The sequence below is a fragment of the Phodopus roborovskii genome, unplaced genomic scaffold (genome assembly GCF_943737965.1).
Source record: "Phodopus roborovskii unplaced genomic scaffold, PHOROB, whole genome shotgun sequence".
NCBI lineage: Eukaryota > Metazoa > Chordata > Mammalia > Rodentia > Cricetidae > Phodopus > Phodopus roborovskii.
The window spans coordinates 34,243,946-34,388,124 of NW_026125295.1; the positions used below are offsets into that span (position 1 = coordinate 34,243,946).

At 38.8% G+C, this 144,179-nt stretch overlaps 1 protein-coding gene across 3 annotated transcripts; it reads left to right on the forward strand.

The window, feature by feature from the left end:
• Positions 1–4,487: 4,487 nt before the first annotated feature.
• On the forward strand, positions 4,488–76,176 carry Tent5a (terminal nucleotidyltransferase 5A). Of its 3 annotated transcripts, none has more exons than XM_051207812.1 (3): positions 4,488–4,576; positions 70,376–70,922; positions 71,971–76,176. In XM_051207812.1, exons 1-3 carry the CDS (start codon positions 4,503–4,505, stop codon positions 72,745–72,747), a joined length of 1,398 nt encoding a protein of 465 aa, XP_051063769.1. In that variant the 5' UTR covers positions 4,488–4,502; the 3' UTR covers positions 72,748–76,176. The 3 variants fall into 3 exon arrangements, with proteins under 3 accessions (XP_051063769.1, XP_051063775.1, XP_051063784.1); XM_051207818.1 differs by lacking the exon at positions 4,488–4,576 and adding an exon at positions 69,815–70,188; XM_051207827.1 differs by lacking the exon at positions 4,488–4,576 and adding an exon at positions 69,816–70,133.
• The last annotated feature ends 68,003 nt before the right edge of the window (positions 76,177–144,179 follow it).

Below are 144,179 nucleotides of genomic sequence, written 5' to 3' on the forward strand. Positions count from 1 at the left end.
GAAACATATTTACAGAATGACATTTCCCATCAATCACCCATGTCAGAAGAATGAGAATCATCTGGAATTCTGTACCTGTCATTGATTCCATCAGGGAACACAAAGAGGCTAAGTTATGGGCTGCCCAATGTAGAATGCACCATTTCCTTCTTTCCTGCCTCCTGTCCCATCCTGTTTTCTTTTTTCATTGTGTTTGAAATGTTTTCAGTTTTCCTGGGAAGAATATCTGTCTTAGATTATTTCTAATGCAAAAACAAAATACCACAGACTGGGCAAGTCACAAATAATAGAACTTTATTTTTCATACTCTTGTAAGTCAAGAAATCCAAGATCAAAGTACAGGTATGAGGCAAGGGCTGCATTCTACTTTCAAGGTGATGCATTAGTTGTCACATCCTCTAGAGAGAAAGAATACTTTGCCTTTACATAGCCAAAATATAAAAGGTTCCTGTGGAATATTCATTCACACTATGTCATTGTGATTGGTTTATTAAAACAGCAAAATGTCCAGGAGCTATGGAGGATTTTGGGAACAGATAGAATGTTGGGAAGGAGAGCGCAGTCTCAGGAGTGGTCAGTCGACATGGAAGAAGCAGCATGGAAAGTTTATAGATGAGTTAAGTGAGCCTCGGGACAACACATAGATGAATAGCTATAAGAGCTAACCAAAAACAAGCCTAAGCCATCAGCTGGGCTTAATAATTAATAAAGCGTCTCTAGTCTCCATGTGGTTATTTGGGAGCCAGCATTCCAGCTGAAAAACTCCATCTATGCTAGAATTAATCCATTCATTAGAGAGGAACTCTGGCACTTAACCATCTCCCCAATTGCTACACTTCCAAACACTGTTTTAGTGAGGATTAAGCTTCATTCACATGAGGATTTGTGTGTGTGTGTGTGTGTGTGTGTGTGTGTGTGTGTGTGTGTGTGTGTGTGTTTGGAGGGAGTACATTCAGACCACAGCAATATCTATTACTCTAGCTTGTATTTATTTATCCCTTCCATGTCAGACATTGTGATAAGCTTAGGAAGCTTAAATTCTGGCAGGAAAAAAAAAATAACAGCAAAAACCAAAGTAAAATTTAATCTTCTTACTAGTCATAAAATCTATGTCAAAAAGTGGTTAAATAATCAAGGCTTGGGGTACAATAGTAAATTGGAATATAGGTGTCAGCTGATAATAAGTAAGAGAAGCCTAGTGGATGGAAGGCAGCAGAGAAGTCATGTCATGAAAAGAATAGTGGAGACAAAGGCCTGAGAACTCTCTTTTATTACAAGTGAAATGAGAATATGGTGAAGTTTTTCTCCAGAGATAGCATATGACTCCAATTAAAATGTGAAAGCTAATTATGGATCCTCTGAGAAAGGCCAGAAGCAGCAAAGTATTGCAACAATGGGGAAAATCATGGAAGCTATGTTGGATATATTAGAGAGGTCAGCTTCTGGATATGTTTTGTAAGAGCTACCAAGATTTGTCATTAGATAGGCTTGGAGATGAGAGAAAGGGCAATCAAAACGAGGCTGTGATTGGAAGGATGAGGAAGTTATTATCTGAGTTCTTTCATTGTGGCAAGGAAAATATATTAATGGGGCTCTCTAGAAAAGTGTGTGTGTGTGTGTGTGTGTGTGTGTGTGTGTGTGTATACACCTGTACATGGATGTGTTCATTATTCTTGCAGATTTGTAGTCAATATGCCCAAGAGAACAATTTTAGGCAGGAAAGATTTACTTGGTTTTTGGTTGCAGGAATTGCTGTTGGTGGTTCCTTGATGTCATGTGTTTAGGCAGAGCAACACAGTGGCAGGTGCATGTGGCAGAGGAAGTTCTTCACTTTACAGTGGTCAGGAAGCAGGGAGAAAAGAATGGATGAAGAGAAGATACACTATTACAGAACCCTCCCACAGTGATCTTCCTCCAATGAGTTTTAACCAAGTCCATCAAGGATTCCCTGTTCAAATCACAATGAGCAAACCAAGCTATGGAAAGGAGTCAAGGAGGAATCATGTCATGAGCTATAAGCTACAGTTCACTAATCTTCCATTAAGACACTGGCCAAATCTCAGGTCCAGCTGCTTTCTTCCAAGCCACTGGACAGTAGTACCAGAACTCCCCAACAACGAATATTTTCAACCCATCAACTGTAATCTCAGGTTATCAGCTAGTGATCTTTAAACTTCTGCCAGGAATTTGATCACCTGGGGCTTACTCTTTAGACCTACAGCTTATCACTATCTCCTTTGCTGTTCACTGAATCTAGATTTTAATGCTGTCACTTGCGGTCTCATTTCCTTCACAAATGTGGTCTGCGCTTTCCAGAAAACCAGTGTTGTGCTGTAGCTGATTGCTTACTACTGTGTCGTAAGAGTTAACATTATATTTTTATGAAATTTTCAAGCTGAATAATAAACACAATCATGTTTAAAACTTAAATCATATAAACCAGTATATTAGATTTTAAAACTAAGGTAAAAATCCAAAAGTTATCACTTACTTTTCTTGATCTTGATATCACTTATATTTCTTGATCATGTACAGACCAGAAGTATGTTTTCATTCATTTATTTCTGGAAATACTACACAATAGTATGTCTCTTCCAAAATTCTGCTTGCAGAGAATTCCTGTTCATGCTTAAAATACCCATGTGGAAGTGTGTTTTTTTTTTTTTTCAGCACATAAATTGTGCAAACCAGCCCTCTTTCCTTGGAGAACAAGTTTTAAATCCTGACCAGCATAACACTGAGCAAACGTTATTCTTAGGACTGCTTCTCCATGACTGAGAGAGACTAAAAACAGCATCAGTACACACAGAGATGAGCCCCCAGATTCCCAGTGTCACACGGAATATTCATTTGATGATTTTTTTTTAAATTCTGAGAAGTTACCACAGAACTCCTCAGAGATGGTTTTGAAGTAGCCATGTGTACAATCTCTACTTCTTACTTTAACTTTAGCAATGACAAGGATTGATATGAAACCACAAAATGTCAAAAGAACTATGTCCTAAGGAGTTCCCTGGAAAACAGCTTGATTTGTGAGTCAGGAAACTGACTTACACCAATGATAGACTCTAAAATGAAAAAGTGGATTTGAAGGCACTGATGAGATGGCTCAGCAGTAAGGACCCTTGCTGGCCTCCCAAAGGTCTCAATTTCAGTTCTCAGATCTCATATAGGGGGTTCAAAATCTTCTGTAACTCAAGCCTCTTGGACCCTGACATCTTCTTCTGACCTGGAGCAGGCACCTCAACACACGTGTCCCTCCTACATACATAGAAAACTATACCTGTTAATAAAAACAATAAAATAAATTTTAAGTAAACAACTAAAAATAATTTTCTTTCCCCAGTGTTCAAGGAACATATAAAGGAGATGGAGATTCATTATAAGTAGGACAGTGGAAAGTAGTTCTTTAGGGGTGTGTGTGTGTGTGTGTGTGTGTGTGTGTGTGTGTGTGTGTGTGTGTGTGTGTGTATGTGTGTGTGATAAATAAGCTCAGCCATAAAGGGCTTGTGATGGGTGTAAAACAGCTCTCATGTGGGTTAAAAAAAAAATCAAATGAAGCTCATTTCCCCTTCCGTGTTTCCTAAAGCTAACCTTTTTCCTTCCTTTTTACAAGCCCTCCCCACAAATAGAGCTGGTAAAAAAGTATCTGTTACAATGAGCCAGGCTTTACCATTCATGGCAAATCTCTCTAAATTATAGGCTCCTGCTCACAGAGACCATTTACGGTGGGCATAATGCAAGGCTGTATTCAACTATGCCACTCTTTGAACGAGCTGTACCGTGTTATTACCACACTAAACCAGAGTGGCCAGTTTTTCTATAAATAAATATTCCCGTCGCTGGGTAGATGGAGCCCTCAGTAGCAGTTTCTGCATTATTGATTTCCTGGTTCTTTGCTTCTCTGCTGGGAGTGACTTTGGAGTTGTTTTGAAAAGAGAATTCTTGTAAACACTTGACTGTTGCTGGACTCAAGAAAAATCCGATTAGCAGGAAATCAATAACATTAGTTCTCAGTTGGGATCCCTGTAATTCTCCCATCTCTGGGCCAGGTGTGTGGATGGGCTGAGGTTTCAAAAGGATGATGCCTTCTTCCTGGAGTCATTTGTTCCTCTGCAACAGTCCTTCAATTTTGTGCACTGGAAATGAAGCTAATAATGACAGTAGGGGCACAGTTGGCCTCCTCTGTGAGTGAGAACAAAGCAAAGATTATCAGCTTTGACAAGGATTTAATCACCCAGCCTGGAAGATGCCCCCAACACCCACAGAAAATGAAGGGCAGGAAATCACTAGGAGGTAGAGTGCTCCTCACAAAGCATCAAGTCCACACTTACACAGTATTTTCCAGGAAGTGGTGATGTTGTTGCTTGTTGCTATTGCCTGTCTTTTCTATAAAATGCCAAAATAAATATATTCATTGTGAGGCAGGCTGTGCTGTGAAAGCCTCAGATGGTACCTGCCATACATCACCTTCATCTCTTGTGTTACTACAGCTGTCTGTCATGGGTTCAAGTTCCTGGCCAGAGGTCCCTGGTTCAAGTCCCATGCTCCCAGTCAAACCCTGTGTGCATTGCAGGTAAGTTCTCATTTCATTCCTCCATGTTGATAACTATTTCTGGTGAATTGACTTACAAATCACTTCAGTTCAAGCAACTGAAATCTCAACATGTTCCTCTTTACTCCACAGAAACAAGAGCTGGGAACCACTGACCTCAAATTTCAGGTTCATTGTGTTCTTGACAGATGACTGGATTCCTCTCTCAGTTTTTGACTCAGTATGTCCCAGTGGAACCTGAGAATCTATGTTCCTTTTTAGTTTTCAATTGTTAAAACTACAGCAGATACCATACTGTACCTACATAGTGCTATACTCTTTTTATCATATGTTGTAGCCGGTCTTGAATCTACAGTTTCTACTCCAGTACCCACCCCTGTGACAAACCAAGTCCAGTGGCCAAGGGACCTGGACACTGGGTCTCTACACAAGATACTCTTATTTATAAACTTCCCGATAAGATGAAAATCGCAGGGAGTGAGGTGTCCAGGGAGAGTTAGAATCTCCATAAGTTTGCACATGTACATGAATTTATGTATCTTTCTACTAAGGGTTTCAAACAACTGCTAAACGCAGAGAACTGGGCCACATTGGAGATATGAGTGTTTCAATTTTAATACATTAAATATCAAATGCATTCTACAGGTTTATCTGTGATTCATATTTGCTATGTACTAAAAATAGTTTTTTTCCCATTTTATTATTATTTGCTGTGAAGAATGAACATTGATGAAATGTCACATCACCAAGTGCACCTTGCACTTTGTGGAGAAGATATGTGACACTCTGCACAGCCCTCCCTACATGTGTACCTTCCTCCTGTGACACTAATCTCACACTATACCTCTTTGTCTCTGCACTGACCAATTCATGAGAACGTCTTTGTGGGACATTGCTTGCTCTTACAGTGACATTTAACTCTACCACCCTCCCATTTAAGCACCTAAAAGTGATGCCAGCCATATTTTGTCTAATTCAGTCTTCTCTGTATGGTTTTGTCAGTCACCACAGTAGATAAAACAATGTGAGATATGGATTACATATGCAATGAGTGGCTTTTGAATCAATCCAAAGAGGAAAGACATATTCTGCACACAGGCTACTTCTGTCTGTTACATGTTTGCGAGTGCCCTTCCTCCTCCAGGCTGTGGGAGCACATTCCTCATTTAACATGAATTTCAAAGCTCAATCCAAAGAGGCAGAACTGGTGGCACAAGCCTGCAATCTCAACTATGTGGGAGGTCGAAGCAAAGGGACACTAAGTTCCAGGCTAGCCTGAGCTACAGAGTGAGTGCAAGTCCAGCATGTGCAATTTAGTGAAGCCTTGTTTTAAAATAAAATGGAAAAAACAAGGACATGGAATATATATATATATATATATGTATGTATGTATGTATGTATATATATATATATATATATACATATTAGATATGGTGTACTTGCTACTATTGGTAGGTCCTAGGTTCAACCCAAAATTATAAACACACACACACACACACACACACACACACACACACACACGCACACACACAGACTGATTCTTGTCCCCAAACTGTTTTCCCTGAAAGAGCACACAAGTGTGTTCTTTTTTTTTCCCTTTGCTTTGAAACTCAGTCAATATTAACTTAGGAATTCTATCAATAAGAAGCAAACTCTGAAGAGACAGGGGAAAAATGTACCCATATAGGTTGTGTCATTTAATCTTAGGAATAGTAACTAGGAGAGGGATGCCTCTAAACACAAGCCAGGTAAGTCAACCTGTGTCCCTTAGGCCAAATGCACCCCAAGATAGCTATGAAGACGACTCAACCGAAAATCATAAACTTTCTTAAAACATAACAAAATTTTTGTAGGGGGTGAATTTTAGGTTTTGTGTGTGTGTGTGTGTGTGTGTGTGTGTGTGTAATTTGACAATGTGTGTGATTTAATTGTGTGTATAGCTTGATTCTCAAACACCAGTTTTATAGATGACAATATCATGTCGCCATGTCCAAAGGTTGGACACTCCTGCCAGCCTATTTTCAGTCCTGCTCTGAGGCCAGTCACTTAGAAAACCTGGAAGTGAAATGTGTGAACTAGCATATTTTGAGTTCCTTCAAAAGTCTACTGTGCAGCCAAAAGCGAGAATCACTGAATCAAATGGTCATCTGTGGCACAAAGCCCAAAGCCTTCTTGTATAGAATGAGCTTTTATACAATGACCATCACTCATCCTTCCTTTCCCGCCCACGGCTGTTTCCATTGCTCTTCTGTTTCTAGTCTTTCTCCATGGGACCCCACCTGCTTTCTAGAAGAAAACACGTTCAGTTCCCTCACAGCAATGTGTGTTTCTCCAATTACCATCAGGCTTTGCAAAATAGAAGCAAAATCTATTCCTGAATCAGCTGTTTAGGAGCCTTGTCCATCTTAACACCAGCATTGCCACCGCCCACTAAAGACACCGCCCACCATAAGGATAGGAAGGCTACGCTGGGCTTGTGTTCGCTAACTTTGGTTACAAATCAATCTACAGACAAGATCATATTACTTGCTCACTGATGGGGTTGGGCGTATAGGTGATGAGAGGATTTATAAATTGTAATTTCTTCATGGGATGCCCTTAAGGGTTAAGAAAATATGGGAGGCAAAGATTGGAATGTGAGAAACAGAATATTTCAGAAGCCCTATCATGAGGAGAGCACATCATAGACCCCCTTTTCTTCATGGTGTAGTGGCCTTTGCCCATGACAGGAGGTGCCTCTCCACCATGGAGGTCTCTGTGCTTGAAATGCACTGTAAGATAAAAACGTTAAAAAAAAAAAAAAAAGATAAAAACATGTGAGTGCTTCCTCAGTCGTTCATGTTGATCCCTTCTCAACTTCACTTTTCCCTTTAAATCAAACACAGGCTTTAATTCAAGGCACTTTTGGTTCCCCATTCCCACTCGTTTTTGTGTTTAAAAATTGTTCTCTTCCACCCTTAACCTAGAGACACAGGGAGGGCCTAGGCCCTACCCCAAATGATTTGACATACTTTGATGATCCCTCATGAAGGCCTCACCCTCCCTGGGGAGTGGATGGGAGATGGGATGAGGGGATCCATGGGGATCATGGGAGGATGGGAGGGAGAGGGAACTGGGATTGACATGTAAAATAAGATTGTTTCTAATTTAAATAAAATTTATAAAAAGGAAAAAAAATGGTTCTCTTCCTGAGCAGCATTGGCTTCTGATGTAACATTAATCCAACACAAAAGATGCTTTATAATAGTAATAACATGAAGCCAGCTAGAACAAGAGCAAGAGTATCAGCACATCTCCACCTCTTCCTTCAACCCTGTGCTTTGTCAGGTTCTGCACATGTTCAGAATGTAAACTATATAGATAGTTGTTAAATCAAGTTGATACTTGTGCCCAACCCACTTTAAACTCCCAAGTTTCAGCCTGAGTTCTTCTCAAACTTCCCAGCTTCCATACATTTATGTAATTGTCTAGTAGCATCTTAGAGGAGTTCACAGAGAGACTGAAGCAGCCAGTGACAGGTGGCCATATTGCAGTATACTGTGATTGCATTGATTATTGATTTCGTCAATAATGCTGAACTAATTTTAGTCTCTATCACTTCATTAATGGAAGAGTGCTGACTCAGGCTATGGATTATTTCATCATCTTAGCTGTAAAGTGTGGAATAAATGTTTGTGTTGTTGACTGGACAGCATGAACCACCAAAATAAGCCAGTTCACTCTTTTTCTGTCTGAACGCTATAAATAGTTCAGTTGTGTGGATGGCAGATCTTTTGTTTAGGTGAGTAAGGCTTAAAAAGTGGCCAAGAGAAAGGAAGCTGACTGTGTGGTGTTGCCTATTTGCTGAGTGTTCCTTTTCTCTGTTCAGGTGGAAATCACAAACAGGCAAAGTGCAACTGAGTTTAAGGAGCCAGGGTCCTCTTAGTCTTTACTGCTCCAGTCTTCAGAGCCTGTGGCTTAACACCCAACAGCTAGTGTTGCCACTGCAAGTGCTACAGATTTTAATATTAGAATTCTCAGTTATTTCTTGGCAGACAGAGTTGCTATCGCTCTGGAGATTTCTGGAACCTGTTAACAGCCTGAGTTTGCAACTCTTCCATAGACTCAGTTCTGAGTACTCTCTTGCTTTTACAGCCTTTATTCATTTCCTTTTCACAGACTCACAGTCTTGGCCATCCACAGTCTATGACCCCAACTACCTTCTTGAACTTGTTATCTGCATCTCCTAGCTGTTGTCTGGAACAGCCATCCCCAAGAGTTGTTCTATGTTTGTTTTATCAGCCCAGTCCATTCCACCCATGATAAAGGCCACAAATAAAAGATAAAAGCAGTAGAATAAGGCTTGGTAGGGACTTCATGTTGCAGCACCAGGGAGTTGGGCAGCTTAGTGTACAGGAGTAAAGTGTTCTTGATTGCCCAGTGGGAAGTGACAGAGAGCCACTTTTATAGCCACCAGCATCTTGTTTGCTAACCACAAACATTTTGTTGAGTCACACAGTGTATGCAGATATATTTGGCTTGACTGTTTTGTCTGTACAGGGTGGGAAACGTGCTCCTCCCTGAACTGATTTAGGACTTTGGTGGGTACATCAGGAGCCGTTGTGGCTTGAGTCATCTGGAGGTGACATGAAGTAGCCATGGCCAACATGAAGTCTCACAGAACCTTCTCAAACTGGCAGTGGCAAACAATAGTCTCAGGGAGCTTGGGTTGCAATTGGATCTCTGACCATGCAGCTATGACAATTTCCATGACTGGATTAAAGACTCTATTAGCCACACAAAAATTGATTGGAGCCTTTCTGAATAACCCTGTAATGGCTGAAATACTCATGACTGTTATGATGACAGGTGGAATCATCCCTCAAGACATGGCTGATTGACTGACAGCTCCATAGGTTCCACGGAAGGGATGCCACTGAAGTTGTTGCTGCTTCTGCTCCCATGGAATTTCTAGAGTGGCAGCAACTCTGCTTACAGTTTTACAGGATTCAAGAGATATGGAGAGAGTAGTAGTAGTTGAAAAAGCTACCATCTCTCCCTGACCTGCAGTGGCTGCCTGATTTTTGTTACCACTAGCTTTTGGGAAGTTTCTCCTGACCAGGTTGCCTGGGAACGCTCTGATAGTTGTCATTCAGGCAGTCACTGCTTGCTCCTATGTGCTTTGATCAGTTATAATGAATAACTTTGAAAGACACTGACAAAGATCTAACACAAAATCAACTTTCTACTTCAGTGCACTTAATTTAGCAATACTTACCCAACAGCCAAATCCCCTAAGGAATGGCTAGATACATGTAATATATTTGGTTGGATCAAATTGTCAAGACCTTCATTACAGATGGTGGGAACAAAGGAAAAGCAAATGGATTTTACTATGAATTCCAGAGGATGAGAACAAGTAAATAAAATCTAGAGTAATCATGTTTCTTATAGTCTGAATCATATCATCTTACTGACAGAAATCAATGGCGAAAGATGAAATCACAAAGAGGGTCAATGACACCTGTAGGGGCCACCAGTCAAGGGAACTGAAAGCCAGGATGAATAATTTCTAAAGATTTGGGGATGCAAGTAAAAGAGAAGAGCTCTACCCTCAGTGAAGGTGGGGTCACTCCCATCCCCTGGCCTCCTGCATAGTAATAGCATCTTTGAGCACATACCAGTTGACTAACCTATTTGTCCTTTGCTTATCCGAATCGATCAGTTAGAAGAATCCAACTTTTTCTTGCCACATCATTAAGAGAGCTATAATTTTCTTTTAAAAATGGGAGTTTTTGAGGAGGGCAGCTGTCAACCTCTGTTGTTCCTCAGGTGATATCCATCATTTCTTTTAAAAACAGGATCTCTCTTTTGCCTGGGTTGCATAGCGTGGCTGGCTAGTGAGCTCTAGGGATCCTCTTGTCTCCACCTTCTCAGTACTGAGATTAGAAGCACATCACCAAGCTGGGCCCAGTTTTACAAATAGAAATCATACTGTAATCCCCCCCCCCATTTTTTTCTTCAGAAAACTTCTAAATGAAAGAGATATTCTATGTCTTTAATATAGTCATGTGATGTTTTCATAGACTAATTACCCTAGCCAGATACTATTTTTCAAAAATCAATGGTGAGATTGTACTTTATGTGTTGCTATTCATGATCTAGTGCTGATGGGGTATCTCAGTAGTACAGCTCATGTTCAGCTGCCCAAGGCTCTGGACTTGAGCCCCAGTACAATCAACATGAAATAAAATAAAGTAGGTAAGAGAGAATGAAATAAATATTGAAATACAAATTTAAGTGAATCAATACAAACTGAATGAAATGCATATACTTGCATATATAATTCTTTTTATGGCTCAACAAATTTACTTATATAAGAAAATTAAAATTATCCTTTACCCTGAAAGTAAAAGTTTAACTTCATTTTGGCACACTTGTATAAATACAGATAACATTTGAGGAACTAAATTCTCCCAAATCCCAGAAGTCAGAAAAAATAAATAAATATTTTTAAAAAGACTGTTTATTTTAAGAAGCTAAACCTACTAAATTTCTGTTAGTAGAAGTTCATACTAACAGACCAAATTTGAGATTGGAAATCTTTTTAAGCTTATATTCTAAGATACTAGATGCTGTAATTCCTCTTTCAGGTCATAGTAACTAGCACAGTAACATATGACAACAGCCTTGCTACAGAAGAGAGCTTCCAAATCTTCATCATGGACATTGCCTCAGAAACAGTCTCAGGACTTTCTCCACAGTTACAACATCAGCTATCTGAATTTCAATAAGCATAGACCAGTTTAAGGATTAGAGAAAGAAAAATAGGCTAGAAATAGAAGAGAACATACAAATAACTTGGGATTAAAGTCCCCTCTGCATGCCTTCTGAAGAAGAAATCATATGCATCCTCCAAGAATCATTTTTTTACCTGTTTGTACATACTGATACCATTTCTGTCCTGGCTCTACTAGTTGTGATATGTTTGTCTTTTGTATGTATGATGGTTATGTGATTATGCTTAAACCTCACAATTGCTATTACTTTGCAAAATTTCAAACTTCCTCTGACATTACTTCACTCTCAAGCCTACAATGCACTTTATTTATACAGCCTATATCTGTTTCCTTTGCTCTGAGACTCTTTCCTCCATTAAAGTAGTCATAATATGAAATAGAAGAATACATTGGCTTAGGAATGTGCTGTTTCTGGGAAGGCAGCCATGGACCAGCACCAACATGAACTTGATGAAAGATACCAGGGCAAAGTGAGTCTTCATTAGCAAAATCATCCACAAGTTTCCATCATGGATAATGGAGAAGTCTACAACATGAACCGCAGCTGTTGAAATGTTAGTTTTGATTTTCTTGGAGAACCAAATATTCTTGGCTAATCCTGTTTTCTAGAAGAATTAATGGAAGGAGGAGGAAGGGTTTGTTTGCTGTTGTTTTCAGCAACATTTCCCCTAATAGATTACAAATCTTCCTCCCAATTGAACTCAATATAAAGAGTATGTGGAGGAAATGAAATAGTCTATGTATAAGATGAAAAGGAAAAAATCTGTAGGATCAGGAGGACACACCAGAGTTCTGTTCCTACCATGATCAAATCATAAACATGATTTGATTCCTTGTCTGCCCAATGGGGATTATTATATTTATTTCTAAAATCTGTTTTAGAGAATGGAATTATATAATTAATCTAAAAAACTCAAGCAAACATTTAAACATCCCTTTAAAGTTAAAAATGTTCTTTTTATTGTTCTGAATTAATAAGCAGGGTTGACTTATTTGGTTAAGTAAGTGGGCTGAGGGACAATCTCTGCTAAGATTGAGAATCAAAATCCTTAAATGTGATCTTCACCTGGAAATGTTGCCAATGGGGGGGGGGGTTGAAAAGATGGTCTAGTCAGCATAGTGCTTGCTACAACAACTTAGAGCTTAAGCTCAGAGCCCCAGAAACACAGACAAAGCGGGGAGTGATAGCGCAAGCCTGTAGCACTTGCAAGTAGAGAATGGAGGCTCCTGGAGCCCAGTGGCCAGATAGTCCTGACTAACCAGTGAGACCCAGGGTCAATGAAAGACACTGCCTCAAAAATAATAATAATAATAATAAGAGGGAACAAAAGACACGTGGCATCTGGCCTTTGTGCTCACCTGTACACATAAGTGCACACACGGGGATGGATATATACAAACATACAATATCCATGTACAAAGAAAGGTGTGTTATAAACAGTTACACAATATGTTTGTTGTTAAGATTATGCTGTAACAAATGTTGAGTTTATATTAACTCATGGCCTCTGGAAAAGAAGAAACATTAAAATCTTCAAGTGAATTTTAATGTTCAGGAGGGATCCATTCTTTCCATTATCTTACATTGAAGGTCAAAGAGGGAATATTTCCAAAAGGAAATATGTTACTACATATATAGGATTTTTAGTTTTTCCTAAGTATCCCTGTTGCTTCACTCATTCAGGCACTGATTCAGTATATAGTCATTGTGCCTGATATTGAGCTAGGTGTTAGGAATATGTGAGTTAAAAAGCAAACAAACAATATCCAAATTTGATAATAACATCTGAGAAAGAGAAAGGATATTTTACGCATGATTTTTTGGTCAATGATGGGCTGCAGGCACTATGATATCACAGCATATAGACCATGTAACATATAACCCATGTCATACTTTGTCCCCTCTGATCTGGAGGAGCTAATGGAAAATTCCAGTGGTCACTGCCTTCACCTTGGCTATAGGTGTGTGGGATAGGAATGAGCAATGGCACTGATCATAACCCGCCCAGACACTCTGTCTCCTTTTCTTCCTTCTGCATAGCCTTGGCTTTCAGAAACTGAATGTTTCCCAAGTCTTTTGTTGAAGCAAAAGATATTGAAAGCAGCACAATGAATATAATTTTATATTCACGTATTTGTTCTTTGGGTTGTTCCTAGCTTTGTTGTACTTCTCATTATTTCTTCCTTTTTTCCTACTTTTGTGATTTTTTTAGAAGGATATTTTGAAATTTATTTTGAAAGTGATTTTGAAAACAAGCAGGGAAATCTAGAGCATACACTGTGACTCAGCATCTAGTGTCCATTTTTTTTTTTTTTAATGACTTCAAAGCACATTCTCAATCTGGGAAGGGTGGGGGAGGAAGTATAAGAGGAAGGGAGAGAAATTACCAAGGGGTCATCTGATGAGGGGTAATATACTAAAAAATCACATATAGAGCTCCTAAGAGTTAATTTATATCTACTTTTGTGTGTTACATAAATAAGACCCACTGATTAGATGTAGTCAACTCACATTAATTAACAGAGCTGTACTCCTACTGAATGAAAGACATTTGGCAAGTGTTAAAATGAGTAAAACAATGTGGTCACAGGAAAAGGACAAAAGAGTAAAGCAGCATAGGACAAATTATTGTTCAGAAATAAAAGGGAAAGTTATAAGCAGATGGATGAGAATCTGATAATATTAGGGAAAAGAGGATGAGGAATAAGCTCAGGTGTACACAGGGGAAACATGGCTCCAGGGTAATGCAAGAAGCTTTCCATTTTCTTTTATAGGCAATGGACCCCAGTGAAAAGTCATTTTGTAGGATTGCTGAGGTGGCAGAGGATGTAGGCAAAGCTTGTAGCAGGCTGATGTCTGACAGGGTACTCAATTGATATTTATTCTAACAACTATAAAACAAAAAAGCAGCTTCTTTCCCATAATTTTCTTGTAACTATTAAGAAGAATACAAGAGAGAAGCACAATGTGATGCCTGAAACCAATTTATAAAAAATAATTATCATAATTGTATTGCTGGCAGCAAGGTTTTGAACCAAATAGTGAGAGGGAAAAAAATGCAGACTTGGTACCATGAGTCTGTATGTAGGAAGCCAAAGAGCTTAGTATCAAAATGAATTTCTGTTTGGAGCCTGAGAAATTATTGCTACCATTGATCTTTATAGAAGATCAGGCAGGTAGGAGAGAGGCAAGTGAATTTTCCAGGATGCTCACTGTTTCCAGGAAGAACCTTGTCTTTTCCTAACCCTAACGTCAAGTTGTATACACAAAAGCCTCAAAGATCAGATAGGTGAATCAGGTTGTGAGGAAAGTGTTATCAGGAGGCAATATGACGAGAGCTGGTGCCAATGGGGATCCACTACAGATGCCCTGGTCAGTTCCGGAAGGTCGAGACTACAGAGCTACCCAGAAGTCAATGGAAGATCTGTGCTGTGCCTACCATTTCATGGATGTCAAGCATCTGCCAAGGTTTCAGGGCAGGTAGGATTAAGATTTTCACTTATTTATTCACTTGCTTGCTTGTTTTGAGATAAGGTTTATCCAAGTTGGCTTGGCTGGTCTCAAACTTAGAATCTTCTCACCTCAACGCCTGGTGTAGCTGGATTTGCTGGAATGTAACATTGTGCCAGAGTAAAAGTCAAGTTTTACTCCCATTTTCTCCTGGCAACCATACTGCTGAGTGTTAATGGGTACATTTTTCCTGCCATGTCTAGGGGGCACTAGCTAGCAGCAGATGTCCTGATTCCTCTGGCTCTTAGAATTTTATTCCCCCTCTTCTGTGATGTCCCCTGAGCCCTGCTGAGAGTTGTGTAGGGTTCTACCTCTAAATGAAGAGCTGCAGGTAGTTCATGACTTTTGAGAAAGAATTTATTTCCTCCAGGACAAGCTCCCACATATATTGTTTTCCAATTGATCAGCCCTAGACACATGTGCATATGAACAATGTTAAATGGACTTCTAGGCTTTATATAAATGTGTAGAGTATGTGTGTTACTCAAATTAGGGTTTAAGTTATGACTGAGTAGACATTCATGTTGGCTGCTTAAGTGTGAAGACCAGAGTTTGAATCCCAGCACACATGTAAATAGCTAGCATTGTCATGCAAATATTTGTAAATCTAGCACTGTTGGAAGCAGAGACAGGAGAAACAGCGGGTTTGCTGGACACCAGCCTAGCTTCTCAGTGAAGGACCCTGTCTCAAGAGAATAATGCAGAGAGTGATAAACAGGGCATTTGGTGTTCTCTTTTGACTCTGCATATGTTAGGAGTTATTTTTCCGCCGGCCTGGTCCCACCGCCGCACCTACCCCAACTAACACACAGAGACACTGTATTAGATATAATTTTGTTGGCCTGTTACTAACATTTCTTATCGGCTAGCTCTGTCTTAATTATTAACCCATTTCTATTAATCTAAGTACTTCAACATTGTCTCATCTTACCAGAGAGAGGGACCAGACCTCTCTTCTCTCAGGTCTCTACATGCTGACTCCTCCCTACTCCTTCCTCTCTCCTCCTAGTCTCCTAGCCCTGCCTATCTTGCTTTCCTTTTGGCCAACAATGCTATATTCATTAACCAATATGAGAAACATATTTACAGAATGACATCTCCCATCAAGCATGCTTATATACACACACACACACACACACTCAAAATCCTACATACAAATTTGTATTTCTTTATATTCAAAAATGTGTATGCCTCTGAGTTAAAGGTCAGCTTGGTCTACAAAGTGAGTTTTCCAGGACAGGCTCCAAAATCTACACAGAGCTTGAGAAACTCGGCCTCAAACGACAACAACAACGATAATAAATTCCTTCATTTAAGCTTTTAATAATTTGCACCCACAACATTGGCTTCATTATGGTTTCAATTTGTCTTTGTGGATTATTCTCCTCCGTTTCCATGCCTCTGCTTCCCATCCCATTAACCCTCTAACTCCCTGTTTCTTTGTTTCTTCCTTTCTGCATCCACATGACATGTGTCTCAATGCCATCCCACTTTCTCAACACCTCCAGAATAATCTGAAGTTCATCATAAACTTACAAAAGAATCCCAAACAATTTACTTATTCAATGGTTGTTTTTTATTTACTCTTGGTGCTTTATGGCAGTTCAAAGTCCTAACTAAAGAGTTTGTACAGTAGGCTGAGTACAGATAGTGCTAACATGATGTGTAGTGCAAAGAGCTAGAGGAAAGTGCTTGTAATATTTTCACAACAAAATAGCATATTTTTTTGTAATAAGAAAACCACATGACATACACATGTATAGATGTAGCCTATATATATTCCCCATAAATATGCAATACAGATATTTGCTCAGTCATGCTCATTGCTAGTCTATTCACAACAGCTAGGAGATGGAAACAAATTAAAAGTCCTTCAACTGATGAATGGATAATGAAAATATGGTGCATGTACATAATGGAATTCTATTCAGCTGTAAAGAAAAATAAAATATTCACATAAATGGATAGACTGTGATATCCTTCTGAATGCTGTAAATATGTGTTTCTCTTATTGGTTGATGAATAAAGCTATTTCAGCCAATGGACAGGCAGGATTTAGCCAGGTGGTAAATCCAAACAGGGTTAGAGAATGGTAGTAGGCAGAGTCAGGGGGATGCCATGTAGTTGCCAAGGAAGCAAGAGACCTGGGCATCACTAGTAAGCTAAGCCCATATGGAGATACAGAAATTAATAGAAATGAGTTAATGTTTAAGGGAGAGCTAGCCAATGAAAAGCCTGAGCTATAGGCCAAACAGTTTATTTGGGACTAAATGGCTGTGTACTGGGTGGGACAGAAAGTTCCATCTACAACCTAGAAAATATTTCATTGAGTGAGGTATCCCAGATGCAGAAAGACAAAGCCCCACCATCTCCTTCATCTGTGGATGCTAGCTCCACATCTTCAGATTGATATAAATCTGGATTATCCAGAGGAACTAGGCAAGTTAAAAGGAACCCTGGTGGGAAGGGGAGGAGGAGAAAGAGCTCCAGCAAGAGGAAGAGTGCTCCAGTGCAGCGAAGCAGGACATGGGGAAACCTGGGACATGACTTAACTGGAAAATAGTGAGCAAGGACAACGTAATGGACAAGGGAGGCAGAAAGAATAAAAAGACAGTAAGGACAATTGAAAGAGCCATAGGGAAACATAGTTTATGTTCACTTAAAAATACATATTATGTATCTGTGTGTTGTATACTCATACATACATATATAGCTAGTTAGAGTGAAGTTATGCCACTTGGAGTGATAGTAGAATAACAGAATCTCAAGTTCCTGGGAAACTTCTCTTCAAGTTGTTGATCAGGGGATCCAAGACAACCAACCCCTGCTGCTCCCCCCACCACAGAAAAACAGTATGGGAGTATTGTCTCCCAGAATTTGAACATAAGACTATTGCTAAAGACACCACACATTCCAGGGACAGGGACAGGACTCTGAGAAACTGAGCTGAAACTGACCTGAAAGCCTGCTCCCTGAGGATCAGCTCTCAGAATATCTGAAAGTATCTGCAAGTTGCTAAGGGAGAAAAACAGCCACCATTCCTATGCAGTGTCAAAGTCTATGAAGCACAACAATGACCAGAGTACCAGGGTATTTGAAATCTACTTGTTTTCTTCTTTGGTGATGCTGAGATTGAACCAGGGCCTCTCCCACACTGGGTAAATGTTTTACCACTGTACTATGTCCCTATCACTAATCAGTTGGATAATAAAATGTGAATGAGAAAATGTTGGAAGCATTTCTAAAACCCAACAATTCTATTGTTCTTAACTAAATCCTGCTTCTTTGTTCAGTCTTTTAAAAGGGTTTTTACTCACCCAGACACATGCATATACACACGTGCATATTCAAACCCCACATACCTTTGCTTTTTATTTTTCTTCTTCATCTTGAGAATCTTAATTTTGACTATTATTTACATAAATAATGTTTAATGATTATCCTACCATGTGGTGGTATTTAAATGTAGCCATTTTAAAATTGAATTAGTCTGGGTCTTAACAGCAAACTCCACATGATCTAGCCATCTGGTATAATGAAAGGGCTTAAAAATGCTTGAACATAGTCAGGGGCTTCAATAAAAGGCAGGGCAATACTTGGGAGTCATTATCACTGCAGCCTAAAGGGTGAAGGGCCTGGGTGGTTCCTGATGAGAGCAAGAACTGTTAGGCTATCTGGGAGGAACTTCAGTTGCAGGTAAGGGACATGGCCATTCTTATCTTGCAGGCAGAGATGAAGATACATAAATACTCAGATTTCTCTCTGCTTCTGCCTCCCAATATTTCAACCTTGTGTCCCATTGGACGTACACAAGAGAAGTGAGGGGACATTGACATTTGTTGATCCAGGGCCAAGAAATGTCAGCCATCCTAGAAAGAGAGCTGGGTGGAGAAGAATGGAGAATGACCCTGAAAATATGCAGTTCACATGTATTTTCAGCACCTTCGTAACCCATTTTCACTATTGTATGAATAAGGATATGCAAAGTACTATTGTACACAAACATTAATAACTAATTACTTAACAGTGCTATGTAAGCATCATTAATGAATGAGCCATAAGCTAAGGCTGGTAGTGACTGAGAGGTGGCAAAGGAAACAAGATTTCAGCCTTCTACAAATGAATAAAATCACATCTAATCAAGATTCGCTAGTCTTAATTTGGCTGCATAGCTGACATTAATAAAACTTATAGAATAGAATTTTTCATTTTTCTGTCTAGGCACAGATTGACTATAATTTTAGGTCTCTAACTCTGCTGTTGTTTGTTCTGACTGAAGGAAAGTAGTTACAAGACACGTCTTCCCGAGGGGCAAATGGAAGATCGTAAAGGCATTGTGCTCCATTAGTTTCTTTAGGAAGAGCTCAGCAAGCAGCATGAAAAGAAGCCAGCTTACACATTTACTTATCTCTTTAGTAGGAATAAAATGGAATTGTGATCTACCATTCACTTATTATAGTATGTTGACTAAAATGGGGAGCAAATCCTATGCTGTCCTATGAGGTATCACCCATGCAAATGTACAAGGTGTCTACTGAGAAGCCTTCTGGAGGAAAAACATAAAAGATGACATGTAAGGAGTATGGTTTTTCCTCCCACCGCCGGTCTGGTCCCACCACCACACCAGCCCCAAATAATGCACTGAGACTCTGTATTAGATATAATTCTGTTTGCCAGGTACTAGTTTCTTATTGGCTAGCTCTGTCTTAAGTATTAACTCATTTCTGCTGATCTATGTATTTTATTTCTCTTACCGAGGAGCCAGCTGGCATTCTGCTTTCTCCGGACTCTCCATCTTGGCTCCTCCTTACTACTTCCCTTTCCTCCTTGTCTCCTAGTCCCTCCTATCTAGCTTTCCTATTGGCCAATAGTGCTTTATTCATTAAACCAGTATGAGAAACATATTTACAGAATTGCATCTCCCATCATCTCCTCTTTTCTGTCTAAATAAAAAGAAGGGTTTTAACCTTAACATAGCAAAATATATTACACAACAGTTATCAAGTAAGAATCACAGTTAACACTATTTAGTCCATTAACATTTAGCAAGATTTGAAGAAAATATTCCATCATCTATTTTATCTTTGTGTGTCTAAAGTCCTATATATAACTTGTCTTTAAGCCTAACTAAGGAAAACTATAACCATAACTGTCTGTCTTCAACTCCTTCAAAGACCACAGAAGGATAGTATATAAACTCTAGAAATGACAGAGACAACTCACTGCCTGGTCACCTGAAGTTCTTTTGTAATCTTCCATCTTCAGCCCATAGGCCATAGTGTGTCTGGCAGACTCTTTAGCAAAGCAGGACACTTTAAACTCTCTTCTTTTATTGGCAGCTTGTCAGTCATTTTTCTCTGTGTCCTGCAGACTGTCTGGCAGACTCTTCCATGAAGCAGGAACTCTGTAGCAATGTCCATCTTGAATCAGCAGTCACTTTTCTGTGGGTCCTGCATGTCCAGTTTATACAGCATAAAGTCAAACAATCCAGACAAAAGCAGTATCTTGTCTAAATGGCTAGTCTTGCCACACTGGAGGCAAACTCCATAACGAGTTTCTTCAATGTCCATCTTCCTTTCTGACGCAGGTGGTGTTGCCAGGAGCAATTGTGCCTCATTGTCAAGAAAAACCCTAAACCATTTTAAATGCCATATTCTTTAGGTCTTTGAAAGGTTTGAAGAATTCCTATCTATCTCAAATACATCTCTGCATGTCTAGAAAACCTAACTCACCTAGCTATAAGTTTTGACTATTATAGGTAACTCTCTAAAATCTGTACTAAATTATACATTACATTTTTAAATGAGCTATATAAACACAATACCTAAACAAAAGGAGAAATATCATAAAATTGACCTTAAATTGTATCAATAAATGAAAATCCATTCCAAAACAAAGTATTCACATCTATATCAAAGACACCTGAGACCTACAATGACACCTGAGAAAAATGCAGTTTTAAATTATAGCTGTTCTTCCTTTACCAAGACATGAGGGACAATTTATTAAATATGGTTGTGAAAATATGGCAGCTTGGAAACTTCAATCCTTACTCAAATACGCCAGAGGTTTGGAAGGCATGGAGAAATTTTAACTTCCAAAATGACTCTTAACTACTATTTTCACTGAGTTGTAGGAACCCTTATATATTTCAGACAGTATATTTTTCTCCTGATGTGATTTGCAATATCCCCTACTGTTTTGTACACTTCCTTTTCATTTTGGTGGTCACTTCCATTTATGGATTTCATATTGTTAATGAAAATGATACCACTAATTAAATTATTTCTTATTTGACTATTATACAAGTAGAAATAAAAGTTAAATTCTCTAATTTAGTGGACTTTTCCCTCCTCTCCCCCACCATTTCCTTCTTTTCCCTGACACTGGGAACATTTAACTCATATCCATTTCCACAAATATTCCCTCTTGTTTGCAGTCTTTCACATCCTCATTTCTCCAGTTTCCTTTAACCTTAATATGCCTGACAGTTTTGTCCTTCTCTTTGCACTTTAAGAACAATTAAAGGTTAGAAAAATTTCAGAACAACATTTTCCTAAAATATTCATCTACCAGAGCCTCTCATCCCCATAAGAATCCTAATTCATCTGGGGAATCAATCAGGACAGGTTACCTTTTAATTCATGTTGACAACTTCATTCATCTGTATAATATACTTGGATTGCTCTGTGTCTCATCCTCTCATGTCTCTCCCATCCCTGTCAACCCTCCTTACTCTCAGTTTCCAAGTTTTCATGGCTTTTGGTTTGGTTTTGTGATCCAGTCGGTGTAATCAAGGCCATGTTGTGCCATTAGGTCAGAACTAACCATTGGAGTCTGGTGGAGTCACCAGTGGGAATGGCTGAAAACTCTGGAGAATTCTATTGCTGTGTTCAGGAAGAACTTTTCAGACAACAGTCATACATGAAGCAGTCACCTTACCCACTCGACAGGGGCCATATTCCTTAAGATGACAGACTGCACGTACACAGGTGCACTTATGCCTTTTAACCTGAATTTCTTTTGTCCTAGAAACATGAACAAAATAACTAATAGGAATGAAAACAAACACAGGACTCCATGCTAATGACTAGATTCTAAATGCATAGGATTGTCTTAGACATTTTACTACTTCTCAAGTGATGTGCTTAGGAATGCAAGAAAAAAAGGAACTAAGTCAGAGTAAAGATGTAGATTGAAGATGCAGCTAAGAGTCCTAGAAGATATAAAGTCCTAAGGTAGTAGGGGAAATTTGGCACAAAATGCTATTATTCACATAGAAATAATACATCCCCAACAAAGCTCCAGTCTTCAGTGCCTTCCCATGGCTCTTCCTAAGCACAGTGATGGGTTCCCAAACAGGGAGTCAGGCTACAAACCTGGTGATAGCTAAAACAGCAAATGACCACCTGATTGCTAATTCTCAGAACCCCTACAGTAATGAGCTTATTGATGGCAAAATTGTTCAGGGGAAGACTAGTTTATGTGTGGTAATTAGTTGAGGTAGTGACAAAGTAAAAATCAGAAATTATAATGAGAAACAAAACCAAACAGACATTTTCCTTCATCAGTGTTTGTATCTGCTGTTTTTAATCCCAGTGCTCAACAGTCTTTTTTCATCCCCTGAGCAGCTTTCAGTGCCATTTAAAGACAACGTCTAAGAATGTGTATTATTGTACTCTAATTGCATTTGAGGGCAAGGTGGCATGTGGTTGAGGTATAATAGCAAAATCCCTGGAGTGACTTTTTGTTCCATTAAACATGAACTTATCTTGGGATCACAGGACTTGGCATTGATTTGCCTTTCCTGTGGTTTCCTCTCCACAGGTCTGCTTCCGCATCCAGGGTGATGCATTGGATTGTGACACACGGGAGTCAGAGAAATTAAGTATCTTTCCCGTGAGAAATAACTCACCAGTCAGTGTTTGGTCTGTGTGTCTGTGCTGGGAGAGAATGGGAAGTCACAGGAGCAGTGGAGAAGATAGACACTACACAGGTGCCATTTAGTGTCTATTAAGGCAACAATCTTTTTCCCCTCAGTAAGGGAGGCTTTTGAACTACAGAAAAAGAAATGCTAATTTTGGTTGCTGTGAAAAGCCATGGTTCTGCTAGGTTCCAGTCCCAGGACATGCTGCAGGCGGGACAGGCTGTGGGTCGAAGGTTTTGTTGCTTGGTTGCTGCCCCACTTACTTCACCTGAGGCCTTGTCTGGTTACTGAAGATGGTCACTTCAGACTAGGAGTCTTGGATAGGGTTTCTCTTGTAGATTCCAAGGAGTTTCTGTTGCACTAGGTTTCCATCTTACCACCAAAATGCTCCCCAATTCCAGTAGTTTTTCTCAGAATTCCCCCTACCCCTCTTATTCCCAACCCCACCTGTCTCCATTTCATTCACAAAATCTATTACTTACCCCTTCCCGTGGAGATCCTCACACACACCCTTAAGCATCCTTGTTTCTTAGCCTCTCTGAGTATCATGTTCTTTAAAGCTAGTATCTACTCATGAGTGAGTATATACCATGTTTGTCTTTCTGATTCTGAATTACTTCACTCAGGATGATTTTTTTCAAGTTCCACCCATATGCCTAAAATTTTCATGATGTCATTGTTTTTAATAGCTGAGTAATAATTCATTGTGTAAATTACCATATTTTCTTTATCCATTCTTCAGTCAAGGGGCATATAGCAGAATCCTCATTAAAAACACCAGAGAGACTTCATCCAGCAACTGATGGGAGCAGATATAGATTCCCATAGCCAATCATTACACAGAGCTTAGGGAGTCCTTCAAAGGAGGGCTAGGAACCAGAGGGACCAGGGACACCAGGAGAACAAGGACAAGAATTAATTGGCCAGGACTCATGGGGATTCAGAGATCAGGAAGTTTTTAGGGGTCTGACCTAGGTCTTCTATGTTATGGCGGAGTAGGTTGGTATTCTTGTAGAGTCCTTATAGTGGGACTGGGGGAGGTTGCAGACTCTTTTGCCTAGTTATAGAACCCCTTTTCTCCTACTGGGTTGTTTTGTCTGGCCTTGATGTGGTGGTGTGTGCCTGATCTTATGGTTGCATTTTATGCCTGTATTTTCTTGGTTTCCCTGGGATGCTTGCTCTTTTCTGAGGGGAGATGTGGAGAGGGTGGATCTTTGGGGAAGGGGAGGTGGAAGAAAGTGGCTGGGGGCAGGGGAGGGAAACTGTAATATGAATGTAATATATGAGATAATAAATAAATAAAAGCCACAGTTCTAATTATTGCTAGGAAAGTTATATCTAATGGGGCTGTTTTAAATTATATTTTCTGTGTGTTTCACTATTCTTTTAAAAATAGTGACTGAAGCTGGAGGTGTCTTCCTGCCTTTTCTAGAATTAAGAACAGTGATGCTTAATACTTGCTAGAGTGGAGATCCCCATTTACTTATAGTCTGTATTGAATTTCCACCCAGTAAATGAAGGAAAGAGATTTTTACTGAGCTAGAGTCATTCAAATACATCTTCCAAACATCCCCGAGGCTGATGCAAGTGAGACATTATGCTGGACTACGGTAGGGAGACACAAAGAGAAAGGTAGCTATTCTTGTTTTATTCATCTTAGAAAGTTCATAGAACCTGACGCAGCACGAAAAAAAATTGTGTGTGTATTGTTTATAATAGTGACAATACAGAAGTAATTTAAGATAAAATGTGAGCAAAAACAAACTGTGAAATATCCACACAGTAGAAAATCACTATTATTTGCAGAAAGTACACTAGATCCATATTTGGGAAGGGCTATGATGACCTAAGGACAGTAGCTTTACAAAGTGTTATGTCCATCATGACACTCTATTTATAGATATAATATATACAATGCTAAAGATTACCTCCATTATCATATTATCATCAGATTCATAGCAAACAGCCCTGGAAGGACCCCCCTCCCCAGTAGTTCCTGTACAGAATCAGGATGTGCTGGGGCTCACACCAAGATGGGTTGTTTGATGATAGTTTAGAAGCTATGCATGACACCCTTTCACTGATTTGATGACTTGGCCTAGCTTTGGGGAGTTCAAGGGACCAGGATTAAAAATAGTAGTCAAAATGGACTCCAGTTATATTTATATTTATATTTATAATTTCTTAGTTCTTAAAGGAGATCATTGTAACCCATCAAATATGTCAATTACTAGTTTAAATATAAGTCAATTACAGTAAAACACAGTGAAGAAGTTTGAATGGAATTGGCCCCATAATCTCATTGGGAATGGCACTATTAGGAGATTTGGCTTTGTTGGAGGAAGTGTTTCACTGTGGGGGTCAGGCTTTGAGGACTCCTGTACTCAAGATACACCCAGTGTCTCAGTCTACTTCCAGCTGCCTGCAAGTCAAGATGTAGGACTCTCAGCTAATTCTCCAGCACCATGTCTGTTTGCACACAATGTCATAACATCATAATAATGGACTAAACCTCTAAAAATGTAAGCCATCCCAACTAAATGGTTTTTTTTTTTCCTTTATAAGAGCTGCCTTCATCATGGTGTCTCTTCACAGCAATAGAAACCATAACTAAGACATGCAGTACCTGCTTTACAGGTGCTACCAATCCAGGAGAAAAAGGCAACACTACATCAGTCAGATGCAAGATGAAAGTCCTACCTGCCTTGATATCCTAGAATTGTGCAATACATTATGTAGATTGGTAAGATCCACATCCTTGCTTCTTGGGTGAGGAGGGATCTAGTGTAAGTGTTCTCAGCAAAAGAAAACCTCTCCAGTATTCTGGGTCACAAACTAAGCAAGCTCCTGCAGTCATTATCCATTCATGGAAGATGCAATCAAGTGGAGGAAAAGATGGCATTAAAGGAGCCAAGGAGGGAAGCCTATTGATTAGAGTTAATTTGCAGTTAAATAAAATCATAATGGTCATCTGAATCTCAGGGGAAAAAACTGGAGGGAAGTTCATAGTATCACATAGGGGCCCACGGTATCATAGGGAGAGATAGGATTGACCTTAGAAAATACAGCTAAGAGAGTTTCAAAGTACCTTGAGCAGAATTGGTTCTGGAGAAACTGGAGTTCACAAGATCTCCCACCTTTCAGGCTTAGCTGTCTGGTTGTAAATAAACCCTTGTATCAACAACTTTGTACTATGTCCATCTGACTGGCCTAGAGTACATAGGTCACATATACTTGTCTGACAGAGAAATAAGAAAACAAACCAACTAGTATCACTACAGTGTCTTCAGTTTCTGTAAGGGATCAATGTGTGGTCATCTGCAAACACAGCATGGTGGAAATATCACAGAATAGGGATGGAGTGGGCAGTTGAAAGGCGGAGAATCAAGGGTAGTACCTCATCAGCTAGGTACTTAAAAGAACCAATTACACTGCTGAGTACTTTCAGTATTGTCCCATTTGGCATTGACCCTGATTCTGAGCTGGGCTTTATCGTTTCTTTTAGTTCCCATTCGTAACTTTCTCTCCATGGTAGACAGCTGCTTGGAAGTTTGCTCACTGAGTCTGTAGTTTTTTTTTTAAAGACGGCTGCTACAGATTCCCAGCATGTGTCCTCTTTTTGCTTTATTCTCAATTCACACAAGAACAAAAACATTTTAAATCACTATAAGGGAGAGGTAAAAGAGGAACGATCTAAAGTAATCAGCCCATGGCTTTTCATAGCTTCAATTTCTGCACTTGCCAGACCTCTAAAGTCAAAAAGGATCCTTACTTTTCTAGTAATACAAAGAAGCAATTACGAATTACATTATTGAAGCAAATTATCTGTTTCTCAGTTGAAAGCTAAGTGGAGACAGGGTTTTGAATTAGAGTTAATAAAATAAATGGTTCAGCCCCCTGCTTAGAAAATTGTGACCACATCTCATTTCACAATCCACACTGCCAATCACACATCACCTCTTGTTTAGTATTGCTCCATGGCTTTTGCTACATTCACAATGAAGCTTTAACTTCCTGTCTTATCTGGGGGTTACTAAAGTGTACCCTGCCTTTTGAGCTTCATCTTGTCCGACACCCTCTCAAGCTCTCTCTCTCTAGTCTTATTGTTCCCAAATACTCAGTCTAGTGTCTACCTTAGGGATTTAAGCTCAATTCAGTCTTTAGATTGTTTGTGTTTCGTTCTTTAAGTCTCCACATGTTTGACTTATTTTCCCTTTAGCCCCCAACTTAAAGAGTGTGCTGAAGAGGTCTACCCTGACCACTCAAACTCAGGTTGCCTTCTCTCTATATCCTTTGTCTTATGTGAATTTCTTCACAGTGATATCACTGCCTGGAATTCTGTTGTTTATTTGTTAGTCTATTACTGATTAAATGATTCTATTCTCTAGAAGATAAGCGTGTTTGTTTGTCTTGTTCAAATTCCATACCCCCAGCCTGGGCCCATAACAAAAAGTAGAACACAGATGTTCAGGGGAAAATGTGTCCCATTTGCTCATTTTCACAGAGACTGAATTTGTTTGTCCTTTTCCATTTATCTTTCAGATGCTGAGTGATAATAGGGTAGTATAATCTAGAAAAGACTAGAATATTTCCTTTGTTTTGTAGTTCAAAAGACAGAGACCTAGTGATAAACCTGGAAGGGATATAGCAAGTTAATAGCAATTGTGGACTAAAATCAACTCCTTTATGTCTAGAATAGGATCCTTCAGTATGCTGTGCTGCCTATATTTTGGTTGAAAAGACATAGGAGACTTCTGACTTAAGACTCTTGTAACAATCAGAAAGAGCACTATAGTCTCACAAATGTAATCTATCTAAACATATGTATGTATGTATGTATGTATGTATGTATGTATGCATGCATGTATCTATCTATCGTCTATCATTATATTTTTCTTTCTCATGTAGTCCAGGCTGACCTTAATTTTTTGTAGCGGAGAATGACCTTTAAAAATGATTCTACCACATCCTCTCCCCGAAGTGTTAGGATTACAGGCATGCATTAGCACAACTTGTGCTATGTTGACTTTCTGGAGACACATATCTCTGAAATGTCTGGACACCTGGGCTGATTATAGTGACAGGTATACTATAGAATCTTCCATCTATTATATACTGTTTTAAGAGTATTCATCTTGTATACTCAATCCACATAACCTTCATTAAATCCCATTCAACACGTGGTATTTATCTTCATGTACAGGAAAAATATTGAAAACAGACATCAAAGAACTTCACAACATTATATTGCTATTAACTTGCAATGAATGCCAAGAAGAAAAAAGCCCCTGACAGTGCACCCAAAACCCCTGTTTTAAAATATAAATGTAATTTTGCTTGTTTTGTCCATGGTATTGTACATAATTTATCCTTCAAAATACTAAATCAGAGAGTTTTCATGGAGGCAAAACAGAGAACATTCCTGAGTGAATCACAAGGCCTGTGGAAATCAATAGTGCAGTTTTTATCAGTGCAGTATTGGTGGAACCAACTATTTTTTAGGCTTTAAATTTTCCTTTACAACAGTCCTCAAAAAAGGCAATAAAAGGAACAGGACAAACACCACTGAGTCACCAGCTTCCAAGGTCCTGAGTAGTGCTTTATTGATGGCAGGTAGATTGCACTTCCTGGAACATACTGTTTATGAATAAGGATGTTTTTCTGGCAGTAGGAGAGTGAAGGGTTTACCTATCCTGCTGGACCGTGAGCATGATATGTTAAATAATTGATTAAAATGAATGGCATTGCTGTTCCTCCACACAGACAGAGAGCTTGATTAAGGCTGCTTCCTGAAGATAGAGATGACAGCTGGGCTAGGGCAAAAGCACCAAGCTTGAGAGAGATGCAAGCCAGAGGCAACAAATTCTTCCTTCTGCTATACACAAACATCCCTTTTAGGTTGAGTGTAATTTTCAGAGCATAAAGAAGTTTATTTTTACTGTACATTCATTAATCCAGGGATAATAAAGCTATATTCTGATGACTACTAAATTTTTCTTTGAAATTATAAAGGAAGTACACCAGAATATAGTAACTCAGATATCGAAAGAAACTATCAGGATGACCAGAGATTCAAATACAATTGCATTGAAATGTCTGAATTTATAACAGAAGTTTGTATGCAATTTTCACACAAGTTTTAAAGCCCTCCAGATTGTACATTTGTAAGTTTTCTGACTTAACATGTGCTGCTCAGATGAAGTTTGGCCCCAAAGTAGCTGCTCTTACCTTCTCAGATCTGCATCTTAGATATGACTAAATCCAGAGTGGAGTACAATTGGTTCTGTGATGATTCTCAGAATGGCATAAGATGTACAGATGTTCTGAGAAGATGGGAAAAACCTGTTAGAGGTATCTGGATCAGAAGGAGGCAAATCTTCTTCCCAGGAGGCCTGCTTTAAGACATTTGACTCTGTGACTATGAAACCCAAATCCATGGACATTCTATCAATACTCAGACATCACTTATGGAACTTTACATTTCTTGGTTTTAATCATGGTCATGATCGGCTGGTGGAGATGTTTCTATGAAGAGATAAAGTGTATTAGGTCACATGATCACGGAAGTTCACATTGCTCAGTAGCTACTCAAAATTAAGAATGAGTTCCTTCTAGTGTAGACCAGCTCTCCCACAAAGATTCACTGTCCACTGAGTTGTTAGAAGCATACAAAAGAGACCATCTAAACTTCCTTTCAATTATTCTAACCATAGGAAAATAAAACTTGTTCAACACCAATAGTAGAACAACAGGAACTGAAATTGGAGACTTGGTTTTTCCCAAACTTACTGTTTTCCCTCTATCAAGTCCCTCAGAGACACTGATCTCCACTCATCTAGAATTTTTCTATCATGTTCTCAGAAAACTGTAAATGTATTCCCAGTGTCATGGAAAAAATGGTAAGCTAACATATGTTCCTTGAATGTGATGTATGATGAATCTAAGCTGGAAAAGTCCCTTGTCCACATTTATTTTCAAATACTTACCTTTCTGTAAAAAATGGTGTGTGATTTAGAAAAGTCAACTGTCACTCATTTTTAAAAAATTCTTAATAATTATTTTTTGTAGTGCCAAAGAATCCAACCCAGGACCCCATCTCCCCCTGACCAAATGATCTATGCTGAGCTACCCCCTGCCCTGTCAATGTTTTGAAATATCAGCCTGAGAAGTAAGAAATTAAAAGTTGACAGAACTGTAGGGCTTTTCTTTCCAGATCCAACCTATGAATCTCAGTTTCTGCGACTTAGTAAACAATACTTAGGTTTGCCCAGGAGTGTCAATCGAAATGTCAGTATGCCAAGTTTGCTAACGTCACCACCGATGGGCTTTTCCTTACCCTGCCAATAACACAATTCATTGCCATTTTAAAGAGCAACAGAATGACTGTTTTGTTTTCTTGCCAAGGTTTTAAGTTGTCACACTTGATTCTCTGAGGTAAAATGAACTCAGGGAAAACTGAGCCTGTGGAGGAGGAACAAATAAGCCACCTTGGTTACTAAGCAGGTTCTGAGAGGCATAGGACTTGACACATATGGGGGATTTAAACAGTTACTGGGGACTTCCAAAACAAATTTATTTGGAACTGAAGTTTTAAAGAGTCTAAAATAGTAATAGCAATTGACTAAGGCAAAACATTAAAAAGCATGGCTTAGGTATAGCACAGGTATGAACTCACACACACATGCAGGCTCTCTTTCTCTCACTCACAACACACACACACACACACACACACACACACACACACACACACACACACGGATGTATCTGTAAATGAGGGAAGAGGCATTCCACATGAAGTATTAAGATTCAAACAAAAAGGAAGTGGTACTGATGCAGCAGTGGTCCCAATGCCTCTGGGATGCTGTTTGAAAACCCCAGTAACTTATTAGAAATGAAAACGAAACACAGGTTCTAAGATCATGGCTGCGGCAGATATTGCCATAACATATCTGCTTTAGAAAATGGAAAATGTGAAACTACAGTAGATAGAACAATTTTTGAAACTAAATCCAAATGGGATTAATTATTCTAGAAGAGTCAAGTACAAAGCAAAGCCAATATTTTGTTGCCTATGTAACCCATCTTCATCTGAAATGCTGAGGTTAAAATCTTTCCCACTCTCGCTCTGCCTCTCTGCTTCTTTGCTCTCTCTTTGCCCCCTCTCTGTTCTTTCTCTCTCTCCTGCTTTCAGTTGGCCACCAGCTACCCCCTCTTTCTCTCCCCTCTCTCAATAAACTCCACGTGGGCGCTGAGTCTTGTGTTTGTGTTTCTTAGGCATTAGCTGCACCAAAGAACAACATTGGTGCCGTGACTCAGATCAGGCCCTCCTGGAGTACTCGGTGGCCGCCTATTGTTGGATGGCCAGCCTGAGGTATTTGGGGACCCTGATTACGAACCACCTCCATTCACCTGTTTCGCTGGAAAATACCATCCCACACAGGCTACAATTCGGTAAGGTACACTTTTTCATTATTACTTGTTTCCTTAGGGTCTGGTGCATTTCCCCCTGATGAGTTAAGATTCTGGCTTGAAGCCTTCCTGCCTTCGGACTGCTGAGTCCTTATCAGGCACTTTGCCCTTGGCCACATTCTTGGGCTGATGAGTTCCAAAGATGATTGGCCTCTTTTTACTTCACCCATGGGAAATAAACCAGCCTATGTATCCCCTAAAAAATAATTCAAATTGGCCGCGTAACGGCTCTTTAGATCCTGGTATTTTACTGGATCTTTCAAATTACTGCCAGCGAACAGGTAGATGGAAGTAGTTTTTTCTACCTCTCTGATAAACAATCTCTTTCCCTAAACTTGTTTCTGTTCTCTTCCTGCCACGCTAAAACTCTCCTGCCACGCTAAAACTCTCCTGCCCACAGCAGCTGCAGCCTGTCTCAGGGCAGTGGGCTGGGCTGAGGCAGTATTTGCTCAAGTTTTTCATTCTTCCCCACGAATGAGGTTTTTGGATATTGTGCCCTAGCACCACTCATGCTGACTGGTGCATTCGTTTCTCAGACCCACGAGGGGTCTCTCGGGTTTTATACCCTTAGACTGGTACATACATTGCTCAGGCCTACGGTGGTCTTTATGGATGTAGTATCCCTTGGACTCCGGTGTCCTGTTAGTTTCACAAATCCTTCTGCCTCACTCATGGAGAGAAAAAAAACAAACAAAATTATATCTCAAAACTTTATGATTTCTGCCAGCTGTTGGGGATATATTTATGGCAGCCACTGTCTTGACCACGTGGTCTAGCCTCACCCCCCATGGTTCTTCCCTCTGCTACACCAGCCACCAAGGCAGAGGTAGTCTAGCCAGCTTCTGCCAGCAGCAGAACCTGTAATTCATTTACCTTTTGCTTTTATTCTTTTATTTGCTTTATTCTTTATTCTTTGTCTCTAATTTCTTTTTTCACTATGTCATACATAGCTTCACATTCTAGTCTTCTCAATTTTACCCAGTCCTATTTAATATATCTGTACATTTGATTCAAATTTAACTTTATGTAAATGTAAGCTAATTTCATACAACTTAAATTCAACTGTACTAAGTCTCAAATACTTCTAAATTGTTATGTGCCTTTTTAATGGTGGTAAACATTTAAGGTTATACATGTCTATTTCAAACTAACAAAATATTTATGCCACCCAGTCTTTCCTGTAAGCTGTTTATAAAGGTTAAGCCTCTATTATCAAAGGGAGTTTTTATCTACCTCTTTGTCCTCTACAGGTATAAGTCTAACTTACTAAGTTAAAACCAGCTACAGTCAGGCTGCAGGGCTCTGAGTAAAACACCCCTCCACAGCCTCTCAGCTTGGATCCAGTTTTCCAAACAGATTAATTAATTACAGGGATAAAGCCTTACCTAGCCACCTGTGTGCTTAAGGCAAGTAACTAGACATATTTTTGTATACTAAGGTATGCTAGACAGTCAGACAGCCCTCAAATGCTCAGAGATCTAGAGAATATGGCATTTAAAATGTTTCATTAAAAAGCTTTTATGACAGAGAGACAGGCCAGCTGCTGGCACCACCCATTTCCTTCAAGAAGACTGATGGACACTGAAGAAGCTCCACCCACAAAAGTGGCAATGCTAGCCACTGAGCAATCCTGCCTTTCATCTCAACTGCTGCAAAGGGCTCTAAGGACTGTGGACAAGAGGGCAGTGGAATCGACTTTCTCCACCTTGTTTGGGCCAACGGTAGGTAAGTCTTCTAAAAGATCCTAATCCAGAGGTCTCGTGCCATCAGCAGAAGGCAGATGTCCTTAAAGCTTCTGACTTCAACAACTGTGGAGGACCTGGAGTGGCTGTCCATGCTGCCAGCTAGTGAGTCTCTGTTACTCTCTAATCATTCAGGTAAAATTTTTATCCTTTTCAAGAACTCTGATGCTTTTGACGACTGGTAGCTTTGTCAGTTTAAAGCAGCAGCCAAGGCTCCAATTGTTACAAAACAGATTTCAAAAAAATGGGTATTTTAAGGTTGCTACTGTTTATAGTCTTAACATTAATCAATAAAGTTTTAACAGTATTAAACACCATACTATGCCACTATATGATCACATCTGTAACTATGACCTTACAATTAAGGTGCTAAAAATCTGCCAGTTGTATGTGTTAATTATTTCAGCCAAATCTTTTCTAACATGAGTATGCTGCTAATGTGTCTCAATATTTATGTTTTCACAAACTCAAAGGATTCTTTTAAGTTCCATGAATTGGATCCATTTACAGGTCAGATTCACTCCAAATAAATCACCCTTTTCCTGGCCTTGGGACGTCCTTCCCTTGTCCCGGGACCCCCTTGGGAGCCCCTCCCCCACCTCACACTTGTCCCATTAAGTACTAAGACCTAAGAGAAAAAACCTAACCGTGTCCTCTGTTCTGCTAACATCTTGCCAGGTCTCAAAGAGATACCAGAGCCCCATACTGTCAGAACTGTGATGAAACAACCATCTATCAGGATGTGGCAGCACCCCAGTCTTCGCGGATCCCCCAAAGACTATCTACGCCCCCAATTCAGCAGGAAGCAGTCTCTGGAACTCAATGTCCTTGTTCCCTAACCTGCCACGCCCAACCCCCACCTTTTTAATAATAAGAGGTGGGAATGTTAGGAACTAGCAGCCAGCTGACCCCTGCCCCCGATGATGTTCATGGCTGTGTCTCGTACTTCAGCTTTACCTGGCGGCCAGAGGACTCAGTTATGCATGCACAAGCCTCTTTTTTTATTATTATATTTTATTTTTTTGTTATTATTTTATTTTATATAACAAAGTCCAATTAAATGAAAACAAACATTTATGCACAATATTTGGGAATTTGGGCATCGCTCTTTCCAAACTACTTCCTGCTGGTAAGGGGCACTGTCTTGGGGGATTCGAAGAAGATTCAGATATCCTAGCTGTAGTCTGTAGGGCTGCTTTGTCCAGCTGTTTTGAATGTAGGATCACCTTATACTCTGTTTCAGGCGGTCTGGTGTGATCAAATCACATTAGTCTGGAAGGAATCCACATCTTTTCATTTTCTGTGGAAACAAAAATAGAAATCCTTTTCCCCAGTAACTTGTCCTTCAACTTAAATTTTGGAGTCAAAGCATTTTTTTAAAATTTAATTTATTATTTTACATGTCGATCCCAGTTCCCTCTCCTTCCTTCCCTCCCTCCCTTCATCCCTTCCTCCCTCCTTCCCTCCCTTTTACCCTCTCTGCCCTCTCACATCCACTCTAAACACCCTCCAATCCCATCCCCCCACCCCAATTCTATATGTAGGGGAATGCCATCCATTTGGGGTCATGTAGATCTGATAGGTCATGTGAAGTAGGGACTAGGGCTTCTCTCCTGTCTCTAGATTAAGGCAGTTATCCTTCCATGGGGGATGCCCTTCCCGGAGAGTGAGATCAACAACTAACTTCTCCATGGAGCCCTCAACTAATGCCTGTTGAAAACAGGATCAAACACCCATACATAAACACTGAGTCGAACTAGAACCCAGATGCAGATGGAGACGACATGCCACACATGCAAGGACACATGCAAGCATGCACACACACACATTTTTTATCATACAACCTATTGTCTTGATGTTTATAACAGGCATTTCCAACAAAGCAATCAGATTGGGATTAGGAGATTCATTCAATGGCAGAGAACTTGCATACCACATGCAACACTCTGGGTTTGATTTTCAGCATTGCAATCAATCAATCATTAAGTCTGTGTCTTAACAATACAGAGATATCTATGTGAATGTTCAACTCTTTAAAACACCTTAACAGAAACTGCTTCTGTGATGAGTGCTGTCTCAGAGGCTGTCAGCACAAGACTGTTCTTCACACTTTACTGAAGCAGTTCAGTAGAAAGAAAACTTGGGGACCAAGATTCTAGGTCAGAGGTCCAGCACTAACATGCAGAAGCTTCTCTAGGCTGTTTGTTCATCTGTAGAATGTAGAAAAACAGCAGCCTAACCACATGTTTGAGAGTCAATAAGACAGCATTTGTGAATGTGTTTGGTGCCCATAAAATGCTAGTAAATGCATGCTGTGTACATTTCCCAACCATGTAATTCAATGAAATTCTTGCTTTGATTTTATGAAGTGATTTAAATGAAAAGCTCATTTGAGTGTGAGCATATATTTTCTCTCTCATTCAGTGGCACTTGTGTCCCTAGTTTCAATCAATTCCCTACTTGGAAGATATGCATATTTTACTCTGAAACCCCATATAGAAATTAACTACTCTCCAATTTTTTTTTATGGCATATTGCCCTGTGCAAGAAGAAGCTGAGGGGCCTTTTCCATTACCATCTAAATTGCCAATAAAATGGCCATGCTTTAACATCCCATTTCACCAGCAAAGACATGTAACTACTTCAAATGCAGCCGAGCCAATTTATTGGCATCTTCTTCATATCGCTTGGCTGTCTTTGGGTTGTTGTCCGCTATGATTTTATATACTGCTTAGAGTCTATATACTTCATATTATTATATTCCTTTCATGTGATTCCAACCATATTGCAGATATGTCTTCTATCAACTCCCTAGTTTGTTGAAGTTTTTTCCAATACTGGTTTTATAGAGGGTTTTATATCAGGCCCTATATATCTGTGGATATTGATAGAGCTGCAAATACTACACAAAGTTAAATCCCAGTGTACATAATGATGGTGAGTCCATTAAGGAATTTCAATTGATTTATTTCAGTTAAAAATAAAAGAGAAGTCCATCTAGTTTCACTTACAAATAGAAACTGTCATGAGTTGAATTAGGACAAGTGGATGCCAGTTTGTCTCACATTATAACTCAATGTGTGTACATCGGTGTATATGTGTGTATGTATATGTGTGTAGGGGTAGGTATGATAACTCTGTTTGCTTGATCGCATCATGGCAGAAGGAATTCATAGGGCAGGAATTTGTAGACTTTGCTCCCTTTACTTCAGTTAATTTGCCATGGGTCCTGAGGAGACCTCTGATGTCCACACTGAGTGTGCTGAACTAGCTAATCCTCATGTACTGTGAGAGCACATAGACCACTAACCAAGGAAAAATGTGCAATATATTTATTCACTCCAATTTACTTCTGACTATCCTTTGTCATACCTGACATGTCACAGAGAATTCAGAGTCAGAGTTGTGACAATTCACATAGATGTCAGTGGGCAAGGACATCACTACAAAGTAAAATAAATTAATAACTATGTTTTCTTCTGGCAAGTTTTCAATGGGCATATGTCCAGTAGTTCAGACACAGTCTGTTCTTCTGTCTTGGGGCTACTAAAAATCCTGGCCTGGGAGAGGAGCCCTCAAGGATTCAATTCCTGATCATGGATAGTCTACTATCTGCTTCAGACTCTTTGCCAGTCTCATCTACACAAATTTAAAGGTTTCTTTTCTTTTAATTCTGATAGGTGGTTGTTTGGCTTGTTCTGTCTGTGCTGGATAGCAGAGAAGAATAGGAAACTGCCCATAGCTTCCTTGTACTTGATCTTGTATTGGAGCTGGGTGTGCCTGCTATTGCTGTGACTTCCCTGGGCAGCATGACCCATGGTTCTGGATCATCAGTCTCAGAGAACACACTCCTAGAACTTACATCAAATTACTCCTTTTAGTTTAAGGACTGACACATCTCTGGGCATTTGGTAACTGACCTATAGACTCTCAAAGACTAGTAGACATTCAGAGATACAGACATAGACACAATAATGTAGGAAATGAATGTTTAGGAAATGTTATTAAGTGACTAAAGCATACAGAGTAAAGATTTGGATAAAGTCCTTTGATAGCAGTGATGGGGAGCCTAAACTTGGAAGATAGATGGTAACAAAAAATCATATCCTAATTTTAGCTTGATATAATGGTATTTATATGTTTAGTTTTTTTTAATATATATTTTCATGAACCATGATCATATCTTCTTAATTAATGAAGAAAGTGCAACACAAAATTTAGCATCTAAAGCCACAAATTTAATAAGCTGATGGTTGAAACAAAAATTGGCTTTCTCTGAGTTTAGTTCAAGTTCTTCCTTCCTAAGAGATATTGAGAAGGTATGGATGTAGTAAGGGATATTAGTGTTTGAATGAAAGGAGATCTTTCTTCATTGAAATTCCTTTGGCAGTAGCAATTTATTTACATTGTGAAAATATGTCATCTGTGATAGGGCTAGCAGTACCACCAAAGAGCATGATGGCCAGAACACATTTGGAGCCCTTCATCTGTTCTAATTATTTTAAATATTGATGTTTAGGAAGAGAGCTGTTGAAATTTGTTTTGGTGGATACATTCTGAAACTCAGGGACTAGAGAGATAGTTCAGCACTTAAAAACACACATTGCTCTTCCAAACAACCAGGTTTGATTTTTAGCATCAGTCAGATCACAACCATGTGTAATTCCAGGTCCATGGGATCTGACACCTCTGGCTTCTGTGGGTAGCTGCACTCATGTTTACATACCCACATATAAACACACACACACACACACACACGCACGCACACACACACGCACACGCACACGCACACATGCACACAGTTTAAAATAATAAAAAACAATCCTTAAAACAATTCTGCTTACAAGGAACAACTGAAGCTACATCTAGGTCATGAAATAGCTCAAAGGTTCAATCAGCATTGTTAACATTTGACTATAATCAAATCAATGAAATTAGCCCAGAGACTAGCAAAAGTACTATTCCAGAACTGATTTATTGAGAGTTTTAATTCCCTTGAAGTAATGACAGAGAATGGCGGGGAGTTTACTTCATTTCCCTTCAACTTCCACTTTATAAAATGGTTTCTAAGATGACTTTCATTTTGATACTAACTAATAAAATAATTACCTTTTTCTTTTAAGCTTATTTAACAATTTATTGGGGATGAGATGCTTGATAATTAACTGTTTCAAATTTGCTTTATCCTCCCTAATCTTACCTTAAATGAAATAATGCCTGGCATGACTCTTTGTGTCTATCATATTCCACTGGGTTATTCATGGCTCCATCAGTAGAAATGGCTAACAGAATGTGGCAGAACATGACACATAACATTATCATCAACAAAAACATTAAACTCCAAGCAGAAACAAAGCGACATGCAGTGTTCGCAAATGATAGCAGGATTCTCCACTGCCCACTCATCATGGCTGGCTCCTTATTCTAGCTCATGTTGTACCTACAACACTTCAGAAGGTTTCTCTTTCCTTCTACAATGGGAGCAGATCCACATGACTGATCAGTAGGCAGATGTGGTCTGGTTTTTATGGCAGGGACAGGGGAAGTTCAGTTTATTCTTAACATTTGGTTTTTAGATGGTAAAGGCTCTCGAAAAGACTCCTGAAAATAAGCTATACTCCAAACCTCTTGGAGAGGATTTCCATTTAGATGACAAGCCCTTTAGCCTATGGAGACATTTGCTGCTAATCCACTTTCTTCTATAGACAAAGGATCATAGAGAACATGTAATGTCCTCTTTTTAGTTTTCCAGTTAGATAGGCTACTACCAAATGAACTAGAAAGAGCAGTTGGCAAAATAACTCTAGGTCAAGCCAAAGCAAACCCCTTCCTTGTTGATTTGTTGAGTAAAATGTGGTCCAGGTAATTCTATTTGTAGCATGATAAACTACCCAGAGACTGATATTGGGGTTCAAACTTCAAGCTGAAGAACAGAAAAGCAAAATAGCAGGCCCCTGGCTCTTACCACTACCTCAGTCTGAATGGCCTGATCATGCTGCTGTTCCTCAGTGTGTCTGAAGGATTCTGAGACTGAATGTCTTCCTAGCCTCAATGTGGCTGGAGGATGAATGCCTGATTCTGAGACCTTATTCCTGCCTTATATACCTCCCTAATGCTGGGATCAAAGGCATGTGATCCCAGGTGCTGAATTCATCTTTCTGTGAGATTTTTCTCTTTAGAACTGAATCAGTTTTGTATAGATCAGGGTGGCCTTGGATTCACAGAGATTCTTCTATCTCTTAATCCTAAGTCTTATGATAAAAGGCGTGTACTACCACCTCCTAGCTCTGGCTACTGGGATTAAAGGTGTGTATCACCACTGCCAAATCTCTATAGTGTGAAGCTGACTTTTCTTTCTGAATCCTCAGACAAGCTTTAATAAATCATAAATAATATGTCACTACATCTATTAGCACAAAAAATAGCAAACTGTCTCAAACAGTATCTCTTTTAGTTTTAAAATATTTATAGATTAACTGGGCAATTTCACTATTTTCATGTATATGTTATAGACCTACAGTAAGGGCTGTTGAACACAAAAGGTTGATTTTTAATAAATGCTTCCCAAATAAGGATTCCATCTGTTTGCTTAGTCAAGATCTTAGAATTAAAGAAGAGACAGGTAATGTAGAGCTTAAGAGTGTGTGATCTGGTGTTAGATAGTGAGGGTTAAATCAAAATCATTAATTAATTCTGTAATGTTCAGCAAGTCATTTCCTTTAATTATACAGTTAACATGAAGAGCATCTCATATCATAGGGCTATGAGATGCAATGGATATGCATAAGAAAACACCTGGGACAGTGTCTAGTCTGAGCTCGATCAACACTGGCCTTTTATTCCTTCTTCTACTTACCTTTTGATAATTCATCATTTATTGGTGAGCTAATGTAAAATTAAAAACTAATATCTTCTTTTAAAACACTACATTTTTGTTATTTTTGCAATATCTTTAAAATGTACATTGGAGAGGGGAAGGGGGGGTTGTTTCAACTGGTTATTTCCTGGAGAAGAATTAATCCAAGTGATGCGATTTCTTTCCCAGAAGCCAGACTGTCTTTCTTGAAGAACTCTGAAAAGCTTGCAGAAGAAGGATGGTGCCCGACTTCAATGCATGAAGCCAGCTCACCTCAGATGAAAATACAGACACTATTAACACATCAACTTCAATTTTAATACCTCTCCTTTTTCCGGGTGAAAGGATTTTCCATTAATAGTTAATAGAGTTCTACAATCAGCTGAACAGAATGTGATATGACCTCAGTTTGGTGTTCATTGTGCATCAGTGTAGTCTCACTTGTACAAAAGTTCCCTCCCCTCATGCTCACAGCTGAGAGAAGAGTAAGCTTTCATTTTGAACAAGAGAGAGGCCCAGGCAAGTAGGAAATAGTTATCATTATTTTTAACCCAAATTCCAAGGTCTTTTTATTTCCATGATAACAAATAAGATAAGAATGGTAGAGAGAAGAAGAGAACAAAGTGAGGTGTGGGGAGAGTACAGAAGAAAGGAAGTTCTTCCCAGGGAACTCTGAGAGCCTGGACTGCTTATCTCTTTTGCTGTCCCACAAGACTGGTCCTACATGACTTACAGCCTCTTTAATGCTTGTCTTCCTAGTTCAGTTGATAGAGGGTCAGAAGTTGTACCCCAAAGAAATTTCAGCTTGAGCAATTTGATACTCTTGAGGGTTTTTGTTTGTTTGTTTGTTTGTGTTTTTCCCCATGCATAACAGACTTATAGAAGATATGCAAGAATTCTGGAAATTTCTTGCCAGTTCTGACTTCTTGAATTGACAACCTGAATTGTTTCATTTGAGAACAATGGGGTCTGGTATTAGTCAACTAAACAAAACAAACAAGCAAACAAGCAAATCTAAGAAGCACTTTGGGACCCTGCTGGCTAACTCACTCTAAGGTAGTATCAAAACAAGAAGGTAGATAGAAAAGAATTGTTTGAGAATAAAGGGAACATCTGAACAGACAAACAAAACAAAACAAATTAACCACACAAACAAAAGCTCAGAAGTTCAAACTTGTTTTGTGAAATGTTTCTGTATGATGGGCCCTTGGTGACAGTAACTGAATTCATAGTACCTTTGTCCTTGCCACACTGCTGTCCTCTTTGTTTAAGAAGTAGGCCAGGTCATCTTTGTCCTGCCAGGCACTTAGTCAACAGGCCCAGGGCCCACCCAAGGGGTAAGAAACAGAACATCAGAAAGCCTAAAAGTGTTGAGCAGTGTTCACAGTGGTTACTTGTGGTGATTTACTTAACATGAGCTCATTGGTGACAGTTTCTTTCCACACATTCTTCAGAGCTTCAAGAAGATGGCACAAACAGGAAAACCAAAGATGTATTCTGGCTGGTTTAATCAATAGGAGACTTCATTTTGGTAGCCTAGGCTGACTTGACCTGTCCTAGAGTAGAAAGGCTTTACAGCTTGGAAAATTCATAATAAATGCTCATTTGGTTTATGCCCCTGTTCTCTGGCCTGATGAAGCAGGGTTTTATGGATGGATGTGGCCTGTGACTGGAGAAGGTCTTGGTTGAACTTAATGGTGGTTATCATCTTGAATGAACATGATTAATTCTGTGCACAAGCACCCATGGGAATGACACTTATGGGAACAAGGTAGCTCAGTCTGAGCCTACAAAGACTAAGAGACTTTTCATTTTTCACTTTTTCAAAAACAATCTTTTCTGAGAAGAGAAGCATCATTTCAAAGGTCTCAGTCTACCAAAGACCTCAGTAGAACGGTCATTTACTAAACATATTTATCTCAGAGTAGACAAACTATGCTAGGCTTTCAGCTTAATTACTTTTTAAGGGTCATTTCTATTTAGGCTAGGCTATAATGAGAAAGCTACTTCTGGAGGATAAACTTTTAGATTATGGAAAGATCTAGTCAGAGTCACTGGAGGAAGCAGCATGTTGGAGATCTCATACCCAGTCCTGCGCTCTGCACAGAAGCTCCAGAAGCTCTGGCAAAATCACTGCTTCCTCATTTTCAAAATAAGGAGAGTCTGGCACATCTACTTCAATTCAAATGAAGTATCTAGAACACAGCAGAGCCCAAGTAAGCACTGGAGTTGACTGATGGCTGCTGTGACCTCTAAAAGCCTGAGATGTGAGTTCACTTGACAAAATGTGTGTTGCCTTATGAAAGAGAACATGTTCTGTGGGAGGGAGTTGGGAAATAAAGGAATCTTGACTATACAGATGAGGTCTTAGAGGATTGTATCAAGAAATGCATTTGGACATCCAAAAGCCAAGTTGGGGAGTGGCCAGGCTGAGATGAAGATCTTTGGTGTCTATGAGAAATGGCATTTGGGACTTTACATGATGAAGGTAAGGGAGATAAATGAAGTGAGAAAAGAGACAAGTTAACTGTGTTTACCTGAACCATAGCTTCTTCAATGACTAACTCAGGCAAACAGGCTTAAACTCTCTGTTCCTATGAAACAGAAAGTACTGCCTACTCCTTTGAGAACACTGCTGGTGGAAGACTAAGGGTGGATAAACAGTCCAATGTCCATGTGAAATTTGTGTTCCATGATCATGATTTGACCAACTGTAGTGAAAGTTTATGGGTTTCACTGGAGCACCCATTCTTATGTTGTTGTGTCTCAAGAACCACCCATTCTAATGTTCTTGGCTGATTCAATTATCTTTCCTCCACCAAAGAAGAAAATGTTGCTCTAAAATACATGTATTATAGGTAAAGTCATATAGGGCTTTTATAGATCTGTTCAGGATGTTACACACATTTCTGGATCCCTTATTAAGCATGGCCATTCAAGGCAATTTTCTTCTTCAGTTTATCTTCATTTAAATTTTTTCTGTCATTGGATATACTAACAATCGCCAAGTATTTTTCAAAAAGGCATCAATAATATTAAACAAAAGGGAAAAAAGATACCTGAAGGGAACGTCTTCTTACATTGTGCATTTATAAGGGAAATTTTCAGAAGATCTAAACAATGTTACACATTATGAAGTTGGTGCTCATCAAAAAACAAGCTAGAGAAATAGAATCCTCTAGAAGCATGTAATCAATTGTGACCATAGATAGGTACTCAGGTTAAAAAGCAAACTTTTAAAATGAAAAAATATAATTTAATAAAATAATGCTAAAATCTTCATGTGACAATAATTGATGTCCCAAACTAATCATTGCAGAAATGCTATAAAGAAACCTGTTACTCCACATTCTAATTAAAAATAAATATTTCCCACCCCCTCATAAAGGCACACCACACAATAGCATAAGTACATGAAATATAAAGTTAGAGTTGGCGACTATCACTCTAGAGTCTCTAAGCAGCTCACTAAAATCCAGAAAACTATAATTGGCAGAGTTGGCTGTACAGACATGTTTTTTAGTCCAGGGCAAGAAGAGGGTTTCACTTTTAGTTTTAGTTGTGGTATTGGAAATTGAACCCTGGACCTTGTGCATGCTAGGGAAAAGCTCCTCTGGTTCCTTTTTAAGGTTCTTGATGTTTTATATTTTGAAAAAGAATTACTAATTGACTATTCTGCAATCATACTAACTACAAAACCAAATATCAGAGCAAGAATCGGCCAGATAGCAATTAATTCAGGCTTCATGTGCCAAGAAGTTTAATATTATAAGTATTTATATGTTGAAGAGAGTTCCTCCATCCATGTTGTGATGTCAATTGGTGTTATCATTGTACAGGCCCTATTTTGGTGACTGTGTTGCAGTACTCTGTCATCTTTAGAAGACATTATGTCACATCAGACTTCCTAATCTTCTGGCCCTTACAATATTTTCTCATATTCTGCAATGATCTCTCAATGCATTAAAAAAAATCTATGCCTATGAAGAACAGTTTGAAGAAAATAGCATTTTATTTCATTAAATTCAGCATTTGTGCTCCTTGGCCAATTTAGCAAGAGACTGTAGAAGTCCTTACCTACTCCAGAAAGGTGGGGCTTCCACTCATTCTGTGTAAGGTCAAGGATTCAGTCTTCTATACCACAATTAAAAATAAAGTAAAATACAATACTGGTAGGTTTCCCATGTTGTAGTGGATGACCTTATCCCTGTTCCCATATGGTACCTCTCACTGGAATTGATGGCTTATCAGACAAGAGAAATGAGTTTTGGAAGGGGGAAGTTGGGAATACATGAGAGAAATTGTAGAGGACAGATGGGGAATAAATATGCAATCATATTTTATTATACAGATATATGGGATTTTCAAAATTAAAAATAAAAAATATTACCCTTTTTCTAGCACTGGATTCTATCAAAATGGTTGCTGATTGAATCCTACTGACTGTGGTTGGATTGTTGGTTAGTTTGCTGCTCCTGTTAGCAATACTTGAGTCCTAGCCACAGAAAAACAAGCACTAATTACTTATAATAGCAACTGGTTAGTGCCTCCCATGGACTGTAACTGGCCCTAGAAGTGGTAGAGTTCACTGGATTTCAAATTAAATGATAGGAAGTGTTTCACTAATCCAAGGTACTATTAATGGAAAGGTGGTAGGTAGTAAGCATGAAGAAAGGTTCCCATTCTCCAGTAGTGTGAGCTGGGATTAGCCAAGACAGAAAGGGAACAGGAGCCTTCTGAATGGGTAGGAGCAGAGGGCACATTGTTCAAACCACTGATAACTGCGATCTCCCTGGAGACTTGGCTGGGCTATGGCAGAGCTGCTACAACCTGGATTGAGAATGGGGTTATCCTTTGCTGTTATTCTCTTATCAACTGTCCCTCGTCAGAAATAACAAGTTTCTCAATAGCTGGCTCACTATAAAGCCAGATATCCAACACAGTGACAGATGTAGCCTGGATGTTCCTTCAGTACTACCTGGAGGCTACCTTAACCATATGCTGGTGATTTTGCCTTGCTCCCTGACCTGGCTGCTCTGTGTTCCTGATAAGACATGCTTTCACCTACATTTTTAGATTCAGACTACCAGGCCCCTAGCTGCAGACAGAGAAGAAGGCAGAAGTCTGGTTTGTCATTAACAAATGGAAAGGCTCATTTCATTTAGATCAGTTTGAAGAACCAATGCAAGGGTTGATGCCCACAGTAGTGGAAGGGCCCGTGAAAGGGGTGTCCTTCTGAGACTATCAGAGACTAACTTTTGTGATGATCACTGGCGACAAATGTTTATGTGGTAGGAAAAAAATTAAATAAGTTGGTCCTTGTAATGTAATGACTAAAACTGCCACAGCTTTACTAATCATTAACACACATTTGAGAAGAGCTGTGTAAGAATAAATAACCCTTTTCCTTTGATCTCTGTCAGAGCTTAACATAAACATATTTTTTTTTGGGGAACAAGTGGTTTCTTCCCCTTCTCATCATGGGTCATGTCCACCTTGGCCTATTCAGGATGTTGATGAGCTCTTATTGTTGGAAATCCAAAGAAAGCCCAAATTGGTGTGAGGTGGAGGAGTGGCTGCTGAGCTGTGCATTTGTTCCAGTGCCTTTGCCTGTGGTCATTATGTCATATCAGTGAGTCCATCTGTTGTCCACCACACTTTGGCTTAACTTCTAATAGATCAAGAAATTCACTTAGGCTAAAGTGTTTGTGTCCTTCCTACTCCTTGTACTCAAACAACCTTCTTATCCTCTTCCTGTTTCTCTGAAGTGTTTTGAACATGAAGTCCTCTGTGAGAGTCACTATATTTTTTGGGGGGTCTCAGACACCCTCACCCTCCACCTCATCCTCTCTCACTGTTCCTCTCTTCATTTTGTTCCTTTACTTTCCTATTGTGCGTTGATAGGTCCTGGGTTCTTTCTATATTGAGTAAGCTGAATTAATGGCCTCTAAAGCCGAGCTCTTACTCCCTGACACTTGTAGATGTTATCTTACTGGAGGAAAACATAAAAGATGTTTACTGAATTAATGGTCCTGAGATGGGAAAATTATCTTGATTAATCTAGCTAGTTTTAAATGTCATTGTAAAACGCCTATAAGAGGAAAGGGAAGACTTAGTGATGGTATAAGAAGAGGAGGCGATGCGACTTCGTAGGAAAATCTGCAGTAACACAATTCCAGTCCAAGAAATGTCAGCTGTGAAGCAGCCAAGCTGGCAGAAGCAGGAAGCAGACACCAGAGGGTGCATGTCCCTGATGTCCCTGTGAGTTTGGTCCAGGAATATTGAGTTGGATTTCTGGTCTATTGACCCAAGAGAATTTCAAATTTATTGTTTCCAACCCTTCTTTAAATTGATATTTTCTATAATGTGTTATATTAGTCGGAAGCAACATGTGCAACTAGACAATCCCCAAATCTATATTTTTAATTACCATCTCTGGTCTGAGTGTCAGGTTCATACAAACCAGCGTCTGTGGCATCCACCCTAACCCTACCTCCAGATTTCCTGTTGAATGTATAGGAAGCCATTATTGAGAACTAGCCATATGCCTGGAATCTTTCTAGGCCATTTAGAAATATCTCTTCCTAATACACATTTACTACTTGCTAAAATTCAGTAAGGTAGATAAATTAATTGTTCTTGCCTTCAAAAGAAAACATGAAGAATTTCACTATTTTAAGGTTTTGAAGATAATGAGTTTTCAAATGTGGGTTCACAACTGTGCCCTAAGTCAGGTCCAGCTATTCAGCCTCACTAAGGCAAATAAAATGGCCAAGTTAAAATGGGAAAAGAGATCTATTCAATGTGGCTACATTGGGAAGAGTGACAATAGAGCCACTGAATCTTTCCTTGGGGCCCTGAAGTGAGATTAAAGTTTAAATAGAAGGTCAAGGATACACACATCTAAACAGTCCCAATCAAGGCCAAGGTGTGATCTTACCCACTCTTGACCCATCAATGTTTTGGCTTCAGTCTCATCTTGTAAGGTAGTCTGACAAGTTATTAGAACTAGGTTTCTGGGGGAAAATCCTATTTCTTTGGGTCCATTGTTTCAGTAGTCTGACAGTCACACTTGTAGATGTAGAATACCTTCACTTCTGTCAGGCCTTTTACTCTAGACCTAAGCTTTGGTGCTTAGATTGGGTCTAGTTTTAGAGTCAACCCTCATAAAAAAAAAAAAAAAAAAAAAAAAAAAAAAAGCAAAACTCTGGCATGCCATGTTGCCTGGTATCTCAGGATACACAGAATATGAGATAGGCCTTGGCATCATTGTCCAAAGCCTCAGGATAGATAACTTTAGTAGTATTTTGACAACCCATTATAGAACTTTGACCCCCTATCAGGTACCTTGTAGGCTTCTTACACCCATTATCAAGTGTGACTTGATGTTCTTTCTCAAATACCAAGCTATGGGAGGCAAGCACACTCCAAATGTCATGAAATTTCAGAGGTAGAATCATCAGGAGAAAACCTGAGCCATGTAGGAATTCATGATTCCTCCTGAAGGTCTCATGTCTACTAACATAGTCTGTCTATGAACTATTTTGGCTGTAGTGTTTCCAACAGCTTCTGGTCCAAGTGAGACTAAAACTAGCATCTTCCCTTTTAGCACTCATGGAGCTCAACACCCCAGGACAAGTTTGTTGTGCCTGGATCATTCATAATTTCCTTTTCGCTTCTTTCCTACCCTAATCACTTGAAACACAAACAATAATATTCACTGATATCTTAGTCACCTACAGTGCACACACACACACACACACACACACACACACACACACACACACGATCAAATTAATTTTTTACATAACTCTACAAATGCAATTTTATTTTTTCATTTTGTGGCTGATTGTCATGCTTGGAAAACTAGCTTATTTGGCCCACTTCACATAGTTAGCTAATAAATGGCTATTTGGAGACAAATAATATAGTAATATAAACACATGGTTAAACAGCCTAACAAGATTTCTTAACCCCATCAATAGTATTTCATCACCTCACTTTGGAAAGAGCTGAAGGAGGGAGCAGAAGAGAACTGAACTTGTATGCTGTGTTTGTTGCATAACTACTTCTCTAGGTTTTGCTTGCTACTAGACACAATTCAATAGCCATTCCCCACCCCCAACTCCTAGAGTACATAAAGGAGAACAGACCACTGAAAGTGACTCTTTGACAAGTGGAGCTTTCTAGAAGAGGCTCAGGCCAGCTTCACAGCCTTGAAGCAGTGATAGGCAAGCCTGCCACAAAAGGCTCAGGCCACCCAACCTGCCTGTGAAGGACACTCTCAAACCTGCTAAGCTGCCTGCAGGCTGTGCAGTTCACTCCAGGTTTTGGCCCTTTTCTGCTAAATTGTCATCCATGCTAGGGAGGGCTTTTGATGATACACCTGTTCTTGAATCATTCTGCTCTTGTAAAGAGCTTCTCATCCGGTTCCTGTAAGGGGCTTACTAGTAAAGCTCACTGGTTCACCAAGTTGGAAGTTGGTGGTCTTCCTTCATTTCCCTATCTGGGGTGAGAAAATGTTTGTTCACACCTCCCTGAGAAGAGTATGAATGACATGGATAAAGCTTTCATGAGTATCATGTTTGTTTGGGGTTTTCGGTGATATAGCAGCCCTTGAGTTATCTGTGCTCCTGTGAGTGACATCTCACCTACGTAACTCCAGCAGACTCATTGGCTTAACTGAGGTAGACTTGGATAGAATCACTTCTTTAATCTGTTGTCATTGCCAAATCCAGATGCATGGATGCCTTTTCACATCTTCACAAGAAAAGAGATACAGTTGGTGCCTATAGAGGGAACAATAGAACCAAACACAAGTTGCAGAAGAATGTTTGGCCTGCTGCTGTAATGGGCTCTTGAGATATGCAACTGATTTGGGTGAGGGTGCCACATCCTTGTTCACATGGGCAATGTCAGCTGGGCTATCTTCCCCCATACTGAATACAATTGTGTGCTCCCTTGATGAAGTTGTCATTGTAGACTCCTTGTCATGGAAAGCTCAGGAAAAGCTTTCTGAAAGTGGGAAATCCCTAGATTGCTGGTTTTCTCTCTCAACTATTCTGCGACCTTGACCCTTTAAAATAGTTCCTCATGCTGTGATGACTCCCAACCATAAAAATGTTTTCACTGTTACTTCATAACTGTAATTTTGCTACTATTTGATAAGTATTGGATCCCAAGTATTAGGTATCCTCTGCTGATGCAATAAGCCAAATCAAACCGAATTGATGAGACCAGATTTAATAAACGGAGCAAACCAGTGCACTCCTGGGTGACTCCTGGAAAGGCAGGAGAGGACTTGAGTGGTAGGTCTGGTGACCAGGTCTTAAATACCTTATAGGTATGGTCTTGAGCAGCTCCAGGGGAGGAGCTGACACTTGGTGGATCTTCCTGAGGGACAGGGTCTGGAATGGGAGGAGTGAGGCCTGGCTCCCAGCCCAACATCTGAGTGGGGGTTGGAATGGAGGAGAGTGAGACTGAAACAGAGATCTCCAACACTATTATGAATAGTAATATAAATATCTGTGTTTTCTGATAATCTTGGAGACCCCTGTGAAAGGATTGTTCAAACCCCCAAAGGGGTTGTGACCCTTTAGATTGAGAACCACTGTTCTATGTGCTATGAGGGGGCATATTTCCCAGTGAATAAAACACTAGAGAATGTATTTCAATCCCCAAAAGCAATGCATATGGGATCAGAAAGAGGTCATGAAATGTATGAAGGTCACTTGTATAGTTGCTGGTAATAAACTGTGCAACTGAGGCTTAGTTGTCTTCCTAGAAGTAACTTGCCTGCATAAGGAAGGAATCATAGTGGGAAAAAAGACATGTAGATGCTGAAGGCTCCATTAAATTCTCTGATTTGGAAGGGAAACTGGATAAGAGGAAAAAAGAGATGGAGGTTTTGTTTACTATTTCTTATAGCTGACAGTATGTAAGGAAAATAGTTCCAAGTATTGTCAATTGTTAAAGACTCCTTGGATTCCATGAAAAGAATCAGACAGTGATGAAGATGAAGATATAGTAGAAGTAATGTAATACAGACATAAGAGCTACCCTTTAATACACAGCACCTGAGCTAACAAGCAGACAGGGGACTTAATCATGGCTCAGTGAAAGAAACTATGGTAAACAGAGAATTGTCATCAGCATCTGAACTTTGAATTGTGAGACTTCTAAAAGTCAATATAAGAGCCTCCCATGGCTTTGTTTGTCAGGCTATGGAATGTGGGAGTGGGATCTGTCTGAGGAACATGGAAGTAGAGAAACAGGACTATATACTTATCCATTCCTGTTCAAGACAAAAATAAATAATCTGAGGCAACATGAAGGAACTCGAGCTCCAATAGTCTTTATTATACTAAGTGTTGGAGATACTTGGTTATCACTGGCTGAGAGGTCACCATAAAAACAGGGACAGGAAGACAATAAAGAAAACAGGTATAGGCTTTAGAAGATTGGTCACAGAGAGAAATGACTGATAGCCAGTTCATTTTCATTGGGGTGGATAAACCTATTTTAACAGGTGATTATCAAAAGTGTTTGATTCAACAAGGACCTTGAAACTCATTTAGGACTTTCACAGTTTTCTGACTCTCATTGTGGAATATAATCTTATGAGACAGGAGCACATTAGCAGATCTGAATGACTTAGAGCAGTATGAAAACTGAGTCTGTAAAGTGTTAAAGCAATTAAGAAAATATGACGAAAAAGGAAAGCAGACAAAGGGGTCTGTTTATATCACTCAAAGGCAAATGTGGCAAGTTTTGTGCAGGGCCAGAATTCCTAGGAAAGGAAAAAAACTTAGCAGAAAGCCAAATAGTGTACTAGTGAGCTTCCAAGAAACTTTAAAGCTTGAGCAACAGCTCGTGGAAAGCAAATTACAAAACTGTGCAAGTGGAACAGATTAGACTTGTCCTATGGGTGAGCAATTATTTCCTTAGAGTATGCTGTGCCTATTCCTTCCCACAAAGAAAGTATACTGGGGAGTGGGGATTGCCCATCTACTCCATGGCCCTTTCAGTAGTTAAATGTTGCTAAGGGAAAGGCAAAGGTCATAGTGTTAGCCCAGAGCCTGTCAAACAAAGGAGCTGGCTCCAGCAGTAGGTATGGCAGACTAGAGTACAGCCATGCCCTACCATATATCTGATCTGTCTTAGCAGCCTACTAACACCTCAGTGGTGGGGACATGCACATCAGTTCTATCCTGAGGATGGAGACAAAAGATGGCTCATGGAAAAGAGCATGGGTTACTAAAGAGAAGATGGGATAGCATCTCCCATCATGTTGTTGCAGCCAACACTTTTGAAATAGTTCCTACAAGTTATGGGAAATTTTTTATATGGCATTGTACCTTTCTGATGTTTCTGTTTTAGTATCTCATTAGCCATCTGAGACCAACTTGTTATAAGTGAACATCACTGGGATATCAGATACCATGTTCAACCTCTATAAAAAGGTTTCTTTATATAATATTAACTCCTGAATATCTTATATATTTGTAAAAATATTTAGAAGAATGGTCAAAATACTAGTTAAGGAGTTCAACAAAGGAGTGCCATATAAGGGGGAAGGGGACTCCCAGGAGCTTTAAATTGTTCAGTGATAATCCTAACACAGGGAAGAGCTACTTCTGGATAAGTTGTTTAGGGAATTCTTCAAGACCCTCCAAATCATTGCCGATGTTGTCTTTTGCATGACAGACCTGGACAGAAATTCCCTATTGCTGAAGATAGTATACACCTTTGTTGTAGACTTGAAGACATTAGGCTGGGAATGAGATGAAGGCAGAAGACAATGAAGAAAGATTATTGGAACTGATGTAAGGGGTGGACTGTTGTGTAGATACTTCCTATGAATTCAAATATTTCCTCCTTGAGGGAGGAGGTGCAAGGCTCATAAAACTCAGGAAGCAAACAAAACTACAAAGCTGGGAAGCTTACCAGGTTATAAAAGCAGTGAACACACATTGAGGAAACGATACTCTCCAGCTATTTTTGTATCCAAAAGTTTATACGGAAAGCTGCAGGGTGGTGGTTTTCATGAATTATCAGTTATGCCATGTTAATGGGTTTCAGAGATGCAGCTCCCCTTGATGTATCCATGTTCCTTTAATGTATCTATGTTCCTATAAGCAACCCCAATAAATTTACTAGTCCATTAACTCAGTTTGACGTGAGTGGAATTATTTATTTGGTCTGTTGTCAGTGCCTTGTCTGGGATGAAGGAGATGTTTGTATTGTCCCTGGAAAAGTCACATGATCATCTTAAATCTTCTCCAAGTTTAGAAAGATACCTAAAACAACTTACATGAAAAAAGTATTGAATGGATGACTTTTCTCAGTGGTAGAGTATCTACACAACATGTACAAAGTCCTGGACTCAATTCTCAGCATTCAGGAAATGAAATACATGATCATCTGTAAATGGAGTTTCTGTCCCTCCTGGTCCCATAGCCTTGTATAGTCCCAAATAAACACACAGAGGCTTATGTTAATTATAAATTATTTGTCCTAAGGGTCAGGCTTCTTATTGGCTAGCCCTCTTCTAATTATTAATCAATTTCTATTAAACTATGTATTTCCATGAAGCTGTGGCTTACCTATAATGCTCTGGCCTGTTACTTCTTGGGCAGCTGCATGGCATCTCCCTGGCTACTCTGGGTTTCTCTTCCCAGCATTCTACTAGTCTGGTAGCTCTGTCTGTATTTCCTGCCTGGCTACTAGCCAATCAGGAAGTATTCATCAACCAATAAGAGAAACATATTCACAGCACACAGGACATCCCCTATCATTTGTCCTACAGTTTCAGAGGGTTCATCCACTGTCAGTTAACTCAGTTACTTTTATGCATGTGGTAAAGTTGTGCAAGATAGATGGTGCCAACTTCATGGGGAACTTGAAATGATGAGAGAGAAAGGAATGTACTGTATCCCAATACCTTTTTGTGGGCCATACCCCTAGCAACCTAGCTGCTTCGATGAGGCCCAACCACTTACCCATCCTACCAACCCAGAATAGTGCCATGGGCTGGGAAACCATGCCTTTTCACATATAGACTTATCCAAGCCATACCATGTGGCTTTAGAAGGAGCCAAGTCCGGCTCTTTTTTTTTTTTTTACCCTAGATTATTTACAACATATTCTGCATCCCTGAGGTTGGAATTCAGTAAGTTTTGATAGTATCTGTATATATTATATGTTCTTATGATGCGAAGAACTTCTTCATCCAATAGTTCTTCCTGTGAGCAGAAGAGGGCATAATCTGCTGTGGGACAGCTCCTTTAAGTAGAGGTGAGTCTTCTCTGAGGCTAAAAGAAGTTGAAATCTGGAACACTTGTTATTTAGGCATGCCTTTTGTGATATTTATAAAAGTCAAATGTTTTAGCTCCTGTCAAATTTCAATCTACTTCCATATCAAATTCCCTTTCTTATCCTTTCATATTAGGGAGCTTTAGACTGTCTGTGGGCATTTGAGGCTTTTGGCTAATAGGAAATTGAGCTTGGGATGCTGTTGTTTCAGTTCAGTGGAAGGGGTTTATGCCAATGGCAGTCTCCAGGTACAGTGATAATTGCTACCTTTTATCAGAGTCCTTTGCCCAGGCAATTTTTTAGGTGGCAGAATGAAAATATAGGACCAGAGGTTACAATGTGATATAAATGCATTCTGCAGAAGTATGAAGTACAAGAGAAAAGAGGTTTAGAATATTCAGACACTGAAACTTCTTTGTGGAATGTTCTTTAGTGAAAAGTTATAATCAAAGTTATTTTATACTGATGTCATATCCACTGAGAAATTATCTCATTTCACAAAATACATGAGGAGACAATCAAAGAGTGTGTAACCCAAAATGAAACTTTTAGAAAAAATTACTGCCCTAGGATATATCAGTAAGCTAATGAACACATGAATCTTTTTTTTTTTTCTGGATTTTGTGTTATTTATGGTATTTATACTGTATTCATCAGGCTTTCATTTCTATGACAATGCTAAATGAAACCACTTACAAAAGGAAACATTTACATTTGGTTGTGGTTTCTGAGGTAGCAGGACGTCACTATAGAGAGGATGGGTGGTTCTCCTTCACTCATGAGGTGGCCAAATGGCTAAGACAGAAAATCCATGCGAATTTGCTTTCTGCTTGCCCTTTTATTCTATCCAGCTTTCTAGTTGTGAGATCCTGTCACCCCATGCAGTACAAGTATTGACCCTTTGTGAATCTTCTCTGGACATAGCATCAGACATACAGCGACAGGTATGCTTTCCTGATATATTTGACACCACCAAGTTTATCAAGAGTAACCACCACAGCTAGTTATTAAAAGTATATACTTTGGATAATTACTTTTATTATGGCCAGTAAACATTTACATTTGTATGAATTTAGGGCCCATAGAGGGACCCTATATATACTTATTTTAAGTGTATATGTTTGTTTCATTTTACCTACTAACCCCAGTTCCCCTTCCCTCCCCTTTTTATGCCCTCTCACCCCCTACCTTTCTCACTGCCCAACCCCTACCCCAGTCCACTCCTCAGAGGTGGTCAGGCCTTCCTTGGGAAGTCAACAAAGTCTGTTATACCAAATTGAGGCAGGACCAAGCCCCCTTCCCCCAAATCAAGGCAGAGACAATTATCCCATCATAGGGAATGGGCTCCAAAAAGCCAGTTCATGCATCCAGGATAGATCCTGGTCCCACATCTTGGGGTGGGGTATACTTGTATAACTTAAGATTCTATAAATTCTGATGCCTTTCTTGCCAAAACATTCTTTAGGGAAACAGAAACTAAACAGACCTTCCAATGAAGGCCTGGTGGAAGGAGGCTGGCAACAGATGCAGACCTCTGAGTTGTCAAGGGAGTGGTCTTGGAATTGACCCAACCTCGACTTACCAGTTGCTGTAAAAGCTGCTCAGGTCTGGCACATTGTCTAGCTCCTATGTCATTCAGGGTATTGTGGTTTTCCATTAAGTCTGTCTAGTAGCTGTCATCACTTTCCCATCCACATCAAAACCCTTTTCAACCTGCTATGGGGGCCTAAGATATCAGAGTTAGAGGCAATATTCCTGTGTTTAGAAAATGTAGGTATCATTATCCCTTTGGGTAAGAAAAAAGAAGAGAGGGAGGAAAGAAGAAAGCAAGAAAGAAGGAGGGCTTGCCACAAACCTAATCACAGTTCAATATTTCCTATTTCTGTTTTATTCTATTCGCCTTTTTATTAATACAATGCTGATAAAGATTTTTAAATAGGAAAATGTTTGTCACTATTACAAAGCAAATGTTTCTTTAAGCAATGTCATTGTGTAATAGAGCAGCATCAAGTGCCCCTTACTCCCAACTTCTCAGAGATGTTGTCATGGGTTACAAAACCAGGACGTCTTTCAGTACGTGGACCTTGGAAGACACTTACCTCAACAGTAGCACATGGTTGAGGAAGAGGCCAACTTGGAAAGATGAGGCGAGTAATGAGGATGAGGAAGATGATGGGATGAAGGGCACGTTTTGATATCCCACTCTATATCAGCTAACATGCTTCTCTGAATCTCAGTGAGTCCTGCCACAGGAAGAAACTGAAGTTCAGATGGTTACCCAGTTCAAAGAGATTGAACAGGAGATTAGAAGACAAGAAAGAGTTAAATGACACTGAAGAGACAAGGGCTTTAAACTGTTCAGGCATTTCACAATCAGGCCTTGGGCCAGCCCTGCCCTTCACTGTGTTCCCCAACTCTATGAAATGCTGATTATAGTTTCTTCTAATCATAGGGAACATTGTAGGGTATAGTCTCCGTCAAGGAAGGTGTGAAAACATTAACCTCTAAGCAATGAAAGCATGCTCAAATTGGGATTAAATGCCAAGGGAAACCTAGATTTGAACAACAACAACAGCAACAACAAAAATAATTACCCAGAAAAGGGTTTCTAAGATAACTAGGAACACACAGTTAAACATTAGAGTCTAATGGTTTGAAGTGTTTGGGTTTTGCAATGGTGTGGTTTGGAAACTTTCCAGCAGAAAGCTATTTTCTTTCAAGAGGAGAGCTCCCTGCAAATTTTCTTTGCTGAAATAATGGGATCCTTAATGACATATTATGTGACCCCAACTTTAAATGGACACCATTATTTTAGTCAACCATATTCTTACAGGTTTTTACAGGTCAGTGATGAACTATCAACAGCTTCCTGATAATTAATCCTACTTGGCCCCAAAACTGTTAGTCTTATCTACTCTAAGAGGAAGCTTTCAAATGTACCAGACTTCCTCAGTGAATAACAAAGAACAAACTGAAATTCTGTAGAAGCCTTAACAGGGTAGTGAGGTTTGAGGATGAAGAAACAGATTGAGAATTACAAAGCTGCCCTGTCTTTTAGCGCCTTACTTGTTCTGCGGTTCATCTGGCATAGGAGTGGCTAACAGTAGAATCAACAGCACAATTAATCAGGTAGGCAGATCTCACTGGGTAGCTCCAGTATGGGGTATTGCATAGAGTATTGGTTATTGCTGTTACCTGGGTGGTCTGGGCTGAGAAGCAGTGGCCCAGGCATCCCCAAAACAACTTGAAATTGTTCCCATGGAATTTGCTTTTCTGCCATTGAACACTAATTTTTTTTTTTTCATGGAAGATCTTTAAGAATCTACTACTAAAACACAGCTGCAAGTCGGGCATGTTGGTGCATGACTTAGAGAGGCAGAAGCTGGTAGATTTCTGTGAGTTCTAGAACAGTGAGAGCTACATAGGAGATTCTGTCTCCAAAAATAAAATAAATAAGATAAAATATAGCTGTAGTCTTTAGTTGTTACCTACTCCAAATGAAGACTGGTGTTGCATGGGAGAAAAGAGGTTAAATTCAGACAGGGCTCAAAAGGACCTCTGCATAAAGAAAGGTGTTAAAATAGTGAAGGTGCTTTTTTGCAGATGCCTGAGAGAATAAGGAGCTGATGCTGGCCCCATCTAGCAATGTGTAAATGGATTGTTTAACCATATGGGTCTTAACATGTTTGTAGACAGAGGGTGTGTACTTCTGTGTGTAAAGTAGAAAGACTTCTTGCAGTCAGCACAGTTGGAAGTACCTCTGGTAAGGGCATACTTCGTAATTAGAGGCTGTGTGCAACTACTAACTGTTCATGCTGTGTCTTCTTTCCTTACAAGGCCCATTTTTGATTTTCAGTGTTGACTTACTATAAATTGATTTGTCATCAGGTCAAATCCCATATGCTCCAGTACATCTGAGTAAAGGACTCATTAAGGTGATCTCCTCTAAGAAAAGTCATTCTGTCTTATATTAAACAAAATAAAACAGATGCATGGTATTTAACCCAGTGCATTATGTTATTTTATTAGAATGATGATGACAGAAAGTTTTGAACACTTTGAATTGTCATAAAGTGACACATGAACCTGGGCAGTCTAGACTGTATTGTGAAAAAATTAACAAAGCTAGACTTGGGACCCCAGAGAAAATGAGGCTTAAGTAAATGTAAGATTTAAAATTTCCTCCTATACATGAAACTTTTTGGAAATAGCTAGTGTGCTAAGAAAGTATTATCTTTCTGAAAGGTGAATGAAATACTTACTGATGATTCTCAGTGTATATGACAATGCTCTCTGCAAGGACTCTGAGATATAAACAAGTGATGAATGTATGCCATTTTCTTATATTAATAGTACAATTTTATGTTTTTTATCATTCAAAAGTTATTGTAAATCATATTTTACAGAATGACTAGTGTAGAAATATAAGATTCTTGTCATGATTATTTGTTTCCTTGCTGTGGTAAAATAGGATGATAGAAAGCAATGGAAGGGAGGATTTGTTCTGGTTCACTCTTACAGGGTGCAGTGCATCTTGGTGAGGAAGTTAGGAAGTCAGCAGCCTGAAACAGCTGATCACATTTTATTCCTAATCAGGAAGCAGAGTGAGATAAATATTGGTGTTTGGCTCCCTTTCTTCTTTTGATCTAGTTCAGAACCCAAATCCAGAGAATTATTACACACACTTTTAGGAAGGGTCTTCATACCTCAGTTAAACTTGTCAAGATTATTCTTCATATGCAGTCTAGATGCTGACCTAAGCAAGATAATCCCTCCCAGGCATGCCCAGAGGCTTGCTTCTCTGGTGATGTTAGCTTCGGTCAAATCAACAATTAATATTGACCCCACGTGTGCTATTTTAAAGTGCACTAAAATAATCACACAATCCCGTCATCTTCTTTCTCTTTGTGTCCTTGCCTACCTGACTCTATCCAGTGTGTTTGAAATGAGATCATTGTTGTTTCTTTTACTTAAGTTGCTTCACAGCACAGCTGTGTAATTGTGTGTGCGCACTTAGACACATAAAACTAAAAAGCAATATAAGAATATGGTGTAATGATTTTGCATGCTACTTTATTGGTTCTTCTAGGTGAAACCACTCAAAGGACTGTGTAATCCTTAAAGGCTATCATCCACAATTCCAATCCAACCTAGAATCATCTTTTATCCATGCCAACATTGACCATTTCAGTAGTCTCCTTTATGTATTCCTCCTCCCAATTCCTAACTGCACATAGAGGGAAGAATGGCCTCCAAAGACAAATCATCTTATTCCTGGTCACAGCCATCAATGACTTCTTGAACTTACATAAAATCCAACTCTTCACTAGAGCCTATGAGATCTAACCTTTGACTTTCTCTTTAATCTAATCTTATGTTACCACCGCCCCCTTCCTCTGGGTGCTCTGGCTGGATCCAGTTTGTTTCAGTTCCTCTAGTATATCAGATTGTTGCCTGCTAGGGTACAAGTTGCACTCTAGGCCAGGACCACTCCCTAACTTCTCATAGCTGGGAGATACTTCTCTTTCAGTTCTTGCCTTTCTTTCTTTTTTTTTTTTTTTCTTTTTTTAAATGCAAATAGGCATTTCTTGACCATTCTGGTTTAAGCAGCCCACCCGTTTTTAATTATTTATAGTATCCCATTGTCACACATCAACCACACTTAGGAACATGAAGAAAAAAAGATGTTACCCAGAAAACTTTGTTCAAGTTACAGGCAAGTTACAGGTAGAAGGAGGGGGCTACACCAGGAAATAGTCTTCTGAGGCTGAATCAGATTCATTTTAGGATCAGGAACTTAGCCTTGACAAATGTGACTTTACAGGATTCACCATGTCTGCAATGACAACCTTTTCATTTTTGGTTTAGTACTGGGTAATTTTTACTTTGAAAAATTCTACATGTCACCACTTCACTGAGATGGATGAAGAAAAGGTAGAGTTTAGTTACACAGATGCTAAAGATTACTAAAAGGTGTAGTAGTAGTGATCAAAGAAACTGAACTCCACAGAAAGGCAATGGTTGGTTGGAGTAGGCTAGTAGAGCTAGCTCCCACTCTGGAAGTTCTACTGATGTACTTTTGTTGATTCAGAACTTAATTGGAGGGTTGCACATTTTTTTGTATCATTCATACCCTGGCTTTGGAGGATTTTCCTAACATGAAGATCTTAGGTAACTTTCTGGCTTTGCACAAGGACAGTACTGTTGAAGGGCTTGTAAGCACATGTCTCCTAATGACTGAAAGTCACTCTTCATGTCCCAGCAGTCCCAGATCTATAAGCAGGTAACTGTGTATTCTTGACCAGCAGCCAGTGAAAGATGGAGATTCAGAATGTGTGCCTTTGAGTTCAAGATGGGGCTTAGAAAAGACAACTTTACAAGATGTTTAAGATGAATACCCTGAGAGAGAACTCCTCAGAGGCCAAGATTTAATGTCCCACAAGCCTGGTTGCAAGAACCTATGTGATTTGTGCTTCTCACTCAACCTTTATTGCCTCTACTCATGAGCATTGAGTTGGCCTCCAGCTCTGGATGCACAGGTGGGTGTTCTATGAGCCTACCAAGTGTTCATCCCATCTGTCTTTTGTGAAAGTCTCATGCTGATGTCTTCTCAATCCAGCTCTAGGGAAATGTTTCCTAAAGTACATGCATTAGATGTTGTTCCCCATAGTATCCATCTTGCTGGCTCCCTACAATTCCTCAAAATGTTTGTGTTAACCATTCTACTCTTATTTCTTACTGAGTCCTAACCTTGAAGAGTTAGCTCACTGTGGACTAGTGTAATAAAGTGTGTTATTAAAAAGACTAATAGTTATAAGCTCCCATAAGAATCATCCATTTTAAAAATGAAGAAAAGATGTTCATCTCAGGGGCTCCAATATCTAGTCCTCTACTTTAACATATAAACATTTCAATTTAGAGAAATTCATTCTTCTGTCCCCAGGGCAGCTGGTAACTTTCCCATCAACCAGTAAAGAATAAGGAAGATATAAGGAAGATGTGTCATTGATGAAAGAAACCTTGCTCTAGGTTACAGGGACATGTATAAGCTGATATCTAAGGCCTCTGTATCTTTGGAACAAATTCAGTTTCTTTCTTGAGGCAAATTGCACAATTTCTTAAAACAAAATTGAGTTGCCTATTTTGGAGCCAAGATTTGAGCTATTACCCAAATTCTGACTAATCTCATTTGTGAGGTTCTATAGTGGCATACCCCAATCCCCTTTTTAGGTAAGGGGTATTTTATTTTGAAAAAAAAAAATAAACATAACTGATAAAAATATAGGAACCTAGTGAGTATTCATCTGCACTTCCAGAATTGTGAGGATGTTCCACTAGTGATGAGAGCAATAAACTAGAAACATCTCAACAGACAGGAAATAGCAGCTAATGCCCACAGGTGGTAGCCTGTTGGAAAGGTTGACCTATCAATGTATCTGGATAAAATGATCTCACACATGCAGAACTAACTTACACTCTACTTATGTTACATTTGATATATTCTTATTCATAATCAAGGACATTTTTCTAGAGCAACTTATAATTAAAACATATCATAGGAATGTATTAGCTAAAATTAAAAAGCAACGAAACAGTATAAAGTGTCACTGACTTCCAATGAGAGTGGGTCATGGCCAGAACCACTTGTCTGGATATGAAATCCTCACAAAGTATCTGACATCAAGGTCTTATTTAGGAGATCTCACACCTGCCCATAGAATTCTGGAGAATGTCTTACAGTCCATTTTTATCAGATGTACAAGACATATATAATTTATATTATTTGCCAGGGTTTTTTAAAAATTAATTTGACTAATTTATTTCTTCTGTGTATGCATGTGCATACTCTCATGGCTTTAGACCAAGCCACTTGACTCGTCCTGCTAGGTGTTTTGTGGATAATCATAAGTTATCAACCAATGGTGCTTAGTGTATCCTATGATGTCATTAGACTCTGACTCCACAGCCAATTGACTGTTTTAATAAAAAGGAGACAAGAAACCAGTTATGTGAAATTGAGCAGCTATGAGCACATTCATACATGTACTCAGACATACCATCCTGGCTGATTAGCTCAATGCCCCTGCCTCCACTGAAGCTCACAGAGTCCTACACCTTGTTTTGGAATCGAAAGAATCAAAAGTTTGGGTTACTCATGTTCTCAGAAACTGCAATTTGTAATACATCTTGTTAATTTTATCACTGCAAGCATTCACAATCTTTAATGCAAGATTGAGAGCAAACATATGCATGGATTTGAGCTTTAATTAAATTTTGAAGGCAAATCAAACCTCCACTGTACTCTATTAAAAACAAGAAACTTAAATATCATAGATAAAACATTTAAGAAATTAGTTCATTTTCCCAGATTTTTTTATTGAAATGTTTGCTATCTTTAGACACAAACTGGAACGATAATTATGATAAATCATGTTGTTGTTTTTTATTTACAAAGAACTACGGATCAATATAATAACTTATCCAATATAGAGGTGGTATGCAATCTAAAAGGGTCATTACTTTTATATCAGAAAATATTTTTGTTTTGTTTTGTTGAGACTAGGTTTCTCTGTGTAACAGTTCTGGCTGTCACATAACTCACTTTGTAGACCAGACTGGCCTTGAACTCACTAAGATTCACCTACCTCTGCCTCCTAAGTGCTATGATTAAAGGTGTGTGCCACCACCGCCTGGCTCAGAAATCTATTACATTTTCTCTGCATGTGGTCTTGTAACTTGCAAACTAAAACATGTTGGGCATTGTGGTGCATGCCTACCATCTCAGCACTTGAGGGCCTGAGGCAAGAAGATCATTGTGAGTTTGATGTGTGTCTGAGATACACAATGGATAGGCAGGGAGCCTCAATTATAATGTGAGAGCCTATATGCAAAACAAAACAAAATCAAACAAAACAACCCCATCAAAAACTAAAACATGGTGCAATGCAGGAATTAAATCAGACTAAAATATGTGCTTAGGTACATGGGTAAATAAGTGGATCTTCTGCAGCTCCCACAGATACATCTGTTAGTCATACAATTTCCAGATTAAACTTATAAGACTGATGCTAGGTAAATGTGGGTTAGAGTTTGGGTGTGGCCTAAGGTTGTCCCTCCAAAGCTCAAGTGATTGTGGGCCAAATCTGCTGGTGCTAGGTAAATGTGGGTTAGAGTTTGGGTGTGGCCTAAGGTTGTCCTTCCAAAGGTCAAGTGATTGTGGGCCAAATCTGCAGTATAGTGGAGTTTGGATAGGAGCCCCTTAGGAAGGAGGTGTAGTGGAAGATGATTAAGCCTTGAATCAATTGTTGTGGCCTCGGGTCTTCAAGCTGTCCTCCATAAGCACAGGTCCGAGAATTCCATACAGTAACTTAACTAAGTTCCTTTCTTTACAAAGTACCAAGCCATGGCTATTTTATTTGGTCAACAGCAAAACAGACTAATGGCTGTTTCGCATTTATGAACATACCTTTTGAACACTGAAAGATTATGTAAAGGAAACTAGCTTGTAATGGCCATTCAGTACACCAGTACAGGTTCCAGGTAAGAACTGGCTGACACTTGTCAAAATGAAATGAAGAGACCGGTAGAAGATGACCTCAATTTTCATAAGACAAGGGTTGCAAATACTTGGGGATGTATTTCTGTTAAAGAGGAAGAATGATTGGGTGTAGCCTCTTTCTCTCCTCCACAATGTTTCTTGTGTTCCATACGGTGAGCATCATCCTTTTGTCAGAGCAGTTCACCATCTTTCAGGACAAACACACAGAAGGAAAGTACTGTAGAATAAAATAACAGCTAATGTATCAACACCTGATATTTGAGAAGGTAACTTGTGTACTTCTAGTTTATATTTCACCAGATGAATATCAAATTTGAATATTTCTCTTGTCTGGGGTAAGGGGAAACCATTTGGTCCAGGGATTTATGACATTGAAACAGCAACCATTTCACCAAAATGTCAAAACAGGAAGATACACTGGTATGATTAACATCAATTGCAGTGCCAGAAAATACTGGTTGATCTCTCTGATTAAGAATTCTATCAAGGGGCAATTGGTATTGAGTTTGACTTTAACGTGTTGCCTTAGTGGTCCTGGCCATACTGGTACCTGTTTTTGGAATGTCTTCGATTCATTGAGTGACAACTATGAATGGAATTATCTTTATGTGGTCAGATAGAGAGTAAAAGAATACTTGAAAATAACACCTTAGGAAATGACACTTTTCATAAGATGCTCAGCAATTCAAAGTAAGATTAACCAAGTCAAAGGAACCTCTGTGTAGCTAAAGGGTCCTTCCAAATGAGCATCTTTGGTTTTCAGTCTAGTGACACGAATATAAAACTCAGCAAACATGGCACAAATCATCCAGTCTATATTCATTTGTAAAATTAGAACCAGTAGTCTTAAAGATAAAAATGTGGTAATAAAGAAGAAGATTATAATTGTTACCATTTTGATAATTGTTACTAGTTACCATGGTGATATATTATTTATGATTTAATAAATCTTGCCTGAGGATTCAGAAAGCAAAGTCAGCCACAAGCCAGGCACATACCTTTAATCCCAGCAGCCAGAAGATAGGAGGTGTTGGTACACACCTTTTTATACTAGAACTCAGGATTAAGAGATAGACAGATCCAAGGCCACCCAGGTCTACACAAGATTGATCCAGTCCTAAAAAGAAACAGCTCACACAAAGATGAACTCAGTACCGGGATCACATGCCTTTAATCCCAGCAGCAAGGAGATATATAAGAAAGAAGCAAGGTCTCAGTATCAGGCATTCATTCTCCAGCCATATTGACCATAGGAAGACATTCAGTCTCAGAATTCTCCAACCATGCTGAGGAGAGGCAACAAGATCAGCCCATTCAGCCAGAGGAAGGGATAAGAGCCAGTGGCCCCCTATTTTGCTTTTCTAATCTTCAGGCAAGCTTTAATAAATCAAAAATAATATATCGCCACACTGAGGTAGTTTGAATACAAAATGTCCACCAGGGTCTTCCTTGTTTGAAAACTTGGTCCTCAGTTGGTGGTGCTGTTCTTTGGAGGCTTAGGTGGTCCAGCCTTACTGGAGGAAGTGCCTGATGGCAGGGTTTGAGAGTAAAGTACCTCACCTACATCCAGTTTGCTCTTTCTGGTTTGCACTTGCCATGCAAAGTATGATAACTCAGCATTCTGCCCTGTACCACCATGCCCATGCTTCTTCACCCTCATGAGGTCTTATCCCCCTAGAGCCATAAGCTAAAACAAATCCTTCCTTCGATACATCACCTTTGCCATGGTATTTTGTCACAGCAACAAAAGTAACAAATACAGTTACTAATAACATATTAAGAAATAACAAAATATTTTTTGAAACAACTTAGAAATGTTATATCCTGGGATGCTGCTAGTCTTTGAAGCATTTCTTATTTCATTGAAGAATCACAACAAAAAAATCTTTTTACAAGCACCATTTATTTATCTTAAAAGCAGTTTTCTCTGTGAGTTTTAACCTCTTACATAGAACATTGTCTTCAGTTTCTTCTCAGCCATTGATAACTATGGAGCAAAGAGGTCTCAGAGTCTCTGTGAGATGATGCATATGTGTTCATGCTTGGAAAAGGCAACCAAACCTCACTGCTACCGTAAATTACTGAGATTTGCCTTCTGAATGAGGCAGGTGGTCAGAGCTCCCTGTCTAGACACTGGCATTCTTCTCCTAGTACTGCAGTGTCCTCCCACTGCCTTGCTACTGTTGGTGAAAACAACAAAGAGTAGAAATGGTAAAAGTTGGAAGATCGTAAGAGAAGGGAGAAGATGGTGTGCAAAGACCAAGAGAGCACCGTGGTTATGAGAGGAAGACTGACCAGACAGCTGGGAGAAGGCACTCAGAGTCCTAACAGTGACTCTCTGGACCCTTTTTGCCCCTTCTGCTTCTGGATATGAGCTTGGAAATGGTCTCCTGTTTGTTTACTTCTTATCTGTGGAAGCTATCTTTGGGAAGATAGGGATCAGAGGGAACAAGAAGAGGAAAATGGCTCCACTGCTCAGTGTACTTGGGCTAATCTCCAAACCTCCCACTGTGTTTCCCTTTGTGGGGGTTTTCTGCACACTTCCCCATGAAGCTGCTGGCATGCTAGCTCTCCATGACTGCAAAGGTTACTTCACTTTCCATGCACATACATAGAGGAAGCCATCCCCATCAGTTCAGTAGTCATGGTGCAGCTTGGCTCATAGCAGTTGACTCAGAATTAAACATGTAACCCAGATCCAGAAAGACAAATATAGTATGTACTCACTCATAAGTGGATAACAGACATAAAGTAGAAGACATCCAACCTACAATCTACAACTCCAGAGAGGCTAGAAACCTCTCCCAGAAACAGATGAGACATCAACAACTAACCAATGGGCCAAGCTCATGGAGTACAATTGAAGTGAGGGAGGAGTAACAATATGAACCAAGGAGTCAAGACCATGATGAGGAAACCCACAGAACCAGCTGACCTGAGCTAGTGAGAGATCATTGACTCCAGTCTGACAAATGGGGAATCTGCAGAAGAACGAACTAGAATATAGGTGACAATGGTGTAGCTGGAACAATACATGAGGGCACTGGCAGTGGGTCCAAGATCTCACATTAATGCACGAACTAACTTAATGGAGTTAATTCTATACGGAGATACCTTGCTCAGCCTAGACACAGGGGTGTGTGTGTGGAGGGTATGGGGAGGTGCCTTCGTCCTGCCTGAAGGGGATGATGGGACAGACTTAGTAGACCTCCTAGCAGAGGCCTTACCCTCTCCAGAGGAGCAGATGGGAGGAGGGAGGTGGGGGAAGCAGGAAAGGAGGGAGGGAGAACTGGGATTGGAATGTAAAAAATAAATTAATAAAGACTAAAATAAATGTAAGTTTCCAATATTATGCCAGATTGAACATCTAGTACTTGGAAAGAAATAGGTAGAGTACAATTGCAGGTCAATTTCAAATTTGAAAAGATTAGAAGACAGGGAGAAGTTCAACCCACAGAATTCAAGAGCTCCCAGACATAAAGGACCCCCCCACACACACACATGAATAGGTATATATCAAGGCTCTGCAACCTCTCCAAGAAACTTGACCTTCCAACGCTTTACTTTTCCAACCCAGAAAATAGGAATAGACTATGCAAAGCTGTGACTCGGGGAGAATATTTAAGAAATGACATTCAAATTATTGAGCACACTGTCTGGAATACTAGCAAATTCATTCAGTAATATTAATGCCAAAACTGAACTTTTTCTTACTGTGTTAAATCAAGATGAATGGTTACTGTAAGTTGCAAATCAAGAACAAATAGTTGTAAATGATATTCCTTCCTCAAAAATCTGTATTAAGCTTTCCATTAAAATTTTCAGATAAAGATCTGAAAGCCATCTAAAAATGCTAAGGAAGCATTCTGAATACGCTAGTTGAATTTTGTGACTTTGATACTTCTAGTGTGTCTGAGTATTACATGTGAGTACAGGCTCTTGGATCCCATGGAGATGCAGTTACAGGTGGTTGTGTGCTGCCCAATGTGGGTACTATTAACTGAACTGGAGGTTGAAGGGGTTCTCTGCAAGAACAATAGGTGCTCCTGAGTGCTGAAGCATCTCCTCAGCCACTCAGCCCCTTCTGGTAGCTTCTCTTTATCATTCCATAGCGTGATATTGCTAGTGGTCTTTTTTTTTTCCTCTTTAAAGGGGAAAAGTAAATGAATAAGTCTGGAAGCTAGAGCCTTCTATCCTTTCTCCAAAGGTGAAATCCATGTGAATCTAATATCAGAATAACTATGCTAAGAAGGGTCTTGGCAGTGACTGTGTTGGGAAACACAGAATTTCTCATTCAATACTTCCATTGGGTATCTACAGAAAGCAAGTTAGGGTTTATAATTGCAAACTTTGCATTTTCTTGTATGGATGGCTTCAACTTTCCAGAATATAAATATTACCTCATTTTGACAGCAGGAGGGGGACAATGAAGAACATATTCTTCCATTCAGCAGTGTGTAACAAGTAGACTCTATGTATCAGACACATATTAACCCAATAATTCAATTGCCTTCCCTCACGGAAGAATGAGTTGCCCCAAATGTCCCAGTGTGGGTGGCAGGCAGGAGGGTCTGGTTCATGCCTGGCAATGGGGAGCACTCTCTTATTGAGGAAGTGTTGTCCACAAAGAATACTCCTGCCAGCTAGGAGGAAATAGGACATTCCTCACCCATGGTGGGAACTCTCCCTTCCAGCATGTGGTGTGCAAAGCAGGCCCTCCACTACCTCCTATTTCTCAGCCAAGCCTCCTGTTCTTGGAAGAGGCTGTGGGAGCATCTGTGCAGACAAGGGTGTCCACTGCTGAGGAGAGGGTCCTGTAGAGAACAGATTGCAGTCACTGCCAGTGCAGTGCATGCTCAGGCTGGGCCCTCTTGCCAGGGTCCCCTGGCAACTTTCTAATTAAGTTGAAGATCTTTCTATCCCACAGGACACACTGTAGGGGTGAGCAAAGTACTCAGCCCACTCACGGGCTACTCTATTTTGTGCTTTGTTTTTCTCACTCTTTCTGATGGAAGCTTAAATGGCAGCACAAAGTAATGAGAGTGGGGTTAAACTATTGTTTTTCCAGAGCAGTCTATTTAATACATGACCAGTCACTTTGATGTTATTTTAAGAAAATGCAAAATTCTTATCAGCCTTTGAAGAAATTTTTTCCTGACAATCTATCAAAAATATTTTTATTATCTCATTCTTTCATTCTGTCCCCTCGTGTGTGTGTGTGTGTGTGTGTGTGTGTGTGTGTGTGTGTGTGTGTGTGTGTGTTGATGGGAATTAAATTCTGAGCCAGGCACTTACTCTCCTCTCTCACCGGACCCTCCCCACAATGCTCGCCTATGTTTCTACTGAGAAGGAAGAACTAAACCAGGGCCATCTCATTCAGGAAATGGAGACTAAATAGCACTCACAGTCAAATGGGTGTGGGGGTGCAAGGCCTGAACCCACAACTTACTGGTTGGGAATTTGAGAAACCCCCATTACTTACTTCTCAGTCCCTTTGTTTCCAAACCCCTATGTCACTGAAGGCCTTCTGGACTTGAAGGCTGAGGTGTGTGGAAAGAGCTCAGTAGTTCTTCATATCATTCATTCAGTAAGATGTTTGATTGAGGCTCACCTGAAATGCATAGTGATTCTCTCTCTCTCTCTCTCTCTCTCTCTCTCTCTCTCTCTCTCTCTCTCTCTCTCTCTCTCTCTCACACACACACACACACACACACACACACACACACACACACTTTTCATATATATAAAATGTGTTGTTAGGCAGCATTCATTGTTGGACATGTCCTGAAAGAAACAGTGGGGTTATAAGAACAATGTAGGGTTCCAGGGCTCCTTCAATCCCTCAACCCAATTTGACCTAGGCCTTGCAAATGCTAAGGAAGCCTGGCTTCCAATCGAGTGTCTCCATTTTGGGGACTCGGCTCCGCAGGACACCAGCAGGGGGCGGCGTTGTCACGCAGCTAGATCTGCGTGGGCGACACCCCTGCACCCCAACCCTCAACTCAGAGCTGCACAGGTTGGGCTTATAGGCTAGAGCTCCCCAAATCCAGAGGCTGGATTTCTGGAGTTGTGCAGGGCCTTCGGGAAAAGGTTGTTCATCTCAGGGCCTGCCCTCTCTATCCGGACTACAGCGGCCCACAGCCTCTACCTGGAGCAAGGGCTGCTAAGCATTACTTTGAAAAGAGGCAGCGGTGGAGGAAGTGGGCCAACAAAAGCGGGGAGCTTTCTAACAAACACCTTGGTGCCAGAGCGCGGAGATAACCTTTAGAGCTACACTAGCGTCTAAAGCTGGAGGGGAAAAACTTCACATCTTTTAAATTTGTCCCTTATGTCTGGTAAGAAGCCAGACCCTACCTAGATCACTGAAATTTTTATTCACTTTAGAACTGAGAACTTTAGAGGCTGCGAGGACAGCGGTTCTCCTCCTAGGTCTGCATGGAAGAACCGCCACCCTGGCGCTGTTCCTCGGGTTGTGCTCGGCGACCCCGCCATTGGCCACGCGCCCGCGGAGTTGCACGATGGGTGACGCGCGCCAGTCCCGCTCTCGCGCAGCAGCTAGATGCGCACTAAGGGTGGCTGGCACCCGACTTCCCCAGCACTTCTCGAGGTTTCCAGAATCGAAACTCAGTTCTCAGCAAACCCTCCCCCTCCCGCAGAGACTGACGTGCGTGACAAGTTGCCTCTGGAGAGCACACTTGGCCCAGAGTCCGTAGTGGAATCGGATGTCTAGCCACAAACGGACACCGTTGGAGGAACCTCCAGGAGACCCAGAGTTACGCAGCAGTGACACTCTGCACCAGGCCAGAAGACTAACTAGGCTTGGAAGTTTCTGGAGTTGTGCGATTTTTAATCCTGATGGTTGATTATCACGTTTGGGGCGTTCAAAGTGTCTCCTCTTTGGGGGTGTGTGTGAGGACGTGCAGAAATAGATAAACCTACACGTATACGCCACAGGCATTTGCTATTGCACACAGCCAGGGGCTGCACACACTGGCCTGCAGCCAACAGCTCTGAGCTCCGGCGACTGTCCACCCAGCGACTGCCCGCGGGGGTGGCGCTGGGGGCGGTGCCCTATGCAAATGAGAAGGTGTGGCGAGCGCTGCTCTCTGGGGCCCCGGAAGCGCGGAGAAGCCCGGTATAAAAAAAGTACTGAAGACATTTCCCCCGCACAATTGCTAAAGCTCCAGAGACGCAAGTGTGCGCGGCGGCATTGGCGGCATCGAGAGCCGCCACCTCCGAGACCACCGCAGCGGGGGCGCGGGCGGGGCGCGGGCGAGGGGCGGGAACGCCCAGGGCGCGGCGGGGGTCTGCGCCGAGAAGTCGCTGGCCGCTGCCGGGAGCGCACTCGCAGCTCCTGCGAAGTGTGTCCGCCTCGCGGTTCCTCGCTCGCCTGCGCTCCTAGAAGGGGCGGCCGCCTCCAGGTGACACAGACGGGACTCTCGCTTGTGCTTTCCAGATGCTTCAGAGATACTTTTGGTGCGGGGCTGCTCTGCGGGGCGCGGCGCGCGGCTGGGTACTGGGGTGGGTCGGGGGAGGAGGACTATTCTGGGTAGCTCCAGGCGGGTCACGATTGGGGAGGTGAAGCCCAGGCCCCTCGGAGGGCCCCTGTCCCCGCACCCGCGCACCTCCCTGCTGTTCTCCTAAACCCACTCTTTTCTTTCAGGACTGACCAAGGCCAAGTGGCGTTCAGCGGGCACTATATGGCAGAGGGCGAAGGGTACTTTGCCATGGCGGAGGACGAGCTGACCTGCGGCCCCTACATCCCCTTGGGTGGTGACTTCGGTGGCGGAGGTGGCAGCTTCAGCGACCGCTGCTTGGACTATTGCGAAAGCCCCACGGCGCACTGCAACGTGCTGAACTGGGAGCAAGTGCAGCGGCTGGACGGCATCCTGAGCGAGACCATCCCGATCCACGGGCGCGGCAACTTCCCCACGCTCGAGCTGCAGCCGAGCCTGATTGTGAAGGTGGTGCGGAGGCGCCTGGAGGAGAAGAACATAGGTGTCCGCGACGTGCGCCTCAATGGCTCGGCCGCCAGTCACGTCCTGCACCAGGACAGTGGCCTGGGCTACAAGGACCTGGACCTCATCTTCTGCGCTGATCTGCGTGGGGAAGAGGAGTTTCAGACTGTGAAGGACGTCGTGCTGGATTGCCTGTTGGACTTCTTGCCCGAAGGGGTGAACAAGGAGAAGATCACACCGCTCACTCTCAAGGTAAAGCTTCTTGGAGATGGGCTTGGGCACAGTGGCGGGCTGTGTACGGGCAGAAGGAAAGCCAGACTGCAGCTAGTTCAGCCCTGGTGGGGACGCTTATTTATTTTTGATTTTTTTTTTTTTCACGAGTGAAGTAAGGTGAGAGAATGGTGGGGAGTGTGGAGTGTTTTAGTTTTCTAGGAGCCTTCAGCGTCACAACTCTGGCTTCCTCCTTTGCATTCCCTTCTCTTCCTTTTCTGTATGGTTTAACTCTTGAATTTCCTTCCTGGACTCCTGTCCAGAGAACATTCTGATTGGTGGAAGATTGGAATGATGTAAATTTTTTTTTTTTTTTTTTTTTTTTTTTTGAGTCATCTTGTGATCTCGGCTTTGGGAAAACAGCAGCTTGAAGCAGAATTGAGTCAATGGGCTTTTATTGTATTGGAAAATGTGAATAGGTTCCTACTCTAGATTCAACTGGCATTTAAAATATTCGGTGATTCTCCAGGTTAATTTCCGTGTTGAGGGTGCAATACTATGCCCCTCCCCTTTAGTTTAGGTGGCATTTTGTATAATTAATTAAAGTTGTCTGAAGGCAATTTAGTCCCTCTTTAGCTGTAACTGTAGAGTGTCACTGGAGGGACACACTAGAGACTGATAAGATTGATTGCTGAAGCGGGAGGAGAAGAGGGTGGCTGGGAAGGACTGTGAGAGACATACAACACTGCCTTTCTGTGGATATTGCGTGAACTTTGCGCCTATTAGACCATCTTCAAAAAATAACATTTGAAGTCAGACATGACAACAGAACCTCTTAGTACTCTGCTTCGTCTGCCAAAAGCCTCAAACTATTACTTCTAGTCTCTTGCCCAGACGGCAAAACTACTCGTTAAATGTATTTTTTTTTTTTCCTGTTTTCCTAAGACTGTTTAAGCTTGGAGGTAGTGTTTTGCTGAAACTTGACAGAACAAACAGGAAGGAGCGAAATAATTCTCAGCCGAAAATCTGAGACATTTATTGCCCCGCCCCCAATTTTGCTCATCTTCTTGTTTAATCTTTTAACCTGTAGGAAGCTTACGTGCAAAAAATGGTTAAAGTGTGCAATGAGTCGGACCGTTGGAGCCTCATATCCCTGTCAAACAACAGTGGCAAAAATGTGGAGCTGAAGTTCGTGGATTCCCTCCGGAGGCAGTTTGAATTCAGTGTAGATTCTTTCCAAATCAAATTAGACTCTCTCCTCCTCTTCTATGAGTGCTCTGAGAATCCAATGACAGAGACATTTCACCCCACGATAATTGGCGAAAGTGTCTACGGGGATTTCCATGAAGCCTTTGATCACCTTTGCAACAAGATCATTGCCACCAGGAACCCAGAGGAAATAAGAGGGGGAGGCCTGCTTAAGTACTGCAACCTCTTAGTGAGGGGCTTCAGGCCCGCCTCAGATGAGATCAAGACCCTCCAGAGGTACATGTGTTCCAGGTTTTTTATCGACTTCTCAGACATTGGAGAGCAGCAGAGAAAGCTGGAATCCTACTTACAGAACCACTTCGTGGGCTTGGAAGACCGCAAGTATGACTATCTCATGACGCTTCATGGAGTGGTAAATGAGAGTACAGTGTGCCTGATGGGACATGAAAGGAGGCAGACTTTAAACCTTATCACCATGCTGGCAATCCGGGTGCTAGCCGACCAAAATGTCATCCCTAATGTGGCTAATGTCACTTGCTATTACCAGCCTGCCCCCTATGTTGCTGATGCTAACTTTAGCAATTACTACATTGCTCAAGTTCAGCCAGTGTTCACATGCCAGCAGCAGACATACTCCACTTGGTTACCCTGCAATTAAGAATCGTTTAAAAATGTCCTGTGGGGAAGCCATTTCATACAAGATAGAAACAAACAAACACACACACACACAAAAACAAACAACCAAAAAAGAAAGAAAGAGAGAGAGAGAGAGAGAGAGAGAGAGAGAGAGAAAGAGAGAGAGAGAGAAAATACAAAACAGCAAACAACAAAAAGGAGCGACACATCCCTAGTTAGGGATGTGTTTTGTGCTCTGGGGGCATGCTCCTGATTGCTTGGCAAGGCTTATGGATCTTTCCATTGATACAGGAGCATGATCTCAACTTATCACCCTCCTTAGCCACCCACCCCTGTGGTCTCTACCCAGTTGGATTGTACCTTGAAATAAGAGGCCAGTTAGTAAAAGCAGTCAGGTTCTCCCAAGATAACAAGGGAATTAAAAAAAGGAAAAAAAAAAAAAAAAAAAAAAAAAAGGCTTGATTGTGACAATATGGGTTTGCAGCAACTACTCCCATAGCTCTGCCACAGAGAAGAGGGGATGGTAGGAAAATTTTTAAGATGGCATTCCCAGAAGGGAAAATACAGAGGAGAAAAGCCTTCTCTATCAGTTGAGAAGGTCAGAAAGTAACAAGATGGGAAAAGAGGGACTCCTCCTGGGGATTACCATCTGTCTTGCAGCGAAGTGCTTTCTCTGGAAGGATCCCTCCTCACAGAAACTGCTCAATTCAAATGAACAGTAGTAGTTCTCATAATGAGCATCAGAACTTGTTGATGATACAACCCATTAATTCCAGCTTTGTGTATAGCTTGCGTTCTTAAAATGTGAAGACGTAAGCAAAACCAGCTGTAGCCAAGAAAATATGCTCAAGGACCAAAGATTTAACAGATAGAAATCCCCAAGCAGAAGAGATAGACTAAGGTATATAAAGAGTTACTATATTTGTTACACACCAATACACATCAAAGTGCCTGTTGCTTTCAGAGGATTTGAAGTGGAAAAGTTTATTTTATGGTTTAATGATTATTTTATTTTATCAGGGACTCAAGAAAAACAAATAAAACAACATATAAGCTTGTGAATGGTGAAGGAAATGCCCTATTTTTTCTTGGCAAATACCTATATAAAGTTGATATTGTTTGGTGTGATGTTATCATAGGTACGTGTGTGTATATTGTTTGTGTGTATATACATACCCATATATGTGGCATATATGTGATATGTGTGTGTATATATACACACACTTCTTTGTCTATGACCTAAAATAATGTATCAAATAGGAAATTTTGAAATATTGTACATTTTATGTTTATGGTAGGATCATAGAAGACATGGGCATACTGCAATGACAAATTAAATCCCATATAAAAAGAAGAGAAATGGAGAGAAATGAATAATATATTTGATAGGAAGAGCAGATATTGTACATTTTTAGTGAGTTTTTTTCTTCTTTTCAGTGAACCAGAGAATTTCACAAATGGGAGAATATTTGGTAGAACACTTTTTAATTGACCTGACATTTTGACAGTCTGAGCCCCAACCCCTTAAGTAAGTAGAATCACATGCCTCCAAGGCACAGAACTTGTGGATCATGGACCAGAGATAGGATAATTAATCCTTAATTGCTAAAAAGAATTTCTGGTACCTGAACACTACTTCTCAATATCTAGATGAACACACAAATGAGTGCATTCTGCATTTTGGACCACTAGAATTTAATAAATGTGAAATGACTCTATGACCCTTTTTAAAGAGTATTTGCACAACTGCATAAAGTTTATATATAGGATATATATTATATATACATTTTATAAATTTATGCCAATATGAAACATGTTCGATCTGGTTGTCTCACTGCGTAGAATTATTTAGTACTGTATATTAAATTAAATCACTTTGCATTTGATCAAACCCAAATTTATTTTTATTTTTTCCAAGAGACCATTTATATAACTTTGTGACATGAACTGATATTATGACTTCAGTTTAGTGGCAGCCAATCCTAACTCCTACCCCAGCCCTGTAGATACTGGTCTCTGAAAATACATTTCTAAAAGCAAAACAAATGCATTAAAAACCTTCCCTTCTTATTGTGAAACAATCACATAATCCCCTTGACTCTTTATGAGTGACTGCTAAGTATGATGCTTCCTTTGCAGACCCAGTCAGTTACAGAGAGCTAGGGATAACATAGCACCCTCACATTGGCAGAGTGTGATTGGTTTTCTGTTACCTGGGCACCTCTCAGATTCTCATGACCAGGTTAGTATCGGTTGGTCCATCTGGACCACCCTTATGTGCATGTGTATTTGAAGCCTTAACAGGAACCAGAATGGGTTTGCAATAACAGCTTCCCTGTGAATCCCCACCAAGCTGTCACAGCCCCCAACACTGCCAGTCTCTTGTAGGGAGCTCATCCTGCTCCCTTGTTGGTCCAGTTTTCCCTCATCACAGCCCTAGGATTTTAAACTCTGAGGATGAATTGTTCATCTTGCAGATTAGGCCTGGCACTCACCTATCAGAAACCACAGTCCAGCCTGCTTAGTTCTTAGCAAGTTCTCTGGGACTGCTTGGGAGCAGAAGCTCATCTGGTGACCCGGTTTCTGCTTGTGCTAATTCTGCATACATGAGTTATCCACTGTTTTTGAAAAGTCTGGAGATTTCTGGCTCTGCCATAGCAGCAACCTGCTGTTAATTCACAACACAGGTTTTTGTTTGAAGGAGCCTTATTAGAAAATATGCCTTTCATTTACTTTCTCAAGAATTTATATTCTTTGCTTGATTACTTTAAGGTTAGTAGCTTAGTTGAAGTGCAAGAATATGGCATTCAGATAGAACAGGCTGTGTTCAAGACAACTTTTGGCATTCACTTTAACCCTTATATAATTTATTTCTATTTTGTGCATACTATAGTCCTGTGCATATGTAGTTGAACATGCTATGGAATATATGTCTCTCTTTGTGGAAGTGTGGCCTAAAACATCTGAATGTCAGAGCGAGTAACAGCTCTCTGTGATTTGTTTGCTTTTGTGTTTATCTGCCTAGTGCACTGTTACTTTGAAGCAGGAAGAAGTTTTGTCTTCTGGAGGCTTTTCTCATGTGTCCAGTCTGGCATGCCAGAGAACACTTAGACTGTGACTGTGTCCTTTTACAAAGTTTACTTCATCTGCAGTAAATTCAGCTGCCTCAAGAACTCTTACATGGGGATGGACTTTGAATCAAGCACTCATTTCTTTGATAAAGTTAGATTGTTGTGACCCAGGTCCACAGAAATGCAAGGATGGGCAGAATATCTGTTATTCAAGCCAAGAAAGAAATGAAATGAAAAGTGAACATACTGTTTATGCCATCCCTTTCTGTTTGCTGCCATTGGTTGCTTTACTGTGCATATCCTTGTTTTCAATGCAATGCTTGTTAAATAAATATTGTGAACTATTTTGTAAATGAAATATATTATGTTGAAAGCCGTCAGCAGCTGTCAAAAATAAGCTTTTGTTGTGAAAGAAAAAAAAAGTGTGTTAGATAAAAGCAAAACAAAAAAGCCAAAAAGAAGAAGAAGAAAAAAAAAAAAACAAAAAACAAACAAAACCCTGTTTTCATATATAGCACCTATTTGAATACACGTTTTCTTTAAGATTTCTTTTAGCATCACCATTTCAGTGCTGTGGAGGGATCTCCCTGTCACATTTTGTCATGGCAATGGCTTGTGAAGAAAAAAGTGATGAGAATACTAAGGGGGGGGATGGTGAGGGGCTTGGGGAGCCTTCCTCAATGCTCTGCAGAATGTGCTAGTTTCTGTTTCCTGTTGACCCTCGCTCCTGCTTCTCTACAACCATTGCCTGCTCTGAGTTTGTCCTATTACAGCAAGCTGCACCTTGGGTCACTCTTGGAATGTTTTGACAAAGGTGTGTCACAGGCAGAGAAAGGAGTTGACAGAAAATGGACTCTTCAAAACTGACATGTTCATATCAGCGCTAGAGGGAACAGATTGTGAATTTTGTTTACAGCATCCAATATTTGGATTTTTGTTTTTGTAAATAAAAAGAAGTTATTTTTTTCTATCGATTAGTGTCTGCTCTCTCTGGTGTTTAATGTGCTAAAGATCGTGTCCTCTGAACCCCAAACTGTGTACACTGGTAAGCATGAGGCATACACGGAAGCAGACCAACCTTCCAAAGCTATATTGGAGTACAAGAAATGACAGTGTCCAGCCTCCACCCTGCTCATCTAAATGACTCAAACAGCTTCAAAACAAACTAGCTCTTCTGTGCCAAAAATTTTTGTCTGGGTATAAACCTAGCAGGGCTAAGTGGCCCAGAGAACAGAGCTGTTTCCAGTATCAGTAGAGACTGTCAGCCCTGAATTTCAGGGTTCTGTTAGTTCTCAGTAGGTTTGCTTTGGGGAATAACCCGACAACTGTGATTCTTTATCAGTGTTACTTAAATATCATCTGATGCACAATTATGTTAGTTAACAGGATGGTTAATTTGTATGAGGAATCCATATTGGTAATAAAAATGGGAAGAGGAAATAGCAGAAAGATGAAGAGATTTGTGTGTGTGTGTGTGTGTGTGTGTGTGTGTGTGTGTGTGTGTACTTGTGCAAGTTTTCCCTGGGTGCTATGATTGCTAAATACAACCCTTTGGGCAAGGCATGATAAAATTTCTAAAGATGAGCAGGAGTTCTACACTATTAGTTAAAATTTTTCCTTGTGCAGTTTGGAGCCTTCTATAATACTGCTGGCATGAGTTTGGTAAACCTGTGCTCCGGAAGGGTATATTTGTGGTATTAAGAGGCAGGCAAAACCTTGGTACTGAATAGAATACATGGTTTACTTTTTTGTGTATGAAAGGGGATGCTGGTAGGTAGATAGTATTAAAAAAAACAGCACACACACACACACACACACACACACACACTGCAGTTATTTGGAAGGATAATAGTATTTGTGTGTCAGTTTCTTCTTCCTTTGTTACAAACTTTTCATTCTTCTCCAACCAGTCCTTGATAGGCCTTTGGTCCATCACATAATTCTTTTTAAACAAAGTTTGGATAAGGACAGTATGTATTAAATTCCTCTTAGGCTTGGGGACACCCTACCATTTCTAGTTGAATTATCAGGCTGCACTTAGCCAACCAGTCCTTTCCTTAGGAACTCCACTCTTTAAATATTCAGTTCCTTTAATAAGACAAAGAAAACATGGTAATACTAGTCAAAAGGGAAATTATACTTGTCTTTAAAATAATTTTGCAATGGTTAAAACCGTTATATATTTCTGAAATAAAGCCATAGTTTCCTCCACAGAACCAAGTTTGAAATCAATGATAGGAATATCCTGAGACCAACTGACAAATGCATTCAGGCAGGAAAAGGGACGATAAGTCACTTAAGAGCTCAGTGGCTCTCACCCAGCAGGGCCTCCATCTTGATTTCAAATGTTGCTCTCCAATAGAAAGAAACTGAACTCTCTGGTGGAGAAGTGGCTGCATGGAAATCTAGGGACAGAGAAGGAAATATGTGTGAGGAACATGGGACACCTTGTTATTTCAGAAAAAAAAAACAAAAAAAAAAAAAAACGGGAAGCTTAAAAGCAGGTTATAATGATGGAAGAGGACAGAGCTCAAGTAGATGAAGATGGAATTTACACAGCAAAATCAATAACTAGGGTAATAACAATATAATAAATTATCTGTGCAGCAACACTGATATAAATGAGTAGCTAAATGACTGAGTTAATGTGGTGAAGAGGCACATTCTCCCCTCATGGAGGGGAGAATAACTTTACCTCTAAAGTGTGAGTAGTCTTAGTATCTACCTATGTGCTACAATTAATATAGAGGACCAAGAAACCTTATTTGGCCCAGGTGATCAACAAAGCTTACCGCCACCTAAACTTGAGGGGAATTCATGCTATTAAGTATTGCGGTAAATAAGGATCAGGATAAACAAATAGGCCGAATAGATGTTTATTCAGGGAGAAATAACTTACAACCTAGACAGATGAACACCAGGGAATTCAACCCGATCCTCTCCTGTCAGAGTCACGCCAGAAAGAGAGTGCCTTCCTGGCCCACTCCGACCTCCTTCCACAGGTCACCTCCGCCCATCGCTCCACCCCCCAATGGGCGTGGTCAGTGCTACAGAAGGACTATTTCACTACAATTCCCCTTTTAGTCTAAAGAAAAGATTTAGGCTTAATACAAAACTATATACAAAACAGTGAATAACAAGTGTGCTCTAAGAAAATGAAAATCGAGAACAAAATGACCTACATATCTAGTCCTAGGGTGAGGGCATAATGGAGTTTACAATAGAGTTGCCCTAAGCTGGAAAACGTAAGTCTAGTACCTAATATATTTAACTAGGAAGAGAGAATAATAGTTGTGATAGTTTAATCTTCAACCTCATCAAGACCTGAGAAGGAAATTCGCCTTCCTGGCCCCCTCCGACCTCCTTCCACAGGTCACTTCCGCCCATGGCTCCACCCCCCAATGGGCGTGGTCAGTGCTACAGAAGGACTATCTCACTACAATTAAGTGTCAAGCCAGTAAGTAATCCTTCATCATTGAAGACCATGCAGGGCAAGAGAAACTACAAAGAAGACATGGCACCATATGTCATGTGGGTTTCTGGGTAATCACCTGGACCACAAAAACAAAACAAAACAAAACAAAAAACCCAAAACTACAATAACAACAACAACAACAAACCTGCAAGTAGAAACCAAGTGAGTCTGAGGGGAGTATTCCAGAAGAGTTTTGTTCTCATACTGCTTTACCAGCTGTACCATGTTGATGTATGATGTCAACACTAGGGGAAACCAGATATAAGGTTCATGAGATGCTGGGCGACCTCTATGGTTTTCATAGTTTTCTGTAGATCTGAAACTATCCTCAAAGTGTTTAGGAACAATGGAAACTAGGTGGCCCCTCCTCATTATTTCCATGCAATGACTCCATTTGATAAAACAATGATAATTTTATGTTGTAGTGGCCATGTACCTGCTATATTGAGACAATGTGAAAAACTAAAGGTAAGGAAATATATATATATATATATATATATATATATATATTTCTCTCTCTCTCTCTCTCTCTCTCTCTGTCAAAACTCTTAGAGAAAACTCACACTTTGACATTCCAGGGGAAAAGGATAGATTTAAAAAGTTTAATCTGTTACTAATGTTCTCCTGTAGAGCAGTAAGAGGAATTAATGTACAAAGGTTGTTTAGGGAATTCTTTGCAAGAAAACATGACAAATTGTTGCTAGTATTACATGTCTAATATGTCTAATATTCAATGGAGTGTGGCAGTAGGCCATTATTTGATATTAATAAACAACTCAAAATTTATTTGCTTACATATTCTTATCATTTCAGAAAGCAGGCTTTCTTGAAGTGAAGGAACACACCTATGCATAGATTCCCAACAGTTCAAAATGGTGTCAAAGAGCAGATGCCTTTAGAAAGGCTAAAAGCAACCATTCCAGCTTTGCAGCTTACAAAGCTAGCTGAAGCCCAGGCTTTCTTGCTTAGGATGCAATGCTCCTCAACTCCAGGGATTTATGAGTGTGCAGTAAGTTGTGGAAAGTCCCAACAGGATCTCCTTCTGAAACTATTGATTTTCTAGCACAGTGTGTACTTACTAATGATGCCAGGCTTTTGTGGCATCATCTGGCCACATCGCTAGAATAGGACTGAAATCCTATTATTTAGATTTTCTTTTAACAAAATTCAGTATAATACTTCATTTGGCATGGCGGATCATGTTCTTTGCTCTATGCGTCCATTCATAATTACTTAGTCTCTGGGGTTTCTCTATATCTCTTCAAACAAGGCCAAGGAGATCATGATTTATGTGGTTTTTATTTTTAACTGGAGAGAGTTAAAAACAAAGTAGAGTCCTAGGAGCCAGGCAGCAGAGAAAAGAAGGGGCCCAGATCCAGTTCAGTTCAAGACATGAAGCTAAAGCTGTGACGTTTAGAAATAAAGATACAGGACATTCTGAGTGTTATCTTAACAAACTGCATGTTGACAGTGATCTTTTACAAAATGTATACTATGCAATATTTGGTTCATGCTCACACTAAAACTATCATATCTACATATATTTGAAAGTCAGACTTCACCCAGAGTCCTGCATTTTATGAGGAAAACTGAAAACCCACTTAAACTCACAGAGTAGGGCACAGAATTTCCTACAGTTTGGGTAAAGGATATTTGACAGCTGTTATTACCTAGAGTTTATGTACTATTCAACACTACATCAGCACAGTGTGCCTCAGCAGCCCACCTTCTGAAACATGGCCAGTTTCCATAGTTAGTGGATGATTCTTATGTGTTTAGCTTGGTTCTGAGTCCTGAGATAGACCCCAAAGTAGAAGGTCCTTAGTTACTTTTCTCGTTGCTGTAACAGCATACCAGGCAGAGAGGTTCCTATCAGAGGAAGAGTTGGCTTTGGCTGACAGTTAAGAAGGGACACACACCATCTGAAGCTGTGGGAAATGCACTGGGGCAAAGAGGCAGCTGGTAGCATTGTTTCACTAAAGAAACAGAGATCGGACAGGAAATGGAGCAAGAGAAAAATCTAAAGTCTCTACTAGAGTAGTGATTCATTTCCTCAAAACAGCCTCTACCTCCTGAAGGTTCCAGAACATTCCAAACCTGTGCTACCAGCAGGAGACTAAATGTTCAAAACCGAAACCTTATGGGACATTTCACATCCACACCCAAATACTCTTCCAACAGTTTACTTTTCACATAAGAGAAATAAAAACTGAAGACCTAATGTACAGCTGAGAAATAAAAACTGAAGACCTAATGTACAGCTGGCAATGAAAATGAATGCCTTGTACATTTGAAGTTCAGAGGTGTTACTGTATCCACTTACAGAAAACAATATCTGCAGAAGGTAGCAGAGAAGTTAGCTTAGTTTGTCTGTATCAATCATTATATAGTGTATATATATCTCTGAAAGTAACACATTGCACACCTTTAAAGACACAGATTTTACTTATGTTTTTATACATAAATAAGGCTGAGAGTAGGATCAATGAACCTACTCCATTACCCTCTAGAAGGTTAGGCTCCTTTTTCAAGGACTACTCACTGTCTGAAAACTCATTTTTTTTCCAGCTACCCTGGGGTAAATTATTCATGAGGCCTACCTCTGTATGGGGCACTATAGCTAGCCCAGGAGACTTAAGATGAAGGTAATAGCCCTTGCAGAGTGCCTTCTTAGGAGTTTGCAAAGATGGGGCTTCTCAAAGGTGACCCTGTGTGCCAGGGTCTTTGCTTGTTTTTATAACAGGAGCAGGTCAAATATTTTCACCTTTCTGTTGAAGGAAGCAACAATTCTAAGACTGTAAAATTTGTCATTCGATTTTCCAAAAGGTCCAGAAGGATTTACCTAGAATGTACATTGAAGTTGTATTGCCTTATAATTCCTTTTGTGGCAGCTCATTAAATTCCCTTGAATGTTTTTTATGTCTGCTTAATTGTCATCTTGAAGTAGAGTTTAATCTTTGCTGCCTTTTCCATACTGTCGAAAGATACACTTACATCGGTTTAAATATTATGAATGTATAGTATACAGATTTTATCTCCTGATTTCTGCAAAGCCAGTTATATACTTGTCTACTTAGGTAGTTCCCTAGTTCCATTAGAGGCCTTTGATGGGAGATGCCATTCTGTAAATATGTTTCTCTTATTGGTAAATGAATAAAGCACTGTTGGCCAATAGGAAAACAAGATAGGTGGGACTAGAAGACAAGGAGGATTCTGGAAGTAGTAAGGAAATCCAAGATGGAGGACAGAGAGAGTAGAACATCAGCCCCTCTATCTGGTAAGATAAGACCACGTGAAAGTACTGAGATTAATAGAAATGAGTTAATAATTAAGACAGAGCTAGCTGATAAGAAACAAGTAACTGGGCAACAGAATTATATCTAATACAGGGTCTCTGTGTGTTATTTGGGGCTGGTGCAGTAGTGGGCCCAGGCCAGCAGGGAAAAACCATACTAATAACAAATGGCATCCAACACAGACTGAAGAACTTCCACTTAAAACTTAACAAAAGCTTAAAAAATGGTTTTAGAAACAAAAGAACAGAGACAAGCAAAGCTTCTTGGTAGCAGAATTTTTCTCAGTTGGGCTCTGCTTTGCTAGAAACAAGCAGAAATTTGTGCAGCTCCTTTAAGGGAGGTTTCTTGACTCAGCATAAGCAGCAAAAAACCTCACTGCTTTTAAAGAGCTCTGATAACAACTGGCTGCAGCGTAGACCAAGGCGGTCAGCACAGCTCTCAGGTCTGGCCGTAAAAGTACCTACCACCATCTTGGATAGACCACAGCTAACACAGCTTTGGCATTCAGTTTAGCAGTGTTGTTGTTTACCAGATAAAGACTTGTGGCCAGAAAAATATAAAGAATTACAGTAAAGACAGATTCACATTAAGAAAAACCACTAAAGGTTTTCAGTGTGTTTTAAAATATATGTAGGCTTGGGAGAGAAAAAGAATAAAATGGTTTTAAAAAGACAGAAAGTAGTTGTGTGTGATGGCACATGCCTTTAATGCCAGCACTCAGGAGACAGAGGCAAGCAGATCTCTGTGATTTCAAAGTAAACCTGGTATATAGAGTTAATTCCAGGACAGATAAAAGGTACACAGAGAAACCCTGTCTCAAAAAATGAAAAAAATAAAAATAAAAGAAATAGAGTAATAAAAAAACCATGTAAAACTGGGAAGCAGAAAAAGAATGTGGATACTATATGCTGATCTGCTATGTTTGTATCATTTGACTGCTGAGGAAATCACAACTGTTAAAAGAAATGCTGCTGGATCAATCCAATTTATATATTTTAAAAATGCTTTGACTTAAAATTTTAAGTCTAAGGACAGGTTACTGGGGAAAAGGATTGTATTTTTGTTTCCACAGAAAATGCAAAGCTGTGGATTCCTTCCATACTAATGTGGTTTGATAAAGCCAGACCCCCTGAAACAGAATCCCAGGTAATCCAACATTCAAAACAGTTGGGACAAGGCAGCCTTAAAGACTACAGCCAGGATTTCTGCATCTCCTTCGGATCCCCCATGACAGCGCCTCCTACCAGCAGGAAGTAGTTTAGAAAGAACAATGCCCAAATTCCCAAATATTGTTTATAAATGTTTTATTTTTTTATTTAAATGGTGTGGTTATAAATGGTTAATGACCACAACCAATCTTTTTAAAGGTAAAAAGGAAATTATGGTATAGATATGAATACTTTGTTCTGGAATGGATTTTCATTTATTGATACAAATTTAAGGTCAATTTTGTGATATGTATATTTCTCCTCTTGTTTAGGTATTGTGTTTCTATAGCTCATTTAAAAATGTAATGTATAAATTAGTACAGATTATAGATAGTTACCTACGATAGTCAAAACTTAGAGTACAGTTAGTTAGGTTTTCAAGATATATTTGAGATGGATAGGCATTCTTCAAACCTTTCAAAGACCTACTGAATATGGCATTTAAAATGGTTTAGGGTTTTTATTGACAGTGAGGCACAACATCTCCTAGCAACACCACCTGCGTCAGAAAAGAAGATGGACATTAAAGAAACACATTATGGAGTTTGTTTTCAATATGACAAGACTAGTCATTTGGACAAGATACTGCTCTTGTCTGGACTGTTTGACTTTATGAGGTATAAACTGGACATGCAGGACCCACAGAAAAGTGACTGCTGATACAAGATGGACATTGATACAGGGTTCCTGCTTCATAGAAGAGTCTGCCAGACAGTCTGTAGGACACAGAGAAAAGTGACTGACAACCTGCCAACACAGGCAGTTTAAGTTTCCTGCTTTGCTGAGGAATCTGCCAGACACACTATGGCCTATAAGCTGAAGATGAAACAGTATAGAATAACTTCTGGTGGCTGACAAGGCAAGTTGTCTCTGTCATTTCTAGAGTTTATATACTATCCTTCTGTGGTCTTTGAAGGAATTGAAGACAAATAGTTAAGGCTATAGTTTTCCTTAGTTAGCATTAAAGATAAATTTCATATAAGACATTAGACTCACAAAGGTAGAATAGATGAGATATTTTCTTATTTAAGTCTTGCTAAATGTTAATGAACTAAATATTATTAATTATAGTTCTTATTTGATAACTTTTTTGTTATATATTTTACTATATTAAAGTTAAAACCTTTCTTTTTATTTTAGACAGAAAAGAGGAGATGATGGGAGATGTCATTCTGTAAATATGTTTCCCTTATTGGTTAATGAATAAAGCACTGTTGGTCAATAGGAAAGTAAGATAGGTGGTACTAGGAGACTAGGAGGATTCCGAAAATAGTAAGGAGCTCCAAGATGGAGGACAGAGAGAGTAGAACGCCAGCCTTTCTCTCCGGTAAGAAAAGACCATGTGGAAGTACTTAGATGAATAGAAATGGGTTAATACTTAAGACAGAGCTAGCCGATAAGAAACAATTAACTGGCCAACAGAATTATAACCAATACAGTGTCTCTGTGTGTTAATTGGGGCTGGCATAGCTGTGGGTCCAGGCAGGGGGAAAAACCTACACATAACAGGCCTTTTTTTTTTTTTTTTTTTTTTTTTTTTTTTTTTTAAGAGAGGGTTTTATGTAGCCCCCTGAGCTGCAAGAGCAATAAATCATCACATAGCCTCAACCTTAACAAACATTTATAGAATCCTCAGTTTTCCTCGTGCTTTGGCTTGGTACTATAGGGATATTTGCAAAAAATTTGCACAAATTTGGCTTGTTTTTACTAGAAACTGTGATTTAAATGTGACCCAAATCCCACCTGCAGACAAATACATTGCAAAGCAAAAGTGATGTTTATATATCAGCCAAATCCAGTTCATCAGGGCCAAGTTCATTGTGTCTCTGTACGCATTTGAGGTTCCACATCTATATTAGTTTATATTGTTGCGGCAAATACCATGACCAAAAGCAACTGGGGTAGGAAATGGTTTAGTTGGTTTATATTTCCCTGTCACAATATATCCTCGAGGGAAGTCAGGGCAAAATTTCAAGCAGGAGCTTGAAAGTAGAAACCATAGAAGAAAGCTGTACACTGGATTGCTCTCCATGGCTTACTCAGTTTGCTCACTCAGTTTAATTAACCCAAGACTACCTGTCCAGGGATGACACCACTCTCCACATTAATAATTAATCAAGAAAATACTCCCACACACTAGTCTATAAGCTAATCTTCTGGAGGCATTTTCTTAATTGACGTCCTCTCTTTCTAGATAATTCTAGCAAGTTGACCAAAGCTAAGAAGCACCATCTTCATGAAAAGGGGCTGCGCCCCCCATGTTGCTCAATGAAGAAAATCTGGGGTTTTAGAAACAGTTTCAACATAGATTTAAATTGAGAGAGAGAGAGAGAGAGAGAGAGAGAGAGAGAGAGAGAGAGAGAGAGGGAAGACTTCATTGAATCTTCTGAATGTGTATCATCTAACTAAATTCATTGTCTCCCTCATTTTTCAGTAGTGCTACTGGGAATTAAACATAAGTTCTGACACATGACAGGAGGTGTGCTATCACAGGATTACACCCTCAGCCCTGCTTTCCTGCATCCCTGCACCTATAGAGCTCATTTTTTTCCTTTACATTTTTGTTGCTGGTAAAAGTGTTACTTCTTCAAAGACTTCTCCTGATCTTTCTACTGAATATTTTGAAAAACATTACTTTCTAAACCCCTTATTCTAATGTTAACATTTATGAAAGTACCTGAAATTGCTTTATATATTTGCTTATGATTTGTCACCCTAGCATGAAGCACTACAGAGAGGATAGCTTACATAATTTGCAATACCTGTTTTACTTTAATAATGTGTATGTAGTTCCTGTAGAGGCCAGAGGCAATGGATGCTCTGGAACTGGAGTTACAGGGTTTCGTGAGCCATCTCATTAAACTCATCCTCTGGAAAGGAAGACAGTCCATACCTTTAACTCCCAAACTGTGCATCCAAGCCTCCAACTTACTTGTCTTATTTCTTACTATATTCTTTGTGCTTGACCTACTACATTGTTCACATAAGCTACTTTTTTGAGTCAATGTTTGTCCCCTGACTTCATGTTATGTAGCAGTTTCCATTGAGATTGAAATATTCCATCCTGAAGAGAAGTTCCTTAAGACAGAAAATGAACAACTCAAAATAACTTTAGGAAATCATTGAAACTGACCAGATTGTCCTTCTTTGGGAGCATATAAATACTGTGGAGGGTCACTCTCAGACAAGCTAAGCTGCAAAGGAGGCACTTAATATGAACCCATGTGTCCAGAAGAGGCAGAGGCCAGCTGAGCTGCCTACAAGAAGCTCAGAAAACTATGCTACCTGGAAAGGGCACCCTACGATCTGTTGAGCTGTTCAGTGTGCTCCAAGTTTCACGCTTTTGTAAACTGTCACCCATGCTCAATTGGGCTTTGGTGATGCAGCTGTCTTTGAGTCCTGTTCTGTCCCTGTAACTCCTCTCCATATCCATGCAAGTAGCTCTACAAAAGTCTTTGCTTCTCCAAGTTGGACTTTGGTGGTATCTGTACTTTGGTCTGCCCTGAGTTCCCTATCTGGGGTGAGTAGGCGTGTGTGTGTGTGTGGTACATCTTCCCAGGAAAAGTCTGTCACAGAGGAAGTATTTACTTTGGCACAGTATTTCAGAGGTTTGACTTAATTGCTTTTGGGGTCATGGGGGGGGGGCAGACTGTGGCAGGGAACATATGCTGTGGTGAAGCCGCTTACCAAATGGCAGTCAGGGAGCAAAGAAAGAGAAGGTCCAAGAACTCACTGCCAAAGAGCCACATTCTTCAATCCTAAATCATAAGTTTCCATCTCCTCCCCAAATCTCACTGAAACTTGACTGTATCAATAGGTTAATCTACAGATGAATTAATGGCCCTTGGAATCTAATGACATCTTCAGATCCCAACCTCTGAGCATTGTTGTATTGAGGTTGGCGCTTCGTTGTGGAGTCCTTCAGGGGACATTCCAGATCTAAACTAAAATAATGTTTGTTAAATGTTGGACAATCAATTTGTGAATGAATCCTGTTGCCCTTCAAACTGAGAAGTGAAGTGGAATGTCAAACAGGAGCACATTAAAGACAATGTCCAAATGATGAAGAATGACCAGGAACTGTATGAGATGTGTTTCTAGCTTGCTGCAATGTATCACTGGAGAATCTGGGAGGAACAGTTCTGTCTTTGTCAAATTTGGAGCTCTGAACTGTAGGAAAGAGATACTGTCAATGGAGATTTTTTTTGAAAGAACGCTTAGAAAAAAGCTGCATTGTTCCTTGTTCCTTCTAAGCTCCCAAAACTAAGAAGCTGAGGACAGTAGGGCAACCTGTGCTCTCCATGTGTTGTGAGACTGTGTTCAGGACAACATCTTCATCAGGACAAGGTGATACATCTTCTAGCATGCTGGTTCTTCCAGCCCTCTTCTCTCTCTCTCTCTCTCTCTCTCTCTCTCTCTCTCTCTCTCTCTCTCTCCTACTCTCTCCCACTCTGTCCCTCCCACTCTCTCCCACTCTCTCCCCTCTCCTCCTCTTCATCTGCTATCTATGCTTCTCAGAACTAGGAAATTAAAACACTGAAGCTACCAGGCAGGATATGTGAATTCACTGCTATTTGAAGAAAACAAATTCACCAGCTCCTTTGGAAGAGCAGCAATCAACATTGTTCTAGCTGTTTAAACCTCAGGGAACACCCCGCTCCATGGCATTATATCTGGTTTTGTTTGTTTTTTCAGGGGTGTCCTGCCCCCCCCCGTTGTCATATGTTATTATATTACACTCAAAATTTTGAGTTTAGGTACCATTTTGTCTTTGCTGTGAAAGTCATGTATTTGATGCAATAAAGATCCTGAATTCATAGATACAGCCATATAGATAGAAACCATGTAACATGACTTTCATACTTCAGTTTGTCTTCTGTATATGAGCCAGTGAGGATTCTCTGAATCATGCCTTAAAGTTCTGGTATACTTGACCCCAGTGAGTCTCATAACAGGGAGAGTGTGAGGGAGATTGATTTCATCACAGTGAAGTGGTATAACATTGTCCATAAATAGTACTGAACATTTCATGTAACATTTCCGGTATAAAGAAGGTAGACATGAGGCTTTCAAATAATCTTGAAATTCAAGAGTCTCCAGGAAATTCACATCAGAGGAGCATGTACTGAGATATGGATTTGTCACTTCTAAAAAAGGACAATCCTCTATTAGTTTTACAGGACATAACTAGGGACCATGTTTAGCAGCTCATGACTTTAATCCCAGAACTCAGGAGGCAGAGGCAGATGGACCTTTGTGAATTTGAGGCTAGCCTAATCTACATAGGTACTTACCTCTGGTAAATCAGAGCTACATAGTGAGACCTTGTCTCAGAAAAACAACAAAAATACATAGAGGGTACTTATATCATAAGAAGTTAGTTTTGTATTTACAAAAAGGAAAAACAGCAACAAAATTCTTACATAGTATGATATTTTCTGGCTACCTCAAAAAATGTGAAGGAATTAGACTTTAATTGAGTTCTTTTTATATTATTTTATTTTTATTTTTATTTTACACATCGATCCCTTTCTCCCCCCCTTCTTGATCCCAGCTCCCTCCCTCCCTCTTTCCCTCTCTCCTACCCTCACATGCACCCCTACAACCCTCGCCTCCCATCCCCCTCCCACTCCACATGCAGTGTGATGCCCTTCAGGAGGGGTCATCTAAATCTGTCAAGTCTTTTGGAGTAGGGAATAGGCCTTTTCTCATACCCTAGGTTAAGGGAGTATCCCTCCATGGGGGATGTGCCCACAAAGTCCTTTTGTGCACCAGGAATACATCCTGGTTCCACTCTATGAGGACCCTTAGACTGATCAGGCCTTCTAGCTGAGACCCATATGCAGGGGTCTGAGTCAGTCTCTGGTTTCTCTTCAGATCATATAAATCTTTCACCTTTTAATTAAGTTTTTAAAGTAACACCCTTAGTAGCTTACATATGCCCCCCTTATCTGTGTATGTTTGTTTATTTACTTTAGAAATGTATGGGCCATGATATCATCATGAAATATAAGTTTGGGTGAACAATACAATTTTGCAAGTGTAATGATGCATCCTGTACTATGTCAAATTGTGCATGTAATATCTGACCAAATCAGCTTGATCATAAACCATGAATACCTTCCATTATGTAATTTGTTTAGTTTACCTTTTGTAATTCTTATAGAAAAGTAAATGTACCACATCCATTTAAGATTTTACCAATTTACCTTTGTACTAGGCCTGCAAGTATACTGTGATTTTGAGATATAATAGTTATTTTAACAGGCCAATAAAAAATTAGAAATCTATATAATGAATCAAATTTGAATTTATTTTAAGCTATTCTTATTTTCACAAGGGTAATGCTGAAATAAATATTTATAACCGCTTCTGTTATGAGCCTTCTAGGTTTCATCCAACACATATGTGCAGACATATGTTTGCATACATGAATGCATGCAAACGCATGAATATATGTGTACACACATATAAAATTCATACACATATGAATAATCATACAGCTTCAGTTGTGAAGCCTTTTATAAGTTATGTTCCATTAACTATTTTGAAATATTTCTTCAAGGGGCTCAGTAGACAGCTCAGCCTGTACATTGTTTGCTTCACAACCATGAGTGTCTGAATTCAATACTCAGAACATTTGTAAAACAGCTGAGCATGGTGCCATGCACTCACACTCACAGAGCTGGAAAGGCAGAGATAGGCAGATTCCCGGAACTGATTCAGTCAAATCAGTAAGCCCTGAGAGACCTGTTTCTAAAAACAAAATAAATGGTACCTGGGGAACAATATCCAAGTTATCTTCTGACCTCCTATATACACACGCATATGCATGCATACATGCATACACATGTGTGCGCGCACACACACACAGAAACAGAGAGAGAGAGAGGGAGAGAGAGGTGGGAGGAGGAGGGGGAAGGAGAGAGAATTTTAAGAGCCAGGATGCCCTAAACACTGAAGTACTCAAACCAGTCCACATGGCAAGCAGAAAAATATTCATCTCACTGGTTATCTAGGACACTGATAGAGCACCCAAATATGTGATGCTCTATATCACATTGAGAGTACATCTGGAGGGGGTTCTGATGCCTTCTTCAGAACTAATTTTGTCATAATGGTTTAAGATGTGGTTTAAGAGTATGTTAATATTCACACACTCAAACTGCATGTTTCTTTTGTGTTAACTTGATTCCTTTGAGTGAACTTATTATTGAACCACTTACTAATCATTGCTCATCAGACAAATAACAACTTCAAAATGAAGACCAAAATATTGCCATCTCTTTTTAGTCACAGACGTGTAACCTTAATATGAGTATGATTTGGGGCTGGAGAGATGGCTCAGAGGTTAAGAGTCCCAGCACCCAGAAGGCAGCTGATAACCATTCATAATTCCAGTTCCAGGAGATTCAGTGCCTTCTTCTGACCTCTGATGGCATCAAGTATGCATGTGGCACACATATAAACATATAGGATAACTTTCATATACACAACATAAGTAGATCTAACTTAAAATTATATATAAATAAGATCATGTCAGTGTCTCTTCATCCTGGATTTGTGTTTATGTAATCTGTAAGTGCAGCTTGCAGGAAAAACTTCCATAACCCAAGGAGACAAAAGGAGCCTCTTCAGGTTCTTGGATAAATTTGAATCATTGATCACCGTCATATAAAAAAAAAGAAATGTCTATGTCAGCTGATATCAGGACTATGCAAAGAATCCTCTTTGGTTCTGTGGTAGCCTTCAACTCCTTAAGGGAAGATATTTGTCTCATTGTTACTGGTGGCCTCTTAAAAACTCTATACTGTCTTTTTAGACTCACTAAACATAACCATGGTTGACATTGCTTCTCCTGCCTGACCAAATAGAAAATGGAAGCTGATTGGAACCAAATCAGCCTGCTCCAAGCTCTTGTAGAAGCATTGAGAAATGAAAAGACATACAGAGGACATTTTGAATTGTGTACTTTTCACTCTGTTCTTCAGGCTTCCACATGCTACTTCACTTCTTAACCCTGATCACAGATTGTCAAGGGAGGTATTCTTCTCAGTCCTTTATACTTAAGAACACAATAGAGTGAATGCTGTAAGAAACAGGCATATGCAGGAGGTCTTAAAGGCAAGCACTTGTTCAAAATGATTAAATGACTTAGTTTATTTTGCATTAACTTCTCAAAATAATCTCAGAAAATCTCAGGAAATCTGAGCTTGTATATTAGATGTTAAGGTTTTCTGAGTTTATTCAGTGATTATGCTGAAAGTCTATTTCTATCCTAAACACACAAGACAAAATTTGTCTTCAACAACCCATCTCCTATCAGTCATTCATCTAAAAAGCAGGTGCATGGTAACAGCATAGTATATAGAAGGTTCACAAAGAGCATCCAACTTTTCTTAGCAGATGAGATCACCCAAATTGCCTATTGTGGGTGGATTACCTTCTGAAGAATCAGCATGATTTACATTTTCAGTTGGCAGTCAAAATTCAATAAACCACATCAGTGTCGACAAGACTGGTTTCTATAAGCCATAGTATGGAGAATGGGCCAATTAATCTTCAAAAGTGATCAATTAGCCTATCTCACATCACTTCTTACTCACAAGGCACTCAACTGAACTCCATGCCTTTGACGCTTTTTTGAATTTGTAAACCAGGAAAATGTATGAAAAGAAAGATAAAGAGCATAATAAGTCTCACTAATCTTTTACAAAGTTCTGATTGCATTCATGTAACTTCTGAAGTGTTCATTAATCGTGTTTGTGTTCCTATCACACCTGTTTAGTATGCCTCAGTACATTCTTTGATATATTTCTTACAGTTTGAGTAATTATGACTTAGACCTTCTGCAGGCAGCAGAGGAAACCCTCAGTGTATGAGATCCTGAGTATTATTTTCGACATGGGCTAAACCATGACAAGGACTCGAGCATGAGACTCAGAGGGAAGAGGTAAGGCCTTCCCTTCTAGTCCATGTGTGGATGCTGACAGTATGTGCAGAAAATGTCCACTGTAACTTTCTCCCCTGATATATCTGTAGCCTGAAGACTGCTCCCTGACAGAGACTGCTCCTACCAAGATTTGTCTCCTTGATTCAGCTGCATACCACAAATTTTGCCTCCTTATTTATGAATATATAATAACCTGCTTCCTTATTCCAGTATGTACAATGAATATGACCTCCTGTTGAATTTGATATAAGTACACTGAGCTGTGGCACTATGGTTTCTCCATCAGAGAGCCCAAACTGCTATATCTCAACTTTCCGACTGTGTGTCTATCCATTTCTTTATTCCCTTGATAGCTTCAGTCAGGTTCAAGGCTCTGAAACTATGCAAATGATGTGACAACTCTCCTCAACACAGTATCAATAAAATTCTTTGTCACTTGGTAGGTGACATGTTTCTTGGAGAGCAGGAAGAGGATTGGACATGTGGATTTGATTCTCATATGGTATTTATCTTAACGGATGCATTTATAAAATTGTGCCTGAGGGAACACATGTGTTTCAAGCCACAACCCTTATCAATTATTATTTAATAAGTCTTGGATGAGGTAAATCCATATGTGACTTTTATAAAACATTTCTAGAGTACAACTCTGCTGAGAACATCAACTTTATAGGTTTGGTCATGCGGAATCTATGTTCCTTGGCCTGGATCTTCCAGAAGGCCAGCCTGAAGCAATGGTTGTGCTTCTAATGGTTTATTTGCTGGAAATCAGCACAGAACATGGAGGTGAGAAGCAGGTGTAATTCATTATGATATGGGGTGCTTACTATGCTAGTGTCTGCACCTCAGGATACCACAGATGACTGTAACAGCTAATTTAGCAGGCTCACAAAAATAGCAGGGAGAGTTTTGCAGCATGTTTTGAAGGCAGCGATGTACCTTAGAATACTATACAGGAGTGAGAAATAACAGGAACGTTCTCCTGACCTGTGTTTTCCCCATGGATCTTTCTTCACTTTCATTTCTAGTAGCTTTGTTTAGGCCATTGACAGCTAGGCCAGGAATCAGCTCTCATAGCCTTCAGATCTCATGCACTTCTGAAAGTAGGGTCAGTCTGTCATTAGTCCTCAGCTTGATCGGGGCCTAGAATCGACTGGGAGGTAGGCTGCTGGGTGTACCTGTGGGGATTATCTTGATCATGTTAATTAATGTTGAATGGTGAGCTTGATGGTTCACTGGATGGGAATACTGAACCGTAATACATGGCATAAGTGCGATGAGCATACATTTGTCACTGTTTCCTGACTGTAGGTGCAGTATGAACATCTCCCTCAGGTTCCAGCTTCTGGTCTTCCTTATCATGATTGGTTTTAACTTGGAAATGTGAGTCCTTCCCTCTTAAATTGCTTTTGTCAGAATATTATATTACAGTAGCAAGAAAGTCAATGAAGACAATAGAGGAGAAAAGAGCTCATCAGAAGATCTTACCACTAAGCTACAGCATCTTATGTGGTGACCTTGACTGCTGTACATCACTGTGGACTTCCAAATCACTACTGCAAAGACTTGGAGTGTCACTGACTACAGAGATTTGGTAAAATCCATGAAATTAATAAAGAGGTAATGCCTCATAAACTGCTATATATTCACTAATATCTGGAACATATTACTGGTATAGGTGACATCAGAGTTCAGAAACGTTTGAACACTTAAAATGTTTTCTATTCTAAATGCCCATTGTTTGCTAAATCGATCATGAAAAAGATGATACAAATACCATGCTTTCTTCGCCCTCAGTGCTTTCATCCTGTTCCTGGTGAGTGGGCTGTCTAATCAGAGCTGCAGAGCAGGAATCTAAACAACTCACAAACCAATGCCAGAAAGTATTCAAAGTCAGATGAACAGGCTAATCACTTTGGAACGTGGAGACAGTATCAGAATTTTGCTTTTCTTTTCTTCTTATCCTTTTAAAAGTTTATATTTGAGACTAGAGAAATAGTTCAGTGGTTGAGGATGCTGGCTGCCTTTCAAGAGGACCTGGGTTTGATTCCTATCAGCTACATGATGTCTCACAACTGTCTATAACTCTAGTCTCTGGGAATCTATGCCTTCTTATAACCTCCATGGCCCCTGAGATAGCTGGTATACAGTCACAAATGCAGAAAAAATACCCATACAATTCGATGAAATAATAATAATAAATAGCATAAAAATAAAAGTTTATATTTATACGTTATACATTTGTGTAGTCATATATGTATAAAGCCATTGAGTACACAATGAGCAGTCATTATGGGCCTGTGATCCAAAAACCTGGAACCTTTCTATTTTGCTCTTTCTATATGAATCTTGAATTTTTCTGCGCATAGGGACATAGTTTATATTCAAGTCACCAGCTCTATGTAACAAACTATCTCCCATATTGATAGTTTAAAACAATATTTCTTCAGTCTTAGTATATACATATGATGTTTTGTATATATTATATTTGTAAAGGATAACTTGTAAATAAAGTTAGTTAACTTTGTTATATACTTCTACTACACATTACTTAATAATATATAAATGTATTATGTAAATTGTATATACAACAAATGAAATTTTATGAAAACATAGCAATATACCTTAGAATACAGTACAGGATTGAGAAAGAACAGGACATTTCTCCTGGCCTCTCTTTCCCCATTTATAGAAATATAGATATATGCACATATATAATATAATATAAACTATATGTGTGTGTCTTGATATTTATTTCAATAATACATATTACATAGCACTGATATACTAATATATAAAATATAGTTTGAGTGATTAATACATAGTATATAACATAAACTTTATTATATATGAATTTATATAAAATTGTGTACTTACATATAAATATCTGATTAAAATGAAGTTCTTAAAGTTTATTAAGTATAAGGACTATAAAAATATAAGTATAATAAAATTACGACAGTAGACAAGTATTTAACTTTCTTTCACAGGTACAATTTGGTCTTTTTTCAACAGAGGAAATGTGTTTCTTCTTCATCAGTGTCATGAAGCTGGTCAACTCCTGCCACTCATTCATGGTCTGATAACTATGTTGTGGCCTGGGATATAAGACACAGAAAGGCTTCTCTGAACATCTGTGCTTCTATGTCTTTCCATGCAATTGTTCTAACACAGTATCTTCAGAGTATTGATTCTAATTTTCTCCTCCACAGCCAACCTTAAATTTCATTAAATATAAATTTATCCCATTCCAATTCTGTTAAAGTGGCTAACATTATATTCTTTTTTTTTTTTTCTTTTCAGGTATGCTGGTAAGTTGAATTTCTGTATTTTAAGTCTTAAAATGAGAGGGGGATGTTTTCCTACATTTAGCTAAATCTTGATATTACATTTTAAAGAAAATAACTGTGTAAACTAATTGTTTTTTGAGACAGGGTTTTTCTGTGTAGCTTTGAAGCCTGTCCTGGAACTAGTTCTTGTAGACCAGGATGGTCTTAAACTCAAAGAGATCCATTTGCCTCTACCTCCTTAGTGCTGGGATAAAAGGTGTGCACCACCACTGTCCAACTGTAAAACTAAACTTTCATAATAAACATTATAGTATTTCAATTGTTTACTTGATGGCTAACAAACCATTTTCTGCCACTTTTGGTAACTGTTCCAAGAATTACTTAAATATAATGGCATTGTAAAGCATTGATGCCAGAGATCATCAGGTCTGATGAACTTTTCTGTTTTTAATCTTTTATTCATTTTGTTAAAAACTCTAAATGTACTGAGTGACAACCACCAACCAAAGTCCCTTCTGATCTCCAGGTTTATAGATTTCTTCAAACATTCTACAGTCCTTGCATGTGTGTTTTAAGTCCATAAAGGCAGGTCTGAGGCCCTCAGATATCAGATGAACCATGGTGCTCCTACATTCTCTACTTAAGGCATCAGTGATCATTCCTTGCAGGGCTTCACTACAATCAACAACTTGCTTTCTATTTTAAAGACAGTAGCTGATGCAAAGTTGTCTCCTATGTTTTATGCAATGTACTTTCTTGCCTCAAAAGAAATTCATAGCCTTAAAACAAATTGTCTCAATTAATGTCTTAGCCTAAAAACCTCTTGACTTCATGGTAAATGCATTATATGTAGTACAGAATCCAAATGACATGCCTTTCTCTTCTTCCTCCTCCCCATCTCTTCCTTTTCTTCTGTTTACCTTGCATGCACGTTTGTGACTCCCATGTGTGACTTTATTATAATTATTCAAGAATGGAATATACTTCTAGTTAGATTTCAAAAGATCATTGTGCCATTGCACAGTAATTATTCTAAAAGGCTCTGTCTCCTAATACCATTTAAAAAGGAGTGGAGTTTTTCAAGGTATGTATTATGGAGTGATTAGATAATCAAAGCATAACACGTATTTATAGTATAATTTGTGTGCCTAATTTCTTGGAGTCATGAAATCTGATGAATTTCAGGTTTTTTCTTGCTTTTGAGGGTCCTACAAGTACATCTAAACACTTGGCTCAGCAGAAAAGCTGAAATTTTGAGTTTGCTTCACTAAAGTGCATTTAAGAGGAAATACGTCTGTCTGATTTGGACGTGTTCTAAGCAGTGTTTAAGTGACTGGAGAAAATAGGAAGGTTTTCAAACTGAATGCATATTATATTCCTGGGACAAACAACAAGGTGCTGTTTCGCATTGCTAATAACAGGAATTGTTCTCATTCAAGATCACTATTGCAATTCAAATTTCCTTTCTTACCAATTGCTAACATTTGCAACAATTTCTTTAGAATCTGTTGGCAAGGATGAGGGCTTTCCCTCCCCTAGACAATCGTGCTTATGTGATGGTGTTTCTGGGCACTGGGGTGTTTCTTCTTTAAGTTTGAGGAGAGTCTAAGCTCATGTTCTACAGATGGTAACCTATGAGAAGGCAAAGGCATGTCTGGGGTTGTCATGGTCTGTTTCTTCTCTTTGAATCCATGAAGCTCACTGCTGATCAGACGCTGCTCCCTTAGGGACCTGCACAGTGAATTTGGTGATAGCATTCTCCACTTTGATACATTTGACTACAAATTTAAGGTGGGTGGAAAAAGCCCCTTTGGCTTCTATGCTGTTGGATTTGCAGAACAATTTCCTTGAGAAACCAATCACAGCAGCACATAGGGCAGCGTTAAAAATTATTAGACCTTCACAAATGACTTTAGCACTTTGTTTATCTAACTTTTTAAAGTTGCTGTCCTTTCTCCTTTCTCTTTCTTTTTGCTTAATTTCTCCTAAGGTGTCAGTTCTGCTTTGTTGCTTGCTTTTTAATTTACCTAATTTTTTTTTTTTTGGAGTAATCAGATTTGTTCAAAGCAGGCCTGAAGACTTTTAAGACTTACATTCTTCTTAAATGGAAACACACAGACACACACGCACACAGCATGCCCCCCACTCCACACACAAAGCCACTTCCCCCATATGTTCTATACCTCCCACGCCAACATGTAATCAAATTATGCAGAAAGTACCTTGCTGTACTACTATTCATACAATTCAGAATAATATTCACAAAAGCTTAAGGCCAAATGAGAGATGGAGTCCAGATAAGCCTGTACTAATAGCCCATATACTTCATGTCCTGACAATTTATCTGAAAGGCTGTGGACACACTGAACAATATTTTAAAAGCTTAGTATTAGAAGAGTTAACACTGAATGCAATTGTACAGGCAAAAGAAAGTGAAAAATCTGAAAGACAGAGTTTGGTGTTGGTTTCAGTTTTTTGATCTAGGGGACCTGTGGGGTGTTAGGTAAAAGCTCCTATCACTGAGATATACCCTTCACTCCAAAGGGTGGTTTCAGCATCTCTCCTTTTAGTTCTTTTAGCTACTTCAACAGCAAGTTTTTTGTCTACAAAATTGAAATAGGAATTGATGCTGTATTGCCTAGAGATTAAGCAAGGTTTTCATAAATATGAGTAGGATTATGTTTTAGACTGACTTTTCCATTGCCTTTCACATTTTACTGTCATGTTGATTAATTTACACACAGGTGATAAGGATTGTTGTCTATCCTGGTTAGTGTTACCATTGCTGTGATGAAACACCATGATCAAAAGCAAGTTTCAAGGAAAAGGTTTATTTCAGTTTATACTTCCAGGCAGCATCACTGAGGGAAGTTAGGGCAGGAATTCAAACTGCAGCAACCCGGGGTGCAGGATGCAGAGATCCTGGATGAATGCTGCTTTCTGACTTGCTCATCATGGCTTTGCTTAGCCTGCTTTCTTATAGAACCCAGGATCCCCTGCCCAGAGATGGCACTACCCACAAAGGGCTGGGCCCTCACTTACCAATCATAAATTAAGAAAATGCCTTACAGCTGGATCTTATGGAGGCATTCTTTCAATTGAGGTTCCCTCCTTTCTGATAGCTCTAGCTCCTTCGACATAAGACTAGTTGTCATGGGGTTCATCTGTGCTTTGCTGCTCTTTTCTAAGACGGATTGCTTTGTAACAATTCTTCCTTCACCTCACTCATTCTTCAGTAATTAGGTTCTGAGTCCTTTAATGTCAGGCAGTGCTGTTGGCTCTGCAGAAACAGCCCAGAAGACAGAAGTGGAGCTCATGGAGATGACATTTTGGTAAGAGGCAAGCACCAAGCAAACAACTGTGGAAGGAGGTATGCTAGGTGACAAGTGCTATCTATGCAAGAAAATCTGACACTGGGTATGGCATCCACGAGGCAGACTCTTTAAGCTGCAAACTAGGGTAGTGCTAAGAATCATTTCACAGAGTATATGATTTTTTGAAGGAAGACTTGAAAGAGACAAGGGCACAGAGCTAGTAAAGATTACTCTTCCCCTGAATAGTTTAGGTTTGGAAGGAGGGTTAGGGAGAATCTTTAAAAATGAGGTCAGACTCTGATGCTTTCAAACCTCTCCTACTCTTGGTCCAGGACTCTGATTTCTGAGTGCTTCACTCTCAGGTTGACTTCTGTTTTTATTTCAGGGAGAAGAGTCTTGATTCTGCTTTGTTTGATCTATCTCTGGGACCAGCTTCTTGATATACTGTAGTGATTAGTTAGGTATTCATGAACTTGAGGTCAGTAGGGTCACTTGAACTTTCACTTCCCATGACTTCCCAAAAACAATTTAAGGAAGGCCATAGAGTGTATGTTGTTGAACATCTTGTCTTGTGTGTAAAAAGGCCCTTGTACAGTGCAGGTGAATTGTTCAATGTAAATAAATATGTCTTATGAAAAGGTCACACCCACCACAACTAGGTCTCTAACATATGAAAATCTGTCCAGTTATTTGTTTGTTTGTTTTGTATCAGCCTACTATTTTATGAATAGGTGACATGGTTTGTAGGTGAATTATATTGGATTCAAAGACAAAGCTGTTCTCAAAATTATTAACTATTTTCTTCCACTGCTAAATTATTTACAGCATCAATTTTTTTATGCATATAGAGTATTTTTTATTTAATTTTATATAACAAAGTCCAATTAAATGAAAACAAACATTTATACACAATATTTGGGAATTTGGGCGTCGTTCTTTCCAAACTACTTCCTGCTGGTAAGGGGCGCTGTCTTGGGGGATTCGAAGAAGATTCAGATATCCTAGCTGTAGTCTGTAGGGCTGTTTTGTCCAGCTGTTTGGAATGTAGGATCAGCTTGTACTCTGTTTCAGGCGGTCTGGTGTGATCAAACCACATTAGTCTGGAAGGAATCCACATCTTTTCATTTTCTGTGGAAACAAAAATAGAAATACTTTTCCCCAGTAACTTGTTCTTCAACTTAAATTTTGGAGTCAAAGCGGTTTTTTTTTTTTTTTTTTTTTTTTTTATTTTTTTTTTTTATTTTACATGTCGATCCCAGTTCCCTCTCCCTCCCTCCCTCCCTTCCCCCAAGTCCTCCCTTCCTCCTTCCCTCCCTTTTGCCCTCTCTACCCTCTCCCATGCACTCTAAACACCCTCCCCTCCCAACCCCCCACCACAATACAATATGTAGGGGAATGCCATCCAGTTGGGGTCATGTAGATCTGACAGGTCCTGTGAAGTAGGGACTAGGGCTTCTCTCCTATCTCTAGAATAAGGCAGTTATCCCTCCATGGGGGATATGTTTGCAAAGTCCTTTTGTGCACCAGGGATACATCCTGGCTCCACTGTCTGAGGTCTCTTAGGCTGCTCAGACCTTCTGGCTGAGACCCATATTCAGGGGGGGTCCGAGTCAGACCCCTGTTGGCTTCCCAGCTATCAGTCTAGTGGCCCTTAGCTCCTCCTTGTTCAGGTAAGCTGTCTCTATGTACTTCTACCGCATGGTCTTGTCCTCTCCATCTGCTTCTGGGTTCTAGTTTGACTCAGTGTTTATGTATGGGTGTTTGCTCCTGTTTTCAACAGGCATTAGTTTAGGACTCCATGGAGAAGTTAGTTGTTGATCTCACTCTCCGGGAAGGGCATTTATGATAGCCTTTCCACGGAAGCTGAGATTGTTAGTTGGGAGCAGTCTTGTAGTTCCCACGACCTTTCTTTGTGTTCAACTTTATCTTCAAACCAATATTGGCTCCCTCTTTTATGTTCTCTCTCTCTGTCTCTGTCTCTCTCTCTCTTTCCTATTTTCCATTCCTAACCAGGCTCAATCCTCCTGGTCGCACATGCCTTCCTCTCCTCCCTCTCATTTTCTACTACTTCTCTCTCCATTAGCTGTCCTCCCCCACTATACCTGAGGTCTGGGGGACTTGTCCCTTCCCAGTTCTGTGAGGGACTTTATATGAATCTCTTAGAATACAACTTGTATCCTGGTTCCTCTGGTGATGTGAATTATAGGCTGGTGATCATTTGATCTAGGTCTAAAATCCATATATGAGTGAGTACATACTGTGTTCCTCTTTTTGTGACTGGGTTACCTCATTCAGGATGGTTTCTTCAAGTGCCATCCACTTGCCTGCTAATTTCAAGATACCATTATTTTTTTCTGCAGAGTAGTATTCCATTGTGTAGATGTGCCACATCTTCATTAACCATTCTTCAATTGAAGGGCATCTAGGTTGCTTCCAGGTTCTTGCTATTACAAATAGTGCTGCTATGAACATAGTTGAACAGATGTCTTTGTTGCATTGATGTGAATCCTTTGGGTATATGCCTAAGAGGGGGATTGCCGGGTCCTGTGGTAAACTAATTCCCATTTTCCTGAGGAACCGCCATACTGATCTCCAAAGTGGCTGTATGAGTTTGCACTCCCACCAGTAGTGGAGGAGTGTTCCACTTTCTCCACATCCTCTCCAACATAAGTCATCACTGGTGTTTCTAATTTTAGCCATTCTGGCAGGGCTAAGATGGTATCTCAAAGTTGTTTTGATTTGCATTTCCCTGATAGCTAAGGATGTGGAGCATTTTCTTAAGTGTCTTTCAGCCTTTTTGATTTCCTCCATTGAGAATTCTTTCTTCAGTTCTGTACCCCATTTTTTAATAGGGTTATTTGGTGTTTTGTTGACTAGTTTCTTGAGTTCTTTGTATATTTTGGAGATCAGCCCTTTGTCTGATGTAGGATTAGTGAAAATCTTTTCCCAGTCAGTGGGCTGCCGTTTGGTCTTGTCAACTGTGTCCTTTGCCTTACAGAAGCTTCTAAGTTTGAAGAGGTCCCATTTATTAATTGTTTCTTTCAGTGTCTGTGCCCCTGGAGTTATGTTCAAGAAGCGGTCTCCTATACCAATTTGTTCAAGGGTACCTCCTACTTTCTCTTCTAAGAGGTTCAATGTGGCTGGATTGATGTTGAGGTCTTTGATCCATTTGGACTTGAGTTTTGTGCATGGCGACAGACATGGGTCTATCTGCAGTCTTCTACACACCCTCATCCAATTGTGCCAGCACCATTTGTTGAAGATGTTACAGCATCAATTTTACAAACATATTTTTGTATGTTGTAACTATAAATCCTCCAATACATCGTTATTTGCTCAGGAAATATTTTATGTGTGTGAGGACACACAGTTCTCCAAATTTTAGGAGGTAGAATCTAATCTGAAGGGAAACAGATGTTTTGTATGTTCAAATGATGACAGATGTTATTGTTATTTTTTTAAAAGAAGTTTTTTTTTCCTCAAAACTATTTTACTTAAGGCAACCATTTTCTTGGATGTGAAATTTTATTTAGGAAGTACATTATATTGGAATAGAAACTGTAACTTAAATTCCTTTACAATTGAAAGAAAGAGGACGAGGAAGGGGGAGGGAAAACATGAGAGAGCTGATGTTCCTTGTGATTAACTTCATAGCTATGCAAGAGAACATTAACTAAAGACTGGAGCCATACTTTGGTGATCCCCCATGGGAGGATCACCCTCTCTGAGGAGTGGATGGGGGGTGGATGAGGAGATGGTTAGGGGAGTGGGAGGAATGGAGGGAGAGAGAACTGGGCTTGGTATGCAAAAAAGATTGTTTTTAATTTAATTTAAATAAAAAATTAATAAAAAAGAGTGGAGTCACAAAAAAAAAAAAAAAAAAAAAAAAAAAAAAGATGTGTGTGGCTGTTTTCAAAGCACATATGGATCCTCTGTGGAAGACTTTGAAATACCCAGACACTAAATTTAACAAAGACAAGGCAAAACCATGGTGATGAATTTCATGAGTTAAATTGGCAGGATATTTATCTCTTAGCTCATAGCTGCGTGTAAAACAATTTTCCCATATTACCATACGTTGGAAAGGACATGCTTGTTAGTGGGAACATATGTTTTGAGACACCACACAATAGCACTCTGGCCTATCTAAAGTCTAATACATGTGAATAAATACTATGAGCTTTAGCCAAGAGGGGTGGCTGCCTCTATGCTACTGGCCTAGGAAGAAAAATACCTTCAGGACAGTACTTCTCATCAGAAAATGTATTCACAATCTCACTATGAAAAGCAATTTCAGGGATGGATAGGAATTATGCTAAGTTAAGTATCTGAGAAGAATCTTGTATACAGGTACTGAAAATGGCTTACTCTATTCTTTAAATTTTATATTTCATCCCATCTGGCAAGTTAGGCAGAGGATTTGGCATGGTTTAGACAAGCCATGATGCTACTTATCTGCACAGAGACTTAGGGGCTCTAGAGGTCAGAGTCTTAGTGCTGAAGTCACATATGAAGCCACCAGAGCACTTCCTCTCACCAGCACATACTCTGGCTAGCAACCCAATAGGCTTCCATTCACAGGCAGTTGGGACATCATTTGACATTCAGAATCAGCTCTTTTTTTGATATAAGCACTTACACAGTGGTGTAATCACTCCTCTCCTCATGTAGACCGGTTCACTACCTCAGTATAAGAAACCTTAAAGCTTAGCTCCCAGCCATAATACTTTAACATTTCTCACTAATCTGTGAACCTGTGGTAGTTCTGCTGTTCGGACCAGGTTTGTATATTGACTGTAAGTGGTGGATTAGCAATATACCTTAGATGAGCTCTGTTCTGTTTCTAGGATCTTGATTGGGACTACTAGTCTGACTCCTCTGTCTCAGTTCAGGTGATTTCTCATCATCCAGCAGCTTGTCCCCATGCTGGAAACATCATGACCTCATGAGAAAGATGGGGTCCTGGACAATAGCGAGAGAGGCAATCCTGCCTCTTGAAGTTGGGACTGGAAATTAGCAATGTCACTTTCAAGTGTGTGTGTACAAATTTATTTATTTATTTATTTATTTATTTATTTATTTATTGTCAAGGAGTTACAAATCATCCTGAAATTTGGGAAATGGAAAAAATGGAAAGAGCTACAGTGCATGTTGATACTGTGTGGAAAGACTATTGTGCCTATGTTCATAAACTACCCAAATGTACATATTATCCATTCTACAGATGTGGAAACTGAGAAAAAGAGTTTAAATGACAAGGTCATTTTGTTTTGTTTTGTTTTTTTTTTTAATTTTTGGTTTTTCGAGAGAGGATTTCTCTGTTTTGCTTTGGAACCTGTCCTGGAACTAACTCAGTAGACCACACTGGCCTCAAACACATAGAGATCTGCTTGCCTCTGCCTCCTGAGTGCTGGGATGAAAGGCATGAGCAACCAATGCCCAGAGACAGGAGTTGTTTTAATTCTTTGTGATGCAATACAACAGACACAGTGAGATATGGAATTCATGCTGATGGAGTACACTTTCTTGTTTTGTATACTTCCTAGAAGTTGAATTTGTTTGCACCAAGAATCAAGGACAACCAGGCTCTTGCTGTGTTCTCATAGAACCTCCAACTCCCTTGGTAACACCATCCCACTGATAGGGATGTCATCTGTACATATGTTTCTCTTGTTGGGTGATGAATAAAGCACTGTGACCAATGAGGCAGGATGATAGATAGGACTAGGAGACAAGGAGGTTTCTGGGAAGTGTAGGCGGAGCGGTATAGATGAAGGACATTGGAGAAGTAGCACCATGCGGGATATCTGGGTATGCCACAGCCTTGTGGCAATACATAGATTGATAGATTTGGGTTAATAATTAAGACTGATGTGGTTCTGGGACCAGGCTGGTAGGAAAGAAGGCTCGTAACATCCCACTCAAGGGATGAATTACCTTCTTCTCAGCTTTTTCTCCAAGTCTTTGTCCTCTTATAAAAACATTCATTTTTATTATCAGCCCTATATCTTAGTAGACCATATGTATGCAGTGTCCACAGAGGCCCCAAAAGAGTCTACTGGAACTGGAGTTTCAAACAATTGTGAGCTGCCTTATGGGCACTGGGAACTGAACCCAGGTCCTGTGTAAAAGCATTATGTACTCTTGTCTGATGAGCCCTCCTTTCCTCCTTTTGGTCCTTATTCTTAATTAAAGGAGAAAATGCCATGAGATTACTGAACAGTGGATTTCAGCAGTGTTGTGTTATTGTGTCCTCTGTGTCCTTGGGAGAAAAACAGCAGAACAGAGCAATCATTTATGGGCTTAGTTTTCATAAATAGTATATACGCTTTTGTTACTTAGCAAATACTTATAACATTCTGAAGTCATTGCTCTTGTCACTAGCAGAAAGTCAAGCTCACTGTGGTACACAGTAATTATTCAGTCAGTAGAGTCTAATTGCAAGAATGAATCTAAAGTTTCAGTCCCTAAAAGAGATATTTAACCATAGATTTTATCACTTTCATTATATTAACATAGTCTCTTTCTCTTCTGTGTGTGTGTGTGTGTGTGTGTGTGTGTGTGTGTGTGCGTGCATGTTCATGTGTAGGAATGCTTGTATGTGTTCAGGTTCCTGTACACATGTGTATGTCCGATGTCTGCATGTGGAAGTCAGAGGACAACTTGGAGCATTGTTTCTCAAGTACTGTCCATCTTACGTTTATTATTTGAGACAGTCTCCCATTGGCCTGAAACTTGCTAAGAACAGAAGACTGGCTGTTCAATAATCCCCAGAGATCTCCCTATCTCTATTTCATCATTGCTGGAATTAAAAATACTACACACACACACACACACACACACAGTGTATATGTATAAAGTTACACATTTAAATAATATGCACACACACACACACACACACACACACACACACACATCATTATGGCTATTTTCTACCACCTCAGCATACACTAGAGTCATACTAAAGGAAGGAACATTAATAGAGAAAATGTCTCCATAAGATTGGGCATCAGAAAAGCCTGCAGAGTGTTTGCTTAGTGATTGAAGTGGGAGGGCCCAGTCAATTGTGGGTTGTGTTACCTCAGGGTCTTGGGTTCACTTGTGATATGAAGGGGAGTGGAATAAACCATTTGCTCCTCCAACTTGCTTTTGGTCATGGTGTTTCATGACAGTGTTAGCAATCATAAGTGAGACTCGTGGGGTGGGGTACTAGCAATGAACCTGTTTGCAAGGAAAGTGCTTTGCAGCTAAGCTATCTTCCCAACCCACACTAACATTACATTTTCTAGTATTCAAATCAACCCCCGGTTTACTCGGTGCCACTTTCTTTGCTTGCTGTGTTTAATGCACTTTATACAAGTGTATTATTTGTATGTGGTATTCTACTGCTATAAGCATAGTTTGAAGACATTCTTAACTTATTTTAAATTCTACTTCTCCACAATGCTATGTTTAGAACCCCTCTTGATATGGAAACAAACAATTTCTAGTGTCATTGAAGCTTTTGAGAGTATGAAAACTTTGAACCTCATGTGGGCCGTCATGAAACTGAGCCCATAGCCCAGTCCTGGTATTTCTTGATTGTTCTTTTGAAATCTAATCCTCAGACTCCACTAAGTGTTTTATTGGAGGCTTCTTCTCAGTTACCTGCCAAGTTGTGTTCGATACTTTCATTTATTTATTTGTTTGTTTGTTTTTCTTGACCAGTGGGAATTAAGATGCAGAATAGGTAAGGAACATGCCAAATTCAAAATCAAGGCCAAAGGATTGGGTAGCCTAGATAAGAGATTAAGGAAATTTACCTCTTTTACTGCTGTGTGGGAGGCTGAACACTCATGCTTGTGAAGAAAGCACAGCCTGAAGATCAGAACAGGCTCTCTTTACACAAGCTGTGTGAGAGGACACTGTGAGAGGACAGGCTGGGGTCAGCACCTGAGTCGAGGACACAGAACTAGACTAGGCTCGGGGCTTAGCACCTGGTTAGTGCCCATTACCAACAGTGCATTCTAAACAGGAGACACGTTTCACAGATTATCTATCTCTTCAGTGTGTCATAACTGTTACCCATACAGAGAGCTCAAAAAACAGCACACACTGAGCTCAAATTGATTTCTACTCTAGAAGCAGAGTGCACGGGACCTGAATTCCATGAAGGAAGCCACTACTGAGAAAGCTGCTTAGTTATGACTCCTTCCTTTGTGGTAAGCCCTATGTCCACCCCAGTGTCCACTTCCATTAGACATTCATTTCCAAATGTTTTCCTCAAATTTACTTCATTACAATGACATTCCTTGTCAAGGACGATTCTGTGACGGTATCAATTGAGGCTGTTTTGTTGACTGGTTTTCTCTTGCCCTGCCCGGCCATCTTTTAGGTCTGTATTTTTTCTGACACAACAAATTCTCTTCACTGACAGTTGTGTTTTATATTTTATTATTTTAGTTAATAAACAAAATAATGGGTTTTGTGACATTTCACATATGTATATCATATAAATATTTGCTCATATGTACCCCCATGAAGGAGGTCTCCTGCCTTCCTTTTCTGATTGCCACTGGTCTGTCTCATTCCCTAAAATTGTTCTCCTCTACTTAAATGTCATATATCATATGTGCGCATATTTTCACACATCGATTCCACATATGGAAAGAAATGATTGTTCTTGTCTTTCCCATGTTCTCTACCTCTTTCCTCTCTTCTCTGTAAATAGTTCACCTTCTCCTTCTTTTAGTTACTTTATGTCAATTTGACACAAACAAAAGTCACCTAATGTGGTGGTTTCAATGAAAACGAATCCCATCAGTTTATGAGTTTTGACTACTTACTCTACAGTTGATGGAACTGCTTGTGAAGGATTAGTAGGTGTGGCTTGTCAGAAGGGATGTGTCACTGGGTTGGGTTTTGAGGTTTCAAAAGACTTGAACCAATCCAAATGTGCCCTTTCTGCCTCTTGCTTGAGGGTCACAATGGAATTTCTTGGCTGTTCCTGTCACCATGCCTCTGCTGCATCATTATGGCTTCCAACTCTCTGAAGCTGTAAGTCCAGTTAAACACTTTTTTTAATAAGTTGCCTTGATCATGGTATTTTGTGACAGAGATTTAAAAGTAGCTAAGACACAGAGGAAGGGGGAATCTCAAGTGAGGAACTGTCTCTATCAGAATGGTCTGTAGGCAAGTCTTTGGGGGCAGTCTCTGGATGAATTTACTGATGTGGCAGGGGCCAGCCCACTGTGGAAGTTGGGGCTGGTGGCAGCTCTGTGGCCTCTGCCACATTTTATAATAGTATTGTTTTATTTTGTACAATACAAATTTTACTTAAGATGATCTACTGAAGAACCTACTATGACCAGGACTATCAAATATAAATATACATATGTATTTACATATACATAGCTCTTAAATCAAAAGTTCATTCAATTTACCATTGCATGCACATTTGCCCAACTCCAGGAGTGTTCCAGACACCATTTTTGTTTGTTTTGTTTGTTTGCTTTTCGCAAAGTCTACAACCATGAACTGAAGAATTGAAAAGGCAAATAGTCCTGTCCTCCTTGGGTTTATGCAAGTGTGTGTGCTCATGTGCACTCACGTGCACAAATAAACAAGTAAGTTATGAAATGGTGTGGAGCAAAAAGCAAGCCAAAAAAGAGAGTATGAGCTGCAAGGGAAAGAAAGCCTTCACTTAAGGCCTTGCAAAAGACTTTGATTTAATTTTTATAGAGAATTTATATAACTTTTTGAGCCAAAACCATTTAAGAATTCTCTCCATGTTTTCAGGATGATATATTTCAGACAAGCAAGGAAACCATTAAGGGAGAGTATTAAGATAAACACAGAGCACTTTGATGACACTAGGGTGGTAGTGGGCCGGGGACAGACTCTGAACAGTCTTCCAAGATAGAGCCACCAGAACTTGCTAATGGGTTGAAGGTGATGAGTGAGATAAGAGGAACAATCAGAGGGGACTCAGCTTTCAGGAAGGTGTGATAAAGTTGCTATCCATGGAGACAGGATGAACCAAGGATTCAAGTTTCAAGTTTACACTAGGAGGTAAAATTTTGGTGAATACATCAGACACAGAGTTATCTAAATGAAGATGCTACAAATGAGAGGCAGACACAAGGGCTATATAAAGGTTTGGAGTTCAGGGGAGGGATTCAGGCCAGGGAAATGCATTTGAAATAACAAATCTAAATAGAAATTTTAGTGTCAGAGTTAAATGGAATTTCCAGTGGAAGGTGCTGCACACTAGATCAAGGGGAGAATTCTGGAACTTGGAATTTGTTTAAAGAAGCAATGTTCAGTAATATCAGAAGCTAAGAAAAAAAATGCAACCGGACTAGTGAATAACCACTTACCTGGATATTCTAGACATCACTGAAAGATGTTACTTCAAGGGGACTGGAGAGCTGAGTCGAATGTTGCCTTGACCTAGATGACCTATGGTTTGGCTAAAAGACAACCACTGGTAACATCCGAAGCAAGAACTGAAGTAGCATGGAGGTGCATGGGGAAGATTAGTGCAGTTTCAGAGTACAGGGATCAGGAAATGAAGCAGATCAGTTTTAAGAGGGAAGATTGGCTGTGATGTAGACCTTAGAAGTAGGCTGCTACAATTGGAGTGCCAAGTAAAGTCAATAGGCTCAAGCTGATCAAGAGAACCAACAGGGAATCAAGTCCAGTGGGGTGGACAGAGGGGTTGGATCAGCTGATGTTGATGATGACAATGGGAGAGGAAGAGGTTTGAGTGCACTTTCATGTACTCTATTCCTATAACATTTACACAAGCATTCACAGTTTTCTCCAGCCTCAGTTTCCTCAATCAAGCAGGCAAAGGCCCAAGACCTTAGCGAAAACATCTGAGTTATAGTCTTCAAAATCTCCATTATCCTCAACCTATCTAAGCCAAATTAGAGATATTTTGTTGTTGTTGCTGTTGTTTTGAGATTTGCTTTTGGAAAAGAAGGGCAGAGTATGGGAAAGAAAGAGAAAGAAAGACTACTTAGTGTATGGCTCTTTTATACACTATCCACTTTAACATTACTTAATTTTTATCATAATCCCATGAGTTGGATATTACACCCTTTTACAGATGAATAAACTGATGTTTGGAGAAATTAAATGACTTCTTCAAGATTTCAGAGCTGATGAGGGGCTGGGTCATGTTAACTTCACCTGTATTGTACCTCAAAATACCAGCTTTGAGCACTTCTTTGAGGTAAAATCCTGAAAAACTGATGTTTGAATTGTCCATGGAAACACAGATTCTGGTCCTTACTTCTCTGCCTGGACAATTTTATCATCTATAGAGAGCATAGTCATCTTTAATTTACTTCCAATCAGTTAATTATTTTTAGACTTATACAGACTGAGTGCTATATATATTTTGCTCTAAATGCACCATCTCATTTATTCAGAAAATGTCACAATCCTGTATAGTTTGCCATCTAAAGTTTCCTTAACTTTAGTATGTCAACAGATTTCTGAGACTCCTGTGATATTGTTCAAAAGGTGCAGTTCAAAAGAACCTTACTGAAGAGACAGTTTAAATGTGCACCAGGCAGAAACCAGCAAAGAGAAATTCTCAAAGGGCTTGGGAATGAATAAACCTTGAGTTCATGTGTATTTCTGAAATTCTTCTTGCTTACTTTTACACATGGTTTTCTTGGTTCTTTGCAGCCAGAACAGGCTATTTATCCACACTAACAGCAATGTCTGAGGAAGAGGAAGAGATCTTTGTTTTAAGGCTGTTGAAATAGTGAGCTCCCTGAAAAAAGTCTCTTCTTTAGGAGGAACACATTCCCCAATAGTATTTTCATCAGTTTCTTCCTAGATGAAGAAGGCATTAGCCTTCTTCTCACAACTAAAATGAGAAGCAAGATAACATGGGGGAGTGTTGATACACCTGAGCAGTGAAACATGGTTCCAAAAGACAGCTGTGGGGCATAAAAGAAAGTACACATGAGAAAAATCAGGCTATAGCGTCAAAATTAGAAAACACAGGATCTTTTAGAGTGAAATAGTCAGCCTTGTTGGATTTGTGGTCCTTAGAAGAGAGTTACCTAAACATTGAAGTGAACAATAAATTCTGTCACACATATACCAACTGGGAAAATTGTATATGAATTTCCTTGCAGAATCTTGCCTTTTAGCAGAGGGAGAGCCTTGGGGTTATGATGTAAAGGGCATATTTCTTTTCACAAGACTAATAAGTTATGAAAAAGTAAAAAGATACTGGTTAGCAAGTTCTCAGGCAGCGTCAGCCACAGCAGAGAAAAGAGAACTTAACCCATGATGATAGTTTCCTCCATAAAACTGAAATAAGCATGAAAAAATCCAGTATTGCTAAATACAAAGTTGAGAATAGTTGTAAGGATTTGGTTATTTTATTTAATATGTAGATGCCCATGCCTGCTTGTATGTGTGTGTACTTGATGTGTGCGGTACACACTGTGTGTATCTAGGCTAGAGGATCATCTAGAAATGGAGTTGTGGGTGCTTATGGGCCTCTGTGTGTTTTCTACAAGAGTAACCAGTGCACTTAACCACTAAGCCATGGATTCATCCCTGAGAATATTTTTTTTAATAGATGATAGATAAATTGGTGACTGTAGGAATTTCAGTAAAATTGGAAGGAATAAGTAAAATTTGAATAAAATAGACTTATTTACAGGCTTTTTAAAAAAAAGTATAAATAAGTGATTATAGCATGGATAAATAAGAAACTGGGAAAATGATAGGCTGATGGCTGTTTATTAAAAAAAAAAATAAAAATCACTTATATCAGAAACAGATGACCTCCATCAGGTTCCTGTAAGGAGTAGGTTTTTCCTCCAACTGCTGGTCTTGTCCTGCCACCATGCCAGCCCCAATTAACACACTGAGACTCTGTATTTGATAGAATGCTGTTGGCTAGTTACTTGTTTCTTATCGGCTAGCTCTGTCTTAAGTATTAACCCATTTCTGTTAATCTATGTATTTTCACATGGTCTTACCATAGAGCCAGCTGGGGTCCTGCTCTCTCCAGACTATCCATCTTGACTCCCCTTTCCTCCTTCCTGTTTCCTCCTTGTCTCCTAGTCCCTCCTATCTTCCTTTCCTATTGGCCAACAGTGCTTTATTCATTAACCAGGATGAGAAACATATACAGAATGACATCTCCCATCATCTCCTCTTTTCTGTCTAAAGAAAAAGAAGGGTTTTAACCTTAACATAGCAAAATATATCACATAACAGTTATCAAATAAGAATCACAGTTAACACTATTTAGTCCATTAACATTTAGTAAGATTTAAGAACATACTCCATCATCTATTCTATCTTATTGAGTCTAAAGTCCTATATGCACCTTATCTTTAATCCTAAGGAAATCTATAACCATAACTATCTGTCTTCAGATAGTTAAAACCCTTCTTTTTTCTTTAGACAGAGTGCATTATTTGGGGCTGGCACAGTGGTGAGACAAGACCGGGCAGCGGGTGGAAAAACTGTACGCGTTACAGTTCCCATCTCAAGGATGCTTCCAGATGCTCTTTATCTCTGACCAGGAAGCAAGAGAAAGATCTGGGGTCCAGTATTCCAGACCTAGTCCCCCCAGATCAAGCCTGTACCTTTCCCCATCCCCCAATGGGTCAGTGCAACAGGTGTAGACAGGTTGGATACCTCACTATAATTACCCTTTTAGTCTAAAGATTAGTAGACAATAAGTATCAAGTATGCTTTAGGAAAAGAAAATACAAACTTATGATACACAAATGCTTTTTTTTTCTTTAGCTAGAGGTAAATCTTCCCTTTCAATTGAAAAGTAGGTCAATGACTCAATTTTTGTAGATGTTTTTCCGTTTTCTTTCTTTTAAAAATTCAGTCCACTATTTTTTTTACCTGCCACTGAATTGCTAAGACTTGATAAAGAAGTCATCCAAATCCTGTGGTTTTCTCCTCCTATTTCATTTCAGTTTGAGGATGTTCATGTCTATGTTTATTAGGCAATATTCAGCTATTCATAAACATTAATTTTCTTCTGTGGCCTCTCTTCCCTCAGAGAATTTTAGGTTGATTTGCACATTTTAAAATGGTTGTCACTGAGTTCCTGAAATATATATAATCAAATGTATGGGTTATTGAGATAGTAATTAATTACCTTTTCACCTAAGTGTCTGCCCTATCTTGTATAAGAATTCATGCTATATATTTCATGGTTAGACTCTCATGAGCTTGATACACATCTCTTTGGTTTTGTGAAAATTTTATCCTTCATAGAGGCATTTATCTCCCTTTGCTAATTGTTTTATAGCATGGCTTCTTCGGCATCAGTAAAGAACGAGTATACAAATGCCATCACTTCTGCTAATACTGTTTTTATTTTTAATGCTTCTTTTGGATGCCCAGCTTCTAGAATTTTACAAGTGGAAGACTGCTTTTATGCAATTGTTTTGCCCTGTTAAGTCACTATTTCCACATTAATAATAGGGTAAAGATATCAGGCTTCAGTTTAGATTATGACACTATCTAATGCCTTTTCCACATTGACTTCAGGCAAGGAGACTTCCTTATTTGTTTTCATGGGAATTTTATGAATTCCAATATGTATATTTTTCCAGCTGTAGTATTTTATTTGCAATTTGAAATAGCCAGTTGAGATATCACTTTTCTTATGAAAAATTTCCTAATAATAAATCCCTGCCACTACAGCTGATTCTAGCTATTCAAACTGGTGCAATTTCTTTATACATAGCTTTGATGCCTAAAGTATTCTTTCCTGTTATTAACATGATATTCATGGGGTAATGAAACCTTAAATTACTTTTCCCCCATATTAGCCAGCTTTTCATAAATATAATTACCTTTTCTGCTACATGACCTTAAACAGCTAATTTAGATAAATGGCCATGCTTTGGTTAATATTACTACAACAAAGCTACTTTGCCTAGCATCAGTTTTGAACTACAAAACAGATCTCTTAATTGCAAGTGTTTCTGTTTGTCATTTTTTTTCTCAGATAAATTATCTTCCCATTTTAGATTTAAGATATTAGTGAGGACAGACATACAGGCCTAAAGGAAAAGTTGTTAGGCTCTTGTGGAATTTTCAAGTCATCACAAGTGACATTTTCTTAAATATTATCTGTTGTTCTTCTTAAGGAATTTCACTTCTGCTTTAAAGTAGACAAGTTTTCAGTGAAAAAAGACTGAAGTCCAGGTATTTGCATGCATAATCTGCCACTTACTCCATATACTGAGCTCAAAATACTCATCTGTGAAAGGTGAGACAAGGGTGAAGAGATGCTGCAGTTTCTACTTAGAGCTGGAATGTGCATTTTCTCTTCACCTATCTGTCCTAGTTTCATTTCTGTTACACTGATAAGAATAACTTGACAAAGGACAGCTTAGGGGAGAAAAGTTCATTTGGCTTGTAATTCCATGTAACAACCATCTATCTCTGTTGGGAAGTTGTGGTAAGAACTTAAATACCCATTGTCAAGAGCAGGGTTGGAGACAGGGGACTTAGGTAACAAAGGGAATGTATATACAGGAGGAGGAAGGTCAGTAAAATAATATATATTACCAAAAAAATAAAAGAACACACACAAAGAATCGTACTATTATATATTTACCTGAAACAACAACAAAAACCTACAATACATGCAATTAAGCATATAAACATATATAGATAGTTTTTAAGAACTTTTCTCATCTGGGATGGTGGTGCTTTTTTCAAGACCCAAAGATCACCTAACCAAATCCTTGTCTCAGACCTAAGAAGAATACTAAAACATACAGGTTATTGTTAATACCATTGGTTACCCCCTAGGGGGTGGAAGGTAAGACCCTATTGCTAAAGACACCCTGCACTACAGAAACAGGGCCCAGAGTCTCCTGAACTGGAATCAAACTGAATACTTCCCTTCTGAGGACTAGCTTTCATGGTACCAGAAAGCACCATGCATGCCTCCAAAGGAGTGATGCAACCAACAGTCAACCCAGTTATGATAGCTATGAACTGCATAAATGACCAACATAGCACAATAACCCTGTGGGTTCAGTAGTGGCACGAAAACCTTGGCAGTAACTAATGGCTCTTCAATTGAACTTACGTTCTCCTCAATGAGAAGGATACCATATCTGGAAACCTAGTATTGGTGGAAAGCCTACAACCACTAATTTAATGGACCAGTATAATCCCTGACAATAATCTATAAATATTTGCCCTTGTACCCACAGATAAATGTAGTCTTCAGCCCTCATTAAGGAAGACCCTCTTTGCAACAGACAGAAAATTCTATAGAAAACTAATATCAATCAGCATATAGGACTGTGGACCCCATGTTTCAACAGATACATCTCCAAAACCCTCCTATGCCTAAGGCTTAGGGAACATTGTGGAAGAGGGAAAAACGAGGCAGAAAAACTGGTAAGAGCCAAGCGATCAGGGAGTTTGCTACCTACACCTGTCATATCTCAGTAATATGAACACCCAAATATGAACTGATCTGGGAGGACACTAACAAACAAGCCAGACTGGATAAGGAAAGCCCAGAAAGCCTCAAACCTACACAAACAACTACAGGCAATTGAATGAATCTGGGAGAGGAAGGTGTGATCTTCCATAGGAAAAAGGACCCCAATTTATTTTTCAGTGCCAAATGGTAAGCTCTGGAACTTATGTACAGATAGCATTATAAGGACTCAACAGATTACATTTGGGAATGCATATTATATCCAATTACATATATGCATGTAATAACAATTGATGAAAAAAGAGACCATGAATTTGAAGAGAAGCTGGGAAAGGTATATGAAATGGTTTGAATGGAGAAAGGGGAGAATACAGTCTCAAAAATAAACAAACAAATAAAAAAAGAGTTGAGAAAAATGAATACATACATGTTATTTAGTTAGCTGTTTTGTCTGCTCTTATTGAGTTCAGGACACTCTGTCTATAGGAGGGTGCCACGCACATCTGGGTGTTTCCAAATCTGATAATTAAGACTATTCCTACATACATGCCCACAGGCCAACAAAAAGTGAAAATTCCTCATTGAGAATCCCTGTCTGGTGATTCGAGGCTGAGTCTTATTGCCAAGGAAAACTAACCACTTCAGTGCTAACTATTCTTTGAGTTTTCATGGATCTTAATGAAATCCTTTTAGATATCTTCCTGAAAGTCCTAGTCAGTATTTTATTGCTACGAAGAGACACCACGACCATAGCAACTCTTATAAATGAAAGCCTTCAATTGGGGCACACTTACAGTTTCAGAGGCTTAGTCTATTATCATCATGGCAGGGAGCACGGTAGCAGGAAGCATGCATGGTGGCAGGCAGGCAGACAGTGGTGGAGAAGCAGATGATGGTTCTAAGAGAGAAAGACCCTGGGCCTGGCTTGGGTTTCTGGATCCCCAAAGACCACACCCAGTGCCACAAGACCAACAAGACCACACCTATTTCTTCTGAAGTAGTACCATTGCTTCCTGATGTTCAACCATTCAAATATATGAACCTATTGGGCCATTGTTATTCAAACCACTAACTGAAAGTGAAATAAGTTCTAGTGGAAACTAGTTCCATTCTGAAGATCATTTTCTTAGAGAAAACACTAAATTGGTCTGGGGACAGCTAGATTAAAGAGGGTAATGACAAACGTCTTGTCTCTGATTCTATAAAGGAATTGCCACATGAATATGTAGCAGTTATTAAATGCCAGAGGACATTGCATTTAATGTCTATGTAAAGTGATGAGATTCTGAATACATATTGCATTATACTCTCTTATCTTTAGTGTTTAAAATGCTGTTTGGTTTTTCTGTCATGTGTAATCATTCTGTGCTTGAAGATAAGGTGACTAAGTCAATTTTGTATGCAATTTTCAGTCATATTTGACGTGCTATTCATCATTTTCTTTTTTCTTTTTTTTGTTTTTTTGTGCTATTCATTTTCTACTCAACAAAGTGAACAAACATTTTGGATCCTGACCCTTTGTTTATTAAACATGTTAGCAGTACTTGATTGTTGTTGGTTTATTTTATTTTGAACACTTCTCTTAATATCTAATGTAATGAACAGGGTACAGCTACATTTTGTTGGCCTGACGGCATGAAGATATTTAGTATTGTACCTGTTAATTAGTGTTTTAATTCAACTTACAAGTACTAAAAGAGTAAAGGAAGTCAAGTTAAAGATAAGTTGTCGTTTTTTCCTCATGGGAAACATTTACTATTTGTAATTTATTACATTATTTTCTGCATTTAACTAAAATTCTAGGGCAATAAAAAGTTTTTTAAAAAAACACACATGGGCAGTCAACTTTAATTAGAATGTTAAAAACCTAAAAATTATCTAAAAATCTGCATTGAGTTCAAAGGAGAGGTTAAAACTAAGAGATTAGCTAATGACTTGACAGATTTTGTTGATCCCTCCTGGAAGTATCACCCTTCCTGTGGAGTGGGGGGGGGGGAGGAATAGGATGGAAGGGTGGTGGGGCATAGGAGGGAGGGAGGGGGAGCTGGGATTGATATGTAAAATAAGAAAAAATAAGTAATAAATTAAAAAAAAGAATTTTAAAGGTTGCATCAAAAGCAAGGATCTGTTCTAGTAATAAGGCCTTCCTCTCATCTCTGCTTCTCGCCCCCACCTCTTCACTGTCTCCTAAAAAAGCTAAATTCAACATCAAAGAAAAGATCGCAGTCTGTTATGTAATAAAACCAAAGGAAAAATGGTTCCATTCTATAATTTTAAAAATTCCCACTTGTAAAGGCCACTTTCCCTTGGGAAGCTGTACTCACACTTGGACATTTCTTGTGTTTTCCTTTGATCATCCCTTTTCTTTTAACCATCACGCTGGCTGAAGTCTACAGTAACATATCTTTATTCAGTGTTGAAGCCACAAATCCTTGTTAAGTATGAGTTGAGGACATTCTGGCATAGGGGAACTCTTCCAGGTCCTACAGGTGGCCATGTGAAGCTATGACTGTCTCCTCACTGCTCACATTTCTTGGGGCTAGGGCCAAGATACATTGGAAGCACCATTGATGAGTTTCACTGTTGTCACAGGCTGATCTACCCTGCTGAGCATGTTATCCCAGGTTCCTTTGTATCTCTTTCACTGTCCAGATAATGACATAGTGTTCGGTAAGTGCTACTGACACCTTGATCTGATGGAGGGATCAGTCTATAACTTTTCTGTGCGACATTATTATAAAAGCTGATTCTGCATTTGTCCTAAGTCCTTTGCCTCCAAGGTAGCACCCCGAGACATAGTTGAGAACTGCTTTTCCAAAGTAGCACATTAAGAAAAACTGCTCTCATACTGTCTCTTAAACTGGTCTTTTAATATAATTATAAATACTACTTAATGTATCTTTGACAGTTTCACATTGTATTCCCTAAGAATTTCAGAAAGTAGTGCCAGAAATCAGTTTAAACGATTCAGTGAGTGATGCTAACTGTATTCAGAGTAACCTCTATATCTTCTTTTCCTTTTATTGAAAGTAGATTGTTTTTCTCCTCACATAGCATATCTTTATTATGGTCTTCCCTACCTCTGCTCCTCCCAATTCCTCCTCATATCCATTACCATTTGGATCCACCCTTTCTGTCTCTCCTTAGAAAATAAGTAGGATTAAAGAAATAAAATAGGCTTATAATATATAATTAATAAAATAAGATAAAACAAAAAAAATAACATAGTGGAACTGTGCAAAATAAGCAATGGGCCCAGAGAAGGTACAAGAAATGGACATCCACTTGTTTGTACCCTCAGGAATATTCCATATAAACAATAAATTGGAAGCCATAATATATATGCGAAGGACCCTCAGGGTTAAAAAGAGATCAACATATCTATAAATACAATAAAAACAAAAAATAATAATATAAAATTTTATAAAAGGAAAAGGCCTGACATGGCATTTTAAGACAAGGAACCTCCAAAGATGCATTGTCTTTGTTTTCTGTTGGCCATCTACTTTGGGCACTCATGTCTTCTGCTAGGCACTCAACCTGTCCTTAAGATTTCTGTGTTTCCCCAGGGAAACTTTCTTGGAGAAACAAAATTTTCATTTGCAAGGGGTTATCAATTGGAAGTTGCTTCTGGGTTAAGGATGGGGTCATGTGTCCAATTTTCCTTTTAGCATTAGGATCCTATCTGGTGCAGACCCATGCAGGCCCTGTACATACTACTACCTCTGTCTCTGTGAGTTCATATGAGTGTCTGTCATGTTAATTTAGAGAGCCTTGTTTGCTTGGTATCCTTCATCCTCTGTGGTTCTTACATCTTTCTATGAGGTTCTTTTCTCTTCTTCTCTGAGTCTTGAAGGGAGAGATTGTTTTTTAATCTTCTTCTTCTTCTTCTAGAACAATAGTGTTTGGTTTTGCCATCCTTAGGTCCTTGGGCTATTTAGTTTTAGTTTCTTGGTTATCCAAGAAGTGTCAGTTTAGGCTTTAAGTCAAATAAGATATTGGTTTATTACTCTCACAAACTTTATGCCATCACTATCCTGGTGTATCTTGCAAGGGGACAGCATTGTATATCAAATCAATTGTGACTGGGTTGGTGTTTGTATGTCTCCTTGGATAGCATACATAGTATTTTCCTGTACCAAGGATACTAAATGTATAGGTGATGCTCTATGTAGGCACCACCTAGACTTCTCTATAATCAATGAATTGGGTAAGTATTATCTTCAGTAATGGGGACTTTCTATCCATTTGTGAAGAGCAACCTATGGTCTTGGTGACAGCCAGGGTTGTTTGGGAGTTCCTGTGGAAACTCTTTGGCCAACAACTTAGTTAGATGTAACCCAAACCCAGTACTGGAGACTTTATTTGGTGACAAGAGATAGCCCAATAAGGTCTATCTCTCCATTATCATTTGTCAATTTCATTTAGATTGCCTTTATATATTCATATATGGATATATCTCAAGAAGCTTCTATTGCATTAGGCTTCCACACTACTCCTCGAAAGGCCTTTAATTTTAGTCATCTCTTCCTTTATTCCCTTCCCCACTCAACTCCTTTCTACCCCACCCTACTTGATCTTTCTTTCTAGCCTCGTCTGTAATTATCCTATATTGTTTCCTAGGGTAATCTATTTTTCCCTCCTGGTCCCTTATTCTATATCTATCCTTTATAGTTCTGTTGATTACAGGTTGGTTATCATCATAGATTTAACAGCCAATACTCCAATACCCACATATAAGTGAATGTACACTATGTTTGCCTTTCTGTGTCTGGGTTACTTCACTCAGGATGATTTTTGTGTGTGTGTGTGTGTGTGTGTGTGTGTGTGTGTGTGTGTGTGTGTGTGTGTGATCCATTTATCTGTGATTTTCTTTATTTGTATTTTGTTTTCTGGTTTTTCAAGACAAGGTTTCCCTTTGTAGCCTTGGCTGTCCTAGAACTCTCTCTGTAGACCAGGCTAGCCTCCAACTTGTTTAGATCCACCTGCATCTGCCTCCCACGTGCTGGGATTAAAGACATGCAGGACTGCTTCTAGGCTATTTCATTCTTTTAATGACTGAGTAAATGAACAGATTTTCTTTGTCCATTCCTCTGCTGAGGGGCACCTAGGCTGTTTCCAATTTCTGGTTATTTTCAATAGAGCAGTAATGAATATTGTTGAGTAAAGTGTCTTTGGGGTAGGATGAAACATCCTTTGGATATGTATTCCCAAAAGTGGTATAACTGAATCTTGAAGTATATCAATTCCCAGTTTTTGGAGGAACAGCTATATTGATTTCCAAAGTGGCTGCACAAGTTTGTATTTCCACAAGCAATGGATGATTGATTCCCCCTTATTTGTTATCTCCATTAGCATGAACTGCCACTTGGTTTATTGATCTTAGCCATTCTGTCATGTGTAAGATGAAATCTCAAAGTAGTTTTGATTTACATTTCCCTGATTACCAAAGATGTTGAACACTTCTTTAAGTGTTTCTCAGACATTTGGGTTTCCACTTTTGAGAATTCTCTATTTAGAGGATATACCTCATTTTTAATTGGGTTATTTGTTTTGTTAATATCCATTTTTTGAGTCTTTCAAATATATATTTTTAATATTAACCCTCTATCAGAGGTAGAATTGGTGAAAATATTTTCCTGTTCTGTAGGCTGCTGTTTTATTCAAATGATGATGATGTTCTTTTCCGTGCAGAATATTCTCAGTTTCATGAAATCCCATTTATTAATTGTTGAATTTGTTCCTTGCATTAGTGGTGTTCTGTTCAGAAAGCCTTCTCCATAAAGCTCAAGGTTATTGTCTACTTTTTTTCCCTTATCAGGGTATGTGAGATTTTTGATCCATTTGGAGTTGAGCTTTGTGCAGGGTGATAACTATGGATCTGTTTGGATGCTTCTCAATGAACTCACCCTGCTTGACCTGCACCATTTGTTGAAGGTGCTGTCTATTCCCAAGTGTGTTCTTCTGGCTTCTATATCAAAAGTCAGGTGTCCATAGGTATGTGGCTTTATGACTGGGCCTTCAATTCAATTCCATTTACCAATGTGTCTATTTTTGTGCCAATATCATGCTGTTTTTATTATTATAGCTCTGTAATATAACTTGAAATTGGATATGGTGAGACCTCCAGTTGTTCTTTTACTTTTCAGAATTGCTTTAGCTACATTTTGGTGTGTGTGTGTGTGTGTGTGTGTGTGTGTGTGTTAAACTGAAGTTTTAAAATGTTCTCTGTCTTTTTACTCTTTGCTTTCCTCATGTCTTCTCTGATTTCAGAAAAGCTAGTAACATAGACATGGAGAGCCTTTCCTGTGCCTTCCTCTATAAGGTAACTTTTAAAACTTAAATAGATAAATTTAAACTCTGTATAGTCTCACTGTAAAAGGAGAAAAAAAAATAGCTGTTGTACATAAACATTTCTTTACACTGAACAGAATGGTTTTTGATCCAAAGGCCTCTAGGGATGCCTAGCGGGAAAAGCAGCCATGAGCATTAGTAATGACCACATGCTGGGAAAAATGACTGCATGGGACCAGCCTGTTTTGCATAATCTAAAATAAAAGACAGACCAGCATTGCCAGATCTATGATGTGAACTACATCCCAAGTTGACACTAGGCCAGTGGATAGTGCCTGAACCAAGAATTACACTTCTTTTATTCATTTCATTTTTTTTCTATTTTGTTATGCAAAGAAGTATGGAACATATAATTTAGCTTCAGTATAAACTAAAATAATGAAAGCAAAGCTTTCACTTAAAATTACAGCTGAAGTGTTTCATCAGTGAATGCATCTCCCTTCTGATGTTTATTTCTCAACAAGGGAAAAGTTTATTATTTTCATTCTATGTGACAAATTCTGCCTTTTGATCTTTGATGTCAAGTTTATAAACTCACTACCAATTCTTTTTGACTGGATGCACCTATACTTCATGTAATAGCATCATGTATGTCTATAGTAATTATTTTCACCTGTTGTGTTATCAAACTATGGCCACATCGGCATTTTTTGTTCATTTTTCATGTGTGCTAACATTCTTTTTATTATTTTTTGGCATGTTCAGTTAAGCACACACATGTGCATATTTATCAGTGTGAATATTCAGGTCAAGATACTATCTCCTTGATCTTTATCTCAATTCTGGTTCTACTACATAGTCCTCATTGCTTGACAGTGAAACTTAGTTTTAAGAGATGAGTGCAAGGGTGATACTTCCTGTTGGATAACTTGCTTTGTGAGATACTAAAATTTTTGTTACAAGAATTAAGAGGGTGACTTCTCTTTGTACTTTTATGTATATTTTCATGTATTGCTCTGTATATGTAATTATGAATGTATTAAGGAATTAAGGATTCAAACATTTTTTTTTGTTGTTTTTTCCACCAGTGCCATTTAAAAAAAAATGTGCTGGAAGTCAAAAGCTGACTTCCAGACTTACAAAGACAACTCATGTTTACAGATAATTTCAGTGTGTTATATCGTATCAATGTTATTTTTACTTAGGACAAGTATTTATCTCTGTAGTTTTAAAGAAAATAAACTAGTTTAGGTAAAATATCTGTTAAATGATTACATACTTACTACAAGGTAAACAGATTGCTCTGAAGGAATAAAGTAAGAAACACCAAGCTGCTAATCTGCCAGGGGAGGAAAGCAATGAATAGTTCTGCCTAGCTGTAAAGCCTATGAACCACAACAATGGCCAGACTGCAAGATATATTTGAGGGTAGTGGCACTTATATCTTGGTCATAATCAACAACCATCCAATTAAACTTATGACTCAGTGGGTGGGTATTCATGCCTTTACTGTAAACTCATGGCTGGTGAAGATAACCTACTATTGCCACTTTTCTAAACCAGCATAAATTCCAAATGCACTCCAAACACTAATCCTTATAAGCACAGGTGTGTGTAGCTGTCATCGCCCAGCAGATGGGGACTAGTATGGGAATCCACAGCTAATCAAAGTGCAGAGAACAATTGACTACAGAGTGTCCAACGCCAAGTGCTACGTCTACAACAGGACTCCAATTCCTAAGGCTCAGGTGGCAACATGGAAAATGGGACAGACGAACTGGTAATTCTGCTGCAAGGTACTATTTTCTATATATGACAGGGAAGCTGCATCCATAAGATCTCAACAATATGGGCTCCTGAAAACACCTAGACAATGACACCAGTCAGCATGCCAACGTAGATAGGAAAACTCACAAGGAACCACCCCCAAATGAAGAGCTACAGGAACATAATGGCTACTGAGAGAGTCTTATAAAACGGTTTCTAAATTTTATTAAAATGGAAATAACACTTATAATGAGAAAAAAACAAAGCTATCACATTAGAAAGAGTATTTACTGTTACAAACATAAAATATATTTTTGATAAAAGAAGATTAAAGGACAAAAATGCTTTACATGAGAAATGGCTCTGTGAGTTAAGACAAAAATTACTTTGGAATGAAAATGGATGAGAATAATGTTAGAAGATTAAATAATTAAAAGACCAAATTCAGTACATTAACATAAAACTAGTGCTCTAGTGCTTGATCCCCTGCAATAATAATGCTATCTATGTGTTAAACGTAATACTTCTTAATAATACTTACAGTAAAAAATATGTAGAAAAGCAAGGACTTTGTCTTTTTTATGTCTCAAAGGCATAATTATATATGTATATATATATGTGTGTGTATATATATATATATATATATATATATATATATATATATATACTTTTTTCACATTTTACGTATTGATACCAGTTCCCTCCCATCCCTCCCTCCCTTGTACCCTGACCCCCTTCCCATTACACCCCCCCACTCCACAGGGAGGGTGATACCTTCCAGGAGGGATCATCAAAATCTGTCAGGTCATTTGGAGTAGGGTCTAGGCTCTTCCCCCTGCCTCTAGGCTAAGTGAGTATCCCTCCATGGAGAATGTGCTCCCAAAGTCCTTTCATGCACCAGGGATACATCCTGGTTCCACTGTCAGAGGTCCTTTAGACTGCCCAGGCAGGCCTTCTAACTGAGACCCATGTTATCCTTTCATTAAATTAGACTTTTGAAACCTGAGATTAGATTGATTTTATTTGTATGTTTTCTTGCTATGCTTCCCACATTTCCTTAACAGTAACTTGGGGGAGCCCTAGTAAATTACATAATGAATTATGGAACTCCTTTTAGTGGATAAATATTTATATCTCTTTGCAAAATGCGGCCTAATAGATAAACAAATAAAACTAATACATTGTCAAAAATAAGACAAAGCCTTGAATATCTCTTAAGATTTATTTCTGTTTGAATACAGTATCTCCTCACAAAACAAGTATTCGACATCTCATAAAAACTAAGTAGAAAGTGCGACCATCTCTGTTAATAAAAACACAATTTTAAACATGGTAAAGTTCAAACTTATTTACAGAGTCCTCCTCAGAGGATAAAGAGACCATATGACTCATCAGATGACAGAAGAAAAAAAAGAAGACACCACATCAAGGGCGTCATCTGGACTGGAGCGAAGGAATTCATGCAGGCACTTCTAACCTACTCCTGTTCTGCACAACTCTAGGTGATGAACTTTAGCATTCACATCTCTCACGTCAGGCACGTACCTACTTTATCTAAGATCACAACCATGTGAACTTCAAAATGCTGGCTGATATTCACCCTCAACTCCATTGACATCTCTTTGTTTTTATGTTTCTTATATGCTTTTGTAATTAGTTTAAACTCGTTTATGATATTTAATATTATACTTGGTATATCTCTAAATGATAAAATGATGTTAATCTTAGGTTTAATGAAGTTATTACTGAGGTTATTATTTCCTTTCATTAGTCATGTTTTTATTGTGACTGTTCACTCAAAATGCTGTCCTTACCAATGGCAGTTTTCATACTTGAGGAAGCTGTGCTTGATTGAGTCTGGCACCTTAGACCACTCGGCCACCCTGACATGACCGGTTTTCATACTTGAAAGATTCAAATGTTTTAACTGCCTTTGTAAAAAATGTTTTCTCATTATTCAATATAATTCGGATGAAAGAAAGCTAGGATTTAAATTGATGTAATAACTTATTCTAAGTCTTCAAAGTAGTGGCATCTATAATTTAGGACCATCTTCCTATAAAAACCAAATTAGTTTTTCCATATATATATATATACACACACATATATGTATATATATATATATATATATATATATACATATATCAACTAATGTTTTCTTCATATACTCACACACACATTACTCATGCATATATTTGTTTAGGTATATCTATATATTTATGTATATGTATTTATGACATGAGTCCCAATTAGATTATTATGTTTCTATTGAAGTTAAAATGTTAAGATAGAACAAATTAAACACAATTAAAGACCTTATAACACACATATCTTTAACTTAATTTACTTGTCTAGAGATACCCAAAGATTTGTATTAACTGTTCTTATCCAATTATACAAAAGACAAAAATATCCAATAACAACATTATTATTGATTATACTTTAAGTGATGGCATTTCTTAATTTAAAAAACACTTAAGTCCTGTAGTACAATAGCTAGGGCTTTAAAATTTAACTGCTCAACATTGGTATTTTACTAATAAAAAGAAACAGGTAACACTGTGATGAATACTTCTAGAGATCAATTTATATCCCTAACAACTCAAATAAGAAATGTGGTTTGGCTGTGCTTACAAACCTGTAAGATTTTGATTTCTAACAGATCAAGTCTTGTTTCCATAACTTTTATTAATCAGCAGTACATGAAAAAGACAGTGTTGTTAAAAGACAATTTAAAAATACTATGTTGTTCTAGAGCTTTCAAATATGCTAATTCACTAGTATGAGACCTCTCCAAATTCTTTATGTAGGCATTTAGAGCTATGAACTTTCCTTTTAGAACTGCTTTCATTGTGTTCCATAAGTTTTGTTATGTTGTGCATTCATTATACCAGATTTAATTTCCAAATTAAATCTTGTGCAATAGCAAACAATGTCATACAAAGTAATAAAGTCAGTATTCACAGGGAAAAATTGTGTGATTTGGATATTAAAGGCCATATTTTCCCTAAGAATTAGAGATACCCACTTCATATAAGGTTGTAAGATCAAGCTACCTAAAATAAAACTACAATTAAAAGATAACTGATTTGTTTAAATACTCCAGATATAAATAGGATAGTTTCCAGAATACAAATAACTGTACTGTAGGGGGAAACATATAGCCATCTAGGTTTTTTTAATTGTGTACATTTTTTTTTGTTGTTGTTTAAATGCCAATTTCCTTCATCTGCTACCTTTGCTCCATTAGGACAGATAGAATTCTTCATTACTTAAAGTTTTTAAATTTAGTATATTTTACTTGATATATTTCATGTTAATCCAAATACAGAATATTAAAAAAAAAACCATCAAATCAAAATCCTGGTGAACAGTAGATTTTAATGACAGGATGCAGGGATTTTTACCTTAATGGCTTTCTCAGTGCCTCTCCCTTATTCCTACCAAGCTTCATCTACATCAGTTCCTTCTCTAGCAATGTGGGACACTAATAATATTTAATAAGCATGTGACCTCTGGATGCACAAAAGATGATGTTTGACCAAAAGGCAAACTGTGAATGGAAGTTTCCAGGAAGAAGTTGTACTGTCTAGTGAACCATCTTCAAGGACAGTTAACTGGTTAGAACTCCAGTGATTGCGGGGAGGTTAGAACGTTATAGCTCCAAGATTAATTACATTTAGCTTGGATATCTTTAAATCTTTGAATAATCTTTTTTTTTTTTGGCCACATATGTGTCTGACATAACATCTGTGATTAACAGGTAGATATTTTGGTATGCATTACATTAACAAAAACTATAGTTCCCACCAAAGAACAGACTAAGAGCATCACCAGATAGCATCTGACCCCCGTAGCTGAGATGTGTTCCTCTTGCTGTAACTGCCTACTTAATATTTTTACCACTATGTTTAAAGTGTGATTTTATTTATGGTTTTCATTGTTCAGTTACTATAAAATTCTCACTAGATTGGAAAATAGAAAGTAAGGTAACCTAAATCTGTGTTCCTGATCCAAAGTCACTTATATTTGTCTGCAAAATAAATGATCTCTTATAGCTCAAAATTATAGTTGGTGTTAATAATAAAAACCTTTGTGGCGATCGTTGTGTTTTTATATCAGTACTACCTTTATGAACTCTTATGATCCATGCAATTTTCCTATTAAGAACTGAACCTGGAATGTCTCTCACAAGTTCATGTTTGGAATGTTCTGTCTCTATCCTGGTGCTGTTTTAAAGGCTGTGGAAGCTGTAGGAGGTGGTCCCTGCCTGGTCATCAGGGGAATGCCTTTGAGGAATTTATCTCCTCCTGGATCTGAACCATGTTTTCATCAACTGCTGTGATGTGAATTGCCACAATGGATGATGTCATTCTTGATGCTTTGTTTCTTGCTATTATGATTTGAAATCTGTCAGCTGACATGAACCTTTTCTGTCTTAAGATTCTTCCGTTAGGTATTTGATCACAATGACTTCCAAAATAACTAATTCACTATCCCATGGTACTTAGTAAATGTCACTTTTCATAAATCAGGTGTCCAGCAGTGTGAGAAGGGAAGAGCAAACATTTAAATCTGTGAACTACAGTCCTCAGCATGGAAATGTAGCTTTGCAAGCAAGTTTGTCTCTCTGCAGAGGTAAATTTACTGTGTTTTATATGCAATATGACTTAAAATATAAAAACATAAACATGAAATATGAACGCACTCACAGCAATCACGAAGGAAAGTTACATTGTCTTAATTGTATCAGTTGGCCATTTCAGGCATCTAATTACACACCTGACATGTTTTAGGAATTAATTACCTCATTTATCTGTTGTGGTAATTAGAAGAAATACATTTTTACATGTACAAACAGTATTTAACATGCTTAATTTCATGAATATGCTATTATGAATATATTAATGTAGAAATAGTTTTTACAATATATGAAATGAAAATTACTCTCCTACTTAAACTTTACCTTTCAATTTTTTGTGACTTATACAAGCATTTTTCCACCTTCAGGTGAACCTTAAATAAAAACTGTGTAAATCATAGCTTATAAAAGAATTTATAGCACAGTGGTTTAATCTACTAATTTTAATTATGGATAGAGTATTTTTTAAAGATTTTGTGTGTGTGGTGTGTGTGTGTGTGTGTGTGTGTGTTTATGTTTAGGGACACCATATGCCTTCCAGTGCCCACAGAAGCAAGTGGGGTCCCTGAAACTGGAATTAAATACAGGCAGTTGTGAGCTGCCCTATGGAGATGATGGGGATTGGACTTGAGTCCTATAGCAGGAGTCACTTTTAACTACTTAGCCATCCCTCCACACCAACTTTTAAGGATATCATTTTTAGTCATGTAAATGTTTATGTGAGTGCTCACATAGTGTATGAATTTAAGCTTATATGTTAGTTATCAATGAGGCTATAGTAAAAATAAAGATAAAAAAGGAAAACCTTTAAAATTCAGTTTAGTGATAAGTACACTCTCCTTTATCCTGTGATGATCAGACCTCCCATTGGTAGCTTTTATGGAATAACCTCCTCAGGCCAATGCAGCTTCCAAAAAGCCTGCTTGTGTCATTTCTGCTTCAAACTTCACCGCCAGCGACTAAAAGTTTCAAGCCTGAAGTTAGTTGCAGGTGATTAGTTATGGAGTGAGGAGGATAATAGAATAATCTAGAAGGCAGCAGTTTGTGTACATACACAGTCTCACTTCAGCAGTGAATGGATTTCTGTGTTCCTAAGCCATTGTGTTATTGTGGTCATTCTAGTCATTCATTGATAATGACAATTGCATTCATTCCCTCAGCATCAGCTGCCCCTTTGTGACTCATCACCACATAGCAGACAGTTTTTTTTCAGAACTGAGACCTAGATTTACTAATGTTCTGTTCCCTCCCAGTTCTTTAAGTCTACATGAAGTTTAGACTGAAATGTTCTTAGGATAGAGAACATTAGTCTAGTACCAAAATGTCTTTGAGATAGAGAAGTAGATCTCTGCCCCAGGTGCTTCACTAGGCTTTTTAGACTTTGGTAATTTTAGTATCCACATTTGTGGTTACAGTTACAAATGTCACTTAATCTGATTATGACTTGGAATACACAGTCTCCCAGTCCAAATGGGAGAGAAATTGAAGGGCTTTTATTGATTGATTACTTTTTTTTTCTCTCTCTCTCTAGTCTACTACTCTGTCACCTCTAAATTTTCTTTATTTTTAAAGGCCTGAGCAATAAATAAATTTAACATGTATAACCTTAATTAAGAAATACATCATTCCTGTTGACATGAAGAAGCCATAAGATCCTGTAGATTACAGAACCAAGTCATTGCCAGGAGTGTCACAGTGAGATTATTGGATGAGAAAATAGTATGATTTACAAATATGTGCATGTGAGTTGTGTAATCTTGGCCAAGAAATTTCTTTTCTCCAAAGATTTTCACACCTATAAAGTGATATTAATAATGAATATCTAGTATTCTGTCTCAATATGATCTTAACTTTAGACCAATTTTAGGATCAAAACCAAGTGAGTCAGAAGGTAAAGTTTTCTCATATGCCTCTGCCTTTGTGGACACATAACTTCCTCTATGGTCAGCATGCCCAACCAGCAGTATATGTGTAACAATAAGTGAATCTACAAGGATACATCATTATTATGCAGTCTATAATTCACATTAGTGTCTATCTTTGGCATTGTGCATTATGTGAGCTTCTGGACAATTACCTACTGTTAAAGCCTCAGACATAGGGTTCTCTCTGTTCTGTACTTCTGCACTATCTAGTCAATCCTCCCTCCCCAGAAGCCCCTGCCCACGCCCCAACCAGTTGCATTTCATCACTTCAGGATGTCATATTATTGGAAGCATCCACTAAATAGCCTTTCCAGATTGATTTCTTTTATTTATATTTTATGATCCCCTCGTGTGTTTTCATGGTTTAGTAGCTCATTTCTTTTACTGAATTTTAGTCCATTCTCTGTATGTGACCTAATTCATTTTTTTCACAGACTCGTTGAAGGGCATCTTCGCTGCTTCCAACTTTGGGTAATTGCAAATAAAACTCCTACAGACAACTGTATGTGGCTTTTAATATTTTTTAATAAATGCAAACAAGTGATAACTTGCATGGTAAGAATGTCTAGTTTTGTAGGAGTTGCTGATGCAACATGCAAGGATCTAAACCACATTGCATTCCCACTAGAAACGAATTTCGACCTTGGTGTGCATTTGCTATTATCTGCTCTAATCCTCCGAATTCAGGGCCATTTTAAAATTTCTGCTTCATAGTGTTACCTCGTTGTGAACAAAAGAAATATTTTATTTATTTGTCCTTATGTTATATGTGTTGTTTTTGAATGTTCATGTGTATATGTGTGCTTTTAGGAGATCAAAGTGGACATCAGTTGTCTTCTTTGTTGGCTCTCCACTTTATGTATCAAGACTTGGTCTCTTGTTGAACTTGAGAGTTCATCAGTCCTCCAGAGAACATGATTCTGCCTACCAGGTGCTGCAGTTGTTGGTGACTGTCATATCTGCTCAGCATTTTGTGGGTATGTGTAGAGCAAATGCTTTATCCACTGAGCCATTTCCTCACCCCTAAGAAATAATTTTTAAAGGTATTTTCATGTTACCTAATACATTCCCAGTGCTGTATCACCATCATTGTTTTGAGTATTAGCATTATTTTGTTGTGATGTGTTAATGAAAAAACCCAGGTGGCTTTTGTTGGGTTTTTGCTTCTGGCTTTTATTGGGTTCTTGCTTCTGGCCATGAAAGCCTGAGAAAACAATCTTACTTTTTAGTCAAACATATATGATAGAAAACAGGGTAGAATGTATGAAGCAATGGCTATTAAGCATTGGGCTACAGACACTGCGAGGCTATGGATCCAGACAAAGGAAAACAATGAACTGAATTCTACACAGCCATCACCTGGCTTCCTGCCTGGAGGCACATTTTAGAATGAGACTCAAAGAGGCAGTTCTCAAGCAGAGCAGATGGGAATCTCAAGGAATTCAAGGAGGCTGCATTATCTGGAAGTTAAAAAGCAGAGTTCTAGAAAGAAGACCAGGGTCAAAGGCAGTGTACTTGTGCCTTTACTGAACCCCGGTTGTATACATATAGAGAGGAACTTGACCAAGCTCAGGAAAAGAAAAATGAAGTAGCAACAAGCTGAAGACATAGGGAAGTGTTTGTGCTCTGATCAGTCAGCATGGAGACTCATAAGTCACTCAGAAGGGTCTCAGAAGGGTCTCAGAAGGGTCTCAGAAGGGTCAAGGTCATGATTGAATGTTGACTAGCTTAGTCTTGTGCAAGTCTAGTACAAGGAACTGCAACAGCTGTGAGATCATACTTGTCCTGGAGATAATGTTTTGCAGCTCCTCTTCCTATTTCTAGCTGTTACATTCTTTCCAGTCTCTCTTTTATGATGTTCTGTAAGCTTTGGACCAAGTGGTATAAATGTCCCATTCGGAACTGAACACTCAACTCCTTCAGAACACTGAGCAGCTATGATTCTCTGCATTCACCAGCTATCCACCACAAAGAGAAGCTTCTCTAATTAAGGCTGAGAACATTTGTTTATGGGTATAAATACAACGTTTAGAAGAAAATTTGTCCCTATGATAAGTTAGCTAAACAACAGTAGTAAGTTTCCCTTATGACATTTACAGCTCTTGGTTTTTGATCAGGTATACAGAGTATGAGACATACTTGCTTTCCTTTAGCAGGCCTCAAATCCAATACTAGTGCGGTTGGTTATTCCTAAAATGGTGGTGCCAATGGGGACTTCATAGCTAGGTAAAACCATTAATGTCTTCTCTTTCACAGCAGCCCACAAAGAACTCTCCAGCACAAAAAAGGCCAACTATCATGGAGGAAACTTCCAACTAAATTGCAGCTTGATATCTCTGAATCTTACAGCCAAGGTGTAGGCTGTTGTCAGCAATAGGATTGCTTTCCCAAAGTGGGGCTCAAGCTCCAGTGAGGTCTTTTCCTTTAAGAGGATGGTTTTCTTGTGGATAGTTCTCTAGACATAATCAACAATGATTTCTTTTCTCAACAGCCAGAGCTAACCTCTTACATAATATCTTTTCTATGAGAACTCACTGATATTCTTGGGGACAGGGTGAATACCACAAATTGTTGAGGGAGGTTCTTTGCAAATTTGTTCCTATTATGTTAATGTAAAATCACTCTTAAGCCTTCCTTTAAAATTATAAAGTAACCACATGTACCAGTGCCGAGTTTTTAAGCTGTGATTTTAAAAGGAAGACTATTTTGGGTGTGACTCTAAGTTCATCTGTTGAAATGATAAAGTGGCAATTGGCCTACAATCTTGACATGTGGTGAAGAAAAGTCATTGATTTTCAGTTCAGTTCCTTCTTGTTTAAGGTCCAGTAATGACTCCTAAATAGTTTACAGGCTGGGGATGAAAGGAAAACAGTGTCCCTTCTGTAAGGAACACAAAACAGACAAAGAGAGATTCACAGCAAAAGGATGCTCAAAGATATATTACATGGGCACTACTCTTAAGAATTCTGAAGAAACTATACTAATATGAAAAAGTACTCCCTATGAAAAGAAAAAAAATGCAAAAAAATAACAAACTGTTTCATAATGATAAACAGGCATCATGATAATTATCCACTTCCTATTACATACAAAATAATGTCTCTGAGGTACTCAAAGAAAACCTGGTAGAAAAATTGAATGAATCCACCATCATAGTTGATTTCCAAACTCCAATTACATTTTTCAATAGAAGAGAAACAAGTTGTAGAGAAGCTAGCTTCACAAATGCTAAGCCTGATTTCAACTCTTACAGTAGCCAACAAAAGGTCATAAAACAGAACAGAATTTAAAAAGTATGTAGAAAATCTAGTTTGAAGAAGATAATAAACCAGGTTTGCCTTGAAGATTCAGGCTGCACAGATTACTAGTTTGGGTAGCTCAAAAATGATTTCACATCATGTCCACATCATGTGGACAGTCCAAGACCAAGGTGGCAGCACACTCAGAAAATGATGATACTGAGATTCCGCTCTGTGTTTTATATTTTCTAGCTGTGCTCTCACTTAGAGGCAGAAACAAAGACATTTTTGATGCATGATCTAATCCCAATGGATCTACTTCCTAATATCATCATTTTAAGGTATGAAGTTTTGGAGAGTACTGCCATAGCCTAACTTATATGCAGCATCTTCTCCACCTGACATGAGAATAAATATTTCCCCAAATCATCATACTAAATTGTAGAACTAAATGAAATGTAAGTGGTAAGTAAAGCAACATGGGGTAATGAAAATATCCGAAGGTAAATTATAAAATATTAAGACTGAATAGTGATGAGAGCATGAGATAAAAATATGTAGCATATAGGAAAGTCAGATTTAAGAATACTTGTAAATTCTATTTAAAAAATAATCTATGAGAGCAATTATTTAAACTTGACAAAAATAGTAATAAAATAAAAACATCTTGAAATGAAAACAATTGAAGGAAACTAGAACATTGGGGTATAAAATAAACAAACACATAGTATCAACTAAACCAAGAGGAAAATCTTTTAAAATGTCAGCAGTTACCAACCTGATCAATCAGGGAAATGAAGAGGAGCAACACGATTATTATATAAGTGACCAAAAAAAGAAAGGAGATAATTCTAGGTCTTATTATTATTCAAAGTAAAATAGGGGAATATTGGTTATTGACCAAATGTCAATTAGTTTGATTTCCATGTCAAAATGCAAAGTTATTTGAAAGATAATATAATGTGTTTTTTTTACTTAAAAGCAATAATTGTAAATTCTCTTATATGTATTCATGGTTTGTGCCTATTACTGAAAACTTTCTCACTAAGAAAACTCCTGACTTAAATTATCTCAAATACTTAAGGAAGAAAGAATGCTAGGCTAATATAAACCTTTGAGAAATAAAAAAGAAAATCACACTTCCAAACTCATGAGTCCACTATAACTAACACTTATCAAAGAGGAAAACTATGTGTATATGAATCAATAGATTTTGGAAAAGCATTTGGAAATAGTTTAGTAAAACAAACAAATGAATGAACCAGTACCTCTCAAGAACATCTCAGTAAAGTAGAAACAGAAAGGATATTTCTTAACTCTATTAAAAATATATGCAGACCTTTACATCTAATATGCTTTAATGGTAAATTGTGGCTTCCTTAGAACTGGAACAAGGCAAGGGGGTGTCCATATTCCACATTTCTCTTCCACCTGGTTCGTGAAGGGGAAGGATGTGAAACAGCACACATATAAATTACAAAGGAAGAGTTCCCATTCATTTTGATTACTTGTTATATGGTAATGCATGTGAAAAATCATAAGCAGTATATAAAAATACCACTAGAACTCATAGATGAATGTTATTGCTTGAATCTGAATTATATCTTGAGGGTTCTTGCTTTAATCCTTTCTTGCCATATGAAATGATCAGATCATTAGAGTTCCAAACTCTTCAATAAGCTTCATGGATTGATTCATTTGATTGTACTATTGGGAGACAGTGGAAATTGGGACATGTAGCTTACTTGGATTAGGCAGTCCCAATGGGCATGGCCTAGGTGGGGTATGTCTTACTTTCAGCTCATCCTGTGTGCATTCTGGGCTCCATGAAGTGAGCATCTCTGCTTTGCCATAGACTCCTTCCCTCACCACAGACTAGGAAATCCAGAGATATGTGCCAATGGAAAAAAACCACCAAAACTGGGGCCAAAGGAAGACCTTCTTTTTCGAAGTTCTTTGTTAGGTATTTTGTCATAGTGGTGGAAAAGTGACTTATATAGTAAGTTCATTAAGGTTACAAAACACTAAGTAGCTCAGTATTTAAAAACAAAGTGTTAAATAATAATAATCAAACATTATTTGCATTATTCTACAAACTGGAATTATTGGGAATGAATATAATACAATATGTAGTACATGTATATGATAGAACTATAAAACATTGCTATATTAAATTGATTAAAGTCCTAAATTTATATCGTGACCTAGTTTCTGGGTTGGAAGACTCATCATAGCAGTACATCATTTCTCCCCAAACTGAGTCACAAATTTGGTGCAATTCTCATTAACATCTCAGTGGGCTTCCTTTTTTTGCACCATGGAAATTTGTAGTTGTTCCAAACTGTACATGACATTTCCAAAAACCCAGAGCCAACATAGTTCCAAAAGGAATAACCTTGGAAACTTAAAGTACTTCAATTTAGTATCAACCAGAAAGCCACACTGTTGGTGTATTCATGTAAGTTTATGAAAGTAATAGAATACATTCACAGATAAATTTTATTGATTTTCAACAAAAGTATTAGGAGAATTGAACATCGAAAGAATAGCTTGTTTAAAGAATGGCATTGACATAATTAATAACTATATGGAATCAGAATGGAATGTGACATATCTATCATATATATTTACTCAAAAGGGTGTTAGAAATGGAGATATAAATTTTGTGTAAAAAATTTGAAAATTGTCATAAAAGTGGGAGAGGTGAAGATTTCCTGCAAAGATTTGAAAGGATGAAACTTAAAACATAATTCGATTTCATAAAAGTTATTAATATCTTCTTTTACTGATATCACTAAGAAAATAAAATGTCAGGCCAGTGACTAGACAAGAATATCTGTAATACAGATGTTTGATAAAACGTGTTCGAATTCATTATTCCATAAATTAGAAGACAGCTCTCTGAACACAATAGTGGATTAGATTAGGACAACAGCATTAGAATAATACCCAAATAGTCAATTGGCAAAACCATCAGTAAAATGATTGTGCTACTGGGATGCCAACAGCTAAGAAGAGTGTGTCCAAGTGGAATACTTTCTTTCACATGACTAGTAGAAATATTTAATGTAAGAGACCTTTAGAGAAAGAGTTTAGCAGTGTCTCACACAAGTAAGCATTGTAGTTAGTGTTCAATGCCACCACTCCATAATATTTACTCTTATAGGGACAAAATTATATATTTATGCAAAAATAGTAAATAAATTACCATAGTATTTTCATTCATAATAGCCTCACTCTGTTTTCTTAAGACAGAATGTTTTTTCAATAAAAAGGAAGACCACAAATGAATCTCACAGGCATTATGTAGACCACAAGAAGCCAGATTCAAGGAGCACATACTTAGTTTGTGTGTGATTTCTGGAGGAGAAAAATGGTTTAGGCAAAGAGAAGATTATGGTGACTAGAGCCTTGGGCTGAGGCTGCCAATTGACTGTGTAGAGACTCCTGAAACTTTAGGGGATAGTGGGATTGTTCTCTGTTTTCAATATGGGGTAACATTAGTCACAAAATTAAATACATTTATCTAAACATATTTTTTCTATATATAACATATCCACATACCTGAAATGAGCATGGTTATTATCTGTAAATTTCTCTCAGTAGCTACAAAACAAACAGAACTATAAGACAAAAAACCATATGAGCTGCCAATTCACTGAAGCCTGTAAGTTATTCTTGATGGCTGATGAGAAGTAACTAGCATCCAGGATCTTCAAATTATACACATGCTTTCATTTAATCTGCTAAATTAACCATAATCAGTATCTTATTGTATTTGTTATTAGTTAAAAAATATTGTTTTGCACAAATAAGTTGCACAGTCTTTTCAGTCATTAAGATTAGAGGCAACCGTTTTCCGTAGCCCTGTGTCTTCTGCTTCTGGAGCTGTCAATTTCTCTGTTTCTTATTATACAATTTGAATTTACATAAAATATCATTCCTTAATATCAAAAGCATATACCTTTGGAGGATTAAACTTGCTGCCTCTAATTTCAGATAAACAAATTAAGAATGAGTGGGAAGAAGACAAAACAGAAATGCTTAAATGAGAAGCAGAGTAGGGCATGATCCAAAGCAAAGAACCTCCATAATTGAGGTTGAGTGACTTAGGAAGACATTAGCTAATATTTGTACTTGAGTGTGAAATAAGTTAAAAATTTTGAATAATCTTTATTTTAGAAGATGGATCAAGAAACATAATTTAAGAAATACCTTTTGACTAGAATTACATTAATTCTTCAATCTTCCTTTGGAGCTTAGAGAGTTCAACTTTATTTTTAAAATTAGACAATTTTGGGAGGTAGGGAGGGAAGGAGAAAGGGAGGGAGGGAGAGGGAACTGGGACCGACATGTAAAATAATAAATTAAATTAAAAAAATATGCTTTGACTCCAAAATTTAAGTTGAAGGACAAGTTACTGGGGAAAAGGATTTCTATTTTTGTTTCCACAGAAAATGAAAAGATGTGGATTCCTTCCAGACTAATGTGGTTTGATCAAGCCAGACCACCTGAAACGTATGAGGTGATCCTCCATTCAAAACAGCTGGAGAAAGCAGCCTTACAGACCACAGCCAGGATTTCTGAATCTTCTTCAAATCCCCTATGACAGTGCCCCTTACCAGCAGGAAGTAGTTTGGAAAGAACAACGCCCAAATTCCCAAATATTGTGTATAAATGTTTGTTTTCATTTAAATGGACTTTGTTATATAAAATAAATTTTAAAAAAATAAAATAAAATTAGACAATTAGGCTGGGCAGTGGTGGTGCATACCCTTAATTCCTGCACTCTGGAGGCAGAGCCAGGTATATTTCTGTGAGCTCAAGGCCAGCCTGGTCTATATTGCCAGTTCCAGGACAACTAAGGAGATGGCGCTGGTGGCAGTAGTGGTAGTGGTTGTTGTTGTATTGTTGGTTTTAGTTGTAGTGGAGGTTGTAGTGGTTGTGTTGTTGGTAGTAGTAGTGTTGGTGGTGGTGATGGTTGTAGTGGGCAGTGTTGGCATTTGCTTGTACTTCTCATAATGTTGGTGGTGTTAGTGAAAGCACCACACACCATCCACTACACAGCAACCACTATACAGCAACCACCACCACCAGCAAAACTACAACCACCATCACTACCACCACACCACTACTACTAGCATAACCACCACTAAGATCACCACCAAGAACAGAATTACTACCACCAGTCACCATCACCAATACTACTCTGTTTTAGAAAAATCAAAACAAAAAATAATTAGTTGGCTATCAGATGCATGGCAATACAGTTTGTATCAGCTGTTTTTCTGTTTCTGAGACAAAAATACCATGTCTAAGGCAACTTAAAAACAGAGCATCTAATTGGACTATGGTTTCAGAGTATTAGAGTCTCTGTGGCATAGCGAAGGAGTGGCAGCAGGAACAGCTGAGATCTCCTATGTTGATGCAAAGTAGAAGGCAGAGAGAGAGAGAGAGAGAGAGAGAGAGAGAGAGAGAGAGAGAGAGAGAGAGAGAGAGAGAGACACTGGGAGTGGTCGGGGTCTTCGAATCCTAAATCTATTCCCAGTGATATGCTTCCTCCCATAAGGCCACAACTCCTAATCCTTCTCAAGAAGTAGTATCATCAAATGGGGACAAGTATGCAAACAAATAAGGACATTCTCATTAAAGCCACCACATAATTCATTGATTACATTTTAAAAATGTATGTTTGGTCTGTTTCTCACACAGTAGTTAGTAATTGAGGAATTATAGGTTTATTTATCTTCCTATGCTTCTCTTGTCTATTTATCTCTACACAATTTATGTTTATAATTCCTAAAACAAAATAAGATAATAACTGATCCACAGCTATTAACCTGAATGTATAAACAAGATAACTTAGGCATTATGAATACATTTGTTGCTTATTTGTCTTTCCTCATTTCTGCCGTGAGCACCTGCTGATATACATAAGTATAGCACCTTGATTAAGTATTATTTTCTATAATTGCTATAAGTAATTGAATTTGCTTAAAAATATCTTTCGGGATTATCAGGGGCCATTTCTGCTTGAAACTAACGCATCTGTTTTGACTATAAATGACTTCAGAGACATGTTGACTGCAATGAAACTTAAATTATTGAATGCCATTTTTTCCTTTGTGCTTTAAATTTAAATCAGAATTTGTTTGGGTACATGTTTTGGGATATGATGAGAACCATTCAAAAGTTAGATCTCTTATGCTATATTACAAGGGAGGAGAACTTGAAAATACAGAGTGAGGAGAGAAAGGGCTCCCAGGGAACAAGCACTATGCAGAGACCACTTCAGTCTTAGCCATCTCACCCACAGCATCCTAGCAAGGGCCAAGACTTCTTAGTCTGCCTCACATCCCATAATACACCAATGACTTATCATATTAAAAGAGTGAGCATGCCACACACCTTGAGTTCATTTTCTTTAAAGAAGGATATGTCTGAAAGTACAATCAGCAACAGGCAGGAAGAGAGACACATACTCTACGATACTTTACTGTTTGTTACCAGACACTGAGAGTCGAGTCTGCTCCCAAATAAACTGTGGCAAATGTTTTTGTGAGTCTGCCCAGAGAGATCTGTTCTTATTTCTCTGGAAATCAATCTTACAGAGATAAACTGGTTCGGGTTGAGGTGCGGTACCAAGTACTTAAGTCTCTGCCATGACTGATCCGAAAGAGGGAACCCCTCCATCATAAGGCCACATGAAATACTAAGTAGGGAGAAGTGGGGTAGGGTGGTACTTATTTACTCTAGCATGTCTGAAAAATTGGGTCAGTTTTTGTCAATGAGTTCTTTGTTGCTATCCTTTCTCTCACACTCATACTTCTTGGATGAATGCAGAGTCTGAAACAGAGTGTGAGCTCATTTGGGGCTTTATTATTTGAAATATGCACATGTTTTTTTTCCACTGGAGCAAACTCTAAAAAGATAAGACAATTTCTTTCTTTCTGAAAATTTTCTAAGAACTGTCTGTAGAAAAACCTTTACCATCCTCGCTTGAGTCACATCACTTTCAGAAACAGCGGTCCTAAAACGTCACTGAGATAAAAATGTGTTAATGACATCAAATCAAAGACCCCACGGAATGACATCAGGTGATTCCAGAAGATGTTTGACTGTACACACAGTTTCAACCAGGACTTTCAAAAGTTAAGAGTGTTAGGTAAATATCAGAAATCTATCTTGACACATATGGTTATCTACTTATTGTAGACTACAGAGATTAGATGCCAGACTTGCCTCGCCTTCAAAGGAACTAAGCAGAGATTGGGTGTAGAAACAGAAGGGAAAATTCAATGTTAGATGTAATTCACATGACCTTATAAGTATGCCTGACTTGTTTGAAGTAAAATGTGTAAGAGTATTTTGGGAACTTTGTCTATGTCTAAAAGAAATCTAATGTAGAAAAGCCTGCTATGAAAGTGCAGTTAGTTATTCATCGTTTAGTGTCAAGTGCACATGAAATATAGCATAATCTTTAATGTGGTAAATTTCTTCATTAAGACAGAATTAATGTGAAAGTAACTTTTAATTAACTCCCTCTGTCTATCTGATCTCCCTTCCTTGTTATTTTCTGATTTTTTTAAATATTAAAACAAACAAACAAAAAAACAACTTGATTGGGATGTACTTACTAGTAATATACACAGCTACATTTAGCTAGCCACTCAAGCAAACACTGGCCCAGGACCAAACTCTATGCATGGACCTTCATGTAGTTAAAATGGCCATTCTGGATCCCTGGAGCTTCACTTAGGGTCTGACATTTCCACTATCAATTACAGGGTTTCTATTTTTGTTTATTTGTAGACAGGTTTTCCCTGTCTCTCTGTAGACCAGGCTGGCCTTGAACTCACAGAGATGCACCGGCCTCTGTCTCCCCTCCCAAGTACCACCATGCTCAGCCAATTACAGTTTCTTTTTGTTTTTTGTTTTGTTTTGTATTCACACATCTACTACAAGAAAAGAAGAAAAAAACTATGACACACTTGATACTACAAAAACAAGTATTTCTGTATCCCTTTCATGACTCATATATGTCTTTGTTTACATTCTGTCCTTTCTTATCACCCAATATTACATACTCTTGATATCTCTAAATGCTATACACTTACCCCTGTTTACATACAAACATGTGTATACATTATATACATTAAGATCTGAATGTGATGTTTGGGTGACCTTGCTTAGTATTATATACTCAAAGTCCATAATTTTTCTGAAAATTTTACATCTGAATAATACTCATTTTGTGTATGTACCACATTTTCATTGTCCATTAATGGACATCTAGGTTGGTTTCATTTTCTTGTTATCATAAATAGAACAACAATAAGCATGGATGCACAGATATTTTTATGTAGGTTGTGGAGTTCTCTGGTCTATGTTCAGGAGAGGAATACCTAGCTGGCCATATGCTTCTTACACCTTTGTGGTTTTTTATAAGCCTCCATATTGATTTCCATGTTGGCTTTATTAATTTTCACTCCCACCAGCACTGTGTAAAATTCCTCTTTCTAGTCACCTTTATCAGTAATTGCTGACATACTTCTTGGTGATGGCCGTTTAGACTAGGGTGAGGTAGTATCTCAAAGTAGTTTTCATTCACATTTCCCTGATGATGAGGGGTTTTTTAACCAACCTAAAGAAATAGTTACTGGCTGTTTTTATTCTTTCTGTTAAACATTGTTCATTTAAGCAGCTGATTTGTTGATTATCCATTACCTTAGTATTTATTTTTTGCTGTTCCTTGTAAATTCTGGAGAGTAGCACCTTCTCTGAATCATAGCTGTCCAAGAGCTTCACCTATTCTGTGGTCTGTTTTTCTCTGATGGTATTTCTTTTTCCTGTGTAAAATGTTTTAAATTCTTGTAGCTCTCTCTGTTGATACTTCTAACTAGTTTTTGTGTTGTTGAGCTTTTGTCTCAAAAATTCTTACATATCCTAATGTCTTAAAAGAATTTTCTGTCTTTCCCTCTACCAGTTTCAGTGTTATAAATGTAAAAGTACAGTGTTGGATCCACTTCAAATTGATTTTTGTTTACAGTGAAAGATATGCATTTTCATTTTTTTTTTAGGTGGCTATCCATTTGTACCAGCATCACTGATCAATACTTCATGTTTCTTCCTTCTTTGTCAAAAAAATAGGTGGCTACAACTTTGTTGGTTTACTTCTATGTACTTAATTCCATTGTATTGATTTATCTGTCTCTTTATTTTTATTTATTACTATTTTAATTATTTTATGTGTATGAGTATTTTGCTTGCACATATGTCTGTGCACCATGTGCATACTCAGTGCCTGTGGAAGCCAGAAAGAGTATCTGGAGTTACTGATGGTTGTAAGCTACCCTGTGGCTACTAGGAATGGAACTCCTGAGTCCTCTGGAAGAGCAGCCTATGCACTTAGCCAGTGAGCTATTTATCCAAGTCCTTCCCGCCTGTTTTTAATGCCAGTACTAGGTTTTCTTTATCACTGTAGTTCTATAGTTTGAGATTCAGTATTGTGATACCATCATTGTGTGTCCTTCTTAAGATTCCTTTGGCTATTTATAGTCTTTTGTGGTTCCCCTATCGATTCTTGTTTTCATTATTTTTAATCGAAGAAAAATTAATTTAGAACTTTTGGAGCATTATATTAAATCTGTAGATTAACTTTGGTCATGTGGGTATTTTTATAGTTATTCTGACAATCAAGGAACATGGAAGTTTTTTCATCATCCAGCATCATCTTTGAATTTGTTGACTGACTCTTCATTGACTCTTGATGTCTAGAAAATTTTATGGTATTGGGTAGGTATGTTCCTAGGCCTTAAAGTTTGGGGCAGCTGCTATGAATGGAATGTTTTTTCTGCTTTCCATCTCTGAAAGTACATTTTTGATATATAAAAGCTACTATTCCATATTGCTTTTGTAATAATTCATCTGATACTATCATCATGCACATGGAACAGAGGATTAGTTTTACTTCAAGTTGCTTATTTCCTTAATTAAGGCAGACATTCCTCCCATATTTACTTCCTTGCTCTTTTCCAGAATAAAATAAAGTAAAAAAAAATAATATAAAAAGTGAACTATGAAGATAATTATAACCAAATCTTTGTGGGAGGTCTTGGGGTTTGAAGGTTCTGGCAGTACCCATGTGACAATGCCTGTGATGTAGCTTCAGGTAAAGTAATTTTAGATTGAAAATTCCAGGGTCTGGAAGGTCCAGAATCACCCACAATTCTTTTATTTCCAGGAAATATTTACCAAAATAAGAATGTGATTTTATACTCCTATAGTTTGAATGTCCCCTGAAGAATCTTTGCTGAAATTTGATGGCTGCCAAGATACTAGAAGTAGACTTTGAAGAGGTAGTTAACTTGTTAGTCTGTTCTCATGAACGGATCAGTTTTATTACCCAAGAAACGGGTTATTTGTCTTGAGAGTGGCTGTGATATGAATTTGGCCTCTTCTGTTTTCTTCATGTCCAACTTTCTTGATTGCCTTCCACTCCTCTATGGCACAGTACCATGGCTT

Excerpts from the sequence above, each read along its gene's own strand:
- Tent5a (XM_051207812.1), top strand. The coding sequence starts at position 4,503 with ATGGGTTCAAGTTCCTGGCCAGAGGTCCCTGGTTCAAGTCCCATGCTC. Across the intron at positions 4,577-70,375 it reads AAACCCTGTGTGCATTGCAG|GACTGACCAAGGCCAAGTGG; the intron begins GTAAGTTCTCAT and ends CTTTTCTTTCAG. Across the intron at positions 70,923-71,970 it reads TCACACCGCTCACTCTCAAG|GAAGCTTACGTGCAAAAAAT; the intron begins GTAAAGCTTCTT and ends TTTAACCTGTAG.